Genomic DNA, 132,307 nt, shown 5'->3' with positions numbered 1-132,307 from the left:
TCATCCTTGCTGCTTGCTAACAGAACTGCATCATCAGCATACAACAAGCAGCTTACTAAAAAATTATCAATTTTTGCTCCAATACCCATACATTCTATATCTTTCATACAGTTGTCCATGCATAGGTTAAACAACCATGGTGACATTACACATCCCTGTTTCATGCCTTTTGAGATTGCAAACCAAGATGTGAATTCCCCATTAACTCTTACACACGCTGAACTCTCCTAATAGATTCCAACGCTAAAAATCATAAATGAATATTTTGAGGCCATACCCACAAGAAAGTCGACGGTGAACACTTTACTTTATAGTGGAACGTTGAAAGAAGAGGCTGGATGGATTGGGTCCAGTTTGTAAGAACGTGTAAAAAGACCGAGTCTTTAAGTTTAGTTATTAACATGTAGTTGTATGATATGAACAATATTCTCTTTACATTAATCATCCTTCAGCTCTTTTTGTGGCTCGAAAAAATAATACCGACGGCACACCTTTTCTCATTTGCTGTATGGCTGCAACTTCGAGCAGATAAGGACGATTTTCTTCACAAGACCAACTTTAACAGAGAAAATTTCACAACTGTGGACCTTCGCAAAAAAAACCAAGGATGCAAAATATTTTATTTCCCCGTGAGTTTCTGAACTCTACATCCAATCAGCATGGCCAAATACAAAGATTTTTCGAAAGAGTGGATACCTCGAGAATTACACAAATTTTACTATCTAATTCCGCATACTTCCTTATCAACTAATGTTTTAGATAATGAAAGGGGTCCTTTTTTGTTTTGTTTCTAGAACTACAATTACAAATGAATACTGATGTTCTTATGAAAATAATTAAAAATCATTTTTACTTTTTTTACTATCTTCAATAAATGAAAATCTTCAGTTTGTTCAATAAATATAAAATAAAATGAAGTTTTTTAAAAAAAAACACGATAAGTATACTTAAATGGACTACTGTGTTTTGTCTATAGTATAATTTTTGCTTTGTGTTCTTCCACATACATGTGTTAGAGCATAAGACACGGAAGTCCATTAACTTCCGAAATATACATAAATTGGCATATTTGTCTTAACTATGGCCAAATGTGAATTGAATTATGAAATTCACCGTTTACAGAACCTAATGATTGCAATTGTTAAAAAAGTTAGTGTTTCAAAAATTCAGTTGATAGAAAAATCGCTCTCCTGGACAAAATTCCAAATATATTACTTTGGTTAAAAGATAGTCACTATCGGCGGTTAATTCAACAATGACATTGTCTTCACTGCTCACCAGCAGATAGAGCAGTGGATGGTGTCGCTTCCGAAAACAAATAATCAAATTAATTTTTTTCATTTAAATTTTATTTATTTACTTAAAGGCAGTTTATTACACATTATTTTAGACATAAGTTCCAACTTCATGGGACTTACAGTCCTGTGTTGAGTTGGGACAACAATATATGAAGTTTGAGTAAAAACTGTGACCAACTATGTGTACTCTTAAAAAACACAAGTGAAAAAATCGAAGTTAACATTAAATCAGACGCATCTCAACATTTTAACTTAACTGGATATGAAAAAAATGTGGAATCATGGTATTTTTAAAAGAGAATTTTAAATATACAGAAGTGTTAAAAACTATGAATGCTTATTTCTAGGAGTAACGCGTGATGGATCCGAATTTGATATTATGTGCATATATCGCCCACCATCTACGAACTTAAACTACTTTTAAACAACTGCGCTAACAAAGAAAAATTAGTTTTGTTCGGAGATATGACCATAGACACTAAAGACAACAATAATATCTCGTCACTAAGATATAAAGACATCTCGAGTGATTATAGAATGGAATGTGAATGTATACACGACTTCACTAGAGAAGGGATGAGCGGAGACAACACCTCGCGAACTTGTATCGATCACATTTTCACTCCTACCTACTTATACCCGATCCATTCCGCAGTCATTAAACACAAAATCTCAGTTCGTACCATTACATCACGGCATGCCGAAATCTAGAACAACAAATAAAGTAAAGTCATTGGACAGTAAGAAAATAGAGTACATACTGACGAATGTAAAATGGGATAAAATTGCCGCTAAATATGACTGTCCACCGTCACCGCTTGACGAAATTGGCAATACTTTGTAAACAATATACGAACGATGTACATATTACAGGTACTGTACTGTCAGTAAACAATGTAACGAAGGTCAAGGTAACCCGAGACTTAAAACATATCTATGCGTTTGTTCGTACGGGTGACTCTTAGGGGAGCAAATTATTACTCTTCGAATCGGAAAAAAAAACGATAACTTTTGATTATGATTAATAAAATTTATCAAAAAATATACAAAAAAATTCAGAAAGCCAACATTCGCACTTTTGATATTGTGTTAGAGAAAAGCAAACTCAGACTCATAAAAGCGGCTGCAAAGGGGTGTGCAGTTTGTTGTTTAACCACCCGGTTCCGGCTTAAGGCGGATTTCTACTCGCTTCGTCCCATCCCAGGAAGGATTTCTTGTCTGCGTAGGCATGCTTCGGGAGCTTGCAGAGCGTCCTGGCAATCATATCTACGCTAGTCGTCGCAATGTTTTTACATTTTTTTGAGTATGTACAAAACTTCAAATTGGGGAATTTGAAGTTTGAGTTGGTAGACTTCGAGTTATTCTACAATTTGCATCAATTAACAAAGTAAATTATTACGGCTTAACAATAATAAATAAACAGCTTTATGAAAATGGGGGGAAAACAAAAGCCACGATGTACTTCGCCGCCGATGTGCCTGTCTACACGCCTAATATAAATGAAGAAAAAGGGGGTAATAAAACAAACGTGTACAGTGAAAACAAGATATATTGATAAAAGGTCGACATGATGTCCCAAGGCACCCACAGCACTCCGATTAATGTACATTATTTTGTCAGACAATTTCTACATAAAACAAAGTAAACATCGCGATACTTTTCATTCACTCTTCTGTGCATATTGCCAAATAGATTACTTGAAAATGCAACATTTTCAACATGTTACGCTATAATTATATTTACAAATTACATAATATTTAGGGGATTGCCTTGTGACCCCTCGGCTCACCCTCTGTATAATATATTACTATAGTCTAGTCTAGTCTAGTCTAGTCTAGCCTAGCCTAGTCCGGCCCGGCCCGGCTCGCCTACCTCTCGTGGTGCAGGCGGAAGCGCTTGCGCGGCGGCGGCGAGGGCGACGTCGGCGGGGGCGACGGCGAGGGGGGCGGGGGGCTGGCCTTCAGGCCGTCCAGCAAGCCGCGACTCACCCTGAGGCCGGGCTGGATGGGGATCTCCTCGGAGCCGTCCGAGGCCGGACTGTCGCACGCCTCGCTGGCCACGGAGGAAGGCGCCACGTCCAGCGTGCTGCCGTTCTCCACGCCGCCTTCTTGCTGCTCGGTAGTTCCAACAATATCGCCGTGATTGGAATCGTATTCTGAATTTTCCGCTATTTCTTGTTGATTGGAACTGTAATCTGTACATTCTTCTATATTGTTTTGGTTTGAACTGTATTCAGACGTTTCCATCAAATCATTGTGATTAGAACTGCACTCCGTTGTTTCTACGTCATGTCGATTAGGACTGTATGCTGTAGTTTCTACGTCTCGTTGGTTGGAAACGCTATCGGTAGTTTCGATTATATCGCCGTGCCGGTTGGAAGTGTATTCTGTGGTTTCTTCTAGATCGTGTCGGTTGGAATTGCCCTCTGTCGCTTCTGCTATGCCGAGTTGGTCACTGTATTCTGCAGGTTCCACTTTGTCATTCCGGTCAGGGCTGCATCCGATAGTTTCTACCGTGTTATTCTTTTTGGAAGTAGTCTCTACTATATTGTGATGGTTGGAAATGTATTCCGTAGTTTGTACCGTGTCATTCTGGTCGGCACTGTATTCTCTAGCTTCTACTCCTTCATTTTGGTTGGAACCATATTCTGTAGTTTCTATTATATCAGAACTGTATTCTGTAGATATAACTGCGCCTTCCTGGTTGGAACTGTATTCTATATTTTCTACATTGTCATTTTGGTTGGAACTGTATTCTATATTTTCTACAATGTTGTTTTGGTTGGAACTGTATTCTGTAGTTTCTACTGTATTGTTTGGATTGGAACTGCATTCTGTAGTTCCAACTATATCATTTTGGTTGGAACTGTATTCTGTAGTTTCTACAATGTCATTTTGGTTGGTACTGTATTCCGTAGCTTCTTCTATGTCTTGTTGGTTAGAATTGTATTCTGTTGTTTCTACTATGTCTTGTTGGTTAGAACAGCATTCTGTAGTTCCAACTATATCATTTTGGTTGGAACTGTATTCTGTAGTTTCTACAATGTCATTTTGGTTGGTACTGTATTCCGCAGCTTCTTCTATGTCTTGTTGGTTAGAACTGTATTCTGTTGTTTCTATGTCTTTTTCTATGTCTTGTTGGTTAGTACCGTATTCTGTCATTTCTATGTCTTGTTGGTTAGAACCGTATTCTGTTGTTTCTACTATGTTTTGTTGATTGGAACTGTATTCTGTTGTTTCTACTATATCTCGTTGATTGGAAATGTATTCTGCAGTTTCTACTACGTCACTTTGATTGGAACTGTATTCTGTAGTTCCTACTATGTCATTTTGATTGGAACTGTATTCTGCAGTTTCTACAATATCACTTTGATTGGAACTGTATTCTGTAGTATCTACTATGTCACTTTGGTTGGAACTGTATTCTGTAGTTTCTACTATGTCACTTTGGTTGGAACTGAATTCTGTAGTTTCTACTGTGCTGTGTTGGTTGGAACCGCTCTCTGCCGCTTCTACTACACGCTGGTTAGAAATGTTTTCCGTAGTTTCTGCTATATCTTCTTGGTTAGAGCCACATTCTACAGTTTCAATAGCATCATGTTGATTAATGTCATATTCTGAAGTTTCAGCATCGTGTTGGTTGACATCCGACACGTTGCATTCTGTTGTATTAACAATCTCACGCTGGATAATATCCGAAGTATCACATTCTGTGGAATCTGGGGGATTACCTCCCGTTTGTTCCGAATCCACAAGACTCTCACTTTCATCTATATTTGGTAAAACACTTTCAGTCATGTTAAGAATTTGGTGATCCATAGAGACAGTTTCCTTCGCTTGTTCTGCTGATTCAGCTGTCTCATCTTGAATAGTTCTATCTGGCTTATTAAAATCTATATTATCAGATATAACCCCAAGCGGAGACGTCGGTTTACAGTATTCTTCTTTACCCGAAGACTCACATTCCATAGTGCTGGAAACCATTATTTTTTCAATGTCTCTTAATTCGTTAGCTTGACCAGTAGCCCTTAGAGGGCTTTGTGCAATTTGATTTTCTTTATTCTGCCCAGGAATATCAGATTCTAAAGAAACAGATTCTTTGATCTCTGATCCCCCCTTGGGTTCATTACTAATAGCTTCATTTATCATTTCTACCTCTGGTGTTTCATTGTGGGCTTGAGGATGAAACACTACTGGTTCAAAATGTGATTTCTGGGGTTGTTCTTCATTGAGGTCCTTACCGTAGGGACCAACACTAGGTAATGTGGAACTTTCGGGCTCGGCGAGGACCGGCATAGATTTCACCACGGGCTCTTCGGGTACATCCTCGGTCAGGAGAGGCATTGAAATAGGTGAATAGGTTTTGGTCTGAATATCCTCGCCAAGTAGCTGCGGATTATCTGACACAAAGCTATCTGAACTGGAATCATCGAGGCATGGCATAGAGGAAGCCAGTTGTTTAGTAGTTCGTCGAAAATCATCCTTAGAGAAGGTTCTTCCAGGTGCCGGCAGGAAAGGAGACTCTCGATCAGTCTGGCTAACGCGGGTGAGAAGGGAGGCCGTGGTACGCGTGGTGTCCAGGAGCTTGTGATCCTCAGGAACTGGGAAAGGCAACACCAGAGGATTGCTAACCTTGGGAGCAATACGCGGGTCTGTGACAGTAATGGGAAGGTCGAGGGAGGTGGGTACACTCGGAGGCGTAACTCCCAACACGGCAAGACTGTCCTCCAGCCCGCTCGGTGGCGGCTCCTCGGGAAACCGGCGCTTGGAAGGTTGTTCTGCTGCAGACATTATGGGTTTGAGTGCAGTGCTAGTTTCTGATACGTTGCTAAGGGCGGAAACTCCAGCATTCAGGTTTTGGAAATCAGGTCCTAGAGCATCCATTTCCATCAGTAATGAGTCACCAGTGTCAGCCAGTGCAGCCGCTAGAATATCTTGGGAGGGAGCTGTTTGAGGAGCCAGAGCAGCCAGCAGCTGGCGTACGTCTCCCTGCAGTAATAGTTGCTGCCCCTCGGCACCTCGCTCCCCTCCCAGAAGGCTCAGCAAGGTCTGCTGATCTACTAGGATTTGCTGCTCGCCAGCATTAAGAATGACTCGCTGTTCGGAAGGTGGTGGTAAAATCATCGGTACTAACTGGTTATTCTCTAGAACCAGGGGTTGATTATCTACAGGGGTGAGTGTACCGTTCTCCTCCATGCACAAGTAGAAGGAATTTGGAGGTCCTCCAAAGTTCTCTCCGGGCACAGCTAGCAACTGTCCATCTCCCGAGAGAGCAGGAGCAATCTCTTCAGCGGGTGGCGGAGGTGGGATAGGTTCCGGAGGAGGTGGAGTTTGCTTCCGGAGCGCCGGCGGTCGCTGTAGAGGTGCCCGGGTCTGCACGTGCACAGTGGGCTGCCCACTCGTCCTGACTTCGCCCTTGCGTGTGGAAATGGTCGTGGCGGGAATGAGGTCATCCAAATTTCCAAGATCCATAGGTTTAGACTCTGGAATTGCCTGCGCATTAGACATGGGACTGGAATACTTTTTCATATTTCCAGACTCCTTAAAAGTCAACAACTCCCTTAATTTTTGTTTTTTAAGCGGCGGAGGAGCTGGCTGAGCTAATGCGGGAGCCGGTTGAACTTTCCGTTTGGTCCCGGAGTATTCTATTTTCTTTTCTACAGTTTTGGGTGCGGGATATGTCGCTTGTTTACTATTTGGGGCATATTTTTGGAGAATAAATTTTTGCGTCTGCACTTTACCAGGTCCACTCTTATTCGATGAGGACACAATTTGAGTCAAGGACGGCTGAGGTGCAGCAATAATCTGGCCAGTTTTCTGAAGATGCTCAAATTGCGCAGCTGTCAAGTGCATGACGGTGCCGGATTTCTTGCCTTGCAAGATACTGGCCGGGTCGGCACTCAAGAGCTTACTGGCGCTACTCTTTATGAACACAGTAGGGGCGGCCTTGGCTACGGGACTCGGTCGTGTAGTGCGGGAGACCACTGTGGGTGCGGGCGGCTGGGGACGAGCCTGGCTGGTTACGGGGGGTGTCTGGGCAGTTAGGAGTTGACCTCGAGAAGTGAGGATAGTTTGGTTGGGTTTAGCAGTTAGCACAGTGCGGCCTCGGGGAGGCAGGAGTTGACCCGTGCTGGTGATGAGAGCGTTGCCAGTTATGGGCTGCAGCAGTTGTCCTCGAGAAGTGACAAGCGCCTGTGTGGAGCGGCGCGGTGATAGGATCGTATGAGATGTTACTACGGGTCCGGAAGACTTCTTGGAGAATAACATTCTCTGATGTTCCGGTGTCAGCACAATCTTGGATTGTACACCTTGAGCGTTAGTTAGGATCATGACGGTATTGCCACTACCGGGATCTGTAGTGGATCTGTTCTGTATAATCTTGGCGGTGCTAGTCTTCACCTTGCCAGATCTACCTTCCTCGACTATAATCTGCGACTTGCCAGTCTGCGGATTGACGATAATTTTTTGTGTCTTAGTGGCGGGACTCACTCCAGGGGGGAGTATGATGAACTTTTCTGACTTTGGCTGTTTGTTCGGGAGAATGTTCGGTGAACTTTTTACAAATTTAGTAAGAGGCTGGACTTCATCAGCTTTGGCGGTAATTATTTTTTGTTCCCCGGTAGTTTTATCTACTACAAGCAAGTGTTTGGTAGCCTTCACTTTCGGGGACTTAGAAAGTATATTAGGGCTGGCAGTTTTTTCTAACACAGGTTTAAGCGATATATTTTTTATCTTTGTTTCTTGTCCATATTTTTTAACAGGAATAGGTTTATCCAGCGAAGGTCCGACCGATGGCATTTTGGCCTTAGGTGATTCTTTGACAACTGTCGACACGACCTTCATTTTAGTACGAGTAGATGTTACAGGACTTTCTGAGATAACATGAGGTATTTTGTTGAGTGTTTCGGGAGTTATAATCTCTTCGGAGAGTACAATGGGCATCGAATTGATGTCGAAAAAAGCATCTTCATCCTGCAGCGATTTGAGTGGTGATGCTGCGGTTGGCGCTGGCGTAGGCCGTGGAGCGGTGGGAGCCGCACCTCGTCGGATGATGACACGTGGTTTGTGCGCGGGAGCAACACCCGATTGAAAGTTTAAAATCTTTTCTTTTCCCAATATTGGTTTGGCTTGCACAATTTTAAGAGGTGATTTCAGTTTGGTCGGTTCATCTAATATTTGGAATAATTTGGAACTCTCTTTAGCGGGAGTAAGGGTTTTCTCGGGTGATGGAATGGGTTCTGAAGCAGGCAGCAGGGCTTCCTTTTCCACTTGTTCCTCGCTCGTAGAATTGTCATAAGAGAATGCAGCGGTACTCGCGATGCGTTCAGACTGTAACGCTACGGACATTTGTACTAATGATTTGGCGGCACTTATGTTTTGATCGTTTTCAGACATCTTTGAGACCACATAAGGTTTGGGGATCGGGGCTCCACTGGTCGGGAGGTTGATGAGAGTTTCGGCTATTTGTAGATCGGATTCTGTAGGGCCATCTAAAGGAGTACTTTCGGTAACAACAGTTTCTGCAAATATATCGGTAGGAACGGTGGTGTTATGATTTAAAACGATTTGAGATTCTGGTGCCTTTGTTGATAATTTGGTATCTGTTAAAATTTCCCCAGCGGTTCTTTCTACATTTTCTTCTATGGTTCCGAGTAAGTCATTCACGGAATGAACTTTTTTCTCGATAATTTCATCTTCAGCACTAGTTTTCAGTAAATTATCCACCGATTCATTATTCCATCTATCACGAACATCAGGTGGTGAAGAAGGTTTAAATATTTCTAAAGGTAGTTCTTCATACACTGGGGGAACTACATTTTCTGGTTCTCCTTTATGCTGTTTCACTAAAGGAGAAGAAATTCCAATTTCTTCTTCGGCTATCACTGTCGGGGATATTTGTACATGCGGAATATCCACTACTGCCAGTTGATCTGATACAGTATTAGATACCGGTTCCTCTACTTTTGATTCCAAAACAGTATCTTTTTCTTGAAAATCTGCAGGCAGTTCGTCCTTAACAGCTTCAACTGGAGAACATTCCAATTCCTTTTGACACATATCAATATCTTCTGTCACAGGATTGTCTTCGGAAACAACACATTCTCGGAGATTAGTTTGTTCGGCTAAATTAGAAGTAGTGTCTAGAGGAACCTGATCCTGGAGAGGTACACTATCTGGAGGTTTAGGACTGCAGAGTTCCTCAGCGAGAGGGACAACTGCAGGATCGGTCTCCGTAGTTTCTTCTTGAAAAGCAGCAATTTGAAATTTGGCTTTATCTCCTAATGCCGCCTTCATTTTTTTTAGTTGTATTTTAGGAGCAAATTTTTGGATTTTGACTTCTGCGGGGGGAGCCTCTGTAAGTGTCGACACAAGCGAGGGTTCAGGAGATTCTTCCATATACGTGGGAGGCTTGTCAGAGCTTGTGTTGTCTGCCACATATTTCTCTATCGCATCTTGACTCCTCGTGTGTCGACTTCTAAAAAATGTTTTCGTTTTGAAAATAGATTTTGTGTGAGATTTTTCCTTGTCACTCGTACTCTCTATATTGCCCGTCGTCTTGCTAGAGGTATCTAAGAATTTATCGTCAGGTAAAGAAGGCAAGTCCGGGACGGCTGTTTCTTCCAAAAGATTGTGAATTTCCACATCTAAGTCTAAAGAGTCGTTTGCGGTACTTTCGGAAACATCTCCCTTAGAGATTTTACGTTCCGCTTTAGTTCTTCGAGGAAGGTCCCTCGGTTCAGGTTCTATTGACTTTTTAGGCGCTTCCTCACTCTTGACTGACAGTCTGGGAATTTTTCTCCCAATTGTTTCCACAGGTAACTGCAGATCTCCGTCATCCTCGTCATCAAAATCAAAACACGAAACTAGTTTCCGCTCTCTGTTTCCGGATTCCTCGATAACAGAAGACTTTGCATCTTCCGAAGTCTTACTTTCGGCTAATTCATCTTCTACTGCGGACACATTTTCCTTATCATCTCTGTCACTCAGTCGGTCGGACACATCATCCGATTCTGCGAGGGGGACTGTTTCGTCCGAAGCGGTAAGTTTAAGGGAAGTGAGAATATCCATGCTCTCATCGCTGTCTTCACTCCAGTCAGCTAGCAGAGATGATTTGATATGAGGATCGTTCCGGGGGGGGGTCGGCGCCTGCAGCGGCGGGGTAGCGGGCGGGTCGGGGGAGCGCGGCAGGCGCCGCGGCACACGCGGGCGGGCGGCGCGAGCGCGCGGTGTCTTGGCCCTGGAGGTGCTGCCGACGTGCGGGCGCGGCTTGTGGCGCTTGGGCGGTGTGTAGGGCACATAACCTTCGCTGTGGCAGCGGTTATGCAGTACCATGACATTGATGCGCGTGCAGGAGAAGGGGCAGGCGTGGCAGGTGTAGGGGGCGACAGGGGTTTGCGGAGTGCGGGGGGTGCGAGGGGTGGGGGCCGCCTCCCCCTCCAACCCCCCCTCCCCCGGAATGTCTTCCTCCCCTGGGAAGTCATCGTCCTGACGAGGCTCCTGAACTAAGATGTGCGCCCTGTAGTCTGACGTACCGTTTTGGAGCTGGAACAAAATTCATTCGAGATTTATGGTTTGATTCACTACACTGACGACAAATAAACCGCTTTTCCATAAACAGTTCAGACATACGACTGTAAACATGGTGAATTTTTTCCATTAAACATTCAAAAGGACATTCCACGAAATGAAATAAAAGATGATAATCAAAATTAAATCTTGCAAAACATTTTAATAAATAATAATAAATATTTATAAGTCTCTAGGGTTCATATAATAGAAAATACAATTATCAATTAATAATTTGTAATATAAAATATGAATATTCGAAGCACTCGAATGATTTTCAATCAGTATTTTGAGATTCTTAAACCATTCAAATATGACACCAGTCGACAATAGCTCGGTTGTTATTATATGTATTTTTGCTAAAGGCGGGCAGCCCTCGCTGGTGCGCCAATATCTCTAAATAAAAACCACGAATGATCAACCGGGCTCGGTGATTTATTTAAGTCTACGTAAAAATATATTTACAATGAAATAAGCCTAAAATTTTACGTTAATAAAGGATAATATAATGATATATAAATGTCCAACGGCGCATACCTTCTGTAAGATCCTCGGGTGTGTAATGGTGGGCGTGCGCTCCTCCTCCTCCCGGGGGCTCCACGCGGGGCGGCCCTTGAGCTTGGCGGGAGAACCTGCGGAATACGAGCTCGCGTTATAGCCATAGCCGGTTCGCTCGGCACACGCGTCCCCTGCGCTCCGTCACCTCCCGGCGCAGTGACATTCGTGTACTCGATACAAACGCGGCTTTCTCCAGTTTCTTTAATAACTTAACGTTAGTAAACAGGCTGGATTTCGGGGAGTTAGGTCTAAATTTATCGCAACAGGGAGGAAAATCATTTTTGAGAAGGGAATATGTAAGTCTATGCATTTAAAGGGCATATGACCTGCCATTGACGGGTTTATGCGACCACTTTACACATTTTCTCAGCTCCACCGAACCAAACCAAAAATCAACAAATGGAAGAGTCGGGGAAATGTGGATGTTTAAACATAGGCAGAATGGTAAATGTTACACAGTGTGTGAAGTGGTCACTTACAGCACCTTGTCCGTTGAAGTGTAGTATAGACGCTACAGCGCAAAACTGCGCTATAATGGACCCGTCACAATGATCGGTAACGGAATTGGCTGGTCGATCGCGGCTATCGGGCCCGGCCCGTTGACAGCGATGAGGCTAAGAAATCGAGTGGTCGGTCGAATTCATCAGTTGGGTATCCGTTCAATATTGCTATTAAGGGCACTTAGGAAATGTTCCACAAAATTGCGGAGATGTTTTAAACTGACCATATTTCACTGGAAAAAGACAGTCTTGTTTTGCACCGCATAATATATCCAAAGGCAAGGTCATGCTGTGGTGTCGATTTCTAGCCACCGGTTTCCAATCGGGAATATCCTTAATTTTAAATACAAGCAAATTTATGTCAATCGGCATTTTCATACTTGACGGTTGGCCATATCCAAGAAAAAACCCGACCTTGCTACTCTAGCGAAAGATGCTCACACTATTCTTATTCTTAGAGGTAGGGGTCGGTGCTATGCGAGCTCCTGACGTCACCGCGACCTGTGAAGATCTATCGAGACGGATCTCCGTGAACAATTCTCACCCTCCAAGCCCGGCAATGCCATGTAAAGAGTCTGGCTACTGCGTGAAAGGCGAGAGTTCTCATTTTGTTAAATCTTTCCTTTCCCGCTCGCACTAAGTTGTTACCGAGAATTATTTTCAATTTCGTCCTGTTTTTCCATAAGGTAAACCATAAATATTTTTTCCAATTAAACTTACGGTAAAGTTTATTATAAAACTTTGATTGATAGACAATCGGTAGATCGCACGAACTCTGGACAGTGAAAAGTAGATATCGGGTCCGATCAATAAACTCTAACGGAGGTAATTACCGGGAGTCTTGCGAGCCTTCTGGCCGAACAGAGCGTTGTAGTCCACCTTGGCAGGGGGCTGGAACTGAGGGGACTGCAGGATGGCCGGGTCCCCGTGCGTGCGCTCCTCGGCCTCGCGCACATACTCGGGGAACAGCTCCATGTGGGTGTGCTTGGAACGCCATTGGTCTGAAACGCAATATTACAATTAGCCGGGCGCATACACATTCAGTGATTTGAAAATGTTACGAGTTGATACTGGTAAAAATTATATTTATTACGTCGATCGTGTGCAGTCGACACTATACTTTGTGAAAAGTTATTACTTTATTACCCAGGAACACTCATTGCGCAGGAGGAAAGAACGTTTCGCTTCTAAACCAAATGTCTACGGACATTTTTTTTTTGAGGAATAGACCGCTAAGCCTCTTTTTTTGTAGAGGCTCGTCAGCAGTTGGGAAAAAGGGGGTAAGGGAGTTATGAAAATACACCAGACCAATTGAGAAATAAAATTCTTGGATTTTTTTTGCAATTGGCAGAACACCAGTTGCAGTTGGCTGTCGAACCGACTGCGGCACGGCGTATATTCGATGAATCGATGATGATACAAGAAAAATAACATTTTAAGTTACAAATAATTAATAATCATCATCATTCCTTTTCCACACCTAATGGTGCATAGGGCACTGCATTGGTACACCGATCGCAGTGTATCTTGATCACTTTTGTTACATTAAGGTAAGATGATCAGTCTTACGCTTAAGGTAACCAGTCCAGGGACTATGAAATATTCTATTGTAAAAACACCCGTTAAAATAAATATTTCGTGTCAACCATGCCGGGGATCGAACCCGAGACCTCTCGCATGGTAGGCTAACGCGCTGACCACTACACCGCGAGGCCGACATGAGATTTCACCGGATGAAAAAATACACCCAGAGTCAGATTATCTATTATCCTATTGACCGATAAAAAACGCAAAAAAAACGTGATCATCATTCCCCTGCCCGGACCCGGCGGTGGATAGGGCACTGCATTCCGAATCCGATTGAAGCGTATATTGATCGCTTTCGTTACGTGGAAGGTGAGGTGATCAGTCTCACGCTTTCGGTGCAAGTCCGGGAACAACAAAATATGGCGGAGTAGAACCACCTTAAAAATAGATGTTTCACGTCCACCCTGCCAGGAATGGAACGAGTCACGAACGAGAACGATCGAACCGAGTGTGTATTAAATAAAAATAAACTCGACTGACTGGAAATTGTCGGGGAACTTTAAACCGAATACATCAATTTCAAACCATGGCTGCAGTGGTAGAAGTAATATTTGTCACTGTGCCTGCAAAACTATGGGTAATTTGATTTGCCATCGAATGGGAAATAACTCACCCATGCCTTTCTTGATGAACTCGTGCTTCCGACTACAGTTGTACTTGTATATACTGTTCAAGTTCTTCACGAATTCTCTGGAACAAACGTAACGAGTATTTGATTAGATATCTAGTCGGGTTGTGCCATATGCTACACGAAAACTCCTAGGTTCGGGAACCGGGAGAACTCACAGAGTTTCCTCGCGGAAGAACTTGACGACGGCGATGGGGGCCTTCCTCAGGGACGACACCGCGTCCGGCGGAGTCCGCTCGGCCCCCAGTACCTCCCCGGGCCACCAGGTGGAGCCCAGCTTGACCCACACCACATCCCCGTCCAGGTACAGGATCTCCGTCTGGTCGCACATCCTTCGCTTCACTTCTGGCCGACCATATCTGGAATATCGAGCTGGTCGAGCCGCGGACCGGTATACTACGGCTTATGTGAATCGCCTTCCCATGGCGAAAACTTTAAGACGGTGTCGACGATCGGCCCCGTTTATGAAATTTCGCGGAGCGAGCGGCGAACTTTATGAAATTTATATAAATATTATTATATCGTAAAATTTATCGCATAGAATGGCAGCCCTGAGCGGGGAAATGGCGAATCACTTCGTAAAAGGGCAGGCCTAACGGGACAGTTAATAATAGATAAATCACCATATAGCCGTAGGTAAAAAATTACTAATGAAGAATATCGCGATTTACGCGGATAAAACCGACACGCACTGTCGAGAACTGACCGAAAATCGAGTCAAATATTTTTTTCCCACGGGGTACATGTTTCCACCGCAGCACTGTTTTGTAGAGCGTCATCAAACATAGCCAACCTAAAAAGCCAACAAAAACTGGAAACTATGGTTTGTATGTTCCGCTTTTACAGTCATTGGCACATTTCACATATTAGCCGGAAATTAAACGATATACCTAATTAATCTAATCATTCACAATTGAAAAATGACATTTGTTCATCTGAAATACAATCCTAGCGACACAACGCCATTGCGAAGCAACTGAAACTTAAGTTATCTAAGGTTGCCGAACATGATTGTAACAAAAAAATGTAAATAAGAATAATAATACGTGCTCGGTACTTGCTTCAGAAAAATATCAGACGGATAAAAAATATAAGTACTAGCTTATTTACCCTGCTTCATAAAATATATACTCAATGTGATTATTTTATATAATGTGTGTGATAAAACTATATAATTTTTGTCCACTCCCAAGGTGGAGCATATGGTATCCACAAAGTCTCTCTAAGTTTCTGTAAATGGACAGCCACCGTGTGTCAACTGAAGTCGCGTAATTAGACTTGAAGTTTTGACGAACTGTCAGCCGTGAAGATAAGCGCGATAAAAGCCCAGATAGAAGCAGATAAAAGTTAAATTAAAATGACCTGTTTATTTTTATCCCAAAGCTAAAAAAGCCATGAATGCATGACCATAATATTATTACGGTATTATTTTATTTTATTTCGTTGTAAAAAAATACTTTAATCGCTTTACAAGACAAAAAACAATTTAAATACTGTATGTAAATAATAAAATAAATAAGTAAAAACGATACAGTTATTGTTAACTGGCTTATGAAATTGAAAATTTGAACAAATATCTCAATTCATGAAATAAAAAGCGCTTGACGTAAGATTTATTTATTTATTATATACGCCAAGAGGGCTCTTACACAAGTAAAAATTAAAATTCAAGCGTTTTATGGTAAAATTCTTCACGTTCTACTAAAACATGATAACATTGGCCAAAAACAAGTTACACAGATTTAATAATTAGCATTTAAAACAACATTAAAACAACACAAACATAAAAGAATAACAATATAGACACAAACAATAGACAACAAAAATATATCTACAGAAATAACATAAAATAATATTTGTGATAGTAAATATATGTACCCAACTAAGAAAATCCCAACGGAAATTAAAAAAGGCACTATAAAAAACCCATCGAAAATCTGATAGTGCCCATTAAACAGAAAAAAGATACAATTAAATACAAAAGATAGTAGATAAAAATTAACAACTAGAAAAATTACAACAAAATATAACAAACATAACTTTGTAATGAAGTTAAATTTTGACAATTTTAAAAAGTAAACGCAAGAGATCAATAGAGAATTTGAAATACTTTATAGAAACCTAGAAATGTAAGAGAAATTTATTCTAGAGGAAATAATTTAAACATGTTATAACAGGGAACAGTTTGAATACAAAAACATATAAACAGAATTTATCAACAACCAAATTGGAAAGGTTATAAAAAACATAAGTAAAATATAAAATATTTTTTGCCTCCCAGTCATTAAAGGACATACAGTAAAAAAGTAATTTAGATCTCTAATGCTCCCACATTCACTGGCATTGTAGTCTAAAATTTTAATTTTAAACAAATGGGATGGAATGCAACAGTGGCCAAACCTAATACGGCAAAAATTTACAATCCTAGACCTATTGAGTTTACACGCGCTATTATACCAAGGTTATGAGGGAATATTTGGTTGTATATTACTATAAAAGAACCCCTTTGATAATTTAGAAAAATGCTACTTCACTTTCCAAGAATCAAAATTTACTTCTCTGATCAAATTAGAAATATCTGAGAAATCCATCCAGTCATATTTTAAATTACCAACTTCAAATCCAGCAAGAGAATCCCACTTTTCCTCTTTTGATATTCCAATGTGGTTTAGAATCCAGTTATATTTTTGGCGCACTGCTATAATTAAAAAATAGAAGAAAAAATATGACAGATGTAAAATTAATAGTTAGAACTAAATGGGGATGACTTAATAAAAGTAATTTTAAGCAACTGAGTGAATTGGTAAAAATACCAATGTGCGAATAGTTCATTTTTTCGATATGGATTAAAGATTCAAAAATCGCCATGCATTCAGCGTTAAAATTAGAGAGCAAAGAAGGGAATTTAAAAATAGAAAATAACTTATCTTGTTCACAAAGGAAGGAAGTGCCAACGCCACTTTTTGATTTAGAACCATATAAATGTTTTGGAAGTTGTGTCAGAAGTCAGGACTCGGGACAGAAAGTTACTGAAAGAGATTGGATCAGTGAAGATTTTTTATCGGTAAGGATTTTTTGGGCATGGACATATGCCTCAAAACTTTATTATTAGTAAAAAAAATTGTTATTATTTGACATCACAACATCATCTGACTTTCTTGGCAAAAATAGCCTGTAATTTTTATTATTTATTAAAAATAAATATACTGAGTTTTAACAAGATATTTTATTTAATTTTAATATTTTTAAGAAGCTTCGAGTTTTTTGTTACCTTGTAGAAATAAACCAAAAACTGCATGAATATTGGTGTGAAAACCTTGTAGGATGATTGTAAAAACAAACATCATGAAAGTTTGTTGGATGGTAACTAGGAAGTTTGATTTAAACTTGCCTCAAGTTTACAGAGTTGCAATCTCAAACTTAGGTCAAGCTTTCACTCTTGATACTTCAAACTTGATACAAGCTTGAGGCTGGAGTCAAGTTTACATTGCTATCTGGGATGTTTCTGTAACCTGAAACATAGACTCAAATTTGTAAAAAAAATTGAAAACATAATATTAAATATACAAAAAGATATAGTAAGTTCAAGTTGAAAACTGTCTCAAGTTGTATGCTTTTACGGTACTACATAAAAGTCGAGACGTACTAGAGCGGCGTAGCGCGTTGCGGCTACATGAAATATTATTTACACTGTTTTGTATGAAACAAATTGTACTATAGCTGCACTACAGTACGCGGCTCTCAATACAACAGTTTGTCGCGCCGCCGTAGTGCGGTTTATCATTTAGGTGAAAACTTGAAGTTTACGGCTGACATTATTTAAGTATATGTAAATAAAATTAAAAAAGTCAACGAGATTTTTATAACATTCGAATAATGTAAGTTATTATGATTTTATAGCCGTAAGAATTCTAAATCTAAAAACTAATAATGGAAAACGAAACATTACAATGTCTTCATATTCGTTTCCAAGTCGGTGAAGTCTGACGATTGGAGAATTTACTTCTTCTTCTTCTTATGGTTCCTCTCCTCGATGGAGGTTGGAAATTACCATTGCGATTCTTACTTTATTGGCAGCTGCCCTGAACAAGGACTGAGTGCTGCAATAGAACCAGTCGCGCAAGTTCTTAAGCCAAGAGATGCGCATTCTACCTGCACTGCGTCTCCCTTCAATCCTTCCCTGTAGAACGACTTGTAAAACATTTAAGTTTGTAAGTGAAAATTCTTGATGGAAGTTCATTGTAATTTATTTTATAAATAAAACACGAGTGATACTTTAATCCACAAATTTGGAATATCCAGTGACCGGTTTCATCGCTTTCGCGACATCTTCGAGACTGGTATCTTTATTAAAGAGTTAAATGTATTTATACAAAACAGAGGTAAGGATAGATAATTTAAAGTTATATGTAAGTAAATTAAATAAAGTTATTTTTATCTTAAGGATCATTATCAAAAAAAATTCTTTGATTTAACTAATGAGTTGATATAATGCTATTTTAAAGATGTCGCGAAAGCGATGAAACCGGTCACTGGATATTCTAAATTTGTGGATTAAAGTATCACTCGTGTTTTATTTATAAAATAAACGACTTGTAAAATTTTATATTTTTCACCTCTCATCACATGCTCAAAGTACTCAAGTTTTTTTTTCTTTATAGTCTTCAGTACCTCTTTATCTTTTTCCATCCATCGGAGAACATCACCGTTTTGGGCTCTATTCACCCAGGAGATTTTTAATATCCTCCTGTAGCACCACATTTCAAAGGTTTCGATATTTTTTGAAGTGGGTGAGTGTCCACGTTTCGACGCCGTAAAAAAGTACTGAAAAGACGTAACATCGAGTAATGCGCATTCGGAGGTCTAAATTAAAGTCTCTACTGCAAAGAAGGTCACGCATCCTGAAAAAACAGTCTCGCGCCACCTCTATTCTGACTTTGATCTCTTGCGAGTGATCCCATTTATCATTCAGCCAGCATCCTAAATATTTATATTGATGAACTTGCTTAATAAACTGCGTTCCAAGTTTTAAAGTCATTGGGAAAGTTTGTGGCTTTTTCCGAATAACCATACATTTAGCCTTGGAAATATTCATCTCTAGCCCTTTATTAAAAACTTGCCGTGTAAACTTTGTCCAATAATAGTTGCACGCTTTCCATACTATCTGCTAGAAGGACAGTGTCATCCGCGTATCAGATATTGTTTATAATTTGTCCATTTATGCTAATGCCGTTTGTTAGTTCATTCAGTGCATTTCTAAAAATGGCTTCCGAGTACATATTAAAAAGGAGAGGAGACAGAATGCATCCTTGCCGGACTCCTCGACATATGTCTATATCCGATGTCAATTCATCATCCACTTTCACTGCAGACTTTTGATCCCAGTATAGGTTACCAATTATCCTTATATCTTTAGAATCTAGGTTGTTTATTTTTTAAATTTCTAGAAGTTATTGGTTGCATAAAAGCTTTGGCATAGTTTATGAAAATTGAAAATTTACAAATTATCATATTTAATATTTTATCTAATATTCAATGTATAATTTTAAAGTAATATTCTTTCTAAAATACATGCTTAATATATCACCAACTACAAAAGCGCCCCCTCTGTACACTGTACTCAGTGTACATGACTGTACATGCCTAAATTAAATATGTATTTTAGAAATAAATATTAAAAACATTACAATGTTTCTAGAACGTGATAAGCAACGGGGAGGGGATCGATTTGTTTCAATATTATTTCAACTGGCGGTAAGTACTTATAGGGTAACCGATACGATAAATATTTTTTATGAAATAATAATTTTGCTGATAGTATCACCCAGTATCACCGTGCTCACAACGGTGCCACTCCATGTACCAGAGTGGGTATGTGTATAATCTCTGGGTTTACCCCCCACTCCTCTTTGCATCGATATTTCGAGTTGACGCTACGCACGAGGGCTGCAAGGAAGCAAAAATAAAAAAAAACAAAGTAATATACTACAAAACTGCGCTAATTTTCAAGGCAATATTGCTTAAGTAAATTTGTAAAATCATATAAACCATGCTTGTGTTTTGTATTTAATTTTTTTAATGCAAAATAATAAATTACTGTTAAAGGACGAAGACCGGAACATCTCATCACAACTGGCTCATTATTACTTGTCACTAGTAGAAGTAATATTACTGGGGAGTATACATTTTATAACTCCCTATCTGTTTTTATTATCTAACTCTTTTTATCCAGTGTAACTCTTTATCTATCTGTTTTTAGATCCCCCTGTCTCTGCTGGACTTACAGCTACAAAAAGAAGATGTACCACTAACATTGCTCGTAAATATTTCATTGGCTATATAGTTATTACTTTTGAATAATTTATATAGTGCCATTTTTGTGAAACTCACCTCAAAGGTACAATAAATGTACAATAAATAAATATACCAACATCATGCCAGTGTCCCGTCTAAAGCTTTATCTATTTATGTTCAGGTCTCTCTGTCACTGCTGGACCATCAACAGCAAGTTTTAAAGGCACCCCTAGCAATACCTGTAAATACGAATTTTCCTTTCCCTTCTCTTTTCCTAAATTATGTCTGTGTCCCGTGTAAAGCTTTATCTATTTGTTTATAGGTCTCCCTGATGCTGATGGACCATCCACAGCAGGTTATAAATGCATCCATAGTAATACCTGTAAATTTGAATTTTCCTTTCTTTTAAACTGTACTCGTGTAAATGATACTTTAAGCTATGTATTAAAACATGCAGGATCCCGTTTATACGGGGATTTCACAAGATTGATTTTCTTTGATTCTGCAAAAACCGAGATTGGAAATCAGCTGCAGGGTTGGAAGCCTTAATCTGAACCACGACACATTATTTTTCTTTTATGTGTTTTTAAGTTGTATCAAATGTAATTTTAATGTAATGTTTTATTCTGAATAAAAACTAAAATATATACATTGAAATTAAACACACGTAAATATATATATATATAGAATTCAATAAACAAGTTTTGCTCTTCAGAAAGTATTGTATTCCAATGTTATCTTTTTTTGTTGCATAAATCTATAGTATATCAATTTTAATATATCCATGTATGAATCGAAGCGTTCAATTAGCATGTTTTATTTCCAGAACTTAAAATCATAATTATGCGTTCCATGTTGACGTTTTTTTATCCAACTTAACACTGAATTCTCCTCTAAATCAAAGTTAACAATATAAACTAAATTATTAAAACATTATGTTCCATATAGAGTGTTTTTTTTTCGACTCCTCTATCTTCAAAGCCTGTTCACTATTAATGTCAGCGTTAGGACAAGTTTGCTTAATAAAAGTTTGTTATTAAAAGTGGTGAATTCACTTTTAAATCACAAAAAAGGAAACTAAGATTTTTTATTACATTTCACGTGTTGGCAATCGATTCCCAAAATTGACAACTCAGTATTTTCGAAATGCAGCATCATTAATGGTAGAGAAGTTTTAATTTCTTAATATAAACTTGTAGTTTGATCAGTAGTAATAATTAAAAATCAGTGATAAAAGTAACAATTTGACAAAAAAAATCCTTAAAAAGTGAATACTTCTGATTTTTAACTGTTACTGATGATTAAGCAATGAGCTGTAAAGACTTTTAGGGAAAGTTTTGAATTTCCCGCGGATTTTTGCTTCGAGCGATATTAGTGACAACGCAATATACCGCAAAAACAAAATTTGACCAATAGGAATGTGTTATTATATACCTAAACGTCAAATATTTGCTACGACGCAGTAGTGTGTAGTGTTTATTAATGATGCCACGAATATTCGGCATCTATTCGGTATTCGGCCTATTCGGCCACTTTTTTGCTATTCGGTATTCGGCCGAATAGTGCGTACTATTCGGCCGAATACCGAATAGCAAATCATGTAAAAAAAGACACGTAATTTTACTCAAAAATTATGTATTTATTTCCAAATTACAACATTTTAGTACTTAAAATTAATCAGTGGTAAGTTGTGATGGATAAAAACGAGCTTTTCAGCATTTTCTGGTAGCAAACGATTGCGCTTTTCATCGTAAACGTTACCAGCCTCAGAAAATAACCTCTCACTATAAACGCTACTTCCAGGCGAAGAAAGATAAACTTTTGCAAATTTCGAATGGTTCGGGTATTGTTTTTCGTTTGCTGACCACCACTTGTAAGGATCGGCCTTCCGATCTAGGCGAACTGTTTTCAAATAAAAATCCAACTCGTTTGCCACAGCATTTTTCTCCACGTCCTCCTCATTATTATTAACATTATCTGTAGCGACTTCTTCAAAACAGTTCCAGAAACTGTTGTGTGTTTCAACAGTCCTATCATTTTCATTCGAGTTTCTTTTCTTACGCGCTGGAGAAGAATCGTCATCGGTACTACTTAGTTCATCACAACTTTTTTTTAGAGCTTCTAGAAGAATATTTTGTCTTGCTCTTTCTGCTTGAACCAATCCTAGAAAACTCGTTTTAAATCGAGGATCCAGAAAAGTAGCAACCAGATATTTATTTTTATCATCGAAGCTGAATCGCCTTTCTAGCTCGGCCTGCAGTGAAGATCTCATCGTGACTAAATTAGGTACTTTTTCAGCTGTCTCTGCTTTTCCCAGATATTTTAATAAAGTTACTGCATGTGGAATCACTTCAGAGATGCAAGAGATACCTGAGCTAGATATTTTTGTTATTTCTTCGAATGGTTTGAGGAGTTTGATACACTGTTCCAATAGTTCCCATTGAGCATGTGTCAGATTTATTAAAGTTTCATGATCTGTTATGTACAAGGAGACAGCTCGCTTTTGTTCTAATAATCGCTCCATTAAATAATAGGTAGAATTCCAGCGTGTGCTCACATCTTGTACTAGTTGGTGGTTTGGCAAGTTAAGTTCTTGTTGAATAGATTTAAGTTTCTGCTCTGCTAAGCCAGAATGATTAAAATGGGTAACAATTCGTCTCGCAGCAGCTATCATCTGTTGTACTTCTGGTTGAGATATTAGCGAATGATCTATAGCTCGTTGTAGTGAATGAATAAAGCACCTACCTGAATCATATCCTGCATCTCGCACACCTTTTATCATATTAGAGCCACTATCATGGACAAGTAAATGGAGCTTGGATTGAGGAATAATCCATCTTTCTGTAATAGCATTGAGTTCTTTTGCAATATTGATACCAGAATGTGAGCCAGGAAATGATTTCATAGCTAAAACGCCATGTTCCAGAATAAACTCTGGAGATATCCAGTGCGCAGTGAAGCTCAGAAAGCTCTCGTTATTGTGCTGGCATGTCCATATATCAGATGTCACTGATAATGCTGCTGCCTGTGAAATACTGGCTTCTATTTTAGCACAAATTCTGTTGTATATATCCGGAACAATTTTCTCGGTCATGTAAGTGCGACCAGGTACTTTATAATGGGGCAAAGCGTTTGCCATAAGTCTCTGAAATCCAACTCGTTCCACAAGTGACAATGGTTCGTTGTCCAAAGCAATCATTTCGCCAATCAAGTAATGATATTTTATTGATTTCGGATCATTAATGTCCCAGAGCAATTTCCTTTCTGATGTTTCCTTCAGGGTGAGCTGCCGTTCTTTTGATCTGGACGTTCCAGGTTCTGCTGGCATCTTTGCATCGGTAGAAGTAGAAGTACCGCCTATGTTGCTGCCACGTGTCGATGGAACATTAATTAAAGCAGCGTATTGGTCAGCATGTTTGGTTTTAAGATGGTTTTTTAAAGAGGTTGTAGCTGTAAATAAAAGAAAATTAAATTAATTATAATTAAATAAGTTATTTTATTTATTTCCCTTATCTATCTTATAGAAAATCAAATAAATATAGGTATATAAATAATTTCTCATAAAACTTTATTCCATAACATATATAAGTGAATAAAACTATTTCGAATTTATTCAAATTAACCTAACGTTTTCCTTTTTATAAGATTTATATAACAACAACGCTGTCTAAACTTTATTCACTTCAACAAAAACAATAAAACATAACATAAATTTAAATACGTTTTACTTACTTGCTTTCTTTCCTTCTCCGCCTCTTGAGATCTTGATGCTACATAACAAACACTGGGCCAGTTTATTATTTTCACTACAAATCTCATAATATTCCCATATGGGCGATTTTTTATTAACCGGTGTCATTTTATAAGCCTTTTGACGAAAAAACAATTGAAAATGAACTAAGGAACAAACTTCTTAGCAAAATAGTAATTAAGTTTCACTTAACGTATTATTTATAAACTAACAAAGCGCTCCGTGACGCAATTTACTCGCAATTGAAAAAAATACAAACAATGTTTGCTTGCACCCCGCCCCACGCGCCCACCGTCGTCGCCTGCCGCGCGAACGCAACGAGAAAAACAGGTTGTGACTTGTCTTATTCCAGCTAACGCGCCCCCACCAAGCATTCGGCGGCCGAATATTCGGCGCTTCGGCCGACAGCGTTGCCGAATATTCGGTATTCGGCCAATTCACTATTCGTGGCATCTCTAGTGTTTATAATCTCTGGCCGTAGCACAGCATTACTTTTTACGAATCCAGAGAGACAAAAGTCCAGAATTGAAATGTCTAAGTAAAAAATATTTTGTCTCTAGGTGAACGCCCTACACGAAAGGACGTGTTTGACATTTGGAGATCTGCTCCTCCAATGAACTGAGTACGTATTCGAGTTTTTTATGTCTAAAATAAATGTAAAAAAATATTCACATGATAATGAGACTAAAATTTAAAGTATATCTCTGAACGAATGTGATTTTTTTTACGGAAATGGTTACTGAAACAAAGACGAATAGATCACTTCACTTCTTCATATGATTCATGTCTGAATGAAGAAATAAACTTGGCTTCTTTGGTATCCAGTTCTAGCATAAATTTGAGTGACACCAGCGATACTTTACACACTACGATGGATCGACCTCCAAAAACTTTTAGGGAGAGTTCTACCAAATCAAAAAGAAGAAAAATAAAGCATTTAATCGAAAATTCGCACCAAATACCGATAAATATAAATTCAGTCTTCACGTTCTTCCTGCGCAAATTAGAATAATGTAGTGCATTTTGCATATTAACTATCATTTGGACATAAGAAAACGGCAGGTAAGGGATACACATGACAAAGAACTGTGAAGAAAAGAAAAGGTTTTATTTTTAAAAAATATTTGAAAGGTGTAGGACTCGTAATAGATAAACCTACCACTGGATATGGCAAAAGCAATAATGGCAAAACTGTTCGACGCTTTTTTCACGATCACCAGTCAATTCCCAAGATAATAGGATTAGACGAAACACTGATTTACAGAAAAAATATTATTCTTCCTTCTTTGGCTTCCGGATATGAAATTAACGATAAAAATTCGAAAAATATTGTAAAAAGACAAAGATGCTCTATAAATATCTTTACGACTGGTACAATATGCCAGCAACCTTACATAAAATTTTGACACAAGGAACGTTAATTGTGAAAAACTTTTAAATACCTATATGGCAGATATTGGGAGAAGCATCAGAGGCAAAAAACAAGCACATAAAGAGGGTCAGGCAGTACAATACCTGCAAGAAATCTAGAGTAAGAAAGAATTATGACTTGTTTCTCTACCTGATGGTGTCTTCAGATCCATATATATCATCATTACAAAAAAAACTACCACCATTCTCATAATTCTGATATGTTGATCTTACTGGAGCAATTTATTTCAGATAATAATATTTTTTTGAGCCATAAATGAGTTTCATTTATACATAATTATTTATATGAGTTATAATAAAATACATAATTATTTATATAAGTTATAATTGTCTGAACCTAAAATTACTTTTGTCCCTCTAGATTGCTCCAAAGTAATACTGTGCGTAGTACTGAACTTTTTATAGTAGATATCTGTAGTCTGTGGTTATATAGTTCTACATTGTCTCTGACCGTGCTTTTGTTTATTGTTAAGTCAAATCTGTCGATGTTTGGAAAAATTATCTGAAATAGAAATATACATATTTAAGATTGCAGTCCGCCGGCTATACGTTTTTTTAAATTTTCGCTTAGCATTCGGAAATAGAACACGTACTTGTACACGTCTGTTTAAGTTCGTGCGATTCTTTATTTAATTAAGCCGGGATTATTTTTACGGCAAAATAGTTCTTTGGTTTATTGTTGCATAGGTATGTTCCTATGTTGGTTTCGTTTTATCTGTAAGGTTTACTTTGAAGGAATAGCAACAAAGAATGGGTAAAATAGTTGCGGTATTGTGTTGTGTTCTGGATATGATCATATTAATTTTTGGTATTGTTTTTTCATTAGTCATTCTTGTTTTTATTTCGAATAATATATAACTATTATGAAAATTTCTCATTTTGTCCTCCATATTTTTTGAGTGTCAAGTTTTGGAAATATTATGTTTTCCGTTATACCTAGATATACTTTTTACCTTTTGGAATTGTTAAACGAAACAGAAGATTATTTTGAAGGCTTGTGTTGGGATTGAAATTGAAAGAAAAAAAAAAAAATATGTTTAAATATTTGTTTCTAGGACTGAAACATTTATACTTAACGCTTCAGTGAAAGATAAAAATAAGAAACAACAAAACCATCACAGATTACAGATACAGATAACTGTCAAGCAGTGCATATTGTATTTCTAATTTTAGAATTTCGACCACCTAACTAGAATTCTGATTCTAATAATAAATAATAAATAAGTACTTACATCTAGATACAATATGAAGAATATAATATTGCACAATAATATGGCAAAGTTTTCAAGCGCCGATATAAACGTGTTCCCGAGGACATATCTCCACTGGATTTCCCTTTTCGAAATTTCGTGTAAACACAAAGAAGTCTGGGGAGCCGGGTCCAGGCTGTAGGGGGGCTGGGAAATCAGAATCAGCGGGAACCCCCGCTTTGGCCAGGCAGGGCCGGCGCGTTGTGGCGACGCAACTTCCAGTCGTCTGCGTTGAATCCTGTGTTTCAGTCGTTTTAGTAGTTTGACGGAAAATTTTGCTTTCACAGGTGTACCGGGTGGTACAGACTCCCGATGGACCAGTCCTTTGATATTAATTGTTCGTGCCAGATTTTAAAACCAGTTGACTACATTAAATATCTGGGAACGAACGCGATGAGCATTGTCTTGATTTTGGATCTGCTCATCCTGCCTCTTTTGGGGCGAGGGGATGCTGACCTTGTGCCAATCAGACGGAGCATCTTCTTTAAAGGCCGCCTCGATCGTTTGAACAGTTTCCGCGGCAGTCTTGCTAAGTTTGACGCAAAACTTGATCGCCATCCTATGCTCTACCGAGCGCTGCATTTTGACTTTCGCGCAAGGTCCCGAAACAACTTCCCCAGAAACGCCCGTCCTCACACTGCGGATGGCCGGAGAAGACTGAGAGACCCAGCGTTCGTTAGCTGACTTCCCCCACTTTGTTTTATAAATTTAATTTTTAAGTGATGTTTATGACACTCTATTTATATATATTTAACAAATTGATGATTCGCATATTTATGCATTTGCATATCGCAGGTTCCAATTACAAATGATATGTTGCAGATAAATTGACAATGGCTTGCGTAGTTCCTTCTCGTTTTGCCAAACTGAAGATTGTAGAGGATGACTTTATGGCGGCTAAAGCTAAGAGCATGAAGCTCCAGGCGAGGAAGGAAGCCGAGATTGTCTCCAGCACTAAGGTAGAGATTCCCGATACCAAGAAGAAGAGTACCAAATCCCTAAAGGTGAAGGATTCTTTAATAGTAGTATTGGAATACAGTTATTTATTATACAGGGTGTTCTTTAAACCCTGTCATATCCGAAACCACGATGATCAGTATGGGTAAGAAGACATATTGGCACGCAAAAAGAATTTTTACAATGAATCAAATTTAAAAAAAAATATACATAATTTTTTTTTAAATAAAATATTTTAAAAAACAAATGGTTTCTTACTTCTGTAGAGGAGAAGCGAGGGGGGCGCGGCCGCGCCGTTAGCAGTATATCAGACTTCCCCCTCTCCCCTCCCCGTTTCTCCCCTGCAGAAATAAGCATCCATTTGTTTTTTTTTACACTAAAAAAAATATGTATATATTCATTCTAAAAATTTATTTTAATGTAGCAATATGTCTTCTTGCTCATACTGATCATCGTGGTTTCCGATGTGACAGGGTTTAAAGAACACCTGTACAGTTCTGTAGTAAGGGAGTAGGAATAGGATCTTTTCCCATTTTCTTATTATTTTTAAATTAGCGTAAAATTATGATGAGACGTTTCACGCCTAGTAAGACAATCGGCACCTATGACATTTTGGCGTCAAACTTGTACGCAATGTTTATTAGCGCGGTCGGCGGTTATAATGCGTGACATCAAAATGACGTGATGCCAACTGCTAGTCGTTTTGTATGTGCTCATTTTTAAACCCGAAAATTATAAATGAAAACTGGTTTTTAATACATTGATAGTTTAATATAAAGTTTATATTTGAAGCACTAACTTTGTGGTTATTCATTATAATAAAATTTAACATTGAAAGTTATTTATTATATCATTAGAATGGTAAAAATCCACTCTAAATATATATTTTATTTTTTATGTTATTCCCGACTTGTGAAAATACCCTATTGCCTGCCTATTGGAGATGGGCGTTTCGGTTACCTAAAAGGAGTTGCAGTAACAGTTACCATTTCACAAATTAAACTGTTTCATGAAACAGTTTTTAATAACTGTATACACAGCTTAGGCTGCTGAATAATGGCAACTGCCGAAACAATTCTAAAAAATAAATTAAATTGTTACTTTAAAGTAGTTTCACATACCCTAACAAATTTTTCGTTTTCATAGTAGATGATCACGGTTTTACCTACGCTGCTTTAAACTGCTAGAACAGCTTAATTTTTTTATGTAACTGTTTCGGAAGAATAACTGTTCAGTTTTTTACCATCTCTAATAGGAATAATATCTGGCAGCCTTCATACCTGCTATCTAAGCTTGGCTGTGGTAGAATGGAGAAGTGAAGAAATATATTATGTTTCGCGGTAGACGTAGAGTAGTGGGAGGAGCGATGTTTTTACTTAGAAGTATATTTGTACTCTCTGTGTCCGGGCGGATGAAGAATACAGTTCTGTGTGTGAGATAAAACCAGAATCCTGGATGAGTGTTTTTTTTACTCGATAGCTGTTCTCAGGTAAAAATTCTGACCAAGGTCTAGTGGAGGTAATATTGCTTCATTTTGTAGTGGTTGACATGTTTGCCTATCATTCTTGAGATCCTGAGTTCGATTCTTGACAGGATATGGATATGAAATATTAGTTTTCTGAACTAATTCTTCATTGTCCCTGGACTGACTCCTGAAGCGTAAGACCGATGACCTTACCTTTACGTAACAGACGATCAAACTACGCTGCATTTGACGAACCGATGCAGTAGCCTATGCACTATTAGGTGTGGAGAGGGGAATGATAATATCTTTAAATATTCAAATCTTTTACATTACCGAAATAATGTTCAGAGAGGATATTTTCCTGTTACTTTGACTGCTGGGTTTTACTATTTTACAAAATTACTTCATTTAAAAAAATGTTTTTATTAGTGTTTTTATCATGAAAAAATCTTATTGCAGAGCCACAGTAAAATGAGCCCGCCGCCCGCTCCTGAGGGGACGGGGGCGGGGCCTGGGGCGGGGGATGCCGGATGGCAAGTGAAGAAGAAGAGGAGAACTCCGGGGAATAACGCCCAGTGGGAAGAGTGGAAGGAGAGAGACAGCCTAATGCTGGATGGGAACTTCCAGGATGACATGCAACAGGTTAGCCGGTGATTATGTGAATCCTTTGTATTTTATTCTACTTATCGTGAATTGTCTATACGAACCAAATTTTTAATCATTTTGAAGTGAACACTTTGATAACAGAAGCCTATTTTAAATATGAAAAATAACACCTTAATTATAGCATTGAATTATAGCCATAACATTGAATGCAGAGTAAAGTTTCAACGTTACTTTTTGGTTGAATTCGATCATGACATCTGAGATGACATAATGAAAACGTGCATCGACGTGTCCGTAGGTGGAAATTTGCCATACCATCCTCGGTACGAATAGTAGAAGAGTTAAATATACTGTCTCGGTATGTACTGGTGAAGGTTTGTAATTGCGGCCCAGATGTAGATGGAAATATAAACCCTACGCATTATTAGCACGGCCAATGGGCTATTATCATGTTTTTTTTTTATTAGCTAATAAATTAATTTGAAAAATCACAAGACAATCGGTACTACTCTTATTAAAATCCGTTAAGAAATAAGGGAGATATAAAGGATTAAAGTCTAGTCATTTGAATATAAATAAAAACAGACAATTCATGACGTCACCAAGTTTGACGTCATCGTATGCGAAGATAGTTTTTACGTAAAAATTTATGATTCGAGTAGAGTAAGTGGAATGGGGTGACTTTGTTCAGTTTCGAACTTCAAACCTTCGTAAAAGAAAAATTAAAATTCTTATTTTTTAAATGAGAAAATATTATGTTGTGTGAGCGAGAAAATTATAAAAAGTTTGTGATCAAAGTCAACCCTTCGGAGTGGGGTCGCTTTGATACATCATGATTTTATGCGTTTGTTTTGAACATTTCATTTTATTTTTTACTTTATTTAGATAAAAAATATAAGTATACAACATTACTACTAAATACAATTTTATATTAATTTAATACATATATTTACATTAACGTTTCGCTTTACGTAAAAAAAAAACAATTCTTGAGTATAAAATGGGGAGTGACGTTTTACAATAATTTGTTTATTTTATTTTTAATCGGTTAATATTTTTAGTATAACATATAAATTAATAAAAAAAAACGGTGTTTTAAGTCAGTGCTACACAAAAAAGAATTATAAATATAACTTTTCACTTCTTTTTTAATTATATTATCCATCCTCCGATTGTAAATTACTTGCAAAAAAAAACACTCAGGTATCAGCAAATTATGATTAGGCGTGTAATAAGTAATAATAAGCGTTTAAGTCGAATCTCGTGAAATAATTAAAAATAATATACTTTAATTCCACATAAAACAAAAATTATTTTTCTAATTATTGTAAACCGAAAAATGGAATTTTTAAATATACCCAAAAATAATAATCGAAATATAAATCAAGATTAAAATATAAATCAAGAAAAATATTATGGTGATTAAAAAAATGTATTTAAGAAATATTTTAGATAATTGATAAAGATAACATAATATACCTTGCTTTTTGATGGAATAAAATTATCAGTTAATGAATGTATTATTGTGTATAGGAATTTGTTCATTGACTGACATTATTATCGAAACAGAATAAGAGGTTATTGTGTTCTTTTTATTTGGTGAAAACTTATCTTTCACAGCTTTGAAAACATTTATTTTACCGAATGAATTAGAATCCATTACTTTATTCCAGGAAAGCAATTATTGTATCTGTTTATCTGTTTCTTACAAAGACGTGAAACATACTTAGGAAATTAATATTGGCCATATTCAACAATGTTTGACAAAATTTCACAAGAAGTGCAATTGAGGTGTATGAGGTTTTTTTACAAGCATTTCGTAACAATTATCTGATTTACAAGATGAATAACTTCACCGTTATCATTCGAGAACGAAGCTTCACATTTATTTGCTCACCTTTAAAAGAAAATCTTTAAGACTCGTTCATTTGAGTCATAATATATTTTTATTTATATTCTGAAATCCCGTATGTTAAGGGAAAATCCCCAGTCCTCACATTTTGGTAAATAAAATTTTCTTTCTGTTCTGGAAAACTGGCTTAAATGATTTGAAGGATGTTTAACTTTATATTATTCATTGTATAGTGTTTCAAATAATATTTTGTAATGGTTGGAAGCAGCCCGAATTTTTGTAACAGCTTTTCTTAGTATTTGAGCAAAATATTTTTTTGTAGGCCCTGTTTCAAAACTTTTATTAATAAGTTCGAATCATGTCGCTCTAAAAAAAAAGATGTATATAAAATGATCAATTTCAGCTCATTTTAGAAAATTTCTTATTATTCGTTAAATAAAAATTAAAATATTAAAACAATCATAATAATGGACACTCAGTGATATAAGTACCAGTAATGTCGAGACAATGCAAATTACGAAATTACTTGTATCATTAAAAAAAGTCTATTACTAAATTTAAAAAAAATAAAATATATCTTGACGATTCCACTTCAAACTTCTTGAAATCTCACTTTAAATAAAGTTATATAACAATTTCATTTAAATCGTATTCCGTATTACCATTAAAAAAACAGTTAAAATTGACCGAAATTTATTAATGATCAGTAGTTATAGAGATAAATATAAACAATATATCCGCTGATCAAAGTCGCCTTACGATTTAAATGTCGCCCCATTTTACGGTCGCCATTTATTTCAAGGTTGGCTAGAGAAGGGGAAAAAATCATAGAGAGCAATACGCGTCGTTTCAATTTCTATTCGGATTACCAACATTTAAAACAAATGCACGATTCGTGGTGTACTGTTGGGTGGGTTTGGATGATCGAATTTATTACCAACCTAATAGAAACGCTTTTCAGAGATGTTGAAAATAGTAAACGAAATTTATGAATGAAATTATTGATTATTAGAGCTTTTATAAACACTAAAGGAGTCTTTGAGAAATCCTTTATATGTACAATGTGTTAAATCCGATATTCCTCCCGGGTGATAATACCCTATTCCCGTGTATAATTTTTTTAAAAATTAAAGTTAAGTTTTTTTTATGGCATCGGAGACCTTGAAGCCATATAAATGTTAATACAAACTCGAGTGTAAAATTATTACGTTTTAAACTATTAAAACAATTGAAAATATAATATAACTGGTTAGAAACCAATAAGAAGTATAAGAGTATCCTAAAATTCATAAAAAAAACATCAAAAAATATATTTTGAGTTTGTCCAAATGTTTGTAGACAAGGACTGGAAATGTCTAGACTTCCATATTTCCCTTCTCGAAAATTTTCTCTATCTCTGTTGTAATAATGTTAAAGGTGAAAGACCCTTTTTAAAGACTTGTTGTTTTTATTATCAAATCTGAAAAATAAACTTTTCTTTTTTGTTATGTAACTAAAAAAAAAATCCTTTCAATTAGTATAGAGATAGCCATTGGATTCTGTTACACATAAGATTTTTTTATAAGTACTGAAATAAAAATATACGCTTTGCTGGACAGTATTCAAATCCCCTCATGAAATGGCGCCTAGATACCTATCGGATCTCTGTATTATGGAAAATACATATCAAAGAAAATCTACTTTCAGGTAAGCATTTGATTCCGGAGAGGAAAAGTTGTCAAACTCCGGCGCTGCGCAAACACTAGGTTCGGAGATTTCGGTTTTTCTGTCGCCAGCTCCTCTGCGCGGAACCGATTGCCTTCGCACTTGCCAATCATCGACAGTCCCAGTCAATTCAGATCTCAGCTGAAATTTCACTTCCGCTCAAAGAAACTTTTCCTTCTTGGCTGCTAAATTTTTTAATCATCTTCCGGCAGCCATAAAGAACTCCGAAAGTGCCAATGTATTTAAGAAAAATGTTTGCAATTGGCTAATGCACATCGATGGGGACGAGGTTGTCAATCTTTTTAATGTTCGAGATTAGCGAAAATTGACCAATTTGCTTTCCTTTCAGAATTATATTTCTTGATATTTTTATGTTTTTTCGTTATTTATTTTTGTATTATTTCATTTAGTACTCACTATTATTTGGCATATTATTTATTACTTTAATTTTTTACTATAAAATAGAGTGAATTTTTAGAAACCAATCTCAATTATCATTTCAATTATGTTTTGTATTATTTTCTATTGATTTCAATGATACTATTATTTTGTATATTTGATTATATACGAGGCATATACAGAAAGTAAGAGTACCGTTTGGCTTTCGTGCCGTGAGTATTTTTTCCCAAAAGTTGGCAACACTGATTGGTAGTGGGAGGTCTCTTGAACACAACGAGCACCGGCGACCTTCGTTAGTACCAAAACTTGCCTCGTAGTATTTGTTTCTGTGAAAGGTGTCAATAAAAAATCCCGCCAAGTGTGAGGTGCACGCTGTCATAAGGTTCCTTTTCGCGGAAGGAAAAACTCCGACTTAAATTTTTGCACAGATCAAAACTGTTTTTGGCGAAGGTGCTATGAACCAAACAAACTTATTTTAGTGGTGTCGTGAGTTTAATGAAGGAAGAAGAAATATTCATGGCGAGCAAAGGAGTGGAAGACCTTCAATTTTGACCAATGAGTTGGTGCAAAAAGTCAACAAAGCTGTTCATGAAGACCGCCGATTGACAGTAGATGAAATATCTGAGATGTTTCCACAAATGTCCAGATCTCTGTCCTGTCATACGAAACAATTACAGAAACGCTGGAATATCGAAAATTGTGCTCAAGATGGGTCCCAAAACAATTGACAGAGCATCACTCGGGTCGCTAGCGCTCGCGAGTTCCTTGAGCGATTTGAATTGGAAGGTGAGTATTTTCTGAGCTCCTTTGTGACTGGTGATGAAACATGGGTGGCTCATTACACCTCTGAGACAAAAAGACGGTCATCTAAGTGGTGGCACACTAGTTCCTCACCTGCCAAAAAATTCAAAACCCTAATTTTGGCCAAAAAAATCATGGGATCCATGTTTTGGGACTGAAAAGGGATAATTTTGAATGATTTTTTGCCTCAGGAGGAGACGATTACTGCAGCACGATACCGAGAGTCCCTACAAAAGCTCAATAGAGCAATTCAAAACAAATGAAGGGGAATGTTGACAAACTAATGTGTACTCCCCTGACTTGGCGCCTTCAGATTTTCATCTTTTCACCTTCCTGAAGACTCACATGGGTGGAAAAAAAAATCTAACCGATGAGGAGGTGAAACAAGAGGTCTCGAAGTGGACGAAGGAGAAGGCGGGATAGTTCTATGAGGAGGGCATCAAAAAGCTTGTGTTATGACTTACAACCTGCACGGAATGGGAAGGCGACTACGTGGAAAAATAAGTAATATACAGGATGTTCTTTAAACCCTGTCACATCCGAAACCACGATGATCAATATGAGCAAGAAGACATATTGGCACATTAAAATATTTTTTTAGAACAAATGAAATTTAAAAAAAAAAACATCAAAAAAAGCAAATGGTTGCTTACTTCTGCAGGGGTGAAACGAGGAGGGGGAAGGGGGGAGTCTGACACTGCGCTGCGCTCCCCTCACTTATCCCCTGCAGAAGTAAGCAACCATTTGTTTTTTTAAATATTTTATTTAAAAAAAAAAAATTGATTTAAATATTTTTTTAAATATGCTATTATGTCTTCTTGCCTATACTGATCATCGTAGTTTCGGATGTGACAGGGTTTAAAGAACACCCTGTATCTTGTGTGTAACTTAATTTATATTTAAATGTGTATATCTGATTATTTTTTTGCATTATCTTTTATGGAATTTTATTATTTTTTCTTTGTTTTTCTCGATTATTATTCTATTGCATCACATGCTATTATAATTTAATTAATTTAAGTATGTATTTTTTATTATGAATTATTATGGCTTAACACAGGCACAGTCTTTAAAAGCCATCGCCTAAAAGTTCATGAATATGTAAACGAGGGTAATTTTTGAATGAATAAATAAATACCATGCAGTCTTAGCTTAGCTATAGTGTATTAGGTGTTAACATAAGTTGTGTCTGTTTTTTACAAATTTAAAAATGAGCACCTAAAGTAAATTTAAAATTTAAAGGTTATACGTCATTTGAAAGAAAATTTTCTGCCATACAAAATATTGTTTTTTTTTACGTTAACATATATTATTTAAAACATTTAAGTTTGTAAGTGAAAATTCTTGATGGAAGTTCATTGTAATTTATTATATAAATAAAAGACGAGTGATACTTGAATCTTTACTTTACTTTACCCATTGTAATATATTTTTACTAATGACCTTTTACCCTTTGTTTTTCAGAAATCATAATTGACAAAAATCACACTCACGAAGGATGGGACACTAAAAATAAAATACTTAAACTCATTAAAATAGCATTATATCAACTCATTAGTTAACCCGAAATTTTTTTGATAATGATCCTTAAGTTAAAAATGACTTTATTTCATTTACTTTCATATGATTTTGAATTTTCTATCCTTACCTCTTTTTTTTATAAATACATTGAACTCCTTAATAAAGATACCAGTCTCGAAGATGTCGCGAAAGCGATGAAACCGGTCACTGGATATTCCAAATTTGTGGATTAAAGTATCACTCGTCTTTTATTTATATAATAAATACATTATTTAGCCTTCAAAATGAAATTTTAATTAAATCAAAGTAGGCATTTTCGACACCTCCCTCTGTTCGCATTCAGTCGAGGGAATAAAGGAGTAAACCAACACTGAGAATACATTATTGATTCATTTGTTGTTCTTTTCATTTTGATAAACACAGACCCAACTTATGTTAACACCCAATGAAAGGCGCTTTGAAGTGATTTTTCACAAAAATGTCGCTATATAAATCAAGCAAATATTATTATTATTTATACCTAATGCGTACATAATATGTTTCAGGCCTTATTACTATCAAAAATGGAGTTTGAGGCACAGAAGAAAGTTTTAAAACTAAACAAGGATCCCCCGGCAGACGGGGAGAGGGCACCGCCCGCTGCCACCAAGAAACAGAAGAAGGCGCGACCGCAGCCCCCGCAGCCCCCGCAGCCTCCGCCCTGCCCACCCCAAGAAGTCATCGGTCAGTATCCTTCCTAAAATAGCATTACTACTTTCCTGATTCTGCTCCTATGATCGCATCGGCAATATGAACGATCGGTAGAACCTGCAGACTAGATTTAGATGCCGTTTGTCGTCACCCCTTCGTATGACATGTTAAAAAAGTGTTTTATATTTATTTATTTTTGATAGCACCCTCTGTTGTCGTATTATTATTTTTTACACACGATTTTGATAATAAAAAAAAAGTGCTACGCCACTTTTTAATCACAAGAGTTAGTCTCTTTTGAAAAAGCACATCAAATTTAAATATTACGAGTATCATCGATTGTAAAAATGTATTTCAATCTACAGGGTGCGGCAGCTAACTTTGCTGATTTGTATTTGGCGCCAAGCCTTGAGGGGTGGTCGTAGAAGGGCGGGGTTGGTCTCAGTCGAAAGGGGAGGTCCTAAAGTTTTGTTTGTCACCTCGGCAGTAACGCGTTTTTCGTCGAAGCGTTCTTTAAGAACAGCCGATCCGCCACTGAACGTGCCTTCTGAACTCAGTTTTTTTTTAAATTTGTGGAAATTTTGTGAGCCAGTTGTATTTGAAAATAAATTTAGTATCTGTTTGTAAAGAATGGTCTGTTTGTTGGGCGCTGTAGTGAGTGCAGTGGATGTGTACAGCCCCCCAGGGCCCCCGGGGTGCTGCGGGGGGGCGGAACCCTCCCCGGAACTGCGCGAGGAGAGAGTGCCCCCTTCCAATGAGGAAATACAGGTTACTATAACAAACTCTCCACTTTATGTAGAATAACTAAACAATAGCAACCAAAATTATACTCCAAAACCTATAATGTACGAGGGTTGTGTAAAAAATAAGGTTCTCAAATATTTTTCAGTTTTAAGGCATTTTTTATTTGAACTAAAAAATACATCATTGGAAAGCTTAATTTCTTAACTATTTTGCAACATAATCACCAGATTTTTCAACGCATTTTTGTGGACCCTCGTATATATATGTCTTGTGTGTCTGCCTCGCAATTCTTTAATATATATTTTTTTATTTTCTTTTATTCAGGAAACTTATAGTACAATTACATAGATTTATAGTATACACTGTTAGACTTTAATGGACCAGTGAAGTTTCCATATAATAGTCATTATATTTAAGTTTATCAATTAACTATTTTTATTTTTTCAAGTACAAAAAAGAAGGAAAAAAACAAATTAAAGTAGTTTAAAAATTAAAATCAAAGTAAAAAAGTTATTTGAACAGTTTGTAGTTAGTATTTACATAAATGGAAATAATATAAAAGTGATCTGGTGGTTTGTGGATTACGCAGTGTCCCCTAGATTGTGGTATGTCTAAATGGGCCACTTTTGAAGTTTATTAATGCCTGTAGAATGTATGCTGACATTATAATGCCGAGTATCATTTGCTCGTTGAAATATGAGAATAACACTGTAGCATCACAGTTAATGCACTGAGTGTTCTTTTCGATATTTCAACAAATTGATTTCAAAGAATACTGAAGTTTGTGGTATATCTCTGTTCTTCTAAGAAAGATAAAAAAATGTGGTTAAACTGCATTTATAACTCAAAACAACCAAATTTAGGCTTACGACAGTGTACTTCTGGGAGTGCGATTTGCTTACCACACCCGAGGTTCCGGGTTTGATTTCTGGCAAGATTAATTTGGAATATTTATTTCGGTTGATGTGGTTTTGACTGCAATATTTCTCAGCTGCGGACTCCGGGGGGCTGGCACCTAAAGCGTAATTCCTATACTACACAGATCAGAAAAGTGAATAAGAAGTTGGTCAAATACTAGAACTCTCGAGTGAGAAATCGTGTAGCTAATTTTCCGAATTTTTATTCTCTCAAATAATATTCAAACCGGTGTGGACCTACCGACTACAATTGTGGGGCACAACGAGTCACTCCAGTATTGAAGTATTACAACGTTTTCGAAATATGGTAGTGCGAGCCATAGCGAATGTCTTCTAGTTTGCTAGGAAGACCGGAGTACAAAAGTATTTACAAGTGCCTCTAGTGCCTCTAGTGTGCCAGCAAAGTCTCGATAACCACATGGATAATTTGGCCGGCAGCTTTACATTAAAAAAAATAATTTTTTTACATTTTTTTTTTTTTGCACCACAACAGGCCAGGAGGCCTAATTACAGTGGCGAATCACATCACAGAGCACCCAGGCTTGAGAAAAATCACATTTGAATTTTTGTGTTCTCACCGGGAATCGAACTCGGAACCTTCCGTGCGTGAGTCAAGCGTCTTGACCACTACACCACGGAGGCCGCCGGTGTTTGTGAGCACTAGATGTGAGTGGAGATGTTAGGCGTCTCAATCGCACCAGTGTTCTGGATTTTCCAATAGGTAGTCACCTTATCACTCCCCTCTCTTACTAAATAAATCATTTATAAACCCCACTTACGGTCTAAGATCGATTGTAGATTGGCAGAAAGAAAAAAATATTCTTTGCGAGTTGATTTCTTTGGACTGAAGATTCCGAGACGGAAACTATCGTATCGAAGAGGGTTGTAATAATTTGTACGCAAACCCTGTATCGTCTTTCCGCACAGGGGTCCCAGCTGCGCGCCGCCCTGGACGAGTCCCGGGCCGAGACGGGGGCGCTGCGGGCCGAGCTGGACACCCTGAGGGCCGAGCTGCTCAAGGTCAAGACCAGAAACAAGAAACTCTGCAACATCATCGGCCAGGGAGAGAGTGAGGACAACCAATAAACTATGTAGTGTTCAGATGAAATTCCACCATATGGGGTGTGTTAAAACAAAGATGGCATTCTCCACTTTTGGAGCAATATGCAATGTTTTCCTTAGTACTTTTCCCCGACTGCGGGGATAATTTATTATTTAATTTAATGATTGTTGCCAAAAGTACTCTGTGTGTGTATTTTATTGCGATTAATCGATTATTAATGACTTATTTTAAATGTTTGGTTTTTGTTCCGCAATGTAAAGGAGACTGGGAGAAGAGTTGTAGTTGCAGAACTAAATACGTCGAGTCAAAAATGTTCGAGAGACTGCCCTCCATTTATGGTCCGAAACCTTCTCAGTAGTCAAGAGTATTTTTTAAATAAATATAAAACAACTTTGTACTAAACTCCCATTGTCTATGAACTGTTACGTATCAGGCTGAATTCGCCTTGTCCTATAAATTGACTTTTCTAAGAAGGCGGTGATAAGTCAGTGTTAGAGTTGTTTTTTAATTCTTTAAAGTGATATTTTAATTTTTCTCCGTGCAGGCGGGTGAAGAATACAATTCTGTCTGAAATAGAAGCAGAACCCCGGAGGAATGTTTTCGACTCGATGGCTGCTACCGGGTGAAAATCTTAAACAAGGAAATCGAGCGGAGATAAGTCCTCCATTTTTGAGGTTCCGGGTTTGATTCCTGACAGGGTAGACATAATTTGTTGTTTCATGACGGGCACCCGAACAGAGGACTGAGCGTCTTACCAAAGGAGCGCCCTATGCACTACTGACGTTAGATTAATGAATAATGCCAGAAACAGCAAGGTGTGGGGAGATTTTAACACGTTTTCCTACCGTGTTTCCAAACCTGGGTTCGATTTCCGACAAGGTTAAACATAACAAATGTAATGATGAGAATTTTTAACTATGGTCATTGATTTAAAATGATACATATATGTAATGAGGTTTGGTGTTCTGTCGCTGCAGTGAAGGATAAAGCCCAAGTTCTCGTGGAGACGGAAAACTTGCGCGAGGTGCAGGCGGAACTGAATGCTGAAGTGGCCGCCCTCAACGCCACACTCCAACAGGAACGGTCCCGCTGCTCCTGTGGGAACCGCCAGGACAAGGTACGCTACTTTATTTTATTGTTTCACCGTGTACTTTCTAAATTCATTTGTGTGGTTCTTACGATTTCTCCATATATTTTTGCACGCACGTTTCAATAATATAGACTTATTTCCATATAGATAGAGTTATGTAATAAATATATCTTTTTAATGAGGAATAAACTAAAAAACAGCACTGATGCAAAAAAATAATGTTTATTGAAAGGTGGAGAAAATATTTTAATACGTATATCGTTGGAATCTTAGAACAACGACGGATGTGCGAAAAATGGGACAATGACTTTTCTTCTATATTTGATATTGAAAACGTTTTACGAAGTAATTTTTTTTCAGGTTTGAAAATTAAATATAAATATAACTTACCCAAGTATCAAATGGTATACTGTTGTGCTTATCAATTTGTGACATGAAGTGCCAAAAAAAATTCAAACTCACGTAAAGTTGAAGAAAATCACATGCCTTGTTGTTCTACGATCTCGACGATATAGGCATATATATGTGTTTTTTACAGTATGCTGTTTTTTTTTCACAGTCTAATACAATATTTACAGTTGATGGAATGCAATTACAGTACAATTTTTTGATTTTAAATAGACATTTAAATATCACACTTGAGCTATTTCGTTTTTTCAAAATTATTATTTTTCTCTATCAATAGCAAATTCATAATGAAGAATAATAGAATCAGGATGAAAATAGATGTAATTCCCAACATGTGTGTTGAGTTTGTGATTCACCGCACACTCGCTAGTTTACCGCGCACCCCCATATATGTGCGTGTGTAGGTATGTGCATGTGTTTGTATGCGCTTCTTGATGTGTCTCACTGTAGATTTGTTTCAGCGTTTGGCTACGAAGATTAAAAAAGTCACCTTCCATCCCAAGACGGCTTCCTAAAATCCTCCGTACTGTACACAACATGTACATAATATATGTGGATCTGTGTGATGTGATATTAGCGTATACCGTTACTTTGTCCCGTAACTTTACTTTATTTCTGTAAGATTTTAATATTCCCTCCATTGTTGTGTGTAGTTATTTATTTACTGTTGCACTTCTAAACTGTTGAACTGTTCTATGCAAATATCGTCGGTATACTGGTAAAACCTCGGGAGTAATAGTTCACTAGAGAAGCCCTTTAGCTCTATTCTATTGAACAACAAACATGTAATGGATGGTTTCGATTTGCACTTGCAATTCTCGACCCGAGTACCTACGGCCCCTTGTATCGCTGTAATCTGTAGCTAACTTCGTGGTTAATAATCATAGAATGGTTTTTCTCCGTATGGGCGACTCTATTAGCCAGAGGCGTGTTGTTACTTTAAGGATAAAACTATAGAATAATAATATACCAAAAAGGGCCTAGAATCAAGTTTGCACACATCGTACTGTACTGTGTCAAAAAACCTGCCAAATGCCCCCCCTGCCTAACATCCTGCCTGCGCGTGTGCGCATGAGTGAAGTGGCTGCGTAATGTTGCTGGACCGCGAGCGATATATTATCATAACACAAATATATGATAATTTTGTGTTATGTTTTGTTTTACGACAAAAAATATTTTACTGACTTGACTATAAAAAAAAGTTGGTACTTTTATTAGGCAAATTAATGTAAAAAAAAAAGTTAAATAATCATTTAGTAATTAATACTGTTTAATATTATACTAAGGCTTATTAATTGAAAGCCGGATAAAAAATTCAACTACCCTGGCAATACTAACAAAATGTCCACCTTGTTTAATGAACAATCTTTTATACTATTATTTGTGAATTCGCTACTTGCACATGAAATGTGATCCCACCCTATTGCCTTTTGATCCCAGCAGTATTTTGACCCTTAAAATGACACAGTACGGCATAGTTGAATTTAAATCGGCAATTTGGTACTAAGCGTAACTAATGGCCAAAATGTAAAACTACTCGTGTATGAGTAGTTTAGTCGGCTTCAATTAGATGCGCGTATGCTTCTGGACCATTATAATTATATGGATAAAAGCCTCTAAATGCATTATTGCCTGTACTGAGAAAAATCAATTTGAATGTTTGACTCGACAAAAGTCTTTTCCGGGCCTCTTTTTTCATGTTTTGGACAGGATATGTGTCTGTGAAACCATCTTAGTTTCTTAAAATGTTTCGTAGATCAGATTTCGAAATTTAAAAATTTGGTGAATGGAATTATTGGTTTTCAACAGAAAACCTTGTCATTTAGATGGTTTTATCAGCACGCCGACGATATATTACTTGAGATTTATATATCATTAGAAAATACGTATTATGTAATATATTTTTAACCCCTTCGGTTTTGTGCTTATTTGAATTAAATTTAAAACAGCTCATTGAACAAGTTTTTTTCCTCTCTAAAATATGAAATTGTTTAGAGGATTTTTAATTTGAAATTACTTTTCCATTGATCTTTTAAACATAAAAATACTTAAGCTTGTTTATTTTATTGGCATTATGATTTTCTAATATTTTCCCGTTCACAAAACAACTCGATAAGAAATGCAATATTTACAATTATAATTTTTTAAAATTTAGAACTCTCCAACTGAAATATTTTTATGTCCATATTAATGATTATGAAAAACAACTCGATAGGGTTATTAAACATTCGGACGCACTGTTTATATCTTAACGTAGTTGTATTTACTCTGTATTAATTTTTTATCATTTAATTAAACAACTTACACGACAGCGGCCAGTGCATAAAATGGTAGTCAAATATTTAATATCTTATTTGAGTTTGCAGATTTGGGAAAGTTTATGAATTTTGTAAGAAGCTTAAAATAATAATTTTAGTATATTTTGAGAGTTTCGCTTTGTTTAAGTCTAACTTACCCAATGTTACTTTTTCTACTGAAGAAATGAGAAGTGTGAATATGAGTTATGTGCATTTATAATGTTTTGTAGTTTTATATTCTCGTAAACATACAAATTCACCCTTGTAATGAATAATGCATGTTTATACATTTTTTTGGTTTGTTTTTGTAATCTAGGAAAGTTGCCAAACCACGCTTTGAATTATTTCACCATAGTTTGATGTTATCAAATATATTTGTGGATGCCTAATTTTGTTTATGTTGCATTACTATTTTTGCTCTTGTAGTATATTTTTATACGGCACCCCTCACATTTATATTATTACATTTAATGTTTCTCCATTTGTCCAGCATACGGCCGTCATAAGCAAAAAGGCAGTAATTTTCAAGTCATACTTTGAGATATGACACTTTTTACTTTTTATCAACTTTGTGTTAATAAAATAAACCTCTAATTAATTATAAGTAAAAACACAGTATGTCAATTGTTTCTAAAGCATAAATACAGCACGGAATTTTTGCTTATCATTTCTAGATATTGTGTTATTGCTTAAAAAACTTTAAAAAACATTACATTGTTTTTGTAATGAAATATTTTTTCACTTCTCATTGCCATATATCAAATGGTTTGGAATTTTTTACAGAACGTAGTGATTTTTGACAAAAATCTGCCTTTCTGCTTATAACGGCCAATATAGCTATTGTCATCATCTATTTGCTTTTCTCTACCCACATTTCTTGGTGGAACTTCATTTTAATTGTAATTAAAAAAACTGATTTCATCAGTGGCTGGGTTTTGTCGTGACTCACATTGTCAGACCGGCGGGAGGCTAAACAAACTCTTATATTAAATACAAGTGAAAGCGGCAAAGAATAATACCGTAAGGTAATAAACTCAAATGATATTTAGATCGGGTTGTGGTCACAGGACCACAGGGCTAGTGTCTCGGACTTACGGACCAAAGGTCTGTGGTTCGAATCCCACTCTACCCCAACTCGATTCCCATTTTCTAATAGTGAGTTATTTACAACTCGTTGAAAATGGCCCTCAAAATTAAATATTTGGGTAAATCATAAGAACGAAAATATTTATTTTTTCTAAAAAAAAAAAAGATATAAAATTGATTTTATGCTTTCAACCTATGTGAAATTTTATTTGGTTTCCCGCAGTCTGAAGATATCGGTCACTGTTGAGAATTATAAATAAAAGTGGAAAACACTGAATTTAGTATTTTTTGGTATTATATTCAGTAAAACCCCTAAATTACGTTTTTTAAGGGACTGACAAAAAAAAAGTAAATGCAAGGAAAATGTAAATGGAGTGTAGTGAAAAAAATTAATTTAGCAAATGATTTTTTATTCAAAAAATTATGCAGCAATGTTTGAACCATTTTTTTATTGCATCTTTTAAAATATATAAATGTCTGTAAAACACAACAAAAATAAATAAAAAATAACTCACCAACAAGTATAATGATGGAGACTAACTTCAGACTCTTGCGCTGTCAGTTTTCAGTGAGGATTGCAATTTTTTGTGATTAATAAGTTGGTACAATGATTAGAGACTAACTTCAGACTCTATAGTTGTCCTAAACACGAAAATGCCACCATAAATGTTCGCTATGCACATTAAACTGTCTTTAAAATTACAAATTTCTATAAAAAAGTTGGTATAATGATAGAAACGAACTTCAGACGCTCGGGCTGTCAGTTTTCAGTGCGGTTTGCTAATTTCTCCCAACATTAATTGCAGGAAAAAAATGTAAAACTGGGTTTTTAATGTTCTAAAACATTAGAAATTCAATTGGATGGGAGGTAATTTTGGGGTTTCACTGTATAATGTTTACTATTATCATAATGTGAGTTAGGCCATACTAGTGCTTGGTCCTTTACTTTGGAGATTTAGTGCTAAATTAATATTCTTAACTGTTTTGCAGAAGAAACGACCTCCCGCCATTGATAAGGAGAATTGAGAGTCCGAGACATGTATTATATAAGAATAAGAGATAAGCCCATTGTATACCACAACATATTCATTGTGAGAGCTTCCTGTAATGTATCGCTTTACAAACATCCTTACTCGAACACCGACTTACTTGCGATCACCCGACTAAGTTTTCCCTCGTGCATTTGTGACGCATTCCATTTTATGCCGTATTTATAGAATGTAGAATAGATTCATTCAGTGAGAAAATAACAGTATTTCGTAATTGCCGTTACAGGCAATTCACACCTTCCAACGTTGTCATATAATTTAGTGAACCGTGTGAATCCTCAACTGAAAAGGATATAATAATTTATCCAGTGCAATTATAGATACATACCAGTTAATGGGCGGCAGGAAAACATCCAACGGGGACATTATAGTTTCTAAATATTATTGTATTGACTAACGATGGATACATTTACATGAACCTGTGTGTGTATGTGTTTTGCAGAACAAGCAATAAAAATAATACTCGAGTACAACATTTTTGTTAAAATCTTCTTGAAATTATTATTACCCACATTCTGTTAAAAAATTCTTCTTTTAGGTTTTGATAATAACTGCGCAAAATTCAATTGTAAACCATGTGTATGTTGGGATAACTTTGTAACTTGGTCAAAAATTTATTACAAACTAAATAGTATGATTTGTCTTAGTGATGAGTGTTGTTATCCTTTCGGCTTATGAAACATTGTGTCTTATGTATGTAAGAGGTTTGATTAAAAAATACACAGAATTTGTTAGTTTAATTTTTAAAACTTTATTTTTTAGTATTAATATTGTGTCCTTCAAAGTAATCACCATCGGATATAATACACTTATGTCCTCGAAACATTTCTGGAATTTTACTTTTTGGTATGGCCTTCAGTTCCGTCAGCGATACGGTGTTTATCTCCTTTATGGTCGCGAAACGTCATCCCTTCATGATCCTGTTTATCTTTGGGAACAAGAAAAAATTGCAGGGGGCCAAGACCGGCGAATACGGTGGCTGGCGCATCAGCGCAGTCTGGTTTTTCGTCAAAAAGTTGCAAACAAGTCGCAAGGTGCAAGCATGAATTTGGCAGTCCCTCGAGCCAAAAAAAAAATATTTGCGATAATCGATCTGTATGAGGCACCAGCTTCCTCTGTCACCTCTCTAATAGTGATTGGGCGATGGGCAAGCAAGCTATGTTTGATTTTGTGGATGATGTCAACAGTAATCGATGCTCTCGAAGACCGTCTTAGAAACATTTATATCAATTGTGAATGGCTGTTTTCTTCATGGCAGGCTCTCCGCAGCGGATTCTACATAATCCTCTGCGCCGTCATTTTGCTCTTGAATAATCTCGAATTTGTTTGTCAAAAACCAACTACGCGTCCAAAATGGGCGAAGATCGAGAGATTAATTATAAACATTTATATCAATTTAGAGGAAAAAATAGGCTCTTACAATAATTGCGTATTTAAATTCAAAATTGAAATATTCTGTATATTTTTTTATCAAACCTCATCCGTATATCCGTTTATTTCATGAATAATAATGAACCTTTGCATGTTATTGTGTAACTATTCAATGTTGTTTAAAGTGAAAACTGAATTACTCTTCAATACGCGGAAATGAACACTATGGCACATTCCAAGTTTCTTGAAAGCTAATAAGGAAAATGTGTAATTATTTGGTTAGTAAAATCAGTGAAGCAGTATTTTTGACATTTCATTTATATTACTCTGTTTTAAATATTTGCAACACATTAGTCTAGTAAAAATACAGTCGAGTAGAATTGAAAAATAAATAGTTTCTATTGTTAGAACATAGTAAATATGTATTAAAGTTTATTTGATTTAAATGTGAAATGCACGGAAGATTTGAACTTGAACAAGTAAACAATGGAAACACATCAATACTCATTATTGTTGATATGTTATTGTAATGTCCCGAGAGAAGTCAGAATTTAATTTTTTAAATGATTTAAAAAAGAATTTCATTTTAATCTCAAACATGTACTTTACATATCAAGGCTATACTGACAGAATGCATTATGCATCAGTCTTTATATATTTAAAATATTTTAAAATCTGTATTACCTATATGCCTAAGCGCAAGATGTTGATTTCAAATTTTATGCTATGCCTAGAATAAAGGTTACTCTTTCAAAAAAAATCAAAATAAAATAAAATTGCGGGAGAAATAATACTTTGAAATAATAAAAAAGCTTTAAATGTGATTATCTCGAAACTTGTTTTAATGACTTAATGCATTCTGTCAGTGGAGCCTCGATATTGTCGTTGCGGCGGAGATGTCTGTCAGTGAACTTTATTTTTTTAAAGGATGATTTCTCATTGAGATAAGAGAAAAAAATAAAATGACTTAATTTTCCTTTTTGTTTTCATCAAAAGACAAACGGTTTTTTCTCGCAAACAATTTTTAAAATGTTACCTAACAGATATTGCCGGCGCTACGACGATACGTACATATAGTATGTCACGGGAGAACAGAAGATTGTTTCATCGCAAAGTTTTGTGCTCTGTCTGGAAATGGCATTTGTGATATTCCACCGATGTATCATATTATTCTGTATTAGCTAAGACTGCTTATAATTGTTATAATTTATTATTGCTAGTGGAAATTACATACAAATGTTTTCTGTTTAAGCGAAATGCTATATTTTAACATTTTAAAACTGTTTCCCTGTCCACTGTTTTAAGTGAACAATTCGTAATTGATAGTCGTCGGTATAGTTAAGTGTTCGGTTTTCCAGAGTCAGAAGAAGTTTCGGAATATATTTTGTCACATTTCATTAGACGGGAACAGAGTATGAAGTAAATCCTCCCGGAAGATAATTATATAATGTTCGGTTAAGGTATCAATAAATACAAAACAAATAATACCGTTTATTTATTTCCTTTCATTCTTTTTGCAGTTTTCTAAAGTAAAATAAACCGGATAATGTTGAAATATTTATTTTCTTTAAAAAATTAAAAGTTATGAAATATTCACACAATAATATGAAATAATGGAACTTAATATCTATTGTACCCTAAATAATAATCCAAAATATTGATTGCGTTGCCGAGACTTTATTTATAAATAAGATCTTAAAGGCCCGAGACTCTTAAAACCGAGTCTCGACGCTCTTTTTACTGACACCATAATCTTCTCTGGGACCGGAGGACTCGCCCGAGGTGGAGGAATCCGGCTCCTGCGGCCGATAATACTCCCTAATTGTTTTAACATAATATTAACATGTTTCAAATTATAGTCCAGAAAACAGTTTACCAAGAAATAAAATAATGATAGATTTCACTTGAATATGTATTCCAATATTTTTTTGTACAAAATTTTCAACCCTCTCGAGTTGCTAATTTTAAAACTTAAATGAACTTTTCCACCGTTTACTTTATTGGAGGTTATGTAATTAGTAATCGGGATATATTTATATTGTTTAAGCTGCATACTTATAAAGTAAATTAGTACGTTTAATATCTTCAGTTAATTGGCTAAATTGTATACTAATACAAATAACTTTTACCGCTATGAAATGAACAAGGGGGACCGTCCACAGCGTCCACACAGAGCTACACATTAGGTACATACAGAAATCTAACTAAATGACAACTGACTAAACAGCTTATGAACGATAATACTATTTGGTATAACTGTTGTCATTGCGATTCCTCTACACTTGGAGTTTCTTCTCGACAAAATGCGGAGCTTAGTACGAATAATTGGAGGAAATGTCCTCGGAGTATTAATATCATTTGGTTTCATCTTATATATTATGGCAGCGTATTGATTCACAATTTGGTCTAAGCTAAATCAACATTCGACCCGCTGGAGTGCCGGTCGCGTCTCGCCAAATGTAGAAGTAGAAAGTGAAACTCTAATTTGTAGTAAATTAGCAAAATACTGTTACATCGAACTCCCATCGCCGGGCATGAACGTCATAACACCGCTCTGTTCCCTTGAACTATTTTTTCTGTGCAGAACGTGTGTTCTGCAATATAAAAATTGGAATTTACCTATATTTACTATAAAAAAGTACAAGTAATTTATTTGTGCGAAGCAGAAAAAGTGAAAACAAGGTAAATTGGTGGTGCGAGAAAATATGCTAATTGAAAATTAAGTTTGAATATTCAAAAGAAAGTCGAAAAACAAGAAAATCAGATTGTTTTGTTTAAGTTACCTTAAGAGTATTTGTAATTGAAGAGATATTTGGGTGCAGCTATAAGTATCCATACATTCACGCTACAATGGCTGATCTTTGATAGTTTCGTGCACTATTATCACTATTATTAAATTACATAACTATAATTGCATCTCGCATGAGATTTGGGATATTAACATTTCCAATTGTGCAGCCAAAAAAATCGCCCTAAGAAAAAGGCAAGCTAGAGCTGACATAATTTAACCTCTTACTCTGATCACAAATCTCTCTATTTATTATTATGTGTATAAAAATATTTTTTTATAATTGCTAAGTGGTCCTGAAAAATAATATTAGCATTTTACACGCAAGTGGCAGTTGATGGGGAGAATAATAAATAAACATTATTTTTAAAACAAAAATATGGCCCTTTTAAATGCAGTCATTAAATCACACCCCCAGAAGTACACTCGTAGGTCTAAATTTTGCCATTTTGAGTAGTAGTGCTGCAGTACATTTTTTTCTCTTAGGAGAGCACTATGATTTTTTTGAGCGAGGTATACCGCAAACTTCAGTATTCTTTGAAATTAATCGAGAAGAACACTGCAGCAATGAGGAAGTTCAGTGCTACGGGAAATTGGATGTACAAAATGTTTTCATTCATGCGGTATTTAATTGTACGGCGAAGTTTCTTGAAAATGTATAAAATAAACTACTTTGAAGTGTCACTGGCTCGTGTGAACACTTGTTTACAATAACCGATCAATAAGGGCGTTGTGTTGTTGTGGCAATCAGCAACAGATTTCCTGTTTTCGGGGTAGCCATGTTTTTTTAAGTTAAGCGTGTTTTAAAGTTCGGCAGGTAAAAATAATTTGTTTTTAGAATTGTACAGGGTTCTACTTTTAAATCCCAGAAAAACTCACCGACTCGAACTCGTGACATTGCAGGCGTTGTAATTTAGATGTTTCGGCCAACCAAAACTCCAAAGTTTTCTAAATTACAAATCTTTAGAGAGAAAAAATTATAGAGATGATAAATTTGGCCCTAGTTTGATAGCCCATTAACAAATAAATAAAAAAAACTGAACTTCCTCATTATGGTGCTACAGTGTTCTGCTTATATTTGAACAGCCGAATGATCAAACACCTCGAAACATATTAGGCAGTACAATGTCAATATACATCGAGTAATTTAATTAATACATCAACAATCATTTTTCAATGTTTGTTTTTGCGCTCCTGCAAAATGGATTTAGGACATACCGCAGTGTACCGGGGATGCGATTGCATCGCGCAACAGTGTCTGCGTTCTGCGGTCGGTACGTCAATATCTTGTGTCGCACTTGGGCACGGAAAGGCAGGCCAGGGTCGCAGCGGGCTTGGTTGCCCGGTCGCAGTCGGCGTCGCTGCGTGGTGAGTTGTCGGCGCGCTCGCGGCACTGCACGGAGCGCCGGCGCTGCGCCCCCTGCCCGCGCCGCCCGCAGGGGCACGCGGACCAGGGCCCCACCCACCAGAAAGTGCGGCAGGAGCGGGGGTTGCACACGCGCATCAGTTCCGACGGTTTCTCTATCTCGCTGTTGCTGACGCAGTGCTCTATGTCCACGGCTCCTGCATAATCACAATGAATGTAACTTTCATTTAATTAATACTGAATTCGACCTTAGAAAGGTCGATAATCAACGATACAATAGTAATAATTTAAAAAAAAAACTGATTTTGAGTTAATATACGGAATAAATTATTTAAAAAACTCTTATGCCAAAAAATAGATAATTCTAGCCTCACGATTTAACTGCTTGATGGCTTAATGACACATTGTTCGTGGTCATTCTCAAACAGTGATATATTTAATCTTTATCCTTCATGAAGATGACATTTGAGATTTTCTTGAAAAAATGTAACAGCATTTTTTGAGACTAATGTGAAAATGCCAATGTTTCTTTAGGGTGAAAAAGAAAATAACAAGAAAAAACACGGTTTTAAGACATTAAGTACTGTTCTTCGATCTGCACAGCACAAACTATGGCTTGCATGAACCAATGTCCCGATTGTGTCGCATAAACTCGAGACAGGATCTGGACTTTTTTGGTGTCTTTCTAGATTTAAACAATCACTAAAATAGACCAGATCTTGTCTTGAGGTAGTACTGATATAAATATATATGTATTTTTAGTCCTAGCTTTAATTTTCTTTAGTTCTATTTTATTTCAATTTATTTCTTTGATATTTTATTAATTTGATTTATTCATATAAAAATACATATTCCAAAAAAAAACATATCCCCAGCTCTATGAGGCCAAGAGCCCTGTGTTGAGTTGGGATACAACATAATTGTACCTGTAGATACGAGGGTCAGTCAAAAACTAATGCCTCCTATTTTTTTCTCCTTTAATTATTAAGAAATAAAAATTCAATTAGGTTAAAAACCACTCTATTGACGATTAATCTGTCACCTTTCAATATAATTTCTGTACATTTCCACAGTTTTGGTCCATTTTTTTAACAAGGGCATGTATTCCATTGTGGTAAAAAGCACGGTCCCGCTTCCTGAACTTTCGACCCATGGAAGTTTTCACGGCCTCCTGATCTTCAAAGTGAATCTCGAGCTTCATTTAGCGGCCCGAACAGATAGAAACCTGATGGCGCTGGTCAGGGCTGTATGGACGATGAGGTAAGACTACTCATCCAATTTTCACAATCTCTTCAGTGGTGTGACGACCGGTGTGTGGTCTTGCATTGTCACGCAAAAGAAGAACATCCGCCATGTTTGTTGGGTGAATTCGTTGAAGGACATGCTTTAAGCTTTTTAAGGGTTGTGACGTATTGGACAGAATTTATTGTCCATCCCTGTTCCAAAATATCAACCATAATCACACCTTCTGCATCTCAGAACACTGTCGCCATAACTTTCCCTGCCGATCGCACAGTTTGCGCAGATCTCACCTCCGTGACGTCTCTCCAGACTACGACACAATTCTTTTAGAGTTATCAGGTGGTCACCACATCGACTCGCTGAATGTTGCCAGGAGTCACCGCAGTCAACAGCCTGCCGCTCCGCTTTTCGTCAGCCAACAGTGTTTGTCCTTCAGCTTCGTTACAGCGACGAACCCATCGTCTAACAGTGTTGACATCCACTGTTGCATCAACATACACATTTTTCGTACCTTTTACCTTCTGGATTCAAGAATTCAATCACAGGACGCTGTCTAATATTACCTATGTTGTTTTGAGAGCAACTGCAGTTCTGCCACCTGTTGACGCAGAAAGTTACTACTGTACACAGAAAAAGGTTTGAGGAATAGCTCCAAATTAAAAATTTTCACTCTTTAGAAAAAAATAGGAGGCATTAGTTTTGACTGAACCTCTTATTAAATAAAAAAGATATATTTTTACTGTTGCTAAATGAATTGAATAAGTCCGTATATAAATAAATAAGTAAATAAACAAATGTTATTTTAGTGGTTAGTCTCCTGAAAATTCTTCATTATTCCTGGGCTAGTGTAAAACTGAACGCCTTAATCTTCCACGTAACAAAATAATGGAGATATCCTGCAAATGGAGTACCATTGCAGAGCCCTACAGATAGGGAAATGCTGAATGATTGCCAGATTTGATCCACTACGATACGAACTGTGATTGACTCGAATGTGGTAGTTACCGGCGCCCGGAGCGGCGTTGGCGTCGAGGCACACGACGGGGCGGCGCGAGAGACCGCCGCCGCAGGAACGCGAGCACGGCGTCCAGGCGCTCGTCCCCCACTGGTAGCGCGAGTCAGCGCGCGATCGCTTCGGATCCACCGTGTACTGGTAGCGCACCCCGGGGTTGCGGTGTCGCCCGCGGTAGATCATTTGCTGTAAAGTGAAACTGCGCTGTAGTTATCCTATGACATTTCAGCGGACAAAACACATTTGTGAAATTATGTAAGTAAATTTAAGAATACCGACTTCTAAATAATAATGATAAAAAATTGTATTTTTAATTATTTTGCTTTGTTAAAGTAGGTATGTAAGGATTAAAATAGACAATAAAATTTATCATGTAACTTTTTTGATATTAACAATTCCCCAATAAGTGAAGTTCAGATTTATTTTCACAGGTTACGCAATATAATCGTGTTTATTTTCTTCCACCCGGAATTTTCCCATTTCCCTTTCGTCATTAACCTCTCCGCTATTTTTATATATATCTACTAAAATGTGACTGCGTCATTCCAGTGCAGTACGCATTAAATTATGATATTTCTCAGCACGGATTGCTTACACCCTAATAATATAGCAGGAATGTGCACGTGTCGCTCTTAGGGCCTGTTTATTTCTGAACAAAAGATTCCATCAAATACTTGCTCAAGTGTGATCGTTAATTAGATCAAATATCTTTATCTGCAGAATTAACCTGTTTTTCAGTGGTACGTCAGACTATACAGCGCAGGAAAATTGTTTCACAGATTCATGATATATTTATGATATATTCATGATATATTTATTGCACCCTGAGATACTAAACCCTTTGCAAATAATTTAATATTTTGTAATTTTTCAGAACTAAGGTTACACTTTATAATATTCATTTTCACCTGAAAACTTCTGGGTCAATGTCGAATTTCAATGACCCATTGCTTAAACTTCCGTAACTTATTATTATTTAATTGTACTTGAAAAGAAGTAAAGAACTCACATAAACAAGAATATCTTCTTCAATGGGTCCCGGAATCCGGACTTTCTCCCAGTCTCGATCTCTCTCGTACAGAGCGGGAGTACCGGCCACCAGGTACTCACCGGCCAGAGTTATTTTCCTGAAAATCATCATCCGTAATACAAAGAGATAATGGCGTAGTGGGCACTTGCCTACATATGAAATTCTATTCAAGTGTACGACAGACTTCCATTGTCCATAAGGGCAATTAGTAAATACTGTCACTATAAAATCGCCATTAAGAAATGGATAATGGAGGTGGGATGCGCGCGGATTTATGAGTGGATCAAGCAAAATTGATAGAAATATGTTATTATTTATAGTGTTTTTTATGTGTTTGATATTATGATTTAATTGTGTTTAATAATAATAAGGCATGTTTCAAAATTATATAAAATGTCTCCCTCGGTGAGGTAGCAAAAAAAGTAATACATAAATTGTAAAAGAACAAATAAATGTTAAATATAAATTGTCACTAAATAAAATATTTGAAAAAAATTAAATGTAATCGGGTTGTGATCCCGCGGCTAGTGTCTCGGACTCACAGATCAAAGGTCCGCAGTTTGAATCCCACTCTACCCTAATTGATTACCATTTTCTAATAGTGAGATAACTCGTAAATAATTACAACTCGTTTAAAATGGGTCTCAAAATATTTGGGTAAATCATAAGAACGCAAAATGCCTCTTTTACCATCAGAAAAATAAATTCAAAACTTACTAGTTTCTGCCTACTGAAGGTAAGGAAATGCGTAAAAATTACGGGTTTTAGCAGAAGGGCGTGTGCTTTCATTGAACAAATAACAATACAGTACTAATTATAAGCAAATGTAATAATATTCTAATTTATTGCTGTCGTCGGCTAATTTACATATTTTACTACATGTGAAATAATTCAGTCAGATTAATGTTTCCCACATCAACAAAGATTTTTGCTCCTTTACTTCACAAAAGTCAAAAGAGTCGAGGAAAATGTTGATATTAAACATAGGCAGAATGTTTTGTAGCTTGTAATGTGGCCACTTAAACCAGCCAATGATATTCAACCTATAAAAGTGCCACGGATAGTAGTGAGAAGCTTCATTCGTTAATCATAGAGAGAGAAAAAGGGACAAGACCCCAAATGTTCAAAGAACTGATTAGCGGCAGCACGAAGGAGAATCAAAAATATATTAAAACCCTTTAAACCATTTAGAGTTACTCGTATATAAAAACTTTTACCATGTTCAAATTCAAACCTTTCTGACCTGAATGAATTCTTGGGGATGTAAATAATATTTTGTATTCTGTGTGCTAAAGGAATTCTTAGATTTTTTTATTTCTCGTGGTGTAATGGTCAGCGCATTTTCCTACCATACAAGAGGGCTCGGGTTCGATTCCCGACAGTGTCAATATGAAATATTTATTTAATTTTTTGTTTTCACACTAAAATGGTACCTGAAGCGTAAGACTGATCGTCTTACTTTCATGTAACAAAAATAATGAAGATACGCTGCGATTGGTGTACCAATGCAGTGCCCTATGCACCATTAGGTGCAGATAAATAGATATAATGATGATTTTTTCAATTTACATATATAAGAATTTATTAATCATTCATTTTTAAGGAACACTGGATCTCCTCTAACTGATAATTAATTGACAACAATCATGAACCACGTTTCATTATCGCACAATTTAATATGTTTATTCAATCAAATTAGTTCCATTTTAGTGAAATAGATTTAAAACTCGACTTCTTTTCAAAACAGACTAACCAGTCAGAAGCCAGTTGTCAAACTAAAAGAATGAACTTTTTTGTATGATGCCAAACTACCAAAAGCAGAAAAATATAAAGGTATAAAAAAAGATATAAGTACTTAGGGATAGTCCAGAACCAGTCCTTACAAATTTCCAAAATATGTCATTTACCTATCACTTAGGCATTTTACCTAGGCTTTTATATTCCCTCTTTGTTGCGACGAATTTAGATGTGAATATTATATTATTGTCTATGAATATTTTGGTAAAAGCGAGGTAACAAACATTACCTTCTTCCGTTCAAGTAAAACTTGCGCGACGTTGTGCTGACAATGCCTATGTAATTCTTGGAATTTGCAACTTCTTCAATTTTAATATTTTTGGAACCAGCAGGAATTATGGCTACCTGTTAATAAAACATAAAACAGACATTTATAAATGAGGCCCTCAGTATTAAAGACGGCCAAATGCTAAAAATAGTATCAAAGGCGGCCAACTGCATATTTTAATGCTTAGTAAAAATAGCGTTTCTTTTTATGTTAACCTTAAGGTTAATTGTTTAAAGTTTTAAGGGCACCAAATATTATCAAATAGATTTCTCGAAAACAGGTAGGCCAAACGCCAAAAATAGTACCAAAAGCAGCCAAACGCATAATTAATACTCAATAAAAATAGCGTTTTTTGCTATGTTAACATTTAGCTTAATCCTTCAAAGTGTTAGTATTATCAAATATTTTTTGATAAATATTTCAATTAAAAGGTGCTATAACAGATTTACGAAATTTTCTCAAAAATAGGTATGGGGTCGTTTGGCCATCTTTGATACTAAGGGCCTCGAATATTAAACATAAAAATATGTACTTTTTCAACAACCAAATTTTCAATAACCTTAAAAAGATTTAAACAGCTTTTATTTGCGCTATGGATATTATTATCTGTATTAACCATAATATCTAGTTCAAACCAAACAGATAAATGAAAATGTAAACTGAGGTAAATATTATGTTAATAGTCCCGAACCTACCTTTAATATTTTTATAACGCTAGTTTGCGAAAGCGGAAATAATAATTATTGTGCTCATCTAATTGAAGATAAACATCACTATATGGGAATCCTATTTTTATAAAACACACACAGGATACCATTGAGAAATCGTAATATGCATTGTATAGATATAGTCGATGACTTCAAATTGCAAAATGGCACTTTTATTTTATCTGTACACATAACGGATGAAGTAGGTAGCTTTTTAGTGTCACATGATATGTTTTTTGTCTTAGTTGGATTCAAATTATATCAACAAAAAAATGCATTTGATACTTTATGCTCATCTTGTCGATTTAGAACCTCGTGTATTTACGCTGACTGTGCAATTTTTTTCTTTAAATTAAGCATATTTTTTTGCAATATTCTAATTATTTCCAAAACAGTTTCGGAGGGAAATGAAAATGTTATTTATATATTATAAGACATTTCAAAGTTACTAAAGTGGTGAAAGGGTGTCATGCAGCCTATGTCACATCATTACCTCGCTGTATCCTGACTCCTTGGTGGTGTCCATGCTGTAGATGCCCTGCACATGCTTGCACTCCGTGTCGTTCCCTCCGCAGATCCCGCACGAGTCCTCCACCATGGTGGAGTCCACTAGCCAATCGCAGCCGACCTTGCGGCAGATGCCGGAGATGCACATGTCCCTGGTCCCTAGGTTACACGGAGTACCGTCCAGCGCGTACTCCCCGAAGGGTACGATCATGGACTCGTCCGCTGTACTGCAGTACAGCTCGCACGGCTCATCTGAGCAAAGGTTATTTATTATTTTATTTACTTGGAATACGCCTCCTGCATCTGGAATCCTCAATATAACATTTACATAAACTTAATTAGATGAAGTACAAAATTAATTCCTTAATACGTGCAATATAAATTCCCTAACTTCAAACTTTAAAAATCTAAACTTACCTTGACTTCACAAAAGGCGCATGATTGCGGATCATTTGTTTATCTATAATTTACTCAATAATCGGATTGATTGTGTCGATTTGCTGGCTGAAATCAATTTTAATATTCCCCTTCGTCGCACTAGACATTGCTTCATTCCTGAGCAACGACAAATGCGACACCCGATTAGCTCAGAATTCTCTATTAGGAAGAGCAATTAGTCATTTTTCCAAATTTGAGAAGATGTACGATCTTGACTTATTTAACGACTCAGCTCTCCGCTACAAACGGAAGCTGAGTGTCATTTATAATATAATAATATTTAGCCTCTCTTAATAATATTTAGCCTCTTTTTGAAAAAAAATGTAACATCACTGTAATTATACTTAAATAATATAATAAAATAAAATAAAATAATTTCACATGAATTTTTTTACTTTTTCTTTTCTATATGACCCCTCTTCGGGGCACATTCCGTGTAGAGGCATTTACATTATTTTTATATTATGTTTTAGTTACAGTAGTTGGTATTTAGAACAATATATACGCACACATACACACACATAAATGTATGTATAGATGTACACAAACATATATAAATAAATAGTAAAATCAATAATAATAATAACCAAAAATCATAATAGTAATATAATACACTTAGGTAGGTGCAGTGCAGATATTGAGCCGAGAAGCATGCCACGCCATGCTGTTGCTATCGATTCTCCGAACATGTCGGGTCAACCATTTAAAATGCCGATAGGGCAGATAGATAACTCATCTTCATCATCGAACCTTAAGGTAATTATTTTTGTTATTATGATTGTTGATTAATCCGCACTCGATGTATCTCGATCATGTGTGGCAGGATGGTGAGGCGATCAGCCCCACACTTCGGGCGCCTGTCCGGAGACAGAGAAACCAGGATCTCAAGTGCGGTAGGTGAAAATGCCGAGTACACTACGAGACGGACTAATCTCCAGTCGATTTCCTTTTTCAGGATTTTTACCTTAGAGTCATACACAGAAGTGTATTTTTTATACGCCCGGACACAGACTAGACTAGACGGATAACTAATAAATGTAAAAATGCAATGTAAATGGCCGAGAGTTCTGAGCTGGAAGCTAAATTAATTGAGTATGCGATTAATTAGTAATTACTAAGTACAACAGAGAGTGAGACAAACCTTGATCGAAATACGGTTGCCACCTTTCTATAAGTTTTCCATTATACGTCGTGTTGTCATATTTGGAGCACTGGACTTGCCTGAAGGAGGACTCGTTCTTGGGGCATGGATCCGTATTGCAGACCTTATACCTGAAAGGATACATAATAATGATTCGTAATGAACCGGAGCGTAATCTTTGTTATTTTACAATGAGTGGTAAATATTGAGTTATTTGCAATTCATTGTAAAATGCCTCCTGAAATTGAAGCATTTTAGGCCCTCAGTATCAAAGATGGCCAAACGCCAAAAATAGTACCAAAAGCGGCCAAACGCATAATTAATACTCTATAAAAATAGCGTTTTTTGCTATGTTAACATTTAGCTTAATCCTTCAAAGTATTAGCAAATATTTTTTGATAAATATTTCAATTAAAAGGTGCCATAACAGATTTACGAAATTTTCTCATAAATAGGTATGGGATTTTTTGGCCATCTTTGATACTGAGGGCCTCATTCAAATCATAAGAATGCAAATGTTTCTTACAAACAAACAAACCACTAGAGAGGATAGAATGCCAAATCACTCTATCTTTGCATAAATATCTCACTACCTCTACATTCATACATCTTCTCATGCACGCGCGCTGATTATTTCGACATTTGACATGTTCATCTTCAAGTATTTGTTGGATTTGGTCATGCCATGTCTTTCTCGGTCTTCCTCTGTTTCTGCATCCATCAACATTCGCATTGTAAATATTCTTAGCCGTTCTTTCGCTGTCCATTCGCTCTACATGTTCAAACCGGCGCAGAGCTCCTTTCTTGATTTTGTCGATAATGCTTATCTCAGCCTCACATAATGTACGGATCTCTAAATTTGTGCATCTATCGTACATAGTTTTACCACACATTCGTCTGAGAGATCGCATTTCGACATCATTCAGCCTACTTTATTTGTTATTTCCACAAAAATTGTGCATAAATTCGCCCGTTATTTTCCAAGGGTAAGAAGGCGTCAACCTCTCTTCCGTTGAATTTTCCGAATTTTTCTCCGGCCATAATGGAAGGTAGTCGCATACAAACTAGAGAATGCAAGGTCAGTTGGGGTCACCTCGTCCTCTCGCCGGTGCAGAAGGTGCCTCCGTGGCTGGGCCGGGGGGAGTCGCACAGGCGGCGCGTGACGGACACGCCGGCGCCGCAGGAGCGCGAGCACGCCGACCACGCGCCCCACGGGCCCCAGCCGCCGTGCTGCGGCGGCGGCGGCGACGTGCGCGCCACGCACGTGTGGTTCTGGCACCACTGGAACACAATACGCCGAGCGCTATAGCTGGAGAATCGCACCCCCGGAAATACACTGTCGTAAGTCTGAATGTGGGTGTTTCGAGTTATGACCGCAGTTTAACCACATTTTATTATGACGTATCTACGATTTTTTCAGCGACATATACTACAAACTTTAGTATTCTTAGAAATCAATTGAGTAAACATATCGAGAAGAACACAGCAGTCATTGTGATGTTACAGTGTTCTTCTCGTATATTCACAGTCAAATGAGCAAATACCACAAAAATACGTGCAATTTGAATGTATCATATAACACATTAAGTTACGAGCATTATTCATCTTCAGAAGTTTGTTTTTGCTCTCTTGCAAAATGGCCGATTTAGACATACGGGTAAACGTCGTTTTACGCCGGGTTCCGTTCCGAGAGACACCGGCATAAAATAAACACAAATATAATGGAAGACATACGTTTAGGTTCCGTGTCAAAATTCTAAGAACAATCCAACATGTTTATTTAATACATTTCCTATATATATTCAAAATAAATTGTAAATGTATTTAATAAATACAGGTTAAATTCGTTTGCAAAATAAATAATAATCTCTTGATATAAGTAATGTTTTTTTTAATAATAAATACCAACTCACCAGTTCATCGTTACTAAATTAGATTCTCAGACTTTAAAAAAAAAAACATCAAATTTAATATGCTTTGATTGTTGCTTCCTTTATTGCAGAATCAAAGCATAAACTACAAATATTTGTATGTTCTTTTAATTGTAATAATAATAAAATAAAAAATATAATCATACCTTTTTATTTTTCTTAAAGACAAAATGAAAACTAACTCGGAAACAATTTCACACACTCAATAGGCTGCTAGCGTACACGGTAATAGAATAAAACAACGTGTAAAAGTGTGTTTGCTATTAGGATCGCGGCGTCTACGGTCGTCTGGTGTCGGCCGAACCGGGGAATTGTAAATCGGCGTAAATCGAACCGGCGTAAAACGACGTTTACCTCTAGGTGCTTATGAATGTAAAAATATTAATTGAGCCTGGGGTTTGTGATGTAATTCGTTTGATAAGGTGCAAAAACTAGGTAGATAATCATCTTTACAGACATTGTTTATAATATTATCATTAACGTTACATCAACAAGTAAAATCTAGTTTTACGATGCATGGGAGAAAATAGTTTTTTTTTATAGAATGAGCTGAGGGTGAAAATCAATCTTCACCCGTCCTGGGGGAATCTATCAACCACGCTATTTTACCGAATTTTCTTCACATGTGATTTAAATCAAATCAAGGGCAGAAAGAGAGTTCAATTGATAAATATACACGCTTTCCCTACCCTAGTCTCCCGTAACGCGTCCGTCCCATTTTTTGCGATCTTTTAATTTTATTTGAAATTCTTTAAAAAACACCATAAATATTTACAAATTCGTCAAACATTAGGGGAGACCGGGGATGCAAGTAACAAATGAGTTTCAGAAGAAATTACTTTGCTTGTATAGACATTTCCGCTGCTGTTATACTATATACTGTTGTATAATATGTTGTACTTCTCTCTCACCGCTGTTATCCTCACGCCTCTGCGCTAGACGGCTGTGAGTAAACCGTATAGGTGTCGGTAAAATACAACAAAAGTAGGTGAGTTTTTTATGTGTTTTTCAATGTTTTATGTTTCTTTAAATATAGAAGTTAATTTCAATACTTGTCATTAATGTTGTTGTAATTAAAATAAACTGCCCGATGAGTTAAAACACAAAAAAATGAAAAAACAATTCAAAAGTGTCGCAGTCAAAAAATATTTCTTAAATATTTTTGATAGTGTTAATTTTAAGTGTAATTTATATAGATGGTGTAAAGTATTGTGTTTTATGTTTCTTATACAATAATGTTTTCTTACTATTTCGGATGTATTAACTATGTATGATATTATGAATTGTCAAAAAAATGTTTTTCTTATGTACAGTCCCAAATGAGTTTCTATAATAACTCTTGGGAGTATAATATGTACTTTTTGCATAATATGTTTCATTAATAATAAAAAATATAAAAAAACAAAAAAAATGTTTCAGAATGAAGACCCATCTTCACGTTTTATATTACAAGGAATCTACTTCTCAATTATGCTTTTTATTAGATAGACGTGATTGCTGATTTTGGGAAATTAAGAATGAGGGATGAAAGTAACAACTTGTTGATTAAAAATTGTTACTTTCATCCCCGGTCTCTCCTCCCCTACACCTCGCATACAGAACAAAATAACAATTAAAATTACATAAAATTGTATGTTTTTTTTTTACAAATACTCGAATGTATAGTGACTAATGACTATTAACTTTATTTATTTATTTTTTGACAAAACAATTTACAAAAAAATAACAAATATGTAAATAAATACAAGTAGAGAGCACATGTATACATTATATCTATACATATTTTATTTTATTTTTTATTGTATTATTGCCGATCTAACTAGGGTCAATGCTCCGTACTAAGGACCGGCGAGACTTTTTTTTACGTAAAAATGTATTTATTTTTTTAAATTAACTCAAAATAAAGTAAAACAATTCTTTTTCTATATCTTCAGACTTTAAACATTAAAAAAAATATATATTTTGCAACACAAAACATTAGTACTAACTATATACATATTTTGAAAAAAAGTGATTTTAATTTTTAAAAATAAGGCAGAATGAGCGTGCATACGATTTGACTAAAGACCTATTGTGATTTTACGACACGATGAATCGATTAGAAATATCTAGATATTTTTATTCACATCCCTAAAACGGGGGTTCATCAGGTCGCCATCTGAAAATGAGGTTAAGGCGTTAAGGTGACTAAAGTCATGTTTGATTATTGTTGACGGTCGGCGGACGCTCGTTAGTTCGAAGGGTCTTATTTGCAATTATTACATTATGTAGAAACGTAAAAGAAATAGTTCCCTTTGGCGTCGTCCCATTCGATGTAGTTTAGTTTACATCGCGCTTTGCAATCGTACCTACATAGGAGGTACTCAGTTTGACCGGAATGGGTCAAGTGAATCATGGATGTTTTATTTATAAATATAGACACAATCTTAAACTGATCAGTGATCGGTGATATTTGTCGTCTATTATGGTTCCGTGTGCATAAGGCTATCAGTACCAGTCCAGCGTCTATACGTGTATATGCTGTGTCGTGTACGTGTCGTATACCGTGTCCAGTGTCCTTTGTCAGAGTTGAGCAACCATTTTACTCAAATATGTAGCGTATGATGCGTTTTGAATTGTGAATCATTCGTAATAAGGTCGGCTACTATCCGGTGAAAATCCTGAAAAAGGAGATCAGTCCACCTCTTTTTGTAGTAGTTGACGCGTTCGCCAACAATTTATGAGGTCCCGGGTTCGATTCCTGGCAAGATTGCTTTCCAAGTAACATAATTGATCAAAATATGCTAAATAGTTTGAGTACCATTGCGGTGCCCTACTCATTACTACGGAACGAAAGGAGGGGGGGGGGGTTAGGAGTTTAGGCGACACGTGTCATGGTAACTACACTTAATAAACTTGACCTATTATGATGTTCATATCAACTAGTTACTAAAATAGCCAGGCAGTCCTCTAATTCAATAGCTTATTTTTTCAGTAAAATTGCGATACGTTTATGTAGGAATTAGTTAAATGATCACCCAGCCGAAATCAGGTTTTTACTATTATAGGCAATTTAACGTTAACAGGTGCGGCTTGGTACGTTACAGGTATTATATCCCATGGGTACCTACTACCTACTACCTAGAAGTATTAGACGAGTATAATATAATATTATTGCGGTGACTGCGGCCTCTTGCCACTGAATGGATTGAGTTGTAAAATAAACTATGAAACCATTAACGTAAGAAATTAAATTGAAACGAAATGTATTTATGCAATTACTCTTCGAGAAATAAACTCCTACCTCACTGTTTGGATTCGCTTGGCTCAATTATTGATCGTTGTTCTAAACAAAGTTATATCTGTACTACATTATTACTCACGAAAATATGCTATAATTATTGTATTTCGGGAAACGAGCCGGCGATGCACACATCGATCAGTTCTGCAGTCGACCGTGTTCAAGTTGAACGTTACGTGGAAATGGCGATATATCGCAGTCGGGAAGATCCGCCGAAGGCTGGACATTATGCAATACTCGAAAATAGTACACGAAGAGCCACGAGGCTGCCGACCCGGTGTTTGATGTCCGATCGCCAAATTATCGCCCGCTTCGAGCGACGCTGCGCCGGCGAGATCGATCGCGGTTGCGATATATTGTATACACACGCTACTTCAAACAGTTTAGTCATATTTCCGAATTCATATCCACAAACGGTGTTTACGGAGGGCGAGCGATGGGGATAAACCGACGCCGACGTCGGCGCCGACGCGGTCTCGCGGGGAACGGCCGATACCCACCATGTCCAGCCCGCACTCCGTCCCGGGGGCCGCCGGGCGCAGCATGGTCGTGCAGGTCCCGTTCACCATGCACCACAGGCGCTGGCAGATCTCGTCCAGCGGCGTGCACACTTGCTCCACCCCGGCGCCGAACTGCAGGCGGCACTGGCGCGCCGCGTCGTACAGCGCACCTGCGGAACACGACACTCACTGTACTACTACTCGGCATCGTGCCACGCTGTCGACCTTCGCCTCTAGCGCCGCCTCGCTCCCCTTACCTGGAGGCAGCTCCGGGTAGATGTAGTCGACTTGCGCCGGCTCGTCGGCGAGGCACTCTCCCATTCCCGAACTGAAATCAGAAGCGGCGGTTAGTCGGCTCGGATCGGTTCCCGACGGCCCGCGCTCGCGCCCCGGCGCTCGTCGCTACTTACTCCAGGAAGTTGGTCAGATCCCTTCGACTGCAGCGTGACCAAGCGACCTCCACCGTGTCGGCCTCGAAGATGGGGGTCATAACGTGCAGCGTGGAGCCCACGCGGCGGTGACATCCGATCTTCTCCGTGTCATGATACATGCCGAAACTGAAACAATTCTAACGTGTTAGTCAGCTACACTTAGTCTGTTTGGGATGTTCCTACGAATAGGTATGTCTATTCCGAGTTCGAGCCGTAGTAATCTCGAGTATGCCTCGTGCGTACGGACTCCGCAATATTAGAATCATAAAAACTCGAAACTCGATAGGATTGATTTAAAAAAAATACCTTGTATATAAGTACCAAATACCTTGTATATAAGTCCCAAAAACCTTGTATATAAGTCCAAAATACCCTGTATATAAGTCCCAAATACCGTGTATATAAGTCCCAAATACCTTGTATATAAGTACCGAATCTCTAGCCAACATTCTAATTACGAGCAATTTCAACAAAACGACCAAACGCCGCGATGTTTTCGATATAATTAAACTATAAAGTGGATGCCGACCACCTCAATAAAATACCAATAAATGCGGGATTGAGAACACTCATACATCGGGGATATATTCAGACTTCAGACCGCCTTAATTTTCAAGCGATGCATATCATATGCTATACACCTTTTAGCCCAGGAATTTTAGCTTTTAAACATCAAATGTTTCATAACCAGCTGATTTTTTGCACATATGTGTTCTAGACGTGGTACTTAATTAATACTCAAAACTCCCCGCCCCCCCCGCTTGCGTCTTGAGATATTTCATTATACAGGGTGTTCGGTGGGGTATTATATATACTTTTAACCGTTATAACTTTTAAACGCAAGTAGCTAGAATAATTTTAAGTATGGCGTTTTAATCACAAAATTACGTTTTTATTTATTATATAAAAACATCGGTTGAAAGAATGGCGTTGTTTCGCTATCGAGGCATAATTAACATACGATTTTTGCTCACAGCGACGCGACGTAAACGCAAGCAGCTAGAAAAACTGTAGAATAGCGTTGAAGTAATAGAAGTAATAGAAGTTGCAGATTTTCAAATTATTATTATACTTTGGACGAAAAAGCGGCGTGCTTTTGCTATCGGCGGTTGACATTTGTCGATTTTTTAACACCGAATCACTTCCGCGCTAGACCTTTTCACCAGACGCAGACGATACAGATGAAGCCAGGCTTTGGCCACGACTGTTTACAGCTGTTTCTGAAGCCTTTTATCTGTCAACTCAATTTCCCATTTTTTTTATTCGAGGCACGTAACTTGTCTCGCAAATATTGTTGATGTTTATGGATATTTTTAGTCTAATATTCCTGGGCTATTTGGCCCGCGTATTTCGGAAATATAACATATAGGGTAGATCGGGGACGGTTGCAGCAGGGGACGATAGTACCGTTGCGAATATCTCTGTAACCCCACCCTGCATACCCCGCACATCTGGGTCAGGAACATGCTAGAGCACGTCCCAAGAAACTGCCAGTCTTACGAAAACGTAACGCGAAGCGGACGTATGTGACAGAGAGGAGAAATTTTCACGCACTCAAAATTTTTTCCACTTTATATTATTGATCATACCACAAATTTGAGACATATTTTTTTACTCAGTGTCAGATTAAACGTTTCTTACTGTTGTTGGCTCTATATTCTAATCGTATTTATGTATCATCGAGTTGAAATTCATGAGAATTTTAGCAATTTCAGCAAAACGACATCAAGTCATCGTTTTATGTACAAAATATAGTAAATTTAACTTACAAGTTTAAAGAATCTTTTATAAATAATTTTAAGAATTCGCTTTGGTTTTTTTTCAGTCATTCTATTAATTAATCTAAAGAACAGAACACATTAAAATGTATCTCGGGTGTTTAGTTTAGGATCCTGTTTTTGTGTGCGATTCCTAGCGGAATTTCTTCAATCGTTCCCAGAAAACGCCCTATTTTACAGTATGTATAAATATAGTAATTTTTTCAATCGACTATTCTTTTTTTTAAATCAGATGCCGCGTACTAGAACCAGAACAACTGAGAGAGCGTCGAAAAACACCTTCCTTTATGAACAGGCGTATGAAGAAATCTTAAAAGGAAAATCGATACGCGCAGCAGCTGATATGTTTGGCTTGTGCCATGTATCTCTCATCGGATAAAAAAAGAAAAGAGAAATTTCTGAAAATGGAGCTGTAGTTTCAATGGGCTACAAATCTGCAAAAAAGTTTTTTCAGACGATCAAAAAACAACACTCGGAAAATATTTAATAAGATTGGCAGATATATACTTTGGTATGTCGCCTAAAGACGTGCGAACATTGGCATATGAGCTAGCTGAGCTAACAGCCTCATTTAATTTGATAAGACTGGACTCCTGGGACAAAAAAGGAATGGCTGGACCCGACTGGTTTTCAGCCTTCATGAAGCGCAATCCAGAACTGTCAATAAGATTTGCTCAAACAACAAGTCTTTCGAGAGCCACAAGCTTTAATAAAACAAATGTAAGCGCCTTTTTTGATAATTTAGAGCAAGTCATAGATAGATATAAATTTCAACCACAAGATATTTACAACATGGACGAGACCAATATAACTACCGTCCAAAAACCGGACAAAATCGTAGCAAGGAAAGGAATGCGTCAAGTTGGAGCAATAACATCTGGGGAACGTGGGACGTTAGTGACAGTAACAGTAGCGGTAAACGCACTCGGAAATTCAGTTCCCGCCATGTTTATATTTCCTCACTTGAGGTACAGCCCACATTTTGTACGGAATGGTCCTGTAGGATTCATCGGTGCTGGAAATTCATCTGGATGGATGCAAGAAAATGAATTCTTGATATTTTTAAAACATTTCCAACGTCAATCACGATCGTCAAAAGAAAGGAAGGTATTGCTGCTTTTAGATAACCATCCATCTCATATAACCATATCTGCACTTGATTATTGCAAAGAACAAGGAATCGCGATGTTATCATTCCCACCCCATTGTTCACATAAATTGCAACCGGTAGATCACTCAGTGAATGGACCATTAAAAAAGGCCGTGAACTCTTCTTCCGATGCGTGGATGAGGAGTCACCCTGGCAGTAAAATGACTATTGTATATACAATTTACTATCAATTGTGGCCAAAGCATATCCATTAGCATCGACACACAATAATATACAGGCCGGCTTTAGGTGCACTGGAATATTTCCTGTCAATAAAGATATATTTACCGAACTAGATTGCAGTCCATCATTTGTTACGGATAGACCCATGTCCAAACGGATAGACATATGCCTCTGATAGAGGCAGTTCCAATTAATGTACATCCGTCGACTAGTACAGATATAATGAACACGTTTTTTCCTGATAAAATAAGACCATTGCCAAAAGCACCTCTGCGAAAAACAGCGAACAAAGGCCGAAAAAAGAAAAAGTCTGCAATTTAAACCGATACACCAGAAAAAGACTTAATTAAAAAAAACAGGAAAAAATTATTATTATTATTAAATTTAAAAAAAAGAGTAAGAATAAACTTTAGCAACGCGAATCACTTGAAGAAATCTTCATCTAGAGTTAAACCAAAGCCCGAAGATAAGCCTAAATTTAAACCAAAAGCAAAAAAACCCAAGACTAAAAAAAATCTGAAGAAAGCAGCTCAAGTTGTGAAGAAGAAGATGAATGTTTTTGTTTAGTGTGTATGGAATCATTTGGTTCTAGTAAACCCAACAAACAGTGGGTACAATGCTTTCGCTGCCATAACTGGGCCCATGAACAATGCGCACTGCAAGAAAATTATTACGAATGCCATAATTGTGATTCAGATTTAAAAAAACTAAACCTACTAATAAATTACAAAATGATGTCTATACAGGGGATAATTGTACCACGGAGACAAATGTTCCACGTGCTTCGCCATACAATATTTTAATTGACATTTTTCACTGTTTTTTTTACTGATTTTAAGCATTAAAACTACAAAAATGTAAATGTATTTAATAAAACTGATAGAATAATTGTTTGTAGTATTTAACTCAGATTTTATTGTTTAATAAGAAAGAAGGCTGATTTTATGTTGATTTACTTTGAGAAGGTCGCCGTGTTTTGATTTAAGTCGATTAAAAGCTGCTTTGTTATTATATTACTATTTAAAAGAACACATTTTTCTAGCTGAAATATTGTATTTTCATTCATTAAATATCTGGTACAACTGACCCCGGTTAGGGGACGTTTGTACCAATCGACTTGGTCGGCTTAAAGTTCGAATATCTCTGTTTACATTGGTTCAATACATTTCAAAATGATGCCAACTTTTAGTCTAATAAACCAAGTATATGAAAATATAAGTACTACCGCAGTAGTATTTATAATTACCTCAGAATACAACGATAAAGATAAAATGGTACAATTGTCCCCGGTCTACCCTACCTACTGCAGAAATAGCAAAATCGACATATTTCATCATCCTCTCCTAACTTTTGCAAACAATCTATTGAGAATAAATCTCAATTAAGAATAGGCCACAAGTATACGTGTAAAATAAACGCTGCTCTGCAGCACTGAAACTAAAAACTTATTTTGTACATAAAATATTTTTTTAAATATAAAAAAAAAAACGAATGTAATTCTTTATTGAAGATATACGAGTACACGCATGTGAATATTGTCATAGAATACCTACAAATTGTATGTTCTCTATCTCTGTTGAATTACCTCACAAAATAAAATAAAAATAGACTAAAACGCAAATTATCCGGATTAATGAGAATACGGTGAACCAGAATCACTTTTAAAACTTACTTGAACATGTCCAGCGAAGGTAATTGCATAATTAAAACTTTCTCCTTTACTTTTTATTCCCAGATTTTTCATACTACATATTGACATGAAACTATTTCTTAATCTATTGAGTCTTTCAAAACGTCGATTTAATGGAGATTTAATTTGCATCCTTAAAATACTCTATGGTTAATATGATGTGCCAACTATTCTCTGACAAATTCCTCTTGATGTTATTTCGCGTAGACTCAGAAATAATGCAATTCTGTTCCTCGGTCATTATAAGACTTACTATGGTTTCCAGGTACCTCTACCCTGAATGATCATATTTTTTTAAACGTAAATCAGAATCTGAATTATTTTGATTGTATTTAAGGGAGATTTAATTTGCATCCTTAAAATACTCTATGGTTAATATGATGTGCCAACTATTCTCCGACAAATTCCTCTTGATGTTATTTCGCGTAGACTCAGAAATAATGCAATTCTGTTCCTCGGTCATCATAAGACTTACTATGGTTTCCAGGTACCTCTACCCTGAATGATCATATTTTTTTAAACGTAAATCAGGATCTGAATTATTTTGATTGTAAATTAAATAACTTTACTAATAAACTAAAAAAATACGAATAATACTCAATAAATTCCTTAAACCTTTAATGAACCTGGATTTGGAACCCTGGTTTGTCCAATATACCGACTTAGGTATTTGTAATAAATGTTATTAAATATTTGTACATAACTTCGTACCGTCGGTTTTCATCGGTAAGTGGTTATATATAAATCTTTAATATTGTATTTTTATTGTTGCATTTCTAGTTTAATGTTACCGTATGTCACGGATGGCCCAACTTTTATGTTACTGTATATCACGGATAGCCAAATTTTTCTGTTACTGTATATCACGGATGGCCAAACATTTAACCACCACGGGTGACCTGATTTTAATATTTTTGTCAGCGGTCTAATAACGCTGAAAGTAGTAGTATTTTAAAGCTAAAAATTGGCTTAAATTAAAATAAACATTGATAATACCAGTATCCAATTCAATAACCAGTTATTTTTATAATAGAAGTTAATGATGACTTCACACAAACATAAAAATACTATGCTGAAACATAAACAAGTTCTATTAACGCGAGCAATTTGCTTATTTTTACAATTCGTAAAATTTCAAGTATTTATCTAGTATCAGAGAAAAGATGGCATTGTATATTTTCAGAAAACTTATCATAATTTGGTTAATGGCGATTCGTAACATGCTGCCAAGCGGTCATCTGTCAAACGAGAGCGATGTTTTGTTTTGATTGCATTCCCTGTAGAAAGTGTCGATTAGTATACTCTTATGGAGATGGATAAAGTTACAATGAAGTCATTTATGTGAAAAGTAAACAAAATGAGTACACGTTTGTAAATTAGCCACGGAAAAAAGTACCGCATCTTATGAATCCGAACAAATTGATTCTTGTTTTGACGCATCAGACAGGCGGGCGACTCGGAATGGCTACGCGGTCGATGCTTCGGTCACCAATGCTCTATATTGTTGTTTTCGTTATAACAAATGTTTAAAGCGGACTTTGCCCGTTAATCTATTTGAAATAACGATCCAGATATTTTCAAGCTACGATCCGGATGGTTCTACTGTATATTATATTCCGCTTACTGGTGAATCACATCCGGCCTCCAGGATATAGGGGGGATTTTCCTCGGCTGCCATTCGGCGCCCCGAACTCGAAGATCGCGGCTCGAAACCCGGCGCTAATTAGAACTTTGAACGAGTAATGGAGCGCGGAATGAGAAATAATAGATAGCATACAAGATAGAGATGGAGTACGAGAATCGAGAGACGGGTCACGAATGAAAGAATTCTAATTATTCGCGAGTTATCTCGGCGAAAGAAGGATTAGCGTGATCGATGCGTAATTACCGGACAAATGGCGCGTATTCTGAGTTCGGGTGACCCGGCTGGCGCCCGTCGCGATAGATCTTCACAGGTCGCGGTGACGTCAGGAGCTAGCGCAGCACTGAGAATAAGACCCGGCTGGCGACCCCGGATGCGGGTGCGGGCACGGGCGCTGGGGTGCCGGGTCGTTACGTTACTAATACTCGGTATCTCTGTATCAGTACTAGTCGCGTGCGGAGGTTTTAACCAGGGTGCGAATTTTGATAGGAAGTTACAATTTATCTTCAATATTATCTACGAAGTAAAATTAAGCTTCTGTATGACAAAAATAATATGTTTACAATTTTCTTTCTAAACATGTTCAATCAGGAAGATGTTAGGATTTATATTCAGAATATGAAAACATTTTAAATCTGTATCATCGATAATTTGTTTATACCATTCATTAGTTCGTAGTAATTTGGAAGTAAGTTGGAATTTAGGAGACGGATTTTAAACTCGATATATCTTTATTTATACGTACGACTTTTGATCAGAGACATCTCTCATTTATAGCACCGAGAGTGTTCAATATTTTGGAAGAGCGTATTAAGCTCTCAAGGACAAAAAATATTTTCAAGAAAGGAGTTAAAGACTGGATTTTCCTTAGTGGGATGGATTTCAGTGGGAAACTCCTTGATGATTTTCCGAATGCTCGAGTTTACTGTATTCCATATTGATGTGCCATATATATGTTTTATTTTTATTTTTTTAAATTATTTTTGTATTTTTCTAATCCTTTATTTGTGGTGATATACTCACGTGTCTGTGTCATATAATTGCTCGTCCCATCTCAACATAGTCCCACGGAGTTGGGACTTATTGTCTCAAATAATGTACAATAAACTTATGTATCTAAGTAAATAAATAAATCTTTATAAAATAATTAATTGTAACGTTGATTCTACATTTTGTTTAGAATATGTACCCCTAGGGGTTCCGACCTTCGATAACAATACGGCGCACTTTAGTGCGTTAATCACGTTTGTTAAGATTGTATAATAATGTAGAAAGTAATGCTGATATTGATATTTTTAACGATACATTAAATAATCATAGGAAAACTGTAACGCAATTTATAAAATCAAATAGTAAAATAATTTGTAATTTATAATTTATTGAATAATTTTATTGAAATATCTTTTATAACAATCATAGAATTCAATAAAGTTAGCCAATTAAAAATAAACTTTTTTTTTTTTCTTTATTTGTTCATGCTGTGTTCACATATAATTGATAAACAATATCTAAAATAACAATTTGTGATTATTATACCAATATCACGTGCATTGTTTGTGAACCATAGTAAATAAAATAAATAAATTACCGGTTACCAACGAAAATAATTTGAATATTTACACAAATATACACACTTTCGTACACGAATATCGATATTCGTTTATACCGTCTCAGTGTATACAGATAAAGATAGCCGTTCATAATCGCGGCTAAGGAAAGACAGTAGGGAAAATAATGTACCGCACTTTATATATAAATGATAAATCTTACCGGAAGATTATCTTCACACGCCACACAACACACAAGTGCTATGAACCACGATGTGTGTTGTTGGCTCGAGTTGAAATTACCTAAGCCACATCGAATATCCAAATAATTTCTAAATTTTGTGCTCTCATTCCATATTGTTTTGAGGCTAGAAACTATATTAGTTGCGGGGAGAAATCCAAACGGTTTGCAAATACAGTACGCACCCATTTGAACTCTTCGTAATATTTCACACTGTTCGCTTACCCAATATTGAAACCTTTCTTCTGAAATAGACGTACATCGATACAAGTTAAACGAGATAACGCGCTCTTTCTTATTTCCTTCACCGGAACGAGTCTCGCAGTTTTTCATTTTAATTTTTTTGTCAAAATGAACACGGACGATACTATTCTCGGTCGTACGGCCCATTTATCACCGTGGTAAAAATCCACACGGTACGATAAAATAACATTTCCGGATTCTTATTTATTGTACTACAATTATTTTTATCTATGTATTTAATGCCGGGAAACGCAATAACCGGTACACCACGATGCTGACTAATCTCCACTCGATTTCCTTTCGCAGGGTTTTATTTAGATTAAAATTTATCAATAAATAAAAAAATATATATAATAAACATCAAATCCACCATAATTTTTGCGTGCCGTGCGGATTCGGACGATACGTGTGAAATGGGTCTTTGAATGAATCGATTTGAAAAGTTTAACCTTCGAGCGTGTTATCTTATTATTGGGTAATCGAAGAAACCGCAAGATGGCATTAGTGCGCTCGTTTGTTCTTCCTAACCACAGCGCTGCCTGACAACCGCTAATGTTGACGCGTCGCGCGTCGTCTACCGAAGCAAGGTGTCGTTTGTAGTTAGCGCCTTCGACGCCGCTGGCTAATGGCGGCGTACCGGTCGGTATGACAGATCGACCGAGTAACCGATTTACGCTAAATTGTTTAAACTCTTTAAGTAATCTCGCGCAATTATTGATCTTATTGTCATTTTTTACGATAATTCAGTAGGGCGATCGGTGATCACCGCTCATTTGGTTGTGTCCTCCGGGGCGCGCCGCCGCTCGGCAGGTCTCCCGATCGTCTCCCGGGCCCGCCGCATTACGGCGCCCGCGAGCATCTGCGTACCTAATATTATACGCCGAGCGGGATATAGGTTAGATGCCACACTCGATAGTGCGAAGGCTGTCTGAAGATCAGAGCAAAACATTACGTTACATTTTTTTACTTTACATTTTTTTGCACCACAACAGGCCAGGAGGCCTAATTACAGTGGTGAATTACATCACAGAGCACCCAGGTTTGAGAAAAATCGCACCGGAAATCGAACCCGGAACCTTCCGTGCGTGAGTCAAGCGTCTTGACCACTACACCACGGAGGCCGCCTGTTCTGCCGACGCCCGCATAGCACCCCTCCGCATTTTTATCCTATGTCCCTTACATTTCACTATGGTCCGAAGCGGTAAGATACTGAGTTTTGAAAAAAGCTGCATTTAGTAGACTCCCAGGTGCGGTGGGCTGGGCTAACTTTCCTGGGCTAAAATCCCGTCGAAGTGAGATAACGTGCAACGTGCGCAGCGACCTCCGACGACAGCCGCCGAGCGGGTGCTACACGGCCGGCTGTGGACTATGCTGCGGACGCCTCCCGGAAGCCTCAACCGCGCTCGCCTACCTAACAGTTCACCAAGTCCGCCGGCGATTTACGTATTTACTACGATAAAAGGCGCTCGAAGAGATTTCGTGGGTACCATATGCTCCACCTAGGGAGCGGACATAGTTATTATTTTTATTTTTATTAGTTTCAGTTTCGAAATACGGCCTAGATACGAGTAAAATTGCAAACGAATATTCCCAGCAGCTTCTCACAAGATACAAAAACACCTATATTATGCATATAATACGAATGAATGTCTGACTGAATGAATGACAATATTATAATTTAAATTAAGAAATTACAAAAATAAAATATTACAAAATTTATAATATAACAGAAATAAAAACAAAAATAATAAACGTAATAAATAAAATTAAGTAACTAACCATCAAAAATATAATGAATAACGAAAAAACACAAAAAAATTTTTTCGAAGGCAGTGTTAAACTTTTAGGGCGGAGGGTCCTGGAAGAGTCCAGCTGACTTCTTCCGGAGCCAATTAATTTTATTGAAAAATAAAATTGGAAATTTATTTTCGGACGAGTTAGCAATCTCTCGAGGTTACTAATTGTAGCTTCGTCGTCCTATAAATAAATCTCGAGTGGTTTTGGGCAAACAATGTTTTCACCTTAGATGTTTAAGGTTTTCACATTCGACGACTCTTTTCATATATACCTCTGTTTCTTTTGGAGAGCATTTTAACTAGTCGTTATAAATAAACGTCTCATATTTAAAACTTTCATTGTCCGAAAAAGCGGTTCTGATTCACAGTGAAATGATTTTTCAAAAATGATTCGTTTGGTTTTTGGCTTAAATAAGGAGTAGGATGTTAAAACGACCTTAGTATTAATGAATTAACGGATATTTCCACATAAAAGGGGCAACCGCGGGAGTGTTGCGCAGCGAGACGCGGGAACGACCAAGGTCAAGGTACTCGGGACTCGGGACTCGGGATGGAAATAGACCATCCGCTGGGAACTGGGCGTCGCGTCGGGAGCCTCCGCTGACTGCTGACTGCTCTCTACTACCCCACTGTGGACGTTACACATGCGAGTACAGTGGTAGTACCCTCGACTATCGCACATATTTTTTTTTATTTTTAAATAAGAACCTTTATAAGCATAAATAAACAATACATTCAGTAAAAAAATGGAACACTTAAGGTTGAACTTGCCAAAAAAGAGTCTGGCTCTTGTGTTTGGCAAGTTTACAAAATAACATAAAAAAGAAACAAAAATGCAAAACAAAATAATAAAATAAATAAAAAATTAAACAATTTTAAAAATTGAGAAAATATAACACTAAGAAAATTTAATTGGTTCCTGATAATATGTGCGAGTGTTTAATGTTCGAAAGTCGAGGGATGTTAAAACATCGTCAATTTTTTAAAATGCAATCATGTACATAATTAAGATAGTGAGGCGGTTTAAGTATTTTCAGGTGGTTTCTTTATAAATTTGACGAATACCACCCATTTTTGCTTTTCTTAATAAAGACTTCTGTAACAAGCTGTGTCTTTCTCAATCGCCTCTAAGTTCTCCGTTGGGATCCCACTCTTCCGATCATCTACCGAGTCGACAATTCGGGAAGACGGATGAGACTTTATTTATATTTTTGATTGTTTTTTATACGGTGTTGACAATTTTATCAGCTTCGCGTTCCTCACTTTCATTGCGTATTTCATTTACCAGTTGCACGATTAAGTATTCATTCGACAGATGAACTAATTGAGATTCAACCAACTTATTAACATCTCCGTTGTTGACATCCAAGTTTAGTTCATTCAATATAAGAAAAGTGTACAAGTTTGGATTTTGTCCAAGAGAAGAGACCATTGTAGGAGACAGCTAAATGTACAGTAGCAAAAATGATCAAGATACGCTGCGATTGGTGCACCGATGCAGTACCCTATGCACCAATACGTGCGGAAAGGTAATGATGATGGTGCTGAATAATTTTTATTTGTAGTATTCTTTAATAATGTGCTTGCTTGCACTTTCCATTATGTTGGCTCTTGGTCTCAGGGAGTGAAGGATACGTTATTATGTTTTTTGGAATATGTATTTTTATATGAATTTTTAAATAAATCAACTGTTCTTACTATTTCATCTATAATAGTTTCTAGAATTTCTTCAGAATTTATAAAATCATTCATCATTTGTGGGCATAATTATTTCCAGAAACCTTTATTGTTGATTCAATCAGCCCAAAAGTTTCCAACATTGCTGATTGCGATCCATATAGGTATTACAGTTTTTTCGAAATTCTCTTAATAAAGACGCATCTTTCCTTTCAGTTTCCTCGATGACCCGATTCATTATTTTCTTCGTACCGTCTATATCACTGTTTGACCGCGAGAGCAACTTTACGGAAGCGAAAAATGTTTGCGCTTTCGATAAAAATTTAGTAGAAAACATAATTCTTTGAAATGTGCGAAAGTCGAGGGCCGCCTGTATATTGACTCGTTCCCCATAATAATATATTACTCGACTATCGCGCGATTAGGTTCTTACCGACGATATTTATTTGCATTTATATCGTTCGACCGTAATAAATTATTATAATTTATGTGGATAGCGGTATGTACTAAAAATTAAAACGAGTCACGGATTTTATTACAGCTTGGATCGATTTATTTTGCATATAATCGATGAGAACTCGCAAAAATGTTGCGCGAAAATATGCAATGATCGGTCCAGAGTCGAAAGTCTAATGTTAGTGTGGTATTAGCGTCCGCCCTACTGCTGTGGAAATACCGTATTTTAGTCTCTAGGCCGTGCCGAGAGATCTGTTGTTTGTAAATATCAATATAGAATTTATTTGAAATCAAAATGAATCGACTCGTGGCTGATAAAAAAGGTTTCTTTGCGTTTAGAAACTGACGGTGGTTTGCCGAGACTAAACCTCGTTTCGAGCTTCGAGCGTTTCGCGTCCAGCCATCCACAGTTTGAAGTAAAGTAACGAGGTGAGGTTCTCACCGTTCGGATTAGTGCTATATATACATATATCTCGGTGCTGTCTTTACGTACGTCATCGTCATCGTCATCGTCATCCTCAGCAGTCTCAGTCGGTACTCGGGACGACCCGACGCGACGTCAGTCGCCCTGCCGACCGTTTCAGTGTCCCGGGTTCCTCCCCGAGGCGTGAGGAGACGATGAATAACCAACTTGACCGTGTCCAGGCGGGGGAATAACTCAGTCCCGTGTGCGAAATACAACCAGAACCCGGCTTACCTTCAGGAAAACGGTCAACATTCCCCATGCACTACTAACTGGGTTCGGAAAGGAAAATGATGACGATGATAACATCACACGATGCTATCCCGATGCCGATGCGCTAACCGGACACTGGTGTCTAGTCTAGACATATTAAAGTCTACATAAATGAAGAAATACCTACCATTAAGTTGTTGTGAGAACGTTAAGACGATGAACTTGGAAGTAATTAACGACACCTAATTGAGAAGGCCAATGTCCATTCCCCGAATTGCAGAAATTGCGAAGCGTATTCGTTCGAGTAGGTCGGAATGTGTTTGACGAAACTTAGTCTGTAAGACTCATTTTCATCTTCATAAACATGTCATTTTTACGAAAAGTGCGGTAAATTAATGAAAAAACTACACCGCTTAGTACAAATTGCATTTAAATTCACTGTAGGCACGCGTACAAAAAAAGATAAAAATATTCGCGCTTCATGCGCTCGGCTCGGAGAAGGGTTTACACTTAGAACTGATAAAATTTATGCTACTTAATTCTTAACTTTTATAACAATATTTTATGCACGGTTAAGTTGTTCGATAAATATACTTCCTTATTTTTTTTGGTTTTTAACATACATATTATGTACTGTTTTGCACCACAACAGACCGGGACGGCCGATTGTAATATTAATGAGCCAACGCGCCGACCACTACGCGACGAGACGGGCTTATCTCCACTCGATTTTTCCACAGGATTTTTACCCGAGAGCAGCCATCGAGTCGAAAACAATCTTCACGGTTTCTGGTTCTATTTTACACACAAAATTGTATACTTCATCTGTCTGAACACTGGACACATATTTACTGCGACGGTTTTTTTATTAATCAATAGCTTCTTACGTACATTTATTGAGTACAGAAACAAAGCTTACAGCGACATAACGGAAGCGGAGTGAACGCGGTCGAAATGCTATCTCTCGGATGAATGTGTGGGAAATCAAATGATAAAATCAGGCGAGAGTGTAAATCCGAGTCAGGCATAATTGATAAGGTTAAGAAAGGGTCTCTGAGATGGTTCGCTCATGCAGAACGAATGGATGACGAAGGAATGGTAAAACAGGTTTATATGGCGGGGGGACGAGAACGACCGAGGAAGACGCGGAATGATCAGATAAACCGAGTTCGGTCGAGTCAGAAGGGCATGTATGACATGATGTATGAATGTGTAAAAAACTAGAATCGTATGCCAGGATAGACGCGTGTGGCGGTCTATTCTCCTGCCCACCCCGCGGGGAAATGGCGTGATGGTAGAAGTGAAGCGTAAGATTAATGGACTTATTTCGCACGGATGATCGAGATACGCTAAACTTAGTGCTAAGAGTATGATGATGAACCTCTTTTGATAAACAAATAGCTAAATACAATGAGTAAATATTTATGGAAGTATGTTTATTTTGCGGATCTCAATATTTATACATATCCCTCGCATTTGGTAATGTCTGTAAAATATTTACATCAACTAAATAACTGAACAAACATCTTGTAAATCGCAGTCACTTCACACATTCTGTGTCCGCTCACGGCGGCGCACTCCTATGCGTCGTGCTGCCGACTGCCGACTGCCGACTCTGCCGGTAATAGAACTCTTAATTATTAAGTACCTAGCATTTTTAATTAATTGCCAAAAGAACTTAAATTTAATAAAATGTAATAAGAGCAAAATAAGAGAGTAGCTTAGATCAAAAGTTTATATATGAATAGTTATTAAACTTGCTTAGTGTGAATATTTTTAATTTTGTAAATATTTTCTTTCTTGTATTTAAAAAAAAAACAGTTTATTTGTGTCTATATTACTGATCTTTCCGGCTGTTAATTTTACACGTAAATTCATTTTGGTAATATTGGGTAAGTTAGTATTATTATAATTCTTCACCAACAAGCCACAGATAGTGGCTTGGTGGGATTTCAGTTACTTGTAAGAATAAATTAAAACATAATTAAAATGTAAAAATGTATATTAATGCAAATAAACAACAAGTTTTTTTAGTATAATATGTGTTATCGAATGTAACCCTGGTAACTCCTAACTTTTTAAAAGATATTAAAAGCTATAAACAGGCCCAGCGCAAAGCTCACCATTTTGCAAAAAAACGCACATAAATCGGTCCAGTAGTTATTTAGTCTATCGGGGACACATACGAACATTGCCTTTTTCTTTCCTTCCGTCATCATCACCAAAGTACTTTCGAAACGACCCAAATGTTTACCGGACACGGAGCTATGAGAAGTTATCTATATAGGTTTAAATTAAGGAATGATGACTATTGTCCATGCGATGATATTTCTTCACAGAGTATAGAACATCTGTTATTTCAGTGCCCATTTTTCAGTTTGCAACGCCATAATCTTGAAGCAGAATGCAGGAAAGATGGAATATCCTTAACAGATATCCACACTAGTAAAAAGTAGTTATCATGCGCCATTGTTCTTGAACTTTGCAACAATAGTGATTGGACTCATAAAGGTAATAAACCAAAATCAGTGATCGAACATCCCATTTCCAAGACAAACAAAAACTTTTTTTTTTCCGAGTACCTTAGCCTTGTACATGACACGTAAGGCTACTAAATACAGGGGTCCAAATATATTTTTAAAAAAACATTGCCTTTTACATAGATGGTATATTTTCTAAAAACCAGAATAGCGGGCGTATTTGTACACGTGTTATATAATATTATCATAACAATACCTACCTTATTTAAACAAGAAGAACCGACACAATAGAAATACATAACTCAACAATATTGGTCGTGTCAAATAAATGAGATTACTCGTATTGTTCCACCGGAGGAGTGGTAGGGGCGGAGCGGCAGGTTCAGAGTTAGTAGAGCCGACGAATATGGAGATTGTCCTATTTCCGACGAGTTTAAGCATCCACACGTCGGCGTCGGCGTCCCGCGTCGTCAACATCATACACCGAGTGCGGCGTATATATATATATGTTACGAGCAGGTAAAGTGATCCGCCAGTCCAGAAACGTGAAATATTTCCGCGTAAAACCGCCATTTTATCCATTTTAAATGTAGACCTTCCCAATAATCGGACCCGGGATCTCTAGCATAATAAGCGAACGCGCTAACCGCTGCACTACGAGGCGGACTTATATCCACTCGATCACCTTTTGCGGGACTTTTATCTGAGAGTAACCGCTGATTAAATGTATTAAAAAATGCAAAATACCATGACTTAAGGCAGTAGTCGGATAAAACGCACGAAAAATGAGGACATCATACGATTTTGCCATTTTTAAATGAATGTTTTTTTTAAATCGCGAAAAAATAAATAAAAAAATACGTAAATTAGACAAAAACAATAATTTCTAAAGGTATTTCTATTAAAAAATATACTTAAAAGATTTATGTAACTAAAATATAAGCGTAAGCGTAATACTGATCATCTTCCATTCAAATAATAAACACGATCAAGATGCGCTGCGGTCGGTGGACCGATGCAGTGCCCTATGCACCATTAGATGCGGATAGGGAATGGACATAATGAAATATATTAAAGTGTTGGTTTGAAAAACAGTAATATATCGTCACCGCGACCTGTAAAACTCGCAAGTCCAGAAATGATCATTCTGTTAGGAACAAGTAACAAGTAACAAGTACCCTGCGTAGTAATATTATGTGCGATATTCGTCTAGAGTTCCACAGTTCGAAGAAACTTCGTAGTAGTAGTAGGCAAGCACTCGATATGACCCTCCAGGGAGCTTATCGCGATTTAAGAAATTGTCAACATGTAACAGCATCATCATCATTTCCCTATCAGCAACCGGCGGTGCATAGGGCACTGCATACATGAAGGTAAGGTTGCCAGTCTAGGGCTCCAGGTGCCGCATGCCGGTTCAGGGACATTTAATTAAAAGCATCCACCGCAAACCCGAATTCGCTTTAAAGACTAAATGTCTTTCTTCGGACTCACTCGGACAAGTGAACTATTCTTATTTAACAATGTTTGAGTATGTCCAAATGCTTGCAGACTAGCTGGATTTCCTCTCTAGGGAGTTATTGATGTTTAAATTTATTTCAACAGAGAGGGAAAACATTTTTGAGAAGGGAATATGAAAGTCTACGCATTTACAGGGCTTATGACCTGTCATTGGCTGGTTTAAGTGGCCACTTTACAAAGGTAAAGTTAAAGAATTAAAGAATTTAAATATTCTTATTTTCATTACGAATGGACTTTATTTCTTCCTCTACAAACAGAATTCAGTAAATAAAAGCGAAAAAATCTGGGACAGCGGAATATTGCAGTTTAGAACCAATATTTCACTCCACCAGGGTACCACCACTGGCAGGCCAGGAATCGAACCTTCGAATTATTATACCAATGTCGTACGTATTGTTTCTTGTTTGTGAACCATAATAAATGAAATAAAATAAGGCTTACCATTGCATTATTGTACACAGTAATATAAAATGGAATTTACCAACTACATTGATACACGCGATGTCAATAAAAAAAATTACGTCACATATCTGGAAAATAATGAACACTCGTATTTGGGGAGAAAACTTAACACAACTATGGTAAAAAGAGAGATTCTAGACATCTTTTGATTTGTGAATCGCTCGTGTCAAAAATATCAACAATATTCCCGAAATAATTGCCAACATATTTATAGAAATGGAGTCAATGTTGAAAATCTCAAGTCTACAAAAATGTAGAAATAACATTGACTCCATATTAGTTATGTGCCATCGTTACCGGAACAAGTGGCATTCGATGTTCCGTTGCTCCTTGATCAACACAGCACAGACTATGGCTCGCATGCGCCAATGTCCCGATTGTGTCGTATTGTAAACTCTAACCAAGATCCGGATTTTTTTGGTGCAAGTCTTTATAGATTTAAAAAATCACTAATATAGACCGGATTTTGTCTCGAGGTAGCCATTTTTTTTGTCCTAGCTTTAATTTTATTTGATTAGTACCTGTATTTATTATAAGAAATTGTATTTACCATTGTTAGAATGGACCGCATAAGTCCGTCAATAAATAAATAAAGTTATTGTAATTGACGTCGCGTTGCGTCGGTTTGGCAATTTTCTTCCAGAAATAACACTGTACGTAGTACATGAAACCTTATTAGTTGTACAACTTCTGAACAATCGCGCAGAGAGTTGATTATTTATTATTTCACACAGTAACATGAAAGCAAACATTTCTCTTCCGTCAAACAATGAAGGTAGTTTTAGTTCCGCTTGTAATTCTTTTATTTAGTTAATCATATCTACAGGGATATTGATGATGATGATGATGATGATAAGTTAACGTGTCCTCCCTGTGTCCTCCCCTGTATCGATACAAGAAATTAAATGTGTACTTAATAATACGGACACCATATTGGAGTGCAGTCAGTACTCCCCAATAATATATACAACACTAGCGGATCCGACAGACGTTATCCTGGCCGAACCAAAAATCCAGTAAAAAGAAATGTAAATGCCTGACTTCCATATTCCCTTCTCAAAAATTTTTCCCTCTCTGTTGAAATAAATTTAAATATGAACAACTCCCTAGGGAGGAAATCCAGCCAGTCTGCAAGCATTTGGACATAATCAAACATTGTAGAAATAAAAAACCTGATTGGGATCCATAAAAAGCGAATGTGGTTTGTAAACATTCAAAACTTTTTTTGAACACAAAAAAACAACATCCTTCCATTTTTTGTATATGCATTCTAGTTGAATGCATATACAAAAAGGTTATACTATTAGGTCGATGAAAAAAATATTTGCGCTTCTAACTTTTTTTTTACATATTCGATTGAAAATTTAATATCTACGAACACACGCAGCGCAAAGATCTACATTTCGCTGAAAACTGAACGTAAATCGGTTAAGCCGTTTGGGAGGAGTTCAGTGACATCACACGTACAGAGGAATTATATATATATATATAAGAAGATACTCGTATACAGAGTATGAAGCGAAGATCAATCAAGCGCATCTTGTAAAAACGGTAAATAATCAATATGTACTATTCAATAATGACTGAACCGTCTGCGCGCAGGATTTATGATATAGGCATTTTAAATGTGCACTATAAATGCCGATGACCAGAAAAACGGCTTTAAAATGTGAAATTAGCGATAATGAGCTATTTATAATTGTGTGAGTTTCGCTGTCGGATGCACAGAGAATTAAATAATGTTTTAAAATAAATCAAGTTTGAATATGCCACGGTTTAGGAAATAAACTGCGTTAAAAAGCCTCGTTTTATGAATTGGCAATGCGACTTGTTGCGTAGGCAGTGGGCACTGTAGCCAGTTCGCCTCAAACGGACATCAATGCCCTCGTCAAGATTACGCGAAGTTTATAATCGCTGTGACGCTATTTATAGCTACAGTATTTATTTATATAAATCTTCGAATATACAAGACGGAGTTATGAACATTTTTAATGTTAGTAAATAGTTATAAACGATCACTTGCCGACTTTTCAGTGTCTAACGGTTTCGAGACGTACCTGTCTCTTCGTCGGGACGCTAATTTCACTGGCGTGTAAAATCCACTATACTCCTTCTCCATATTAGTAGTTGTACGTTGCTGTCGGCTACTAACGTCAAGTGTCCTGTCAGCACGTCGGCAACTACTGCTGTGGAGTTGGCGTAAAGTGGGATTCGAATGTCGGTTTGACCAGCGTCCCGGCGAAGAGATTGATTTTATTCGTTTAAAATGTTAATTAAAACTCTTCGTCAGTCTCGGACTAAATATACCGCAATACGATGAATTGAGGAAACATTATGGCAACAATAAGCGAAGTACGAGTTTGCGGCCGCGTTACGGCGCAGGTGGGCGGTAAGAGGTAGGAGGTAGGAGGTAGGCAGGTACGCGGTGACAATAATGGTAAATGCTTCACGATGGCGGTGGCGATGCGAGGAACGTTCTCATTCCTCGGACAGTGATCGGACGACTCCAATAAGGACTCGACCGGTTTTCGTAAAACAGTTTTCCCACAAAAACAAGCCAAGCCAGCAGCGCTCAGAGTGATGCGCCCGTGGGGCAGTTCCCTCGCGGGGGGCGCGATCATTTCGTAATAAGATAATGATTATACGGAAAAGTGGACTGCCGTACTCCGACGGTTCGCCGCCATATAAGGCATGGGACGCGTGCGCAGGTTGAAACTGCGAGATTAATTGTGTCACACGGTAATATTTCCAACATCAGACTGCAGGATAATATGATATTCCCGATTCCCGGCGTCTGCGAACTTCCTCGCTAATTTTCGCGATGTTGCTTTACATCTTAATGACTCACATTACAGACGTCTACTCCGCGTATGCTTGGCGCTGATCCAACTATCCGCTTTCGACCGACGTGTATAGGTACATACATATATAAAATACGCGTTTGATAAATGTGCTAATTTTTATAAAACTGTCCTTTATTGTGCACCGGAGTTTCGGGAGTTCTGCGTTTCGTTTCTCCGCCCAGTTTAGAGTGACTTCCGAGATTTAATTAATAGACGCATTTATTTCTGGAGCCGACGGAAGCGCCACGTGCCGAGACATTATAATACGTTCGCAGAATCCCCCTAGTTCCAGCGCCGATTCGAACCGTATTTAACGCGGCGCGGCGGCAAGGCTTATTACGGGAGTAAAACAATATATTCGCATCTCGCAGCATCTTCGAGATTTGCATCGGTCAAAAAGCCCAGAGAGAATTAAATATAAGCCGTTCTGGATAGCATTCAAATGCCTTCATAAAATGACTCGAAGATATTCGTATTAGGGAAAATACGTGTTTTGACATTCTCTTTGGAGAATTTACTCTCCGGTCAGCATTTGATTCGGGCGGAGGGAAACTTGTCAAACTCTGGCGCTGCCCGAACACTAGGATCGGAGATCGGCCCCTCCGAATGGAGCCGATCGCCTTCGCACTTGCGAATCACCAGTTTTAAAATCAGGAATTTAGATACTCAATGTATTGATCGCTTAAAATGCAAGTTAAAGTAAAGCGCCCTCGATGTGGTGGCCCACAGAAATGGCACTATTATTATCATCTCGTATCGCTGTCATTCCTGTGTCCTGTGTCCTGTCTCGAGCTGCACACGTAAACCTCTTCCCCGGGAAGACGGAAGCGACTCGCCGCGGCCCTCCGTGTCCAGTTCACCGACCGGCGAATCTTCCGTCCGCCGACCACTACATTTTAGTAACTAACCTACTGACGTTATACAAATATTTACTACTACAATAGACCATTTCACATCAAACATTGTGATAACGAAATATAATGGATCCCGCAACATATTTAGCGAACGAAAAGGCGAAGATGACCCTTTGGATCGAGTCCAAAAGATTTTCGGATCGTTTTTATAAACTGTTTTAATAGAGGAAATATAAATATACATTTGCACAATTTTCGGATATAATGATCGAGTTACTCGCTAGATACTACTGACGGGAATCAAAATAAGCCGTAATATGTATGGCGATAAACGCGGAGAATTGATATATCGCGGAGTGGAATCTACAGACGCGGAACAGCAATTATTCAGCAGTCAGGTAAACGTAAACCACGAGCGAGCACTTTTAACAAACTAGACATCGTTACTTGTAATAGATAAGATACTTCAATAGGGACCTGATACCGAGTGAAGGGGTCAACACTGTTCTGGCATCGAGGCGATACCATTACGTTGGCAAGAAGGTCCATAACTTTTTTCCAGAATTGTGGAAAAGCGGAAGTGTTGTCAAGTTGAGGAAGGTGTGGACCTCGCTCTTTCGTGACGTTGGTCGTAGGGAGTCAGAGAGGTTGATGCATGCCGCGGATTGGAAATTCTAACTGGATGTTAAAAATAAAATATGAAAGTAAAGAATAATTTAAAAAAATACAAATGGCAATGATGAAGTTTAATATGTGTGTATGGTCATGGGTATATGTATATGTATCAATATGTGTATACGAGTGAGTTTATATTTTGTCTTACCTATTGTTTATATTTTATTTATCTGTTGTTTATAATATCTACTTGTAAATTATTATGATCTATTAAAATGTAGTTGCCTAGATGGAACGGGGTGTGTACCCTTGTTAGCAAGGCAAAGTAAACATAAAATTGTATGTATGATAAAATATATAAATAAATCACAATAATGGTCTAATAAAGTCCCTTTAGGTATAAAATCAACCAAAAAGACCCCTTACGGTCCCAGAAGACTGAGGACATAACTTTTCCGGCTGACTGAGCCGTTTTGAACTTCCGGCGGATGGGGAAAGTGAGCACCGCTGAAGGGACTCTGGGGTAGAGACACACCCGCGTCTCACCTCTCACCCCTCGTCACGATGGAGTCCAGAAAAGAATCTTGTTTCTGTGCAAAACGATCCAAAAATTCACGCGCGGTGGTCACGCAATTTTGACCGTGTTCCGGTGGCGGTTACTACAAAATGGCCGACAAATACGCGCGACCAAATAAACTGGCCGTTAGGATACCCCCTACACGTAAGATGCGCCAACTTTGGAACAAAAATTACCCGCAGCCTCAGGAGTCTTTGTAACATTATTTTGTGGATAACCCTCGTATAATAAATAGTTAACGATTTATTTTTTGAAATCCCGAATCGATTTTTATGCAAGGAAACCTATCCAGCAATTACTTTTTTAGTATTTTTTTACACCACACTGCGTGGAACGCATCCCTCGCATAAAAAGAGGTTCCGGTGTACTCAATTTATGAATAAAAATTTGACGTGTAGGTATTCTATATTTCCATATTGCGATGTATCGCTACGCTACCTCGAGTTACTATAATTGAATCGCATACAATTAGAATGTGTAAAATAGAGCACCATCTGGAATCCTTCGGCGCTGTGGGGTTATCTGCTATCCGGCGCTGACGGGGCTCGCCTCTCCCCGGTACCCCCACACCGCCACCGGCGCGAGGCCAGCGAGCGATGGCACCGTGACGCGACGCGACGCAACGTGACGCGACGCGACGTGGCGTGACGTGACGTGACGTGTACGCTACTCGGTATAGGGATAGCGGAAGATAGCGCTCTATCTATCTGGAACGCCTCTAAGAAGACTTTCCTTGACTTTATTTTCCCGGTAAGTCAGCTTCGTCGTCTGGTGCGTGACGAGGTCGTGAGTTTACATGTTTAATCTCGACTGCAAGGCGAGGATGCACAGCGACCGTACTCGTCTACTACATTTACCTTTATCATTTGATTTTATACTCTATTCTATTTAACTGCAATTTCATCACTAATTAATTTTAATGTAGGTGTGGCAACAATACGTCGACATCATATGGTAACAATGCAGTTATCAATAGACTTCACACTCTAGGCAATGAGTACTTCTTGGTTAGTTAGTGACTCATTTCACATGAAATTTAGTACATATTTATTTAATTTATTTTATTTATTTATAAATTTATTGCAAAAAAAATAATACACATACTTAATAACATATAAAACCAATTAATGTAAAATGAAAACGGAGTGTTCTCTGTTTATGATAGTCTCCATCTAACATGGCACAGCCTGTTCTAAGATGGAGATTTTTTATCTTTAGAGCGTAAGTAATCCTATACTAATAAAACAATAACATAAAAAAGAAAAATTAAAACTACTTTATTATAAATGCCTAGCTAATCAAATATAATCAAATAGAACGGCTCTTCATTGGTTATAGTTCTAGATAACTATTTGTTACTATTGTTAAAAATTGTTTAAACTTCTTTATTGGTGTTTTGTTTTTTTTGTTTTTTTGGTTCTTTTCTTGAATTAATTTTTCAAGTACAAAATATTTCTCTTTTTCATTTTTTTACACCATTATATATTTTTTATTATTTACGTAAGTATTAGTTTTAAATAATAATACATGTATTTCATTTATTTTTTCGTTTCATGTTATTCAAAATTGTTTTCTTAGTTTTTTTTAAACTGGTTCAAAGTATTTCTAATACCAAATTATATTTTTTTATCGATAATTCTGGTAATATTTTATTATTTCATACATTTTATCTTTTTTAGACTTTCTTAATTTGTTAATTGAAAATATTGTTTCAAATGCTCTGTATTACTTATAATTTTGCTTACATGTATGTATATTTAATTGTATTTGTAACTAATATGTTAAAGGCACTAAGTGCCGTTTATTTCAATAAAATAAATAAATAACTAGTGTAACCTAGATAGAGGGTGATAATTTTATTTATTATGGTTCACAAACAATAAACAATACCTACGATATTGGTATAATAATCACAATTTCTTTTATTTAGATATTGTTCATCAATTATACGTGAACACAACGCGCACTATTTTTTCAATAGACGAGCTTAGTTAAATTCTATTATCATTATGAAAGTTATTACAATAAATTATACTTACAGGTTATTACAAATTATTTTACCTAAAAAATAATAAAAATAATAAGGGACTATTTGATTTTATAAATTACACGACAGTTCTCATTTAATTATTGAATGTATCCTTAAAGATTTCAATATCAGCATTACTTTGTACATAATTATATGATCTTAACATACGTGATACTGCGTTCAAGTAGTTAGAATATAAAATGTAGTGTACGATCTCAATCGCCGTCTGGGGACATTCGGGGGCACATTCTCTAAACAAAATGTAGAATCAACGTTACAATTATCAATTACTTTATAAAGATACATCAAGTCTAAAATCTGTCCCCCGAATTCCAACTTATCTAGACCAAAATGTTCTAGGCGCTGACCGTAAAATTGAAGGCTCTAGGTCTGGGCTAAATTGAAATGTTAGGTAACGAAGAAGTCGAGTTTTGTCATCTAACATTACGCCTATATCTATATAGGATATCGTAAATCGCCTTAAATGATCGTACCTTTATAATAAATCGAATTGCCGTACCTACGTAGATATTAGATAGTAGATATACCTCACGCCCGTAAATACTAAACCCGTACAATACGTGATTCATCGATTTCGTGTATGATCTTTCTATTTTTTTCCACCTACACTTATAATTTTGTATTTAAATATCCTTTCGATGATACATTACCTACCATAAGTCGGGACAAGAGACCGCTTACTCGATACATTGTGTTACAATAGTAAAAAAAGCTAACATCCTTCGATTCCATTTCCGATGGAGTCAGCATTCCCACGTAGCTACAAATTAGTATAATAAGCGTAATTTTCAGTAGACTATTCAAATCAAACAGCTAATTTATTGCAAAAAGTTTAATAACAAAAGTGAAGAAATCACAATCAGCAAATTGAAATAATAAAGGTCCCGTTCAGACTTCAGACACGGCGGTTACGACTTACGACCGCGCGGTCCAGTCAGCCGCGGTGAACGTGACGGGATTCCATACACTTCAGTTCAAAAACGGAAGTCGAAAAAGCAGTATGCTTGTGGTCACCTTTCAAAAACCTAAAGAAAAAGGTAGTATTGGGTCCATCCAACATTAAGAGACTGGCTCTCGCATGGCCTATTTGCAACCTTATATCGCAAATTAAGAGAATTGGACCCGAACTCTTCAACTATTCTCAATATAGATACGAAATGTATCAGGGGAGAAATTTCAAGCTCAGCGTCGAAGAGGTCCACGATGATGACACTATAATACACGTCCGAATCCCCCCATGACGATCTGCGCGGGCAAGTGTGAACGAATAATGTGAAGACGCCAATGTATTTTATTTTATTAGGTGATTCAACAAAGATACATACTAGAAAACATACAATTTGAAAGCATTCGTCGATACAATTTTACATGCATATATATCTTCAAGTATAGAATTGCACAAAATAGATTTATATATTAAGATGTAATACATATTTTGGAATATTTTCTTATACAGGATACAATGCAATAAAAATAAGTTGTACGTGTGTACTTATTAAATAAGATTTATTCCTAAGAGATTATTCGCAAAAGCTGAGAGAGTATCACGAAAAATGTCAATTTGATTGTTTCGGCAGTATATATTATATTCCCGACACATGCGGGCCATAGGTGTGTGGTATGTAGCATTATTTGAAAACAAAGGCAGTTTAAATATTTCCCGATGTCTGAGTGTTCTCGATCCCACATTTATTTGTATTTTATTTAGGAGGTTAGTATCTACTTTATAGTTTAATATTTTATACAGAAATTTTATATCGAAAACGATGCGGCGTTTTATTAGAGAATTAAAATGAAAAAAAGTTAGAAAATCCTCGTAATTTGAATTTGAACGTGGGTTAGAAATTTGGAACTTATACAAAAGGTACTTTAAGAACTTTTTTGAACAGATTCTATTGAATTTATATGATTTTGATATTGCGGACTCCATACGCATGAGGCATACTCAAGATTACTGCGAATCAAACTCATATATAGACATATGACAGTTTCCGTTTTTTAAAAGGGTTTGGTTTCTCTCTTAACGAACCCCAGTCGCTTAAGTGACTTACGAGTTATGTAATCTATATGATGTTTAAAATTTAATTTTGTGTCAAACTAAACCCCGAGATCTTTAATAATGTTAACCCTACCAAATGGTTTGTCACCGAGAGAGTAGGAAAACATTATTGGGTTAATTTTACGAGTAAAACTGATAGAGTAGCACTTTTAAATGTTTAATTGCATATCGTTTTTATGGCACCAACTCAATAAAGTTTGCAAATCAGTCTTCAATTTTACACAATCCTCTACTTTATCAGTTTTATTCTACATTTTAAGGTCACCAGCGTACACTATATAACGTATACAAGAAACGCGGCGGATGTCGCGCGACTTGCAACCTTGCGTTTTCCGCGGTGTCTGATTGTCAAGATTTAAAAATAAAGCGGAAGGTACTCACTTATGTCCCAATTCGTGGGTGATGGTGTGTGCCAGGGTGATGCCGTTGTCCTCGTTGACGGAGCAGCTCCGGTCCGGGAGGCACATCCCCGCCACGTGCGCCACCCCCAGCGTGCTGAAACCACCCCAACATCATCAGAACGGTGTCTGCTTCTTACTACACCCCCCTTGCGCCACCCACGGCCCCCCACCCGCCCTCGCCTTCGTTACATTTATGTGAACACTATCGTATCCTTATGTAAAGTCCATTAAAATGTTTGATAAATTTTGCTTAACAAAAGCGGGTAACAACAAACAAATCATTCAAATGTGCGTGCTAACACAAGCAAAAATTATATGCTTACTCGGTTCACTGACAGACACCGACACATTGACCTAGGCTTATTTGAGCATTCGAACGGACTGAGCGCTGTAAAGATATTTTTTGTATTTTAAAACAATAATTATTCATGTTCGTAAATATAAGTATTTATTCACTTACCGACTTATTATGTCTACCGGTTTCGAGACGTACTCGTCTCTTCGTCAGGGCACTCGCTACACCAACATGCGAGTACTAAAATACGCTATCACTGTATTGTTTAATTGAAGTCCCTTTTTACTATCGGAATGTAAAATATTTTAACTCCTGAATCGTGAGATGATTGGCAAACTCTGAACAATTATTCTCCTAAATCTCGTGTGTTTCTCAATGCGAATATTAAAGCAACGTGACGTTCTCCCGATACACATCGATGGACGCGCATTTCACTGTAATTGGTTCACCCCTGATTTGTTCAATATATACATTTTATCTTTACAGATTTTCCGATGTTGTCTTTAGAATAAAAGGCCGGTTTTTAGTTGATGTATTACCTATATACGAATAGAATTCTTCTCCATTCTCAACACTGAGGTGTTTCACATTCAAAAATAATATTCCCTTAATAAACAATCAAATAACTTTTCAATATAGTCCACTTTTTTATTTAAAAATTAACCTATCGCGTAACATTCAATCACTTAGCCCCTCCCCTTCCCGACCCTCTCCACAAATTCCGCTATTTTTTTTTATTGTTTTAAAAAATAAATTAAATCCAATATACAATACAAATACATAGTTTACAAAAAAAATTTTGGACCATAGGTACATCCAATATCATTTTCTTTTTATTAATTTTTGTAGCCACTCTACTGGCCCGCAGGCACGTTCCGGAGTGTCAGTGTATTATTTATTTTATACACAATAGTACATACTTTCACATCAATTGTCAAGTCACTTTAACAATTTAACTGATATTCTGATTTATGAAAAATATTCCTCAGCTTCCTGTCTAGTCCTTTAAGTAGTCCATTTATGGACTAGAGTTTTGAAAATTTTAGTGCATGTTTGGACATGGTGGTGTTGGCATTTCCTTTAACTTTGCATGTAATTTATGTATTTTTTGTAAATACTCGTACTATGTATACTACGGTGACGGTAAAGGTGAAAGTGTATTTTAGTACTTTCATGTTGGTGTAGTGTATGTCCTGAGGAAGAGACGGGTACGTCTCGAAACCGGTAGACATAAAAAGTCGGTAAGTGCTTAAATCCTAATATTTACTAACATAAATCAAAATGTTTGACCACAAAGTTATGCTTCGAACATAAAAAATAAATAATTATTCTTTGATTTTTATATTCTTCTCTTCTTCTTTATTTATTGGCTCTCACACCTCCTTACTGGGGTGTTCTAGTCAGTGTCGAGTTTTGGTTAAATTTACACATGTGTTAGTACTGTACACAATAGTATTTAATATCGAGTACACTACACATGTCGATTGATAACATATTTCCAACTTGATACCATTTACAACTAGATATTTACATGAAATTTTGAATACATGTTTATCGGGTGGGGACAGGAGAGTAAGAATATGAGCAAGGAATGGGACGTCGTTATCGGAGAGTTCGGATAGGAACTCAGGATAACAATCATTTATTAATCAGGCATTCAAAAACCACATGGCTGACGACAACTGACATTCGCACGTGGCAGAGTCCCGGACACGGATTCTGAATGGGTGAGAAGAATATTGTTCTCTTAGAGTAAATCAATTATTATATTCACATTTCAGACATGTTCCAAACACTATTATAATCTTAGAGTAATAGCTTATTCGTCTTTGTTTACTGTTGTTTTTATGGACCTTAATAATCTATTGTTCTTTTTTATCATGTTTTTGTAGATATCTAATTATATAATGTGAGCACATTGTAATTGGCAGTTGTGCTGTATTGTACATTTAAATAAATAAATAAATTAAAACACGCCGCCGATAAGTCGCCACCACGAAGTTAGCGACGGGCCGTATGAACTCAGGTCGAGAATTGCAAGCGCAAACCGAAACCATCCGTTACACGTTTGCTGTTAAACAAAAATCCAAACCAATAATTTGAATGGATTTTTTTCTATGCGATAGAGCTTAAGAGCTTCTCTAGCGAATTATCACCTTGAGATAATACATATTACTAATAGCGCATCTTGATCCATTGACATATGAAGGAAAGATGATCAGTCTTGTGCTTAGATCCAGCCCAGAGACTATGGAAAATTTACTTTTTGTATCTAACTCATAGACATGAGCTCTAATCTCCACTCGATTTCTCTTTTCGGATCTTTCGGATTTTACTGAGAGTAGCCACCAGTAATAAAATAAAATCAATTTTAAGAAATTAAGAGAAGGCAGATAAAATATATAGGATATGAATAAAAATAATAATAATAAAGTAAATGAAAGATAAAAAATAAATATGAACACGTAAATTAAAAAAATATAAATAAAAAAAGTTGAATTAAAAAACACAACAATGAACACATATGTATTTACTGACGTACTCGAATGACTAAACGGGCGTACTATCAACCCCTATAAGGAATCTTCTACATTCAGTATAGGAGAGATGGAAAATGTCTGCGTGACCGGAGAGAACGGTATTATACTCGTAATGCTCTATACATGCTCTATAGAAAAAAACATTATTTCTCGACTTTGTCCAGGGCAGGTATCGGCAAATTAATTGTGGTTTAGTTAGGTTAGGAGTCTACAATATTTATTTTTGGGAACATGTTTCGTGAGCATTACCGTAGTAGGAATATATTTAAGTCGATTCGGGCACAAGACACAGAACACAGGACACTGGACACAGGACACATGACACAGGACACACAGGGTATTGTCATGTCATCGCCAAAATACGAATAAAGCCTACCTATGACATGTACGAGTATGTTTTTGTATTGATTAACACTGATCAAAATACATCGCAATTTAAAATTGAATGATTTTGTTATTATTATTTTTTTATTAATAAGTATTTCATTGATAAAACATATACATGATTTAGTTATAATGTATTCCTCACTGGGAAACCCTGTGCCGAGGAATATTACATAATAATAGAAGAAAAGGAATTCCTCTAGGAAAGAACTATAAAAATCATTGAATATACACAAAAACATAAAATGTTTTCATAACCTAATAAGTGCATGTGAGGGTTGCTTATTAAAATGCATGTCGTGTTGGTTTTGTATTTTTGTGCAACAACTTTGGCGAGGGTGTATAGTGGGTTTTGCATGTTGGTTTAATTTATGTCCTGACAAAGAGACGGGTACATCCCGAACCGACATAGAAAAGTCGGCATGTGGTTAAATACAAATATTTAATAACATTTAGTAAAATTATTTTATTTTGTTGCATTATGTCCAACTTTGTTTCATATTATGTATTATGGTAAAATAAAATCATTAACAACCGTTAACCTAACCTAACCTAACCAGGATCTCTGTAATGTTTTAGACACATTATTTGAATTGAATTAAATTCATTTTAAATTAAGTTACATTTTACATACACAGATCAGTGAACTAATTATGGCTTTTTAGGCGCTATTCATGCTAAGCCGTAGGAATTAACATGCGAAAATTAGTAAATTTAATTAAAAATAATTGAAAGAAAGTTATTATATAATGCAATTGGGTTTTGTAATATTTAAAAACAAAATAATTCATTCAAATATATAAGGACTTATTAATTATAAATCTTCATGTTTTTATAGATGGTACTCGTATCTAGAATACTAATTTAACATCAAATATTCATGTTATGTCGATGCGCAGGTAGTTTCTGTAACTGTCTCAAAGCTAATGTCTTACCACTAGATTTTCTCATGAAAAAGAAAGAGATGAAACGTCTCGTGCATACATGAACATCGTAACATTTTGCCCAAAATTAGTTCGATCGCGGGCATTGTCCCGATAAAGATAACAATACGATACACAAGAAAGATAAGAAACATATTGATATTAGTAATATAATATTGGCATTGGTCTAGACTGAAAGAGATACGATGCTAAATGAATTCCTATGTATTTAACATACATAAACTTAAAAAGGACGAATTCTTAATGGAAAGGATCAACACAAGTTTATAGTTTCTCGCCCCTTTTCAAAAGATTGAAATGAGGTTTGTGAATTAATATTATTATAATATATCGTTTCTTGCACGTGTCCAATTACCTAGTGTTTGTTATGGTCCTGTTTCGTATGCACTAAACTCATATTGACTCGCGAAATTTTAATTGTGTTCATTTTTAATAATTTGTTTGAGTTTTAAAAGTTAAATGTACTCGTAATTTTTATCAGTGGAATTACGATGACAACAGTTGAGATTGAAATATGTTTTTCGACGCTAAAGCGAATTAAGACATTTTTAAGAAACTCCATGAGCCAAGATAAAGTGCACTCGCTATGTTAGGTATTTTGTGAATTTCTGTATCTTATTGGAAAAATCTGTATATACATAGAAGATATATTCATGTAGTTTTACAAAAAAAAAAATGTGTAAAAATTATTGTAAAATACACATGTACCCATTTAATAAAAAAAATGACCCCCCCATTTTTAACCCCTTCATCCGCCACTGATATCTATAATAATTACTGAGTATTAATATTACACAAAGTTACAAAAATAATCTAGAAAACAGAAAAGCAAAAAAAAACATAGCGATAGATACATGAAACATCGCCACAGTAAATTTATCCCCGCAGTAATCTCAATCTCTTAATTAATGAAAATGAAATGAAATTTGCGGATGTGATGTCATAAAGTAAATGCAACACCGAGCGACAAATATCAGTTGTCTCCGCCCTCCGTCCTCCACGTGCCGTGTGCCATGTGTCATGTGCCATGTGGCAAGATCGGCTAGGAGGTGAAGGTATCTCGCCACGCCGACTAATTACACGGGACATCGAGCACGCCGGAGCCACGCGCCAGCCGGACTCCCGCTAATGGCGATATGAGACGTCGGTATTTAAGTGATCGTAAAATGAAAATGACAACGGTGACAGTTCGATGGGCCCGAGTTTAGGAATAGCGATGTTCTCACGAGGGAGAGGTTCGACCTCCGGCCCCGGAGGACGCGCGGAAACAGGAGTAGTGGCGCTCTCGCGACGGGAGAGGTGCGACCTCTGCTGGCTGGCTGTGAGGAAGCGCTCCCGGAACAATCTGCGGTACAATAGCTTAAGATGATATGAGGAAAGAGCGGTTAGATGAATAGGTATTTTAATATATTATAGTTTATCTGTCACCCTCTCGCCGATGCTTCCCCGAATAATACGCATCGCACGTCTGACCGATTCTTGTTGATTCTCGGTTGACAATTTTTTTCCCGTATTCCCGAAACGATTTCGAAATTTTTTTAAAGAAAGAGTATAGATTTTTGTTTCAGTGTCGGCACGTTTTGCAGTTTTTCAAAATTTGTTTTCATGTTTGTATACCGTACGTCCGAAGAAGGCAGATAACGCTGAGCTTTTCAGGGTGTTCACATGGTCTAACAACAGAGACGCGCCAAAGGTGTATATTCATAGTGCGTGAATCATGGAACCGGTCCCATAATCCAAGGAGAAAATACTTAAAGAAGTTTAAACTCTCGTCGGACTGGTCTTTCGGAAGAAGCTATAATTATTAAAGCTTCCATCCGAGCTGATGAAACTAATGCGGTGGCCGTCTGGCCATCTGGCCATGTGGCCATCTGGCTATGTGCTCAGTGCTCGGTGCTCGCTGCCGGGGGCAGAGGACATCTACCGGGAGTTCAACAGCCGGAACCGGAAAATCGGTCACTCGAGAATTATTATTACTGTTCCTAACAAAAATAGCGACACGAATGAACTGAGGAACGCCGAACACAGCTATGTAGAACATTTTTGCGCTAGTGCGAATTATCGCAATAAATACCGTATTTTGAGAGTTGAAAAACGCACCTACATATATATAAATATTAAAAATAATAATGATACGCTAAGCTTCTATTTAAGAAGTCTGTCAGTAGTTGAAAAAGAGAGAATATTGAAAGAAGTTATAAAGAATACTCCATAACACCCGGACCAATTGAGAAACAACCTTTCTTACATAATTTTTTAGCAACTGGCGTAAATCGAACCCGAGATGCCAGTTTCACAGTCGGCCGTCTGACCGACTGCGCTCCGGCGCCTGTCACTGTATTACTCATGTACATGGTTTAATAATTCGGTGGTATTGCGAAATAAATTCTCGATTATTAAAATGAAGTAATAGAAATAAAAGTAATAAGTACACGCGTATTTGACTCGTAGGTAATATCTTGCAATAGAATGCTTATATAAATAAAAGTATAGAAAGAAAGCGCGTCGTCTAGACACGCGGCGCTGTTTCTGCGGTTATTTAAAGATCTTCCTTATTCCATGCTCCATACTCCACACTGGCTCACTGGCTCACTGGCTCACTGGCTCACTGGCTCATTAGCTGTAGTGTAGGTCATAGAGATAGGAGAATCATCACCCATATTACATAGCTACCGCGAGTATTGACTAAGCATCATTTTAAACCGAAGAAATTATTGACAAAAACGACATAAACACTTTTATAGTATTTATTTACCTAATTTACATAATCTATATTTAGGTAAGAGGTGAAAATAATCGAGTTCTCGTGGATGATGCGGGCAGCTTTAGCGGCATCGGTCGATTCCATAAATAATAGTTTTATCAAATATTATTTCAATGGGTTGTTCCTGTAAAATTTCATAGTCCATGGACTGGATTTGAAGCGTGAGACTGATCATCTCGCCTTTATGTATCATATGATGAAGATACGCCGAAGTTGGATTAACAATGCGGTACTTTATGCACCGCTGAGTAACGGCGATTATTATTATTTGGTCTCAATACAGGACCAACGCCGACGGCCTTATACAGTTTTTGCAATCGAGGAGGTACGAGTAAATAAACAATACGATTGAAATTATTGAAGTTTTTATTGTCATCTACTATTTAATTAAGATACGTGTTACAGGTATCTAAAATACATCATAGTAAATGAAGGTTTGTTCGGTGAGGTTCCAGTTCCAGTTCCAATATACGAGTACCACGTTTTTTCTTCAGTTTTGAATTTCTGAATGCTTGTTGATTTTCTTTCATGTTTAGGTCATTGAATGTTTACAGTCCAACGCTGAGAAGTTGAGATTGTCCACTTAAACTCACCCGTGCATGAAACCAGCCGTATGAAAAAACACTACTCCGTAGCGTACTCCATAGCTGCTTTTGTAATATCCCGAGGATATATAATATTATGTAGCACTGGTGGGTATACTCGCGCTTTAGTGCTTTTGGTTTACGATTTTAAAATTGATTTACGATTTTAACAAAATACATAAAGTTTGGTTACACGAGGAAAGTGTTTAGGTAAGTATGAATCGTGACGATCGAAATTAAAAAATACAATTTAAACTTTTATTGTTTTCATATAAACGTATAGTTTGCGCCCCGCAAAAGGGCTCCGTGCTCCGGGAGGAAAAAGTGAAGGTACCCCGTACCCCCCCTAAACTACGAACTCGTATGTCCTCGTGAAATAAGAAACATCCGCGGAATACATTGCCACACCTACTCCGCATACTTTGCGCGTACCTACACTGACTTTATTATTGAGTAGTAAATATATTTCCTCGCAGTCATTATTTACATTCCGTTTACAATGTTTATTAGTTTCTACATACGTAGATATGCGAGTTCACAGTACTAAAATAGAAGCGTTAGTTTATTCACACGCGGTTTAATGGAGACATTGATTCTTCGCCTTCGACCTTTCAGTTCGAGCGTAACTAATCGAAGAAATAATATTTGTTTAACCCGATTCTGTCATCGCTGCGCAGAAATATCGAGAACAATAGCCGTAGGATCCAAATGACGGACGACGCCGACGGGAGGCTGAAGCTCTCCGACGGAACGGAAAAGTATACCGATCGTATTATAATATTATATCGATCGATCGGTTCCGGGCCGAGTGGGCTCGTCTTCTCCACCGTCCGACGTCCGACTCGAGTTCAGGTCTGTCGCTGGCACCGACAGCACTGCACACCGCACACCGCACCCTGCACCCCGTCTCTTCTCGACTCATGCGTCATGCGTCATGCGCTCGAAAGGATCACGCTTTAATGCGAGAAGCCGGCACTCGTGGTTTCCATTCATGTAACACTCTGCCATTATTGTATGCTAATGGGCCGACAGTTGACGCGTGAATTGTAATGAGAGATTAACTGTCGATATTTTGCGACGCGACGTGTCCACGCGTAATGTTCCGCGCATCCTCGGCTATCCGAGCAGACCGAGTATGATATGTATGCACGCGGTACTCGGCTGCATTCCCGATGAAGGCATAATGTCACGTCGTATGCAAATATGTAATTACAAAAGTCTATCTGCAAGACAGTCTACGGAGGGACGAAATTGTACATTTTAATAATACACGACGTATTTGATATTAACGGTTAGCACCGCGACTTACTCGGGTTCGATTTGAAATAATTCAGATTCTACCGATTTTTAGTAGCCATTGCCGCCACTGCTACTAGACACGACCGGCATCGCTGCCATCAGCCGCCGGCCACCGGCAACCGGCCACCGGCAACCGGCAACCGGCCACCGGCCACCGGCCACCGGCCACCGGCCACCGGCCACCGGCCACCGGCCACCGGCCACCGGCCACCGGCCACCGGCCACCGGCCACCGGCCACCGGCCACCGGCCACCGGCCACCGGCCACCGGCCACCGGCCACCGGCCACCGGCCACCGGCCACCGGCCACCGGCCACCGGCCACCGGCCACCGGCCACCGGCCACCGGCCACCGCAATATTTAAATGCTATCATCAAGGGTTCGCACATTAGTTCGTGTATTCGCAAATGGACTCCAGGCTTCTCTGTCTCGCAGTTCTGATACGAACTGCCGACGAACCGAGTACTAGCAGCGGGCGATATAACATCGGACGGGTAAAGTAGTGAAGTAGTAAAGTAACGAGCGCGAGTCGGTTAAGGCCTTCGCAATTGTAATATGTGGCTAAGCGAACCGAATCGTTTCAACTTAATCAAACGGTATATTTCTTTATGAAGATTATTATTGCGGAGCATAAAGTTGCCACCGGAGGTTGAATTGTTTGTAGGAAAAAATAAGCGAATCATAATATTTTTGCTGACAATACCGCGCGTCGGATCGCCATGACCCGCGACCCGCGCGGTGCGGCGTTGTGCAGATCCTCAGAGCGACTCGCCAGTCTCAACACTCGTAACTCGTAACTCGTAACTCGCGGCGAAAAGATTTATTCGTTTTACGAAGAGATTATTATTTATTATTTCGTTTACTTCGGAACATTTGGATAGGTAATAAATTACTAAAATAGTTTTGTCTTTGACTATTTATTTTTTTACAGCGAATATTTTCATAATCACTCGCACTTAGGAATTTCGCATCCCATTCTTATTAAATTGTTGCCAAAATAAAGTCACTATTTATCGAAGTTACACTGGTCCTACTGGCCTTAGCGGCCGGGCCCCATCGGTAGTACTGACCTAATTGGCCCCACTGCTTCTGCTCCTACTGGATAAAATCAGGGTAGTTGACTCTGTAAAGCATTATTTACTATTTTCGACTGGCTCGTGTACTCTCAGGTAAAAATAATGCAAAAGGAATCGAGTAAGGATTAGTCGGCCTCGGGGCGTACTGATTAGTGCGGTTAGTGCGGTTAGTGCGGTTAGTGCGGTTAGAGCGGTTTCCCGCCACTAAATAAATCTACCCATTAATACTGGGTTCATCGATAGTTCTAACGCTGAGCTTATAGCGGGATTATAACCACCTCGACGGCAGCAAGAGGACTAGGGAGAGGTGGCATGTGGCATGTGGCATCATCGCATCGGTTGGCGTAATGAAGGAGCGTAACAAATGCTATCCTTCGACATCCGACCTCCGACCTCCGGCGGATATACACGACTGAAATACTCTCCGTAAGTGCAAGTCTAGTATAGTAAGCGATGAACCTAACAGAGCCGACGAATTATCGGTCGAATGGTGAGGCAGTCAAAATAAAAATCGCAGCTCCGATAAAATAGAGTCATAACCGAAAAAAATAGGATTTTGAGTTAAGCATACCGAATAAATTAGTAGAAAACTTTCTTATGCCAAAAATAGACAATTGTAGCTTTACACTAAAACAACTCGCTGGCTTTTCGACTCACTACGCTAACACTTTTATTTGAATGCGGCCATTCTCAAACGGTGTCATATTTTAACATTTTTCTATAAATATAATAGCATTATCTAAGACAAATCTAAATATATAAATTCTAAAATTCTAAAATAATAAAAACAATATTATTAATATTTAAAGCACTAACTTTGTGGTCAAACATTTTACTTAATGTTATTAAATATTTGTACATAACCACTTACCGACTTTTCTACGTCTACGGGTTTCGAGACGTACCTGTTTCTTCGTCAGGACACCAATTAAACCAACATGCTAAATTCCAATGATCACCCTAAACCTACTAATCTCACTCCCTCCCTCCATCCCCTCTACCTTTTTTCAACTATTTCTCTAACAACATATAATATTTTCATAATTTAATCAGTGCATGTTTTTCCTAATCGGAGTACGTTCTTATTAAAATGGATGTCGTGTTGTTTTTATATTTTTGTGCAACAACTATGGTGAAGGTGTACAGTGGGTTTTGCATGTTGGTTTAATTTATGTCCTGACAAAGAGACGGGTACATCCCGAACCGACATAGAAAAGTCGGCATGTGGTTATATATATACAAATATTTAAAAACATTTAATAAAAGCAACTTCACACTGTTCTCCTTTGGGTTTTAAATGAGATAATTGCTTCACGCTTCACCGGAAAGAACACGTGAAGACTGATGTCGCGAAAATAAGCAGTCATGTAATATTCGTATCAGTTAAACTGAACAAAATAGCAAGAGTTTTAATAAAGTAAAATGACTGTGTTATGTCCACTTATTATGCACATGTATATTCAATTTTGATTATGTAATATTTTTTTGATTAACTCTACTAATGTACAGGATGTTTTTAAAATAAAAAAAAAGATGTGTTGGGAAAATGGCAAATTCCGATTACCTGGCGACATGTAGACCAATTTTAATTAGATTAAATTTACTAACAGTGATGAGCATTTATATAATGGAACTTAGTCTTATTAATAAATCAGGACCCGAATATTTTAGTAAAGAAGAAAAAAGCCACTTTCGTAACACTAGAAATAAAAGTAAATTAAAAATTCCACCGACGAAATTTGTTACGACAGAAGAAAATTCCCTTCTCGAAAATGTTTTCCCTCTCTGTTGTAACAAATTTAAAGATAAATAACTCCCTAGGGAGAAAATCCAGCCAGTCTGCGAGCATTTGGACATACTCAAATCATTGTTGAATTTTTGGAAGATTTAAAATGTAAATTACGTAAGCAATAGACACCGTAACTTATATTTTTTTACTGTTGATATTTTCTTAACTTCTTATTTATTTACTTTTTTTTTTCATTACTGTATTTTTTTGTTTGTTTTTTTGGTCAGACTAAGAAATTGCTAGTGGCAATAATTTCACCATTTAAAAAAAAATCACTTGTTATATTTTTACTAAAACTAAAATCCCACCAAGCCACTTTTTGTAGCTTGTTGGTGAAGATTATATTTATACTGACTTAATAATATTATTTACATTTATAAAAACAATGAATAACATATAAAAATTAAAAATTTAAGTTAATAAAAATTTTCATTATATTTTTATTATTATTGTATGATACGTCGTCATTAATTAAAAGGGTCTAAAGAAAAAAAAACAATGAAAAAACGCGGTTGTAAAACGAGATGTTATTTAAGTTTTCAGGCTCCGCTGAAAATCTTGTTTTTTTCGTGTTGTGGCATTTTGAGCATTTCATCGGATGTGCGAAATGTGGAAATGGATAAGCAAATAACGACCGCTTCTCTTTATGTTTTCGCGGAAGCTTTTCCATATATGTAAATACGAAACCGCGAAACTCTATAAGTGTTCTAGACAAACGAGCATTCTGTAAATAAATTGTTCATATTTTTGACTGGCAATTTTCCAACACTTATCGTCGGCTCTTTGTGAAGATCCCATCAATATTGTATACTGAAAGCTCGAGTGATCTTCGATCAGCGCACGCGGGGACGCCGCGCCACGCCGCGCCGCCGCGCCGCCGCGCCGGTCTCGCCGTACGGTGCGAAACTCCGGTAGCCGCCTGCGTCCGTCTGTCGGCTTGCATGCGGCGTGAATATTCGTTCATTTGTGAAATTCACAAGCAGTCATTCGTCGTGCTCACGAATCGGAATAGCGCGTAGCGGTGGTGACTATAATATACACGTGGAGTGCACTGTCAGTAAAGTCATCAGTAGTCAGCTAACGTAAAAGGTACGTGTGTGAGTGGGAGGCTCACCATTCCCTATCCGGACCTAAAGACGCATAGAGCACCGCATCATTTTTGTTCCACGAAGGTAGGATGACCAGTCTCACACTTCAGATGCCAGGCCAGGGACCTTGAAGTATTCCAGTGTAAGCACACCCTTTTAAATCAATATTTCACATGTGACAAGCACCCTGGCGCGGTTGGTTAGACGGCTAACTGTAAAACTGGCGTCGCGGATTCGATTCCCACCAGTTGCAAGAAAAAAAAATAAAGAAAGATTTTTTCCTCCATGGTCTGGGTATTGGGGTGTATTTTTCATTACCTCTTTCCATATCCCTTCTTTCCCACCTGCTGACAAGTCTCTAAATAGAGGCTAAGCGGGTTAATTCTTTAAAAAAATATATATATACATAAACCATCTTGGAAATCGAACCCAAAACCTCTTGCGCGGTAAGCGAACGGGCTGACTACTAGGATTACTATGTATCCTTTACTAGGACTATAAATGCATAATTCTTTTTTGAGCGATGAATGTACACTTTTTAGATTGCAGTTATAATGTTTTGCCTCGCTTATTTATTTATATATTTAACAAATTTACGGACAATGTCTAATTTAAACAAATCATATAACGAAAAACAATAATAACACAGTAACAAATAATAGAAGCAATACAACAAAGAAAAGTTATTATATTACATAGCTATTTGTAAAAAAACTCAATTAGTCTTATGATTACCGAGAAAAGGAATTTCATTATTTCGGAGTCTACGTGAAGGAACATTAAGAGATATTTGAAGAGAATAGTCGGAATATCAAATAAACTATTAAGTATCTTTAACATGCAAATTAAATCTGCATTAAATCGACGTTGTAAGAGACTGAATATATTCAGGAAAAGTTCCATGTCGGTATAGTTATAGTGATCTCTAGTGATTCCTAGTTTGAACGCAATTATTTCATCACTATCTTCATCTTCATCACTATCTTCTAAAACTACTCTAAGTCTTTTTTTAGGCAATATTACATTTATTTGCACTTTAGATAATGACAACTGGAGGGAGAAAATTTCCAACGGCAGCATAACAGGCTGTTATTGACATCGTCTCTTCTTCTTCTCCTGATGTGATTGACTGCGCAGTCTTTGCGCCTTTCTTAGCTATGACTTTTTCTGTTGAGTTGTTTAACTGGGCCCCAGTCTCACCAATATTAAGAATACGATAATATTACTTCTGCGCGGTTAAGTTATTGGCTCGAGCAATGGAAAATCCTTCAGCCTATCTAATACTAAGCTCTGGATGTCGTTCTAAAAAAGATCGTAGCCGATGTGGTCCAGCTTTGCGAGTCTTTTCATTGAAATTAGTCTTAATACAAAGTTTATCAGCAAAGTAGATAGCCAGCTTCTGTAGCATATCTCTTGTCATTGGAAAACCCACTTTTTCTAGTTTTTAAACATGCACTACGAGTCGTTTTTCGTTTTCCTGAAAAAAGAGACATTAATCAATTTAAAGCGTTTTTAAGAGCATATTCGGTCCATATAGCTCTTATATCCGTATGCAGAGACAAAACTTAAGGTGAGGAAAGTACATTCTAATTTCAAATGCAGAGAATAACCCGAAGGTGAAGACAATAGAATGTACTCTCCTCACCTTTAGATTTGTCTCTGCATAGGTATCAATCATGGGTATCAATCTTGCTCCGATTTTGCGTACGTATTTGCGTGGCATTGCTGAAAAATAAAAATGCTGAATTAGTATGGGATAGATGCCTCTAAGGGCAACTATCCTCACGGGGACTGGGGCATCTATCCTTTATGGAGGGGATAGACGCCTTTAAATATTAAAAATAATTTAAATTTAAAAAAAATAAAACAACAGTACAATCTTTGCATTTAATGTATACATTGATCGTAAACACAAAAATTATAACACTTACCTCATACACTCAAAAGTTCCGAGCAAAATAATAAAGTAGAAAATCGAAATCCAGCAATCGTTCGCGCGTAATCATCTATTTGACACTTCCTCACTCACACGAACGTCACAACGCGATGCACTGGGCAGACTGGAGGAGAGCGAGGTAGAGCTTTGTTTTAAAGCAAAAATCGGCAGTGTAATAGTTATGCATGTCTCGACATGTTAATCGTCGCATCTATCCCCCTACGGCAACTATCCCACTTTTACCCTAAGTATTTTAAAATTATAAATTTAATCTGCATTAAGTCGACGTTGTGAGAGACTGGATATTTTCAGGAAGAGTTCCATGTCAGTATAGTTATAGTTATCTCTTGTGATTATTTATTACGTAATACGTAATAGGCTCATATTGCCGGTTGCGAAATGATAATGCGCTGTTCCTCGATTAGCACAGCGCAAACTATGGCTTGCACGCACCAATGTCCCGATTCTGTCGCATTTTAAACTCGAGAAAAGATATGGACTTTTTTGTGCAAGTCTTTCTAGATTAAAAAATCACTAAGATAGATTAGATCTTATCTCGAAATAGTAATTATCGTTTAGTTTTTTGTCAAGCTTTAATTTATTTCAGTTGTATTTGATTTTAATTGTACCTGTATATAGTGTATATATTATAAATATATATATTAACCATTGTTAAATGAACTAAATAAGTCCGTTTATAAACGGTAATATTTATATATTTATCGCGAACGGTACGAGGATTTTTGGCGAGATAGTCCGGCGCGGCGGTGGCCTTATTTAGGAACTTTTCGGATGAATTAAAATGACTTATCGATATATGTAAATACTGTATAAAATAAAATTAATAAATAATTGTAATTGTAATTAATAATTGTATAAATATTATATATAACAAATTACAAAGACAACAAAATAAAATATTAAAGTTAGTATATGGCCTTCCCTATTTAACTGCAACTAGAGAACTTTTTAAACAAACTAAGCAATTAAATATAACTGAACTCTTTCAACTAGAATCATTAAAATTTATCCACAAATTAGCCACTAATGTAATTGTCGACGAAGAACTAAAACTTGTAAAAAATTGTAGTTAACCTGGACATAATACGAGAATATCAGACAAATACCATATTCAACTTACTAAAACAAGACAAGGACAATCAAGACTAATGAACCAGGGACTGAAATTATACAATAAACTACCTGACAAAACTAAACAAAAGACTCAGACAAACTTTTCAAAAGATGTAAAAAATATTATTTTGAACAACAGAGTATGAATGAAAAATGTATTCAAATAAAAAAAAATATATATTGTATATATATCTCCAAATCGGAGCATCAGGCGGTCGCCGTCGGTCTGAGTTCCGCGATGAGGGCTGGCGTTGCGTCGTATCGTGCAGAGGTACTCACTACCCGCTACCCGCTACTGCCGCTGGACGCTGGAGTGCCGTCTCCAGGCGAGTGGGGGTATATTTGGCCGGCGCGGCGCTATTCCCAGCGCCGAGTATTTGCATAAGTACAATTATGTACATTCGGTGGCGCGGCGGAGCGGAGGGGCCGCGGCCGGTCGGATCCGAGGGGAAGAACCTCCCGGGGCGAGGGGAGGCGGCGGGGAGGTTGATGGAGGAAACGGCTCCATCTCGGAAGACCTGCCCCGGGTCGGGGGAGGGGGGACGGTGATGATTGCCAGCTCTGAATATTCTCTTCATGCCGGTAGACCCCGATGTTATGTGAATTAAATTGCATTTGGTATGCCAGAAGCGAGACATATGAGATTTATAGAACTTACACTTGATTTCACAATTTTACTAGAATTTTTGCCCGACTTTCCTCGGGGTCGATTAAAAATCAATTTCTATCGGTTCTAAAAAAATAGTCTCGTTATTTCGATTTTCCATCCGGTTGTAGTCCCGTGACCAGTAGACTCGCGGATCAAACGTCCGAGGTTCGCTCTCCGCTCTACCGCAACTTGATTTCCATTTCCAAATTCTTTGGATTTGTTCATAGAGCTACGTTCGATTTTGAAAATATATTAACTCTAAAAACACTTTACCGCTCATTGGTTCGTCCCATTCTTGAATATGCCTCCGTAATATGGTCTAATTTCTTATTTAAAAAATGCAACAAATACTATACTTTTTACACATGTACAATAATATCTAATAGGTAAACTAAACGCCACAAAAGTATCAGAAAATTTCATTCATAAATTTGTCGACAAATCGTATTTTTCAAAAAGTGTGGCGTCTATCCCACCTTTACCCTAATAGTTTTTTTGATATCCTAACTACTCTCCAACAATCATATAAATCGCATCGAATCAGTTCAGCAGAAATTTATAAGAAAAATTGCGTTCAAACTAGGAATCACTAGAGATCACTATAACTATACCGACATGGAACTTTTCCTGAATATATTCAGTCTCTTACAACGTCGATTTAATGCAGATTTAATTTGCATGTTAAAGATACTTAATAGTTTATTTGATATCCCGACTATTCTCTTCAAATATCTCTTAATGTTCCTTCACGTAGACTCCGAAATAATGAAATTCCTTTTCTCGGTAATCATAAGACTAATTGAGTTTTTTTACAAATAGCTATGTAATATAATAACTTTTCTTTGCTTTCTTTGTTGTATCACTTCTATTATTTGTTACTCTATTATTCTTGTTTTTCGTTATATAATTTGTTTAAATTGGACATTGTCCGTAAATTTGTTAAATAAACAAATAGTTAGTTATTTACAACTCGTGGGAAATGGCTCGCCAAAATTGATATATTTAGGTAAATCATAAGGATCTTAATGTTTATTTGTAAAAAATCTCAAAATAGTTATCTATTCTAAAAATTAACGACGCCTACGCTACAATTTACCGATAGTGTATTTTATTTTATGCCGAAGAGGCCCGAGAAAAATTCGTCTTGAAAATTTTACGAACGTAAAAAACTTACCGTTAAAAAGTTATTTTTCATACCAAAAAGCCCGAATCATAAATTGACATCGCTAGAAAACAGCACTGTTGATCTAGCAATGCCATCTTAAATGATTCTAAATTTCAATTAGCTACGACTCACCGTTGAAGTTTTCGATTTTATGCGGAGTTTTTCCGGAGTAATTTGTAAAAACAAAATGGTTTATCTGTATATGGAAATCTTAATGTTGATTCTCAATGTCTCGTCGCTACGACTAAACGTTAAAAAGTTAGACTTTTTTAACATATACGTTCATTGGGGTCTACCGCAAACCCTGAATTCTGGCAAATAAATTTCAGGTTTCTGGGTGCCAAAATATTCAACATGTTACCCAAACATTGCAAAACCACATGACCCGGATTCAATTGAATAAATTTGTAAAAAAAATGTTACTGGGTTTAGGTCGAGAAAAATCGGAAAATTTACTCAAAAACATTCTTAATTAACTCGTAGGTAGTAATGTTATGGTTTATTTTGCATAAAAATGTCTGCCCTTAAACAGGTCGTACCTAGTTAGGCAGACTAGACATGATCCAGAGAAACCTAACTGTGTATGTAGTAGATAAAGTAATTGTTATTTTTGCTAAAAAACCATGATTATTATTATTATTATTATTAAAAACAGTGCAGTTGGTTCTAAATTCACGTCTCTACGACTTGCCGTTAAAAAAATCAAGTCGGAATCGAGAAGAGGTTGAGTCAAATTTGACTCAAAAATAGCATTACTCACCTACATATCGCATCTAGAATAACGTGTCCAAATTTTACTTCGCTAGCCGTTTCGCTTAGCCGTTTCGAAGATGTTGTGGCAGACAAACAAACATATAAACAAACACACATTTATCTTTAGTTTTATAATATAGACGATCTCAATAGAAAGGAAATCAAATGCAGCTGCCGAGGACCGAGAAGAATAGAGAAGGTGATGCGGAGGTTTGCAGCGAACAAATCCGGGGGATTGAATACTTGGAAAGGAAAAGATAATTTGGTCGTAACATTAAAATGAATCCAAACGAAAGTGCAGTAGAACACGAGTTTGCTACATCTGGATGTGGCTGGAAAGATCGTTTATTGCTGTTTGGCGTAATCAGATATGAATTAACACGAAGACGTAAACATTAATCTTTGGTAAGTTTGCACGTAGTGAGCTCAAGGTTTAACAATAAATCGTGTAAAGTATTGAAACGGTTACGCGGTTTGGATTAAAGTATATTTGGATTGTGAAGATTTATGAGTACTTTATTTGAGCACAGTGTGGAGAGATAAAATTATGTACGAAGCGGTGTTGATGTAATATCGGCGGATAGTTCCAGGAGTCGTGAGTCATCGACAGCTGATCTGGGTGGTGCGGTGGTCGGGAAGTTACCAGACGGCCATAATAGACTGCGGGAGGTGGCCGGTACTCTTTTCTCCGAGAGAGATATCAACAGATTCATAGTTCCTGTTCCAAAAAATGTTTTTTTCGCATTCGAAATCAGGACTGGTAATCTGAACGGAATTACGCGCGGAGAGATCGCTCTGTTAGCGTGTATTTAGTACGTAAATACGCGTTAAAAGTGCGCTTTTGCGTTCAGAATACTACCCCAGGGCTGGTATTCCAAACGAAATTATAGCGCGGTATAGCGCGTTTTTACGTACTAAATACGCATTATAGCGCGCTGTAAACGCGTTCGGAATACCAGCCGAGGTCAGTGTAAAATATAGACATTCCGCCAGTCGTAAGGCGTTACGTCCAATTTTATCTTCTACAATAATCAATGTTTGTTTTTATGTCGGTGAAAATTTTCTTTAGCAAAATTTACACTCGCGACTAGAAACTAAATCCCAATAACATTATTCGTTTTTTTTTGCTCCGTTGCTAAATAGCCGATTTAGATATACCGCGGTGTACTTCTGGGGGTGCGATAAGTTTATTATTTTGATGTAATTTCGATGCTTCGGTTATTATATTTATTTATGCAAATAGGCTTTTATTCCGATATTTAAATTATTATTTTTTCTGGTAAAAAAATAAATAACTGCCGGTAAAACTGTAACGGTCGCCGACGTGTCGCGCCGCCGCGCTGTCACGCGACGCCCCGCGCAGCGCCCGACCGCGCCGCATCGTTAAACGTAAACAGCGTTCGGAATTTTGATTACGGATTAGTAAATAGTCAGCAATGACTAGTAATTATCATAACATGAATGGAGATATTCTAAATGCCTTTAAAACACTGTGTTCTTTACCCAATCAATGGCTCACCTTCGTCTTGTGTCAACACAGCGCTACTGCGCGTGCAGTAGTAGTAGTAGTAGTAGTGGTAGTGGTTGGCAGTGACGTTACTGACTACGCGAACGGGGCCGCTACTTCTTCGGGCAAAGTCATGTTACGTTCCTACAGTAGTAGGTCCCACTTATATAATATATTCTACTATAGTTTCACATATTTACTAAGCAAAGAAGTCATTTCTGCTTCTTAAATACGAGATATTCTCTTGTATTTGAAATTTGCAATTTAGCAAATACGACGTTTGACCTTAGCGGGGCAGATAGCGAGTAGGTGCAGGCGGTAGTGGGTAGGTGTTGAGTGTAGCGGGTATGCGTAGGGGGTAGTGAGTAGGATTCGGGTGTAATGAGTAGGTTTCGGATGTAGTGAGTAGGTGAAAGTCGTAGTATGTTTAGAGTGTAGTGGATAGGGGTCGGGTGTAGTGAGTAGATGTAGGGGGTAGTAAGTAGGTGAAAAGTGTAGTACGCGTTGAGTGTAGTAAGTAGGCGCTGTGTATAATGAGTGGGTGAAGAGGGTAGTGAACAGATATAGAGGGTAGTGATCAGGTGAAGGGGAACAATATTAGAATTAATGTAGAAATTTGGAAATTATTTTTACAAGATTCATTTTTATTCATTTAAAATTACATCTACTCGTCTTTATAAATTCACGAACTCGATAAATAATAAATTTCGACCATTTTTATATAGCCGTTTTCGCGAGTAATGGTGCCCGAGTTAAGATGGGATATAAAAAGGAAATCAATCTGGCGCAACGCAGAGGACAATGTAAATCTATATTTAGTAAGAGGAATGTTGAATAAATGCGCACGAGCTACTCACTAACTGCCGCTGCGCTGATGCGGCTGATGGCCCTGTCATCGTGCGAGTACTGAATACTGTGGACTGACGTTACCCGGCGCGGCGCAACGCGCAACACGCAGCGCATTGGTATAATACCCGACCGCTGGCGCTGGTAAGTACTGGGCTCTAACAATTAGCTATTATCCTCCGAGTTCCGAGTCGTATGTTGTATGTTGTATGTTGCATGCTGCATGACGAGAGAAGAGGCCGACTGCTGCCGCACGCGCACTGGTCGTCGGTCGTCAGGCACTGTGTATTTACAGTAGGCACAGTACCCACCCACGCACATTTGGCCCAATTATTTCTCCGAGATCGGAATTCCAAATGTTTAATTTGTGCATGTGGAATGTATCGGTTACTGGCGGACTGTGTGCAGTGTGCAGTGTGCAGGAGAGAATTCATTAGCCGAGTAAACAGCTTTGATGAGGAGCCGATAGTCGATAATGCGCAGTGTGCGGTCTGCAGGCTGCGGGTCTGCGTCCGCATGTCGGCGCACCTCGGAAGCCTCCGAGATGATACGCACGGTTCGGTGGCGATGTCGCTAACGGACGTCCGCACGTCCGCAGCGGAGAGCGGCACATCGCACGCGCCGCGCCGCTCGAGAAGTAATATCCTAAATATACCCCGATAGGAATGTGGGTTAACTACTGAATATTGCGTTCGCTCCCGAGAGCGAATTTCGCGGTAAGTAATAATTTAGCGCGAAACACGAGCGCCAGTCCCGTGTAATTGTCTTCCGAGAGCGACGGCGCTATACTTGTCACTTGGCCGCGATCATTATTATTGTTTATCGTAGACGAGTCATTTGTTCGGCGGCGCGAGGCGCTGCGCGGTGCAATAACGTGCCGTTTTATGTATTTCCGAGGCGTTCGGCGCTTAGCCGCGATTATTATTATTCCCATTGGCGCCACTCTCGTCCTCCCGCCCTCCCGCCCTGCCGCCCCGCCTTCCTCGCCGCTCCTCGAGGGTGACTTTCGCCTTTACTACTTGACCGGGATGTAAAAACAAGGAAGAGCCTATTATAATATAAGCCTATTCTCGTGCAGAACCTACGGCGGGTGGCGGGAGGCGGGAGCCGGGAGGCGCGACAGACAGGCTCATCAGTGCACCGTACGAACACGTAGGATGAGGTTTTACCAAAATATAATCCGATATAAATCTACAGCGAGAAAATAACTCTCAATTATAAAGGCATTTATATTCGGCTTTTCTCGAATTAAACATAATAAACGTGAACATAACTGCGTAGGTAGGATTAATTCACAACAGCTCATTTAGTTTTTATATTGCAATAAAACCCACAACACGAGATAATAATCCCCCGTCACCGCTCTGGGACCTGGGACTGGCGCTGTCGGCTGTCGGCTGACGAGAGTAGGCACTGGAGCCGGAGGACCGGAGGAGTCAGCAGTCAGCAGTCAGCAGTCAGCACCTACATAATACAATACGCATACCGTTTATTCACCGAGCACTTAATACCGGACTTACTATCATTATATTGGATTATGTCGACACGTAAGGCACATGATTTACTGTTTTAAAGGATTATTTTGAATATGCCTGTCCGCCTGTCATCGCAACGTATCTCCATACTCAATACTCGAGCCGGATTACCAGAGAACAAAGTGCGAAGATCTACCGTTTATAGCGCCGAATAAAATGTTTCGAGTGCCGTACATTATTTCCGTAGGAACTGACCTACCCACTACCCACTACCCACTCGACATTCGACACTCGACACTCGACACTCGACACTCGACTGTGTTCACTGTGCGTGATTGTTTTTATTACCGTGTTGTTGGCTGTTACGTGATTAGATTATTGAAATATTAAAAAAAAATACATCTCAAAGACGTTCTCGTGAAAATATAGTTTTTGAGATTCGAAGCTTTTTAGCATAGAAAAAGCGACATCATATCAAGTCGGTTCAGAAAGAGAAAAATTCAAATTTATGAAATTATTTATTATTGTATTTCTAAATAATTCAATGGAGATTGAGAAGACATGTGACTTATATAAAAAAAGATTTTATACTTATAGCTGCAAATTATAGCTACAAAAAAGTTTGAATGCAAGATTATATTTGAATGATCTAAAAAAATAAAATATTTTTATTGTTAAATATTGAAGCACTCCGCGCTTATAAACAATATTTTAATATTTATTGTTATTTTTCGGTTTGTCCTTGTCCCTTGTCCCAAGTCCCAAGTCCCGACTCCCGGCTCCCAGCTCAACGCAGGAAAATGGTCGTCCGTACTCTGTTCCGAAGTTCCGTATCTCGTTACATTGTCCATCATCCTTTTCATTCATTCATTCATTCGTTCATCCCTTTCCGCACCTAATGATGCATAGGGCACTGCATCGGTACACCGATCTCGGTGTATCTTGATCATTTTTGTTACATGAACCAGTCAGGTCTTTTTTGGGTGATACCATGTGTGTTGGATTTGTTCCGACGTTTCGGCTACCATTGCAGGAGCCATCTTCAGGGTAAATTGAGTGTAAACTGAGTGAACAGGGAACACTCAGTTTATCCTGAAGATGGCTCCTGCAATGGTACCTGAAACGTCGGAACAAATACAATGTATTGTACCGTGTGTACACGGTATCATCCAAAAATAAACATATTGATAACAGTGGCCGTGAAAACCTTCGCACCTATTAAACATTTCGAGTCTACCATGTCGGAAATCGAACCCATGACCCGTGGTAGGCAAACGCGCTGACCACTACACCACGAGGTCGACAAAATCATCCATCATCAGGGTTGGTGTTATTTGTTTGTATACCAAGCGGTAATGTTTAAACCCCGACTATTCATAACTTAAGCCTAACGACCTTGATAAACTTAAGACGATTATGAATTCTAAAAAAAACCCAAATATTAAAAGATGTTTGCGCTTAGTTGGATCTGATTTGCCAGAAAAAATGATAGACCAGGTCCGCACTTACCCAATAATAGTCCCCCTAAATCTTAATCAATATTTTAAACAAACTGGGCAATTAAATGTAACTGAACTCTTTAAACTTGAATCCTTTAAATTTATTCACAAATTAGCCACTGATGTAATTGTAGACGATGAACTTAAACTTGAAAAAAATTGTAGTAAACATGGACGCAATACGAGAATATCAGAAAAATATCAAAACAAGGACAGTCGAGACTAATAAACCATGAATTGAAATTATAAAATAAACTACCAGACAAAACTAAACAAAAGACTCGGACAACCTTTACAAAAGATGTTGAAAATATTATCATTTAAAGTGGAATGTGGATTTTAAAAGTAAAAATATTTTGTTTAATGTATGTAACCCGTAAGGGTTAATCAATGAAAATTTAAAATAAAATAATTAAAAATTAAAATCCCTCCTATAACAAAATACAAAATGAAAATCATTATTGATTCCATGAAAACTGCAAGCTCCTCAGCCACTGACGAAATTACTGTGGAAATTGTTGCACCATCTGCGATGACATATTGAAGCCACTTCGCTTGCTACCTGCTGTTAAATAGAACCATAGAAGAAAGTACCTCTCCAAAAACTTTAAAATTAGGATTCGTAATTCTTATAAATGATATAAGAGCGAGAATAAATTCATTTGCCTACCGTGCAAGAGGTCTCGGGTTCGATTTCCTACATGGTTGATATGAAATATTATTTAAAAGCGTATTTTGACACTAGAATATTTCATAGTCCTTCATGTGACAAAAATGATCTAGATAAGCTGCGATTGGTGTACCTATACTATATGAATATTTATTTTTTAAATTATAGAAAAGTCACTAAACACCAATTATCTAGATAGATAGAAATAGATATTTCAATTAAAAGTAAATCTAAAGAAATTTAAATTTAAATCTAAAAAACTGCATTCAATTTTAATTATTAAGAATGTATTATTATTTCTGTTTTTCTTTATATATCCCATGAGATTTTTTTTTCTCATGTACTCGTATATTCAAAATTATTTAAATTCTAATAAAAAAACAAGTATATATGGCGAAAATGACAGAACCGAAGGGCATGTATGACAAGATGTATGAATGTGGAAGAAGCTAGGAATGTATGCCAGGATAGACGTGTGTGGCGGTCCATTCTCTTTGCCTACCCCTACTACGAAATGGCGTGATGGTAGTAGTGGTAGAAGTAGTAATAACAGGGAAAGTCACTCTCCAAACACAAGGGTTAATATTTTTTTTGGTGAGTTACAGTTATAACACTAACCAGATATGTATAAAAGAGGATTCGTATAGAATAAAAAAATAGGAACCATTTATGAAATATATTAATAAAAAGAAAGTAGGTATAAAATGTAAATAATATTTGAAACTATATAGTATATTTTCTAAACAATTTGAAATATAATAAATGTAAAAGAATCGAATCAATTTTGGAGTACGGTGTAATCGGATGGGGTGGTGCGAGTGACACAGTATTGAATAGTTTATTTGCTGTACAAAAATCCCGAGTCTCGATACAGACATCTTCTGAAGAAATATTGCACAAATCGCAATCGACGTTAACACGGGAAGTGGCTTTTCTAGGGACCACCACCGCGCTAGATTATGTACTGAGAATTAAGGACCTCGGTATATTTTAGAAAATGTGCATCCTTTCCATATTTGTCACTTACGGGGGTGGCGTTTTCCATACCGAGGCATTCAGAATAGGTATTTAGTTTTAATGAATTAGTTTCTTCTTCTCTTGGTGCCCTGTCAGGTATCCCCAACGTTGGCAATCACTCTGGCAAAAGTCTCTCTGTCCTGTGCTGCCCGGAAAATCTGCTCTAGTCCTGAAGCCAGTTCAGTCTCGTATATTTCGCAGCCAGGACATCTGCCCTTTTCCAGCCCCTCTGTGACTCTCAATCTTGCCTTTCAAAATTAAATAAAGCAAGTAGTACTTTTCTCCACGCATTATATGAAATTTTACGAATTTTTATGGTGTTAAATTAGTTTAAGGAAGTTTTAATTATCACTGTTTCGCGCTGCGCTGCCGCCGCTAGACTGCCCGACTGCCGTGAGATTCGGAGGGGGATATGCGTATATACGCGGAGGAAGGGAGACGGATAGAGCAGGTGGGCAGCCTTCTCTACCGCTCTCTCTCTCTGCGTGGACTTCTTCACTGACGTTTGGCTTTTACTCGTCTCCACTCTCTACACCCCGACCCGGCTTTCTATTCGACTTCACTTCGCTCGAGACCTTCGCTTCACCCTGGTCTAGGGTTTTGAACTTCTCTCCTAATGGATTCCTGATCACGGCGAATCGGACACTTCAACCTGAAGTAAGTCAGGCCCTTCTGAGAACATTTTCGGCCTTGACGAGACGCAACTGGGTTGCCTAGCCTCCACTGACTTACAACCAGTGAACCCGGCCGTGCGCTCTAGTGACTACAGCGGAACCGCAATACGACGCCGGTAGCGCGTTAGCTACAACAAATAATTGTATAAACGTATAAACTCTAAAACAATTACTCGCATTCAAAAACTACTTTTATTCAGATGTAGACATGTAAGGCGGTAAAATGTCCCCAGTAATTTCACCAGATTTTGGTAAAATACGATATTTTACAGTAATTTTCGATAAAAAACAAATATAACTTACTAGTTTTTATTTCTCGAAAGTATAACTACTAATAGCAGTAGCTTTGTTTTAGAACATGTTACAAGGCAGTGAAAACCAGGTTTACATCCTTCTAGTGGTTGCCGAGATTTATTATACATATCGAACGTTCAAGGTCATTCAGTCAAAAAGGTTACGATGTTTTGAAAGTTAACAGGATCAGTGGACATAGGGCCCTTAGGAAGACTTGTCTGATAGAAATCCGATAATTACAGGTTATTCCCGTGGTGGAGGAGTGATTTTAGCAGTTAAGCGTAACTCAATGCATCAACTATGCGTGAATGTGAGTCAGAAGCTGTAAATATATGGATATATAGATAGAATAATAAAAATCTAATATATTCTTACATTTGTGTTGCGCATATATTCCGAAAGGAGATCATTTTTAATATCTTCTATATACTAATAACCTAGAAAGATTATCGAAAAAATATTAATAAAATCCAAATTTGCTTGTACTTCAAATGCAATATTTTTTTTTTACTTCTTTTGTTTTTTTTTTTACAATAAACATACGTGATAAAACAGAGTATTAAAATAGTAAAGCATAATAACATAGCAATGAAATACATATTAATAGTAAAAATAGTAAACAAAAAAATTCCACAAAGGCATGGCCTGTTCGTGAGTATACAATAAAATGTTAATGAATTTTTGCTCTTATAATAAATAATGGACAGTTAGAACTTTTGTGTAACATAAGAAAGAAAAAAAAATATTCTGTAAAAGATAATATGGTAACTTTTCATTATAGTAATTAAAAAAGGAAATAAAAAATATTAAAAAAAAACACAAAAATATTTCTTATTATTAAAGGGCAACAAAATATGTCAGAGAAAAAAAGAGTTCATATCTTTAGCTTGAATCCAGGATAGTGCATGTTTTTTAAAAGAAGGAAAATGTTGAAAGTTTGGAATCAATGAAATATTATCAGTAAAAAAATAATTAAAAATTTTTGGGCCGATAAAATATGCATGTCTCTGTGCGAGCCTCGTTTTACAATGTGGTATTTCTAACACACGATTCCTTCTTTGACTTGATCTATTTGAATTACTTGTAAATAAATTTTGGTTCTTAAATATATATTTTAAATATTGAAAATAATATATTTATATATGCCCCGACTCAACACGGATTTTCTAGCGAGTCGGAGCAAGTTCATAGGCATGGGTCGTTCCTGATTGTGTCGCTATAAACTGGAGCTCTGTCCTTAACAAATGTATGTATAATGTAATCAATAAATAAAAAAATATGGCAGCCTCCGTGGTGTAGTGGTCAAGACGCTTGACTCACACACGGAAGGTTCCGGGTTCAATTCCCGGTGAGAACTCAAAAAAATAAATGTGATTTTTCTTAAGCCTGGGTGTTCTGTGATGTAATTCACAACTGTAATTGGGCCTCCTGGCCTGTTGTTAAAAAAAAAAGAAATATTTGTCTTAGATCTAAAATTTTAGCTTCTTGGAACAATTGGAAAAAGGAAAAATTCCGATTTTTGTGAAGCATTATTTTTAATATAAATTTTTGAACAGTTTCTAATGGTTTAATATGATTGTTGTAAGTTCCCCCCCATCCAATTATTCCATAGGAAAGCGATGACTGTACAAGTGCATTCGAACTCTGGAATACAGAAGAGTGATTGCAGATCAATTATTCCTATTTAAACTCGTGAACAATGTCATAGATTGCCATTGTTCACAACAAGATTTCAAAAAGTTCACGACAAGTTCTTTAGAATATTTTTGCTCAAAAGGACAAGACTCCAAACTACATTCGATTTGCCGATACCCAGGACAAATTCAAGAAAGAATGATTTTTTCTATAGAGCATGTCATTATTACGATACCATTATCTCCGGTCACGCAGACAATTTTTATCTCTTCTATCCTAAATATAGAAGATTCCTTATAGGCGTTGATAATTATAATATGAGAATGTCATTAAAAATGTATATTCATTACCTTCTTCAATATTTTTAAATATATCATAAATATATCATACATATAATACATTTATATCATAAATGTACTTATTCATTACGTATATATTTTATTTTTATTTATTATTATTTTTATAATATTTTTTTAATTTATCAAAATCATAATCACAACACTCGCTTTACTTATAATGATGGTTTAGTGATCCCTAAAATTAGTAATAAATATGTCAGTAGAACATTGAATTACATTGTTGTTATGTCATAAGAAAAAATAGAAATTGGCTTCTCAATCAAGAGTTTTTGACTTAATGTTGTATAAATCGGGTTGTAGTCCCGTGGCTAGTGTTGCGGACTCACGGATCAGAGGTCCGAGGTTCGAACCCCACTCTACCCCAACTTGATTTCCATTTTCTAATAGAGAGTTATTTACAACTCGTTGAAATTGGCCCCAAAATCGAAATATTTGGATAAAAAATAAGAACGTTAATATTTCCTTTTTTTTTTAAATAAATAAATTATAATAATGTGTTCAAATTTGATTTATATGTACATTTCTTTATCTTATTATTTTTTCTTTTTTGATTGAGCGGATACAGTCTAACTACTGCTCCTTATTTTGACTGTAATTAATTATGTAAAGATATTTATTTTTAAGTAGGATTAATATTTATATTGATTTATTTTATGTAGGTAAACTTCACCAACAAGCCACAAAAAGCACCTTGGTCAGGTTTTTGTATTTATTAGGTGAACTTTTTTTAAGTTTCTCAATTTTTATTCAAGTGTACTTTGCAATGAAAAAATAAATAAAAATGAACAAAATTACAATTATTATTATTTTTATAATTTTATTTACTTTGTTGTTATTATTTATTACATTTACATATTTTATTTGCAGTTTCTGAATTCGTAACATTTCTTAATTTTTAAATTTATTTTATTTTATTACAGGGTTATTATAATGTGTACACTTGATTCATAACTTACATAGCCGTGGAAAATGATTACTGACTGTTTTTACAATTTAAGATCCAGTGAATGCGTAAAAACGGTTGTTTTTTCTTAAATAAATAGAAAAACAAATTAAGTTTCCACGTTCCTCGATAAAATTACCGTCATTTATGAAAATATTTATTGGACGCACTCGGCCTTCTGAGATCACGGTACCTTGTACCTACCTATACGATATTTTATATTACATAAAAAAAAACGAATGTGACTTCATCTAGAAGGAGTATCCATGAATATATCCACGTTGCTGTTGCGTGAGTACCGCGACGCTGCTAATACCTCGATGGCCAACATAATATATATAATTCCGACTTCCTTTATCAGCGACAGCTCGGATTTTCGTTTCTTTCAGAAGACTCGTTTGTTAGTTAATCAGTTGGCACAGCATCGGTAAACCGATTGCAGCGTAGTTCATTCATCTGTTACGCGAAGGTGATCAGTTTTACGCTTCAGGTGCCTTCAGAACGGTATTCTTATTCCACCTGGAAAAAACGACTATTCTGTTGCCACAATTAGAGCGGATATCTCGATTACTAGAATTTTGAGAATGACGTATTGCGTATATTCGATACGACGAAATTAGTCGAATAATTTATTTTGGTCTTCACTGACGATATAAATCTCAATTTCAATACAATACAACGATACAAAATATGTAATGTTACGACATTAGCTGTCATAGAAAGCGACGCATTTTTAATATAGACAATAAATAAATATTTGATCGATTTAGATTACAAACTCTGTCGTATCAATGCGGCCATCAGCGTCAGTCTACATGTCTAGGCATGTGTGTATACAGATACCTTCAGGTGGAGCGTGCAGCTAACCCTAGCGTCAGACTGTCAGAAGTAGGTACGGCCGTAATATTATTACGTGTCGTATGTCGGATAGATAAGTGCCGGCGCGATGGCGGCGTGTTGACAGTTGACAGTTGACCGTTGTCTGAAGCTGGACTGTACCGTCCGCGACCGAGGCCACTGCGGAACTTACCACACTTCGGTTTTTTAAACCGAATGACCGAACACGAGAATTGCATTAACCCTTGCCGAATGAGGCGGGGAGGCAATGGACGGCCCGATAGACGTTACTAAACCAGCCCGGAATCCAGACTCGGTAATATGGAATGAATTACAGATTATTAGATACCACTCTCAGTGAAATGGACAAGCGAAAATCTTTAGTGAAAAAAATGTATTTCGAGAAAGCGTAAACGGGCAGTGTGCCGGGACGGAGAAGCGGAGGCGGAGCTACAGCTCGCTGGATCGATCCGGTGAAGACAGTGTCACGGGCGAGCCTGCATGGGCCTATAGTGCCCCGGAGCCGTGGAGGCGCATTGTGAATAGGATGACTGGCGAAAGTAACAATGATCACGAATTTCCGAATCGAGGTACGACGAGGAACAGAAAGAAAACTTTAGACAGAATACGCATATGAACGACTATCGAGAAGCTTCACTACATCACAAAATTGATACTTCGCTATCTAGAAGAACAATACCCGCTTTTATAGGATTTTTTTGTTGTAATTTATATACATTTTCTAACTCTGATCACAAGAACAATTTTAGAGCCTTAATTGTTAATCTTATATATTATTATTCTAAAAATGATTGATTGCGTCTGTCATGTACGGGACAGTTTCACACGTATTGCGCCAATCCACTTGGTCCGGTAAAATTAGGGTGGGTGGACACATATTTACTATTTTCCTTTTAGGTTTCATTTATTTCGTTTCTACTCGCGGGTGATAATTTTGCTAAAATAAATAGTGGAAATTAGTCGGCCTCATGGTGTACTGTTTCGTGTTTTTATCTGCCAATTGATAAATGTTTTTTTTTTTTTTTTTAATTAATGAATCCACCCTATGTTATTTCGTGGTGCCGTGGGATGTTCAACCATCGACTAAGTTGGCGGATAGGAATTCGACCTCTATCTATATATGAAATAGTTTCAAAAAAATATGTCTTTTAAAGCTCATTCGGTATTACATCGTCTAAACGCTGTGTATGAGGGAGAAAGCAGTCTAAATTGCTCGCTCACAACTGCAAAAAAACTCCTTTGTAAATGTCAAAACATGTAAAAATACATTATTTTGCTCTAATTTGTAAATAAACAACGTTTAAATGTCACATTGTAAAATTTCAACCTTTCAATTCAATAACAATAAATAATGTTTCTCGATTTAATGAATTACGAAGGTGCGAAGGTTTTCATGGTCACTGTTATCAATATGTTTCTTTTTTGGGTGATACCGTGTGTGTTGGATTTGTTCCGACGTTTCGGCTACCATTGCAGGAGCCATCTTCAGGGTAAAAACTGAGGGTAAACTGAGTGCTAAATGCCATATATATAAATATATTTGGATAATTTATATAGCGCCGTTTTTGTGAAAATCACCTCAAGGGCCATCTTCAGGGTAAACTGAGTGAAGATGGCCCCTGCAATGGTAGCCGAAGCGTCGGAACAAATCCAATACACACGATATCACCCAAAAAAGAACCATATCGATAACAGTGACCGTGAAAACCTTCGCACCTACTTCATCTGATCCGTCACTTCCTTTCAATATGTCTAGAAAACAGTTTCCAATCAAGTCAGCTTATGCAATGTCTATAAATCGCAAGGGCAATTTGGTTTTCATTAATATATTGCAACAGAGATGAAGAACATTTAAGAGAAGGTAATATGGAAGTCTAGGCATCTACAGGGCTTATGACCTGTCAATGGCTGGTTTAAGTGGCCACTTTACACACTTTGGTTTTCAGTTTAATAACAAACGTCTGATGGACGGTTTCGGTTTGCGCTTGAAATTCTCAACCCATGGACCTACGGCCCGTTGTATTGCCGCAATCTGTAGCTAATTTCTCTACTCTATTAGGTTATCACTCAAAGGTGTTGACCCTTTTTACTCGCGTACTCGTGCAGGTGGCGAGCGAGTCTGCGCATAAACTGATCTATCTAGTAGTATCTATTCAACACAATTTCCCGCTGAAAGCACATTCTTGTAATCTCATCATGTAGAGGCTTACTTGAATATTGTGACATTTGAATATGCTTTGGATTTAGGTCGTAGGGCAGATTTAAACACGTTAAGCTAAGAGGACAGATGCATTAAATATTTTAATTTTAAGGCCATTTTCAACGAGTTGTTACTATTAGAAATAATAACCCTCTTGGATGTTACGAATAAGCCCCGTAAATGCTGAGACTTTTCTCCATTTCTTTTGTAATATCTTAATAAACTCCCTAGGGGTGATATTCGATCCTTGTGGACAAACATTTGGATAAACTCTAAATATTGTCGATTAAAAAATATTGATAATTTATTTAGCACGGGTAATTTAGAATTAAAAATCAAATTAATTTTAGCGTCTACTGTAAACGCATAGTGGGAGATTTAGAAAAATGTAAACTCTCGCCTTCTACTCGGTTGCCGAGGGTGGTATTCTGAACAAAAGCGCGCGTAGAAAACGCATTTTTAACTCGTATTTACCGTACTAAATACACGCTCGCAAAACGATCTCTTCGCGCGCGATTCCGTTCAGAATACCAGCCCAGGCTCTTTATAGACCCGGGCTCGGAAGGTGAGGACTATTCACGGGGACCCGTCACAATAGATCTTCACAGGTCGCAGTGACGTCAGAAGCTCGCATGGCACTGACCCCCACCGCTAAAAATAAGTATACGCGTAATATTAATGAAAACATAAAAGGTGAATTAGGCGCCTATAAAATTTATGGAATAATATAGTTTTATAGAGGTGGTATTTTTATAAAGGTGGTAATTAACTAATTTTATTAAATTTATTCATATCATACAAAGTGAATAAATAATACAATGAAGACAGCTTACATTTAGTGACACAACCTGTAGCTCAATCACAAATAACTATCGACGTGCTAATAAGCGACGTGATAACAATTTCTCACCATGGTTGCTTATCGTATTCGCGATTACCATGCAACATCCTTGAACACCTAATATTAAATATCAAAATATATACGTTTCGCGACGTATGATCCTGGTGCGCAATCACGTATTTGAATTTCACCGGTGTAAATATGGAAAATATTCCAAAACTGATACTTTTATTTACTTACTTATTATTTATCACGCTATTTATTGCATTTAGCCGACGGCGACGGTTGACAAGTCAAATGTCAAGAAAAGCAGTCGCCGTAGTACTCCTTACTATTTTGCAAATGCAATATATTGTATTATTTTGTATGGTAAACGCAGATTTTTCGCCAGTGAACTGTATTTATTTACGAGGGAAACAAAAAACAAACCGAAACGAGCGTTGACTTAGAAATCACACACGCGTTGACTTTTAACTGCGATAACTTAAGCATGTTCATTGTGATCGCTCAAATGCTTAGCGTGTTTTTAAGCACGCCGATAGTTATTTGTAAATTTGCCTCGACTCGGTAAAAAATCCGTGTTTTGTCGGTACGTTACTAAACGATATTGATTAATGACGCCTAAAATTATAATAATTACACTCGCACCTTGATTGAGTGTAACACCGAAGTCAGTGCAAATGTAACATTCTCGATATTCAAATGCAAAACAGTTTCATTTGTCACAAGCCTAAAATTGTAAAAGGGAAGTAAGTTTATTCAAACATTATCGCATGAAAAAAATACAACATCTTAAAAACTCAGTTTTTCAAAAAAATGCCTTAATTTAAACTCCCATATCTCGGAACTTTTATTCCAATTCTAATTAATCTAACATTTGCACATGCTACCGTTTTGCACTCAGGGTGCGACTCGATAGATAGGAAGCTAAAGAAATGACTTTACTTGAATTGAGTAGTCCTTGTTTATTTTTGGAACGGTTTTTCCGAACAGTTTAATTTGTGAAACGGTAACTGTTACCGCTACTATTATCAAATAACCGAAACGCCCATCGCTAACGGCAATGTGCGCTTTACTATACGACATAAACGATCGCAACCCGACTCGACTCGTACGATGTTATCACCGGCGAGTTATCAGCGAGTATTGTGACGGTCGTCATAATAACAAATTGCTGTCAGCGCTCCGATATCGCGCTCGTCAATCTCAGTCACGGCTCGCGGCCGCGCACGGGTCGCGCGGCGCGTCGGCAGATCAAATCCCCTCCTCCATATCCAGACTCCAGACTCCAGACTCCGGACAGCAAAGCATCCGGCGGGGAAAATTTATGTTCTGTCAATTATTTCGGGATTATCGATATTACACTAACCATAGGTACTCCTCGGAGAGATGATGACGCTGACCCTAAACATGCTAGAGCTAGAAACTGGACAGTGAATCATCAATGTGTGGCCCGGACACCGTAGTGGGCAGTGGGCAGGGGGCAGTGGGCGGGTGCAGAGAGTAAAGATGTTCTGTCCAGTAGCTCAATCACAAATAACTATCGACGTGATAACAATCTCTCATATTTTTCGAAACGATTCATCGTTAAAAAAACATAAAAAGGAGTAGTCTATGCGAAGCGAATGATATAGCCTATTTTGAGCATTTACTTTAAAAAATAAAACAATATAGACATACAAAGACTTGTATTTTAATTTGACAATATTCGGTCCTTTTATCAAGGAAATCTTGTTTCTTTGCTTAGTTTCGTTGCGCAGTCTAACCAAAATAAGCTATCTCACTTTTTAAGTACGTCTTTGATGCACAGAAAAAATATTTATTTTAGCACTTGTACAATTCAAGTTCACTTTTTAACATCATGCCGTAGCACTAGCCAAATGAAATTTTCAGGGTTACTTTTCCGTTAATAAGTTTGCTCAAATTATGGTTATTAGAAAAAAAAATGTATTGGTGATCATTTTAAATTTTATATAATGTAATATGTAATGTTTTTCAAGTAAAATTATTATTAATGTAGGTTAAGTGTAAATAATCGATGTAATTTATAAGAACCTGCTGACGAGTTGTTTGTATGCAACTCAGCAGGACTAAGACAATTTAAGAGTATTTTGTAAATATTTTAGAAAAAAAAAAAAAAAAAACTACAAGCACCTGCAGACAAACTGCATTTTATGCGGTTCAGTAGGACTTGATAATTTATATTTTAATTATTGGATGTTTTAGATAAAAAAAAATAATTAAACAATCTGAACGGCACGGTAAAATTTAGTGAATTGACATTTATTGGATTCGTGTGTACCTATTTGAATTTGACAATATTTATATTTTTCGTTTTTTTTTCAAAACTGCATAGTTGTTAAGTAAATAACAGCATTGATCGAAACTATTCCTGGCCGATTACCTTTCGTTCCCATCCTTCCTTTGACCCATCCTTATGGTACCTACCTAACATCAAGAAAGAAGATATTCAAAATTAGAAGATTCGGATTTAGAACAAAAACAAAACAACATTTTTGACTTCACATTAAATCGGATAAAAAGTGGTTGGAATCGTCGCGCGTCGTGGAACAATATTTTGTCTCATATTAAAGTTCATTTGTGATCCAGTGCCAGAAATTGAAAAACATTCAGATTATATTAAAGGTAGGTATCTACTCCATGTACCAATTCCTTTCTCAAATATTTCCCAATAACAAAATTGAATGAAATTCGATTTTCATGAACAGTCCGCCTTTTCGTTAACAATAGTAACCTTTAATAAAAATTTCAATAAAAAAAAAGGAGTAGTTTTTGAAATAGAATGCAGATTTTTTTTTATGTGAATTTATTTTATAGTCCTTAAAACTTAGTTGAAAAATTAAGATACATGGGGGTTAAATCGATAGGCATTAAGGTCCCCCGTCGCTCTGCCACCGATGATCCGTCCTCCCAACTTAAACTACAGGCTGTATATTGCTGCACTCACTAAATTTTGAAGATGTTTTTTTAAATTTACTTAAATTTACTGTCTTATATTATTTCACTTAAAGATTCTTCTCATCGTTTCTTCGAATCCCATAAAATATGTATGCGTATATTTATGTTTTTCCTTTTTGAAAATGTTCCTTTTTGAAAATTATTTTTATTTTTTTTATATCTGAGCATGTTTTTCATTTTTCATTTTAATTCCATTTTCATAATAATTACCTTTTAATTACTTTTACAAATTTTTTTTCTTCATTTTGAATATTATTTCCATTTGTAAATACTAACTTCAAACTTTTAAATAAGTTTTTTTACTTTAATTTAAATTTTTTAAACAACTTTCATTTATGCTTTTTTTCCTTCTCTTTTTTATACTTTTATTGATAACCTTACATATAATTATTATATAATATAGAAACTTCACTGGTCCATTAGAGTTAAGGCTAACTGTGTACACTATAAAACTATGTAAGCGTACTGTATGTTTCCTAAATAAAAGAAAATAAAAAAAATGATCATTATTGTTCATTGTGATCGCTCAAATGCTTAGCGCGCTTTTAAGCCCGTCAATAATTATTTGTGATTGAGCTACAGCAGTAGCGAGTGGTACCCGGTACCGCCGCGGAGTGTGACGCGCGGCGTGACGGTGTGACCCGCCGTCTCCGGCAGCCGGGACGCCCCGCGGTGATCATCTCAGGCATAAAATGTTTCGTCTCGTTACAGCTGTATATTTGAACCTTCTCGGTAGAGGCTTTTATGCTAGTTTTTTATATGCATTTTTAAAACAGATTAACACTATTGTATCGCGCGAGGTTATTTGTCGGCATCCAGACTCTAGACCACACCGGCAACTCTCGGTAGTCACCGGGGGCCCGCTGCCTGCTGCCTGCTGCCCGCTGCCTGCCGCCTGCTGCCCGCATATCTCGCGAGATACGGAAAGGGTTATTAATGATACAGATCGGGAATGCGAGAGCGAGTTAGCGAGTAGTGAGTACCTACTCTGTCAAGGTGCAATATAGTTTTGTAGGTCAAATTGATGTATGTATTCAGTTCGCATGCATAAGTCGTAAAAATCATAATGAAACGTTTTTCTGCTGGAGAATTCATGAATAATGCACATCGAGAAACCTCGTGCCTATTTACTCTATGTCCATACATGCGAAGGGAGAAAACCAGATCGGGTTTACTGATCGCCGACTCGGAATGACGCCCGTCGAGTCGATCTCGCAAATCGGCTGAAACATTATTTCCATAAGAGCCATTGTATTTAAATAATGTCAATACGCGTCCATCAGCCGAGAGGAGAAAGTGGTAGGCCCCGGGGCCGCGGGCTGCAGGGGGCGGGGGGCGGGGGACGGAGACAGTTCTGCCGGCCGGAGCGGGGCTGCGAGTTCCGGAGGCTCCGACCGGCCCGCCGGCAGGGCCACCGCCCGGCTCGGGGCGCTATGCGAGCACTCGCCACCGCCGCTCGCCAGGAAGGGCTTTAAAGCTTAGGAGATGAACTTTTGAGCGATCGAAGTGAACCTTATAATCTGCAGATTGGCGATGAGCGGAACACGAGTTTGGTTTTCGAGACGACCGGACTAGAATCGGCCTAATATACCATCACGACTGCTTTCTGAAGTTTAGACACGGCTTTGCCTAATGCACCCGGCTCCGGGCTAATAATAACGAGACTAGCTTCCCAGTAAACGACATACTCACGTAGGTAGGTAGTAGGTATAATATAAGGAATAAAACTTTAAAGCGCGTTTAGTATCAGAGTACGTGACATACATTTATGGACCTACTGCATTGGAGGGAGGTCAGGGCCCCGATTACAATGGGAAGTTAATAGAGTTATCTTCGACTGTCTTTGTAGACCCTTGTGGGTAAACCGACATTTGTGTACGAAAATGAGTATATTTGCGTGAACATTTATCTATCTAACAAGTACCTTCGTCGCGCGTCGGTTACCTATAATTATTGAACATGTTAAGAAGAAAAAAATGTATGCATACTCTGCTTTTCATACAGAAAACTGAAATTTACTTTGTAGATTGAATTAAATTGAAGACAAATGTTAACTTCCCACTGTAATCGGGGCCCAGGTCGTACGTTGTGTAAAGAGATCTGATATTATTCAATTAATGAATACATTCAACATATCTACGCACATAGGCGCCGATGCCATAATATTAGATAGTACCAATTGATTGAATATTAGAAGTCAGCTCGCGGAATTATGGATCATTATTAAGTACGATTTATTAACTCGACGATAATTTATTGGCTAAAATTTGTTTTTAATTTAAATTATATTAAATAATAATACAATAATGTTTAATTATATTATAAATAAACATTATTGTAGGGGTAACTCAGCCTAAGTTGCGGCCACCACAGCACTCACGCAGATGTATAGATAGCTTGTACGCAGTGTTATTTTTCTGTCCAAGATATATTTTATTCAATTACTTTTATTTATTAATATTAAAACAAAGTTTTTTCATGTCCAACTTGTGGTATGATGATGTGAATATGAAATATTTATTCAGAGTAACCTTTGACGGCAACGTTTCGTGTCAATATGGAAATATTGTTTGTGTATTCCTAAGAACAATGTACTAATAGCATTATAAAACGGCTCCCAGTAATGGGATCTGCCGAGTCGTAGTTAATGTTTTATACACTTACCTGTAAATTGATGGCTATTTTTTATAAATTCTACTGCGCTCATAAAAATATAGTCATAAGGTAAAGACTAATTGCGACTTTAATTATCCGCAGGTAGAAATGTAGAAATGTCAATGATTTATTTTCCAGGTCAACTTTTTATTTGCTTTTGTAATTGTTCTTAATTTAATTATCTGCTTCATTTTGATTATTTTTTGTCTCTACAAAAAATTATCTTACATTTCTAGGTAAATATAAAATATTTTACCTTTATTATTGCTCCATTGTGTTTATTGTTTAAAATGGTTAAAATTTATCATTATTATAAGATTACGTTTGTTATTATTTTGTCAATTTTGTTGTAATGTTTCTAGTTATTAAGTTTTATCTTCCTTTATATATTTTACTGTAAGTTTCTCTTTTATGTTAAATAGGCGCTATCAGGTTTTTGGTGTGTTTTTTCGGTTAGTGCCTATTTCAATTTTGTAAATTTCAATAATTTACTTTTTTCAATTTATTCGAATGTGCATTTTATTAGTGTTTACGGGTAATTGATGAAAAATATATTTTTTTTAATATTTCAGTAGTTTAAATATTAGTTTTCGTTTTTTGTTAAGTAAATAAAAAATATAAATAATAAATAAATAAAATAATTTGTATTATATCAAAACAGGTCTTTTAAATAAACGCCTATTAAATTCCCACGGACAAGAAAATATTGATTTGATAAACGAAAGCGCATCATGTTATGTATGTAGTATTGAAAAAATATTAATGTATTTATTGATCCCCATCTCTAAAGCGGATGTTCCTTCGTCTACCCGGCGCGACTCGCGACTATTTGCTAATATATAACGCATTGTGACGTTGATAATGTTTTGATGAAATAATGTGGATAAAATTATGTTTTAGCATTAAGACGTGTCCAGTGAAGGCGTTTTAGAACGATATCTGACGTGCATATAATTTTGGAAAAGGCACATCAAACATTAAAATATCTCGACTTTCATATTTTGTTCTGTAAATTTTTCTCAAGATCTGCTATAAATTTATTGGTTAAAATTCCAATTGTTAATATTTTAATTAAATAGTGTGGATAAACTACCAAAACGTAAAATATTAGTCGATCTTAAGCCAAGTTTCCCAGTGCTCGGACTGAAGCGGGCGAGGGAGCGCGGCGTACCAGACACCAGACATCAGACTCCCCCC

The 132,307-nt window shown here is 37.0% G+C and overlaps 4 protein-coding genes across 7 annotated transcripts; 2 read left to right on the top strand and 2 right to left on the bottom strand.

Annotated features, from left to right (window-relative positions):
- Positions 1-2,829: 2,829 nt before the first annotated feature.
- LOC148275565 (uncharacterized) lies at positions 2,830-15,140 on the bottom strand. The gene is made up of 5 exons (XM_088235528.1): positions 14,296-15,140; positions 14,123-14,199; positions 12,756-12,923; positions 11,402-11,496; positions 2,830-10,840 (listed from the first exon to the last, which is right to left on the bottom strand). Exons 1-5 carry the CDS (start codon positions 14,466-14,468, stop codon positions 3,167-3,169), a joined length of 8,187 nt encoding a protein of 2,728 aa, XP_088091654.1. The 5' UTR covers positions 14,469-15,140; the 3' UTR covers positions 2,830-3,166.
- Positions 15,141-26,067: 10,927 nt separating this feature from the next.
- Positions 26,068-45,985, top strand: LOC148275564 (G kinase-anchoring protein 1-like). 4 transcript variants are annotated; one of them, XM_088235526.1, is made up of 8 exons: positions 26,068-26,300; positions 27,686-27,867; positions 29,745-29,927; positions 36,714-36,891; positions 37,514-37,626; positions 39,447-39,588; positions 40,560-40,699; positions 45,454-45,985. In XM_088235526.1, exons 2-8 carry the CDS (start codon positions 27,697-27,699, stop codon positions 45,487-45,489), a joined length of 963 nt encoding a protein of 320 aa, XP_088091652.1. In that variant the 5' UTR covers positions 26,068-26,300; positions 27,686-27,696; the 3' UTR covers positions 45,490-45,985. The 4 variants fall into 4 exon arrangements, with proteins under 4 accessions (XP_088091652.1, XP_088091650.1, XP_088091651.1 ...); XM_088235524.1 differs by lacking the exon at positions 45,454-45,985 and adding an exon at positions 41,542-42,394; XM_088235525.1 differs by lacking the exon at positions 45,454-45,985 and adding an exon at positions 41,542-42,320 and having other exon boundaries at positions 26,074-26,421.
- Positions 45,986-48,427: 2,442 nt separating this feature from the next.
- LOC148275562 (A disintegrin and metalloproteinase with thrombospondin motifs 7-like) lies at positions 48,428-99,082 on the bottom strand. The gene is made up of 13 exons (XM_088235529.1): positions 99,024-99,082; positions 97,603-97,767; positions 92,240-92,353; positions 65,301-65,447; positions 65,148-65,218; positions 64,891-65,060; positions 60,273-60,460; positions 59,180-59,310; positions 57,587-57,852; positions 56,348-56,463; positions 54,301-54,418; positions 53,285-53,477; positions 48,428-51,234 (listed from the first exon to the last, which is right to left on the bottom strand). The coding sequence occupies exons 1-13, from the start codon at positions 99,080-99,082 to the stop codon at positions 50,951-50,953; spliced, it is 2,022 nt and encodes a 673-aa protein (XP_088091655.1). The 3' UTR covers positions 48,428-50,950.
- LOC148275563 (uncharacterized) lies at positions 65,513-68,740 on the top strand. Its single transcript, XM_088235527.1, has 2 exons — positions 65,513-65,556; positions 67,516-68,740. Exons 1-2 carry the CDS (start codon positions 65,513-65,515, stop codon positions 68,462-68,464), a joined length of 993 nt encoding a protein of 330 aa, XP_088091653.1. The 3' UTR covers positions 68,465-68,740.
- Positions 99,083-132,307: the final 33,225 nt, after the last annotated feature.

The sequence above is a fragment of the Micrasema longulum genome, unplaced genomic scaffold (assembly GCF_059751315.1).
Source record: "Micrasema longulum isolate JH-2025_06_02 unplaced genomic scaffold, ASM5975131v1 h1tg001385l, whole genome shotgun sequence".
Classification (NCBI taxonomy): Eukaryota; Metazoa; Arthropoda; class Insecta; order Trichoptera; family Brachycentridae; genus Micrasema; species Micrasema longulum.
Note: the sequence above shows the minus strand (reverse complement) of the source record. Positions and strands in the feature narration are given on the sequence as shown.

Bases quoted from the DNA above. Each gene is read 5' to 3' on its own strand.
- LOC148275562 (XM_088235529.1), bottom strand. From the start codon at position 99,082: ATGGGTGATGATTCTCCTATCTCTATGACCTACACTACAGCTAATGAG. The intron at 59,311-60,272 runs GTGACCCCAACT...GTATCCTTTCAG, and splicing joins TGCACCGGCGAGAGGACGAG to GTATAAGGTCTGCAATACGG. The intron at 56,464-57,586 runs GTAATGATGTGA...TTTTATTAACAG, and splicing joins AGGAGTCAGGATACAGCGAG to GTAGCCATAATTCCTGCTGG.
- LOC148275565 (XM_088235528.1), bottom strand. From the start codon at position 14,468: ATGTGCGACCAGACGGAGATCCTGTACCTGGACGGGGATGTGGTGTGG. The intron at 14,200-14,295 runs GTGAGTTCTCCC...CGTTTGTTCCAG, and splicing joins TTCTTCCGCGAGGAAACTCT to AGAATTCGTGAAGAACTTGA. The intron at 11,497-12,755 runs GTAATTACCTCC...CGTATTCCGCAG, and splicing joins GAAGGCTCGCAAGACTCCCG to GTTCTCCCGCCAAGCTCAAG.
- LOC148275564 (XM_088235525.1), top strand. From the start codon at position 26,364: ATGGGTAAAATAGTTGCGGTATTGTGTTGTGTTCTGGATATGATCATA. The intron at 27,868-29,744 runs GTGAAGGATTCT...ATCTTATTGCAG, and splicing joins AGAGTACCAAATCCCTAAAG to AGCCACAGTAAAATGAGCCC. The intron at 40,700-41,541 runs GTACGCTACTTT...GATTTGTTTCAG, and splicing joins GTGGGAACCGCCAGGACAAG to CGTTTGGCTACGAAGATTAA.
- LOC148275563 (XM_088235527.1), top strand. From the start codon at position 65,513: ATGTCTATTCCGAGTTCGAGCCGTAGTAATCTCGAGTATGCCTC. The intron at 65,557-67,515 runs GTGCGTACGGAC...ATGGAGCTGTAG, and splicing joins AGTAATCTCGAGTATGCCTC to TTTCAATGGGCTACAAATCT.